At 37.8% G+C, this 144,179-nt stretch overlaps 7 protein-coding genes and 2 pseudogenes across 7 annotated transcripts in view; 3 read left to right on the plus strand and 6 right to left on the minus strand.

Moving 5' to 3' along the window:
* Window positions 1-6,178: 6,178 nt before the first annotated feature.
* Window positions 6,179-7,145, minus strand: LOC128564493 (olfactory receptor 51T1-like; annotated as a pseudogene).
* Window positions 7,146-13,904: 6,759 nt separating this feature from the next.
* On the minus strand, window positions 13,905-45,611 carry LOC128564494 (olfactory receptor 51H1-like). The gene is made up of 2 exons (XM_053559956.1): window positions 45,152-45,611; window positions 13,905-14,875 (listed from the first exon to the last, which is right to left on the minus strand). Exons 1-2 carry the CDS (start codon window positions 45,609-45,611, stop codon window positions 13,905-13,907), a joined length of 1,431 nt encoding a protein of 476 aa, XP_053415931.1.
* Window positions 45,612-63,798: 18,187 nt separating this feature from the next.
* Window positions 63,799-64,752, minus strand: LOC128564495 (olfactory receptor 52R1). Its single transcript, XM_053559957.1, has one exon. It carries the CDS (start codon window positions 64,744-64,746, stop codon window positions 63,799-63,801), a length of 948 nt encoding a protein of 315 aa, XP_053415932.1. The 5' UTR covers window positions 64,747-64,752.
* Window positions 64,753-77,636: 12,884 nt separating this feature from the next.
* On the minus strand, window positions 77,637-78,551 carry LOC128564497 (olfactory receptor 51H1-like). The gene has a single exon (XM_053559958.1). The coding sequence runs from the start codon at window positions 78,549-78,551 to the stop codon at window positions 77,637-77,639; it is 915 nt and encodes a 304-aa protein (XP_053415933.1).
* An 18,700-nt stretch (window positions 78,552-97,251) lies between these two features.
* Window positions 97,252-102,345, plus strand: LOC128565982 (mediator of RNA polymerase II transcription subunit 14-like). The gene has a single exon (XM_053562850.1). It carries the CDS (start codon window positions 97,252-97,254, stop codon window positions 101,494-101,496), a length of 4,245 nt encoding a protein of 1,414 aa, XP_053418825.1. The 3' UTR covers window positions 101,497-102,345.
* A 98-nt stretch (window positions 102,346-102,443) lies between these two features.
* Window positions 102,444-106,849, plus strand: LOC128564498 (olfactory receptor 51A7-like; annotated as a pseudogene).
* Window positions 106,850-118,295: 11,446 nt separating this feature from the next.
* On the minus strand, window positions 118,296-119,279 carry LOC128565977 (olfactory receptor 51T1). The gene has a single exon (XM_053562847.1). It carries the CDS (start codon window positions 119,277-119,279, stop codon window positions 118,296-118,298), a length of 984 nt encoding a protein of 327 aa, XP_053418822.1.
* A 7,002-nt stretch (window positions 119,280-126,281) lies between these two features.
* On the minus strand, window positions 126,282-127,235 carry LOC128564499 (olfactory receptor 51H1-like). The gene has a single exon (XM_053559959.1). The coding sequence runs from the start codon at window positions 127,233-127,235 to the stop codon at window positions 126,282-126,284; it is 954 nt and encodes a 317-aa protein (XP_053415934.1).
* Window positions 127,236-144,092: 16,857 nt separating this feature from the next.
* LOC128564657 (olfactory receptor 51H1-like) overlaps window positions 144,093-144,179 on the plus strand; it is a 951-nt gene continuing 864 nt past the window's right edge. The window contains exon 1 of the mRNA XM_053560206.1: window positions 144,093-144,179. This exon is cut by the window's right edge and continues 864 nt beyond it. Within this exon, the coding sequence (XP_053416181.1) occupies window positions 144,093-144,179 (87 nt within the window).

A 144,179-nucleotide genomic window follows, 5' to 3' on the forward strand; every position in this document is an offset into this window, starting at 1 on the left:
AAAAGCCCGGGCCCAGATGGTTTCATGTCAGAATTCTACCAAACCTTTAAAGAGGAATTAGTACCTATATTACTCAACCTGTTCCAAAAGGTAGAAAAAGAAGGAAGACTACCCAATACGTTCTATGAAATAAACATCACCCTGATCCCCAAACCAGGAAAAGACCCAACAAGAAAAGAAAATTATAGACCAATATCACTAATGAATATAGATGCAAAAATTTTCAACAAGATCCTAACAAACAGAATCCAGCAACACATCAAACAAATTATACATCATGACCAAGTTGGTTTTATCCCAGGGTGTCAAGGCTGGTTCAATATACGTAAATCTATAAATGTAATTCAGCACATAAACAAATTAAAAACCAAAGACCATATGATTCTCTCAATTGGTGCAGAAAAAGCTTTTGATAATATCCAGCATCCCTTCATGATCAGAACTCTCAAGAAAAATGGTCTAGAAGGGACTTTTCTTAAACTGATAGAGGCCATCTACAGCAAACCCATAGCCAATATCATATTGAATGGAGTTAAATTGGAATCATTTCCACTCAGATCACGAACCAGACAAGGCTGCCCATTGTCTCCATTGCTTTTTAACATTGTAATGGAAGTTTTAGCCACCGCAATTAGGGAAGAAAAGGCTATCAAGGGTATCCATATAGGGTCAGAAGAGGTCAAACTTTTGCTCTTCGCAGATGATATGATTGTGTATCTTGAAAGCACTAGGGACTCTACTACAAAACTCCTAGAAGTGATCAAGGAATAAAGCAGCATCTCAGGTTACAAAATCAACATCCATAAATCGGTAGCCTTCATATACACCAACAATAGTCAAGTTGAAAAAGCAGTTAAGGACTCTATCCCATTCACAGTAGTGCCAAAGAAGATGAAGTATTTGGGAATTTACCTAACAAAGGACGTGAAAGATCTCTATAAAGAGAAACTGAAACTCTAAGAAAAGAAATAGCTGAAAAATGTTAACAAATGGAAAAACATACCATGCTCATGGCTGGGAAGAATCAACATTGTTAAAATGCCCATACTACCCAAAGCAATATATAATTTCAATGCAATCCCTATTGAAGCTCCACTATCATACTTAAAAGATCTTGAAAAAACAATACTTCGTTTTATATGGAATCAGAAAAAACCTCGAATAGCCAAGACATTACTCAGAAATAAAAACAAAAAGGGAGGAATCATGCTACCAGACCTCAGACTTTACTACAAATCAATAGTGATCAAAACAGCATGGTATTGGCACAAAAACAGAGAAGTAGATGTCTGGAACAGAATAGAGAACTAAGAGATGAATCCAGCTACTTACTGTTATTTGATCTTTGACAAGCCAATTAAAAACATTCAGTGGGGAAAAGATTCCCTATTTAACAAATGGTTCTGGGTGAACTGGCTGGCAACCTGTAGAAGACTGAAACTGGACCCACACCTTTCACTATTAACTAAGATAGACTCTCACTGGATCAAAGATTTAAACTTAAGACATGAAACTATAAAAATACTAGAGGAGAGTGCAGGGAAAACCCTTGAAGAAATCGGTCTGGGTGAGTATTTTATGAGGAGGACCCCCCGGGCAATTGAAGCAGCTTCAAAAATACACTACTGGGACTTGATCAAACTAAAAAGCTTCTGCACAGCCAAGAACACAGTAAGTAAAGCAAGCAAACAGCCCTCAGAATGGGAGAAGATATTTGCAGGTTATATCTCTGACAAAGGTTTAATAACCAGAATCCACAGAGAACTCAAACGCATTAGCAAGAAAAAAACAACGGATCCCACCGCAGTCTAGGCAAGGGATTTGAAGAGAAACTTCTCTGAAGAAGACAGGCACACGGCCTTCAGGCATATGAAAAAATGCTCATCATCTTTAATCATCAGAGAAATGTAAATCAAAACTACTTTGAGATATCATCTAACTCCAGTGAGACTAGCCTATATCACAAAATCTCAAGACCAGAGATGTTGGCGTGGATGTGGAGAAAAGGGAACACTTCTGCACTGCTGGTGGGAATGCAAATTAATACATTCCTTTTGGAAAGATATATGGAGCACACTCAGAGATCTAAAAATAGACCTGCCATTCAATCCTGTAATTCCTCTTCTGGGCACATACCCAGAAGACCAAAAATCACAACATAACAAAGATATTTGTACCAGAATTTTTATTGCAGCCCTGTTCATAATTGCTAAGTCATGGAAAAAGCCCAAGTGCCCATCAATCCACGAATGGATGAATAAATTGTAGTACATGTACACCATGGAATATTATGCAGCCTTAAAGAAAGATGGAGACTTTACCTCTTTCATGTTTACATGGATGGAGCTGGAATAACTTCTTCTTAGTAAAGTATCTCAAGAATGAAAGAAAAAGGAACCCAATGTACTCAGCCCTACTATGAAACTAATTTGGGGCTTTCACATGAAAGCTATAATTCAGTTACAACCTAACAATAGGGGGAAGTGGGAAAGGGAGGGGAGGGAGGGGAGTGGTAGTTAAAGGGAGGGGGATTGGTGGGATTATACCTGTGGTGCATCTTACAGGGGTATTTGCGAAACTTGGTAAATGTAGAATGTAAATGTCTTGGCACAGTAACTGAGATAATGCCAGGAAGGCTATGTTAACCATTGTGATGAAAATGTGTCAAATGGTCTATGAAGTGAGTGTATGATGCCCCATGATCATATCAGTGTACACAGCTATTCTTTAATAAAAAAAAGAAAAACATAAACACCAGAAGCTTCAGTTACATCAGCCAGAAGACATGTGAAGTCACACCCTGTTTCCTTATTAATATGAAAAACAGCAACAATTGCTTGGCTTTAAGAAAGAAAAAGGAAACTAACAAAATCGAATTTCATTACATCTGCCTAAATTATCTCTTCTGCTTCTCGGCCTGACTTCACCTCTTATCCAACCAGTGATGAAACCCTACATATTGAGGGACCACATAAACTCATACCAAGATTTTATTTTGAGCAAGTCACTGCACTGTATCCAGGGTCCCTGTGCACTCTGTGCCTTTGCATACTTTAAATGGCTATTTTTAAATAAAACTCACATTTTTAAATTGAAAAAAAAAAAAGTCTCTCAATAGGGTAGTAAATAACTTTATTGTATTTTTAAATTTTTTTAAATTTTCTTTATTTCTCAATATATTAAGACAATTGCATATAATATATAATATATGACATAATACATATATGACATAATCAGAAGAAAACTCCAAATACATTAAATACACTGCTGGAAATAATACAAAACACAAATTCACATCCTATTAACAATTACTACAGGAATGAAAGTACACGATGACAATGTTTTTGGTGTTGAGTAAGAAGGTTACACGTTGAGTCAGGTATGAAAAGTACAATTGAAGAAGGAAAAGATTAACACACACACAGGATAGACTGCCTTAGATACTGTCATAAAACTGAAAGAAATTATTGCACATTTTCACAATTTTTCATCCAAAATCTTCGAAGTTCACAATTTTTAATACATTACATGTAGGCAGACCATGGAGCCTTTGAGGCATTATTCTGCATTCAAACCTAATAATATAATACTATTTCTGAATTGAAATGTATAGAATAAATAATAACCTATATATATGTTCATATTATCCCTCGTTAGTTTTTTAGCCAATAATTTTTTATTCTAATCTTAAGATAATTTAGAAAAGCTATTGTTTTTGAGATGCTTTAAAATTTCTGAATTGTAAATAGACAATTATAGATCTACCAAGACAAACTTTTAGAAAAGTCTTCAAAGAAGCAATTATAAAAGCAGAGACATCTGAAAGAACTGATTTAGAAGAGTAAGATGGTAAGATTAAGGTGTGATCTGGGTTTTCTACTCTGCCCCAGGTTAATTCCAGGGTCAGAGCCTCTGCTATAATGTGGCACTCTCTAAGGAAAATGGCCTTTAATTTCCCAGCTCATAGATCTCCATGCCTACTGTCCATTTCAGTTGCTGTGCAAGCCCTTTCCACCTCCAGGAACACTGAAGTCTGGGCTTAAAAACATGATAACATGCAATAGGCTGTTAATATTTTTAAAATATTAATCTTAACATTAATCTATACAATTTCTCAAAGTCCTCAGAGAATACCAAGTATCCTCACCTAGTACATGACCAACTCTGTGACTATTTCATTTGTTCCAACCCCAGTCCTGGAATTCATTTTTCTTTTTCTGAGGTAGAGTCTCTCTGTCACCCTGGGAAGAGTGCCCTGGCACTCTTAGCTCACAGCAACTGCAAACTCTTGGGCATAAGCAATCTTCTTGCCTCAGCATCCCAAGTAGTTGGGACTCAAGGCAACCACCACAATGCCTGGCTAGTTTTTTTCTATTTTTAGTAGAGATGAGGCTGTACTCTTGCTCAGGCTGGCCTTGAACTTCTGAGCTCAAGCAATCTACCTGCCTCAGGCTCTCAGAGTGTTAATATTATAGTGTCAGGCACCACACTTGAATAGAATCTTATTATAACTCACAAAGTTCTGGTCACTTCATAATGGCCAAGGGAACAATACAACAAGGAAACATTTTTCCTAAATATTTACGCACCCAACTTAAATGCTGTCAGATTTATGAAACAGACCTTAATTGGTGTGAGAAATATGATATCCTGTAACACCATAATTGCTGTGACTTTAACACTGCTCTGATAAAACTAGACAGATTCTTGTTTCTAAACAAAGAAACAAGGGACTTAAACGCACCCTAGAACAATTAGGCTTAATAAACATATACAGAACATGTCATCCCAAAGCTAAGGTATATATATGTTCTTCTCAGCCCATGGAATATAGTCCAAAATAGATCATACCCTAGGATATAAATCAAACCCAACAAAATTTAAAGAATTGAAATTATACCTTATATATTTCAGACCATGAGGCAATAAAGATGGAGCTCAACTCCAATAAAAATTCTCATCCCCACACAAAGGTATAAAAACTAAACAACCTTATGCTCAATGACAGTTGGGTCAATGAGGAGATAAAGAAGGAAATTATTAAATTCCTTGATCATAACAACAATGGAACCACAAGCTACCAAAACCTGTGGGATCCTGCAAAAGCAGTCCCAAGAGGGAAATTCATCACATTAGATGCCTATATCCAAAAAACAGAAAGAGAGCACATTACATGCCTATATCCAAAAAACAGAAAGAGAGCACATCAACAACTTAATGAATCATCTCAAGGAAATGAAAAAGGAAAAGGAACCTAATCTCAAACCTAGCAGAAGAAAAGAAATAACCAAAATTAAATCAGAAATAAATAAAATTGAAAACAAAAGAATCATTTGGAAAATTAATAAAATGAAAAGATGGTTTGTTGAAAAGATAAACAAGATCTATAATCTTAATCAGATTATCTAGAATCAGAAAAGTAAAATCACTCATAACTTCAATCAGAAATGAAAAAGGGGAAATAACAGATAACACAGAGATAGAAGAGATTATCTTTAAATAGTATAAGAAATTCTACACCCAAAAATTGGACAATGTGAAAGAAATGGACCAATACCTGGAATCACACCCTCTCCCTAGACTTAATCAAGAAAAAATAAATCTCTTGAACTGATCCGTATCAAGCACTGACATCAAAGAAAAAATAAAATTTCTTCACCCCCCCAAAGAAAAGCCCAGGACCAGAGAGCTTCACACCTGAATTCTGTCAAACCTTCCAAGAAGAGATTGTATGTATACTGAAGACCCTTTTCCCAAACATCAAAAAGAAACTACCTGCCCCAAAACATCTTATGAGGCAAACATCACTCTGATACAAAAATCAGGGAGGGACCTAACTAAAAAGGAGAACAGCAAGCCAATTTCACCGATGGATATTAATGAAAAAATACTCAACAATATCTTACCCAATAGATCACAAATACACATTTAAAATATATATACATCATGATCAAGTAGGCCTCATCCCAAAGATGCAAGAGTGGTTTAACATAGGCAAATCCATAAATGTGATTCACCATATCAATAGAAGCAAAAACAAAGACCATACGGATCCTCTCAATAAATGCAGAAACAGCATTTGATGACACTGCCCCAAATCCTTTTCCTACCTGCACATTATTTTTATATCTCAACAATTTTCTTCTCCCTTCAATCTCACCCTCCTCTGGGACCCCTCCTATGAAGCCTCTGCGCCCTTGGATCAGAGCAGCTGGAAGACGGCCTGACGGATTGTCTTGGTCTTCAAGCTGTAAATGATAGGGTTCAGAACAGGTGGTAGGAGCAGATACACTTGACCAAAGTGCTACTGAGCACCCTTGAGTGGAGCAGAAAAGACGGGGTGCAAAAAACAGGCTGATCATTGAAACATAGAGGACAATGACAGCACAAATGTGACAGATACAAGTGCTGAGAGCTTTCTGCTGTTTCTTTGGGGTCACAGTACTCAGGACAGTATGGAGGATCAGGACATGGGAGAAAAGAATAAAGAGCAAGTCAGTGCCATTAAGGTAGAGCTGAAGAAACATCCCACAAAAACTACTGATCCAGGGGTTGGAATGTGTGTATTTGATGACCTCTGGGTAGTAACAGAATGGGTGGGAAAGCTCTTGACCCCCATAAAAAGATATAGTCTGTAAGGCAACAATAATAGAACTTGAGAAAAGTAGTTGGCGTATGCAGATGCCCAGTACAATTACCAAGACCATCATATCTGTGAGGACTTTAGCATACTTCAGTGGGTCACAGATAGCCATGCAGCGATCAAACGCCATGGTTGCCAGCACTGAGGACTCCAGCCAGGAGAAGGCATGCACAAAGAACATTTGAAGGAGGCAGGTTTTCAAACTGATCTCCCAGGCATGAAACCAGAGAATGCCGAGCACAGTGGGAAGGGTTGTGATGGTCAGACAAAGGTCAGTAACTGAGAACATGAACAGGAAATAGTACATGGGTTTGTGCAAACTCCACTCAATAACAATGACATAAAGGATCATGCTATTTCCCAAGAGGGCAATGGTGTAGAGACAGCAGACAGGAATGGAGATCCAGACATGAACACGTTCCAGCCCAGGAAATGCAGTGAGGAGAAAATATGAGGAGGAGGAGGTGCTATTGAAAATTAGCATGGTAGGTAGAGGACACACCCTGAAAAGAAAAAGAAAAATGTGTGTTATAATGATCCTTTTAAGTCCTAACTATTCCATAAACCCCTCTCAAATTATATAATTGTTTCTTTTTATTAAAAGTCCCCAAACTTATTACTTTACCTATCACAAAATTCTACAGTTTCCTAGATTTTTCTTGTAAGAACCTAGCCCCATACTCTTGCCTCTATTCTCTCCAGAATATAACCATCAATTTTCCTGAACTTATCCTCATGCTATCACTTAGACTAGCCCTGGCTTTAAATAGGAAATACATATAGACTTAGGTCACACACATTTACACATACTAACAAAATAACAACAGTCACAATTACAACCTGGTAGGTCTTTGTATTAAGTCTCTAGGTTATATAAGTTACTCCATAATAAATTGAGAAGTGCATAAGAATCACTCTGGGCACCTGTGATGATATATTCCTGGTGTCCTTGCTGGAAGCTGGCCTGGAATATTATATCCAGAGGTATCCTTAAACCCAGGTTATGGGCCACCCTTTCCTCATAGTCTTTTATTTGAAATCTCCTTATAATATCAGCACTTCTCTATTCCATTTCCTATTTTGGAATAATTCCTGTAAATCTTCCAATCTCTACTCCACATGTTTATGAGACTTGGATTTATCTTGCCCTCCATGTCTGTTTCTCCGTCTAGTTTTCCAGGTCACCCAAAATAACTGGGTCCTATTCCTTTCTCCATGTTACATTTTGGGGGTTCTTATTACTATTCCTTCCTACTCACTGTGAGTAGGCTGTCTTAATGAATCCTGTCAAGATTTCAAACATTTTTTTCTATAATATATAACTTAATTCATCCTGATCTTGACTTAGTAGGTAAGTCTAGGCAAAATACCCTGCCATATCAACTTCTACCCCAGGTCTGAAATTTTGTTATTTCATGACAGTAATTCAACAGGTCACTGTGGAGACTGTATTACTTTATCGGTTATATTATCATCGAGCCACCTTTTTGTTATTGGGAGGATCCAACACTAAATTCTGCATTCCTCCTGCCCAGTTTTGCTTCTGTTGTGAGTAAAACAGTTCCAATAACATAGAGAATTATCCTTGGTAAGTTAGCAAAATTATCTTTCCAGACCTGGCTATGTTCAAGCTTAAATGGACTTGAGATCACTCACAGATCATGAACAGGATGAAAGTAGGGACCAAAGAAAGGGGACTAACTCGGGAACAGGCAGGCTGAGGTGCCACCACAAATTAGAGCATCCACTAGTTCAGTGGATGAGAAAGCTCATAGAATGACAGCTGCAAAGTAAACAGAAATGGTGTCATAAGGAAGGCAGGGGCTGTGATCTATTGTAAGGTGACCATTGTGATTCTATTCAGGACTTGTTTACTGGCTGTTAGTAAAAAAAATAATAATAATAATAAATAAATATTAACATGGCTAATTTTTAATTTTTTGCTTAGGCCAACTAGTCATCAACAAAGAGCCAGCAAGGAGTGAGTGATACACCTGGGCAGGTTGCTGTGTGGACACTGCCATCCCAAGTGTCCTCATCTTTCAGTAGTCTAGGTTTCCTGCACTGGTGACAGAACAGATAGAAGGAATTTGCTGTGGCTGGAGCTTGCCCTTTGTTACATAATGCTAAATATGAGGCAGTGTTGACTATTGTTCTCTAAGGTGGTAATAGAAATAGTTACTTGTGAGTTTGATGAGAATATTTCAGATTGTATATGAAACCCGCACATTGTACCCCTTGATTGCACTAATGTACACAGCTATGATTTAACAATAAAAAAAAAGAGAAGTGTCAAAAAAAAAAAGAAGAAGAAGAAGAAATAGTTACTTGTTATGACAATGGGGGAAAAATCTAATCACCTAATCACTTTTTATTGCTATAATTTTCAGTGTTATTATACATGCCCATAGTTTAGTCGGGGGAAAGAGCTAAAAATCAGGATAATTAGGGCCAAATGAGATATGAATCAAATCATATGATTGATTTCAGATTAATCAAAAACTCAAACTCCGAGTGACAATTGTAAGGACAGTGACTGTGCTGAGGGCCAGGGAGACAGAAATGAATAAAGAAACAATTTCTGCAGTCAGAAGTCTCTCAGCCTAGTAGAAGTGAATGGGGTGAGAAGCCAAGATAAAACATTCCCAGAGAGATCCTATTTCATGGGGAACGGAGAGAAGATCAAATAGGCAGGGCAGGAAAACAGGAGGATGTTGAGATTTCTATTTCATTCTTTTTTCTTCTCAGCCTGATAAAAGCAGATAGTAAGAATGAGTCTCTTCCTCTAACCATCCAGGAATCTCTCTACAACACAAAATCTATTTTCTCCACTAGTATTTCATTTTTGCTTTTATAACGTATTTTCTTGCATGATCACATTTTCTTTTCCCTGCTAGACTGCTGGCTCTTTCAGAAATCAAAACATATCCTGTTCCTCTTTATATTTTATCTAGAGACAGCGATGTAATTAGCACATGATAAAAACTTAAATAATCCAGTTAACATTAGATATATTGTTAAATGGATACACTGTAGATGATAGAGATCTGGATGCAGAATGGATGAGTGAGGTATAAATTGAGCCTGCAAATTTTTAGAGAAAAATAAATGCTGGGGAAATTACTTCCCTAGACACCATAAAGAGAACAATCATCCTGTCACCCTAATTGGGAGAAGAAGTAGGAAACTAAGAGAAAAGGAAAAGGAAACTAATTTAAGATTCTTTGTATGAGCAATACATTCGGCTAGCCACTTTATATGTAATTTTATATAATTCCGGGACATTTTTGAGGTAAATATTTTCCTCCCATTTTAAAGAAAGAAAATGAACCCAGGAAGATTAAATAATGTATCCAAGGCAAAATAGATAGATACAGATTCAAAATTCAAAGTCAAATTTCCATTATTTTTCACTAAACTTCACACCATCAGAAAGAACAGGCTAACAGGACTAACGAGACAATTTGGATAGCTGGACATTGAAATTTCCTTCTTTTAAAATACTAAAAAGTTTGAATTACCTATTATATATCCATATGATATAAACAAGGTTAGATATGAAAATAAATAAAGGAGAGAACTGTGCCTTCATGACTCGTCCAAAGAAGAATGTTTGTGGAGTCCAATGTGTTTAAAAATGTGAGTCAATGTCCAAATACATTCGTATTACATGTGTCTCCATGTGCTGATGTGTGTAGTGGGGAGCTTTGTGGTAAAAGAGTAAATAAGAGATAAGATGCCCACAAATAAGATATTATTTATCTTCTGTTCTTCAAATGATATTTCATACAGGCCACACAAGTGACCCTGGATACTGTGTAGCACCATAGGAGAATAAGAATCACTGGCTGGTTTTGCTGCTGGGGAAATTTTTCTTGTGGAATGGAGAAAGAAGGAGCAGAGGGCTTTCTCTCTGTGAGGTCACACACCCTGGAGCCAGTTGTAGGTCAAAGTTTAACATCACTAAGATTTTCTCTACAGTGCCCACTAACCAGAGGAATAGGCTTGTGCTTTCTATCTTTAAGTAGAAATCTCCATCTGACCATCCAGGCAGAGGGTATTATCTGCCCATTCATATATAAAAGACAACTAGGTGATAGGACTTAATTAACACCCAGATCAATAACTTAGTGATCCAAAGGTCAACATTCCCATTTGCTGACATCAGTAATAATATAAACCCATCCTTTTCACTTATCAACCCCTATCTTCTGTTTATTTTTCACACTGAATTCAATTTCCTTCGTAATTACCAATCTTCCGTGACAGATCCAGGATGTTAAACTGAAACTCTTCTCTGCTTCTAAATTTTGGCACCACTTAATTTTGGGACCCTTAATTTGATTCTTAATAATGAGGCACAATTGATGTTGTTAATTTATATGTGCAATATCATCTTTTTTTCTGCCAGGAGTGAGAGTTCCTTGGAAGTTTATGTGTGCATATTTTTCATCTGTCATTACTAGAGACTAAAGCAGCATCTAGAACAATAGAAAGCTTCATTTAATAATGTTGATTGATTGCTGAACAATTACAGCCACAGAAAAAGCTCTCTGTACTTTTGGTCTGTGCTCTGAGCACTCTCTCCTTTGGTCTTTCTCCCTTCTTTCCCCTCCTATCCTCTATCTCCTATCTCAGTTTCTGCTGGTATCAATTACACCTCACCAATTCTTTATCCCATCTTAATTGTAGCTTTCATTAATCTTTTGCTTTGTATTCCTCCCATCCTTCTATCATTCTTCATTCTTCAATCCTTCCCATATAGTGAGTCTCCTTACCTGCTTGCGCCGGCAGGAAACACCACCAACTTCCTTCAGCTCTATCACAGAGCAGGTACTAAACCAGCTCCCAAGAGTGGGGGCTTTATAGGTAGCCTGATAGAGCTCCCAGGCAATAAGGTGCTTTTTCTTGATTAGTAATTATGCTGATTGGAGTAAGAGTGATGGGACCCACCTGCATATGTTCCTCTGCAATGGCCTACCTACCAGTCACAACCTCAAACCATGCTCCCAGGCCCAAGCGAACCCCATCTGTCAGGGTTGGAAGCATAGTCCTGGCCCTTGGGGCTGACAGTAATGGGTATGAGTGCAAACTGTCTGCTTGGGTCAGATAACTATAATCATTCATTTTTGTCCAGCCTTAGGCTACAGATTTTCAGCTAATGAATGTCAGATCTGGATTAGAAGAGGGCAGAAAGATTTAGTCATCCTCTGCTTGAGATATGTCCTTCCAATAGGTCTCATTATCCCCTGGGCTATTCCCTCCTCTGACATGGGAGGCCCTCCTAAGAAGAATTCCTGTTTGAGTCATAGGCACAGCCCACTATATCCTAAGTATAAGTAACCTAACATTTGAAGAATACATAGTATATGATGGAAATTGCACTATACCCTTTGTCTTGTTTATTCATGATAAGCCAATGGGTTAAATATTATTATCCATTATTTCACAGCTGAGGACATTGAAACTCAGTTTTTTAATCACTTTACCCATCTAAAAGTTAGCAAGTTACAGAATTGGTGTTCAAGACCATATCTGTCTGATTTCAAAGCTATTGATCTTAACCAGTATGTTATATTACCTTCTATAGCCAATTATTTCCTTCCATATATTCAGGAAATATGTTTTAAAAATATGGTCTTCAATCTAACCGATCACTTAATTCCCAACTGCATGCCCATATGTGGCTTAAGCCACATTTTGGCCAGAATCCAACTTTCCACAGTAGGTAGTAAACCAATAATCCTGATCATGTCTAATTTTCCCTTGTTTTTTATACTCTTGAAATACTTTTCCATTTATTTCTCACTATATCTGTATGAGACACACTGACAAAAACGCAATGAATATCTAGAAATATCAAGAAACTCCATAAAATTACACATTACATAGTACTCAGATCACCCTTTCCTCCACTTCCCAGCAGCAAAAATGAGTGACTCTGAAAATTTTAAATGAGATTTATGAATATTAAATGAGAAAAGAAAGGATAGGAAGCATGAAATAAATATTCATAAAGAACGGTTTTCATAAATTCAAAAAATACATATTGAATGTCCGCTGTATGTTCTTAACTACATTATGCGCATGGGATACATCCAAGTGGAACGAAAGGCTATGGGCTCTTATGGAGCATGTAGAAGAGCGGGAGACATACAGTGTTAGATAAGCATATAAACAGTACAATGATGGGAACTGTAACGTATTAAAAGGCGGATCAGGAAAGTCCTCTGGACAGAAGTGAAGTGGAAATTGACATCAAAAGTACACAAGGAATTCTTTATTTTTCCACCTGTTGGACAGAACCATGCTCTCATACTTTGTCCACACTATTTTCTTTTTAATATTTCCTTTCTTGTTTCCAATCTCTTACACATTCTGACCTTACATTAATAAAATCTATAAATAATACATAAGCAAAGGCAAAAGAAAATCAATGTTCTATGTTAAGCACTAAATGCCAGAGTGATTATAGTGAAGCAAGAACAAGCTGGAATAGTTTTCAGAAAAGGTATTAAACAGTGGCATACGACAGAAAACTACTCTGTGATAAAAAGGAATAGACCAGAAATACATGCAACATGAGTAAATCTCAAATGCATTATATTAAGAAGCCAGGCACAAAGGACTATTTATTGGGAGCTTCCATTGTTATGACACTATGAAAAAAGAATTACAGTGAAGGAGAACCACTGAGTGCCTACCAGAAGCTGGGTGTGGATACAGGGGATGACTACAAATGCACAACATTAAGAAATTTCAGGGAATAATAGTATTGCTCTATATCTTGGTTTTAAACGATGATATAACTATGCGTTTGTCAAAATTTGTGGAACTATATAGCAAAATGAGTGAATTTTATTGATCATAAACTTTAAAAACACATTATATACTATTGTCAAGAATAAAGATTCATCATTTTTCAAGCTGCAATAAATTATTGCTTTCATAAAAACCATTTATGCAATGCCATTTCACAATCCATTACATTTGTACTGTCCCATACAGTATCTACTAGCCACATGTGACTATTTAAATTCACATTTAAATTAACTCAAATTCAATAAATTCACAGTTCAGTTCCTTACTTGAACTAGCAAAGTTGCAAGTGCTTAATAGCTGTGTGTGAACTCTGGATATTGGACTAAATAGCAGAGATACAGAATATTTCTTCTATTTCTGCAGGAATTTCTATAGGACAGTGCTATATTTGATATTCTTCGCTGGCTTGATTGCATTTGCACAAAAATAGTAGACACCATTAAGGGCCAACCTTGCCCCCACAGAACACCCGGATGATGCGCCATCGAATCTGCTTGGTCCTGACACTGTACACAATGGGATTGAGCACAGGAGGGAGCAGCAGGTAGACATTGGCCATGGATGTGTGTGTTACTGGTGATAGATGCTTCCCATAGCGATGAATCAAGGCCATGCCAATGAGAGGCACATAGAAAAGCAGCACTGCACAGATGTGAGAGAGACAGGTGTTGATAGCCTTGAACCTCTCTTCCCGGGAAGCAATGCCCAATACTGCCTGGAGGATTAGAATGTAGGAGACTAAAATGATCAAGGCATCAAATGCAATAATGAAGATCACCGCCAACAGGCCATAGATACTATTGACACTTGTGTCAGCACAGGCAAGCCTCATGGCATCCTGATGGAGGCAGTATGCATGGGAGAGGACAATAGAGTGGCAGAACGGTAGCCTTTTGATGAGGAAAGGCACGGGGAGCACAGCCCCCATGCTCCGCAGCAGGATGGCTGCTCCAATTTTGCCAATGACACGATGAGTAAGAATGGTAGCATAGTGCAAAGGGAAGCGGATGGCCACAAAACGATCAAAGGCCATGGCCACCAGAACACCTGATTCCACTCCCCCAAAGGTGTGGATGAAGAACATCTGGGTGATACAGGCATTAAAAGTTATTGACCGCCAGCTGAACCAGTGGACACTGACCATGGTGGGCATGGAAGATAGTGAAAGGCTCAGGTCAGTGGCAGCTAACATGGCCAGAAAATAATACATGGGCTCATGGAGACTTTGTTCAACTTTGATCACAATAAGGATGGTGACATTGCCCAGAAACGTGGTGCTGTACAGAAGACAGAGGGGTAAGGCCATCCACAAATCCTTTTCTGGCATTCCTGGAATCCCAGTCAGTGTGAAGAAGGTCTGGTGGTCATCAGTAGTTTGGTTGAACAGTGACATAGTGGAATAGAGGTTAACTAGGCAAAAAGAGAAGAGGTCATTAAGGCAGACATCCGGCAATGGAATCAGTGACAAAAAGTGTGAGATAATAGCCATAACAGAGAATTTCTGAAATATTATTCTAACACATCCACAGCTTGATACAAAAACTGATGGATATGCTTCATGAGACAAGAATTCTATTACTGATCATGAAACGCTAATATACTTAGTAAAAAGAAGGAAAAAAAAAACTCAAATCAACATTTGCCACCAATAGAGATAAAAATCATTCTGAAACATCAAGGAGTTAGTTGTCTTGCAGATTTCAGTACTAAAGAAAAATTTGGCAATCTGCGTTATATGGATAGTAAACACAAACATTAATGCCCATAAATAAAGTATTAGTAAGTACAAATACAACATGAGATCTGGATCTAAAAACAAATGTGATGATGTATACATGTGTATATACATCAATGGGGAAGAGAGATGAACAGAACCTTCTCTAAAGAAGAGAGACGAATAGCTATCAAACATACAAAAAAAATGCTCATCATCCCTAATTATTAGAGAACTGAAAATCAGAACCACTCTGAGTTATCACAGAACCCCAGCGAGAATGGCCCACATCACAAAATCTCAAAACTGCACCTACTGCATGGATGTGGAGAGCAGGGAATACTTTTACACTGATGGTGAGACTGTAAACTAATACAACCTTTTTGGAAGGAAGTATGGAGAATCCTCAAAGAACTCAAGCTAGACCTACTATTTGATCCTGCAATCTCATTACTAGGAATCTACCCAGAAAGAAAAAAAAAAATTATTTTATCACAAGGACACTTGCACGAGACTGTTTATCACAGCTCAATTTGCAATCGCCAAAATGTGGAAACTGCCTAAATGCCCACCAACCCAGGAATAGATTAACAAGCTGTGGTATATGTATACCATGGAATACTATTCAGCCATTTAAAAAAGATGGAGACTTTACCTCCTTTGTATTAACCTGGATGGAAGTGGAACACTTTATTCTTAGTAAAACATCACAAGAATGGAGAAGCAAAAATCCTATGTACTCAATTTTGATATGAGGACAATTAATGACTAGCACACAGTGGGGGGTTGGGAGAGAGAGAGCAGAAAGAGGGAAGGACAGAGGGGGTGGGGTCTCAGTGTGTGACACACCTTTTGGGGGATAAGACACACTTGTAAAAAGGACTTTACCTAACGAATACAATCAGTGTAACCTGGTTTCTTGTACCCTTAGTGAATCCCCAACAATAAAGAAAAAAAAGAATATATATTCAAAGGTCAGCCTAAGCATGGCTGACTGAGGGTTCGGGATTTTGCAAAAGAACAATGTTATGGTGCTTCTTAACCTTGTTTTAATCAGGTCCCTTTTGAGAATTTCATAAAAGGTCTCCCAAGAAAGAATGCACACACACACACGTACTCACACACATGCACACACACAAATGCAAGCAAATTTTTGCACAAAAACTAAGTGAATTTACATAATGTTGAAAACCATCATAGACCCATGTTACGAACTTCTGTTTTAAGGATTTATTTTTGAAAAACTAGAATATAAGCGTGGATCACAAAAAGGAACAAAGCCATTAAACAACATCCAGAGCTGACACAATAGAGAAAACCCTGAATGGTTGGGAATGAATGGAGACAGAAGAGTTACTTCAAGTCTTGGGAGCTAGTAGTTCAGTGATGTACTGTCCAATATAGTACACACGAGGCACATATACCTATTTAAATTTAAATTAATTAAATTAAAATTGCATCAGTTGTTCTAGGTATATTCTAAGTGTTCAATAACCATATATGGGGAGTGGCTACTATACTGGATAGTACAGATGAAGAATATTCTTATTGTTAAAGAAAATTTTAAACAATATATTAACAAGTTGAATTAAAAAGTATTGTTAAAATAACGTACTTTGGACAAAATTAAATCCAATTTATGTGAGAATTAGTCACTACTTTCTATTCGGTTTTTTTCTTTTCCTTTCTCCCAACCCCTCCCACCTTCTCTCTCTGTCTGCTCTCCCCTCATTTAAAAGTGAAATATGTTTGTAATTTCACTTTATAAAAATATATTTTTTCCAATTTTAAAATCAGGTATATCCAGATGCAGTAGAATGAATTTGAAGTATTTCTTCTTTTTCTATTGTCTGTAAGATTTGGCATGATACTTTTTTTGAAATTATCTTCTATTTTTATTTATAAATGTTAGTTGTCTATTTTTTGAGACTTTGGGGAAAAAATCCTCCAGTGACTTTGCACTTTACCTTTCATTTGCACAAAGTCCCCATTTGTCTAGAATGATGAGACATCTCTCATTACTTTTCATTCCGAGAGAATTCTTGAGAATTATTGCTTCTTTATTTTTCCACAGAAAGTTTAGAATCGCTTGTCCTGATTCCTAAAATAATATTATTGTTTGTATTTAGATCTTATGAAACCTCTAGGTTAACTTAAAGATTTGAAGTCATTATGATGTTGAATCTTCTCATGTTAAACTATGGTGCTGCCATTTGCTCTAGTCTTACCAATAGCATAGGAAAGATTTTTCAACATATAAAACTTTCTTTGATTATATGCCTAAATATTTTATTACATTTATTGCTGTAATAAAGGAACATTTTCAGTCTTTTTACTTTCTAATTGATTAGTGTACAGTTGTTAATTAATTTATTTATTTTTATTAAATCATAGCTGTGTACATTAATGCGATCATGGGGCACCCATACACTGGTTTTATAGACTGTTTGACAAATTTTCATCACACTGGTTAACATAGTCTTCCTGGCATTTTCTTAGTTGTTGTATTAAGACATTTATATTCTACATTTACTAAGTTTCACATGTACCCTTGTAAGATGTACCCTTGTAATCCCACGAATCACCCTCCCTCCGCCTATCCTCTCCCCTCCCTTCCCTCCCTCTCTCCCTTCCCCATATTCTTAGGTTATAACTGGGTTATAGCTTTCATATGAACGCCATAAATTAGTTTCATAGTACGGCCGAGTACATTGGATACTTTTTCTTCCCAGTTGTTAATTTTTTGATTAATTTCATGTACTGAATTATTTTACTAATTGTGGTAATATTTTAGTTGGACTTCTGGTTCTGGAGAAATAAAAGCAAAATAATCTGTTTACAATTATAATTTCACCTCCTTCTTTCCAATTTGTATACCTGTATTTTCTTTTTCTTGCTTAACTGCTTTGCATAAAGCTTTTGAACAATAAAAAAAAAAAGAAAGAAAGAAAATTCTATCGAAACTTGAAAAAAATCAGACTACTGACTGCAAACTAAGAGGATGCCAAAATCCTAGCTGACTTCTTGACAACTTTTTGGTCCAATTGGATTTTGGATTTTCACTTACATACTACATAACCTCTGTCTCCCTTTACCTGTAGTTCTCTGTCTTTGTCTGTCTTTTGGAGTTTGGAAAGGAAAATAACTTTAAAACTAAAGACTCTGGAGAGAGACCACTTGGGTTTGAATGCTAGCTGCATGACCTTCAACAAGTTACTTAGTAATCTCAGTGTTTATGCTTTATTTCTTTATAATAAAATTAAAATAATACTATTTATCCTGGGGTTGTTAAGAGTATTCATTGAGAATATTGATAGAGAATTTAGAAAAGCATCAGGCAAACAATAAACACCCAATAAAGTTTAGTTATAATCAATATGCACCTGTTATCCATAACCTTAGTAATGTTTATTTAACTATAAATATTATCTCTCCAAATATTTATGAAATCTATTCATAAGTTGCTAAATTTATCTACCTACCCATAAATTATTTGCTTATTTTGATCACATTTTGAATTGCCAGTCTCTCTCCATCCCTCAGCCAATTTATCCCTATAGTAATCAGTGGCTTGCAAGTGTTGATTGCTGCAAAGCTCAAGAGAGTGTGTTCTGTGGGTCTGCCTCAGTGACTTTGCACTTGGCCAATAATGCCTATGGAAAAAAAATTAGAGGAAGCAGCTCCTGTATAAATCACAGATGAAAGGATTACATAGGAATGATAGATAACCAAAAATCAATAAGAAGAAGATGATAAGAAGGAACACTGATGCTGTGGAACTTACAACCACAAAAGAAACACTGCAATGGCTATCCAAGGAGCTTCACCCCAAAGAGCAGCCCTGCTCTTCTGGATTTAGGCTGAGAATAGCCAGCTAGGCTCTTGATTTCTGAAGATCTCATGGACTGAAAAAAGTTTTCTATGTTTAATTAATTTATTGATTAATTATTTCATATTTATTGAATGCTACTAATTACCAGACTTGTCATGCTTAAATAGAAGATCAAAAAGAACAACTGTCATTTTTCTTCCAAGACCCCTTAACAATGAACACATTGAAAGCAAGATCAGCATCATTAATGTACTGTATGCCCAGGGCAGAACAAAGTATGGTTGGGTCGATATGTCCAGCTTGTCTTTTCAGCAGGACTTACTTTAACTCTATCTCCCTCAACAATATCAATAGACCATGGAGAAGGTCTGTGCTGAGCTTTCCTCACAGAAAAATGGTAGGAGCTTCTGTAGCTTCAGAAGGGTATAGAGGGGTGGAGACGCAGGTAGAGAAAGGGCAGGCTTTAAGAGTCATTCCCTTTCATCTACTAGGGAAACTACTGCTTAATACTTATCCTCATAGGCAGACAGGTGGAATAGATGCACTCTTGGGGACAAGCATGAACATCCTACATGCTGAGGATCTGAGCTGCAGAGTAAAGGTAAAGGTGTTCCAATCTTATACAAGAGCCTTGAATTGCCCTCTCAATTGGGGAGGGAATATACATGTATTTGCTATTGGCCTTGACCTCTGCTTCAAAAGGAAAAGGCAACGATCTATATGCTTCTTGTTTCACCAATTAACCTTTGGCAGAATAAGATACTCCCCTTTCTACCTGATTCCCACATCTATACTTAGAAGTATTGTTTCTGTTTTAAAGAAAAACGAGAAAGAAATGGAAAAACAATGCTTGGTGAGCACTGTGGTCATTTGGGGCTCTTTATAAATATGTAGAAAACACAAGCAATAGACTTATATGATAAACTATGGAAAAAATAATGGATAAGCATTTTAAAAGCATTTCAATCCTTTCATAATAAAAATATGCAATATTTATCCATTGTTCATTTTTGTCCAGGCTCAGTTCTTAGCCCTTTACATGTCTTATCTCATTTAATGATAGAAAAAGGTTAGGGGGAAAGGACTACTATTATTGTTGCTGTATTCATTAGAAAAACAAAGATAAAAAATTAATTTGACGCAAATCTCAAAACTAAAAGTTAAATCCAGGTACTCTGATCATCATGTTTTGAAGTTCTGTTTTTTTTCTAAAGAAGATGGTCAACTTTTAGCCACAGAGGCATTTTCTCTCATTAAATACAAATTCCAGACAAAACCGTGGACAGAGCTCAGCCCACATACCTTCCATGGGTAACTCCTCCCACTCACTGCCAACTATTACATTTTTCTAATAACTGCCCACACTGCAGTCCCCTCCATTCTATGACAGCATCCTCAAAGAAAGCACTTCTCAGGCCTCTGATTTTTCCCCAACTTACCCAAAGCCTAGTGTAAGGAACTTAAGTCTTTTCTGATGTTGACAACCACAACAGTGCAAATATTTAAAACTAGTTACACCAGGGCAGATACCAGTTTCCTCTGAAGCAGTGTTATGGAGATGTGAGCAGCTGACTTCCTAGAGATGCCATTGGGGCCAAAGTCTAGACAGTCTCAGGCTTCCAAGCAAATCTTTTTTGTCAGGGTCTCAGGGGACCTGGTTTTCCCCAACGCAAACCTGCAATGGCAACACAAGCAAACAGACCTAATCTCTGTATGAATGGTACAGCACTTACTATGTCAAGATACAATGATACTCTACTGCTCCATCTCTAAAATTCCTTCTTAAAAATAAAGTTTACCTTTGTTTCTCAAGCCTTTCAATTATTGGCCCATTCTTTTTCAGTCTCACAGCATCGCCTTTCAACATTGCATTGCAAATGTCACTAATGGCCTACTTATTGCTAGACCCAAGGAATATTCTTTATTTTTACTCTCCTTTTTCAGCAGGATTCCATCCAGTGGAAAAAATGCAATGTTTGATTACTTTCTTTTCTTGGTTTCTGTGAAACCAAGTTGCTTGATATTTTCTCCTACTTTAATTTGCACTCCTCAATATCTCTTGCTGATTTATCTTCTTCCTAGATCACTAAATGTTGGTGTGTCTTTTATTTTATCATCTCACCTATATTTTAGCTTTACTCTGAGTAATATTTTCAGATACTATTGCTTTTATATGATTTAAAAATTTTACTGACACCAACGGTGTACAACAGTTTCCCTTTCTACCCATCTTCGCCAGCATTTCTTATTGCCTTTTTGATAAAAGCCATTTTAACTAGGGAGGGATGGTAGCTCATTGTAGTTTTGATTTGCATTTCTCTGATGACTAACGATATGAAACATTTTTCTTTGTGTATCTGTTGACCACTTGCATGTCTTTTTTGAGAAATGTCTATTCAAACCCTTTGCCCATTTTTAATTGGATTATTTGATTTTTTTCCCCTATTGAATTGTTAGAGCTCCTCATATATACTAGTTATTGATTGCTTGTCAGATAGGTGGTTTGCAAATATTATCTCCCATTCTGTGGGCTGTCTCTTCACTTTGTTGATAGTTTCCTTTGACACGCAAAAGCTTCATGTGATCCCATTTGTCCAGTTTTGCTTTGGTTGTCTGTGTTTGGGGGGTGTTACTCAAGAAGTCCTTGCACAGAAAATATCCTGAAGTGTTTCCCCAATATTTCGTTGTAATAGTTTCATAGTATCAGGTCCTAGATTTAAATTTGTATTTGTGTTTGATGTGATTTTTATATGGTGAGGTATAAAGGTCAAATTTCATTCTTCTGTGTGTGAATATCTAGTTTTCTCAGTACTATTTATTGAAGAAACTGTCCTTTCCTCACTGTGTTTTTGGCACCTTTGTCAAAGAGAAATTCAACACAGATGTGTGGTCTTATTTGTGGGTTCTCAAGTCTGTTCCATTGGTCTATACATCTGTTTTTATGCCCATTCCATGCTATTTGGTTGCTACAGCTCTGTAGTACAATTTGAAGTCAAGGAATGTGATTATTCCAGTATTGTTCTTTTTTCTCAGGATGGTTTTGGCCATTCTGGATCTTTTGTGGTTCCATACAAATTATAGGATGATTTTTTTCTATTTTTGTGAAGAATGCCGTTAGTGTTTTGATGGGTCTTGCATTGAATCTTTATACTGCTTTGGATAGTAATGAATTTTTAACAATATTATTTCTTCTAATCCATGAATGTGAAATACCTTTCCTTTTTGTTTTCTATCCTCTTAAATTTCTTTCATCAATGTTTTATGATTTTCATTATAGAGATCTTTGACTCCTTTGGTTAAATTTATTCCTAGGTAGTTTGTTTTATTTGTAGCTGTTATAAATGGAATTACTTTCTTCTAGTCTAGTCTTTTTCAGGTCGAATATTGTTGGCATATAGAAAAGCTACTGATTTGTGTATGATGATCTTGTATCCTGCAATCTTACTGAATTATTTTGTCAGTTCCAGTAGTTTATTTACTTTTTTGTGGAGTTCTTAGGTTTCCTCTAGATATAAAATCATATTATCTGGAAATAAGGATAGTTTGACTTCTTCCTTTCTAATTTTGATACCCTTCCTTTATGTCATCCTCTTGTCTGATTGCTCTAGACTCAAGGTTGTAGAACTTTGAGTACTATAGAACTGTGTTGAATAACAGTGATTAAATGGGCATACAGATCTTAGAGGGAAGTCTTTCAGTTTGTCCCTTTCAGTTAATACTAGTATGGGTCAGTCATACGTGTAGATATGGCTTTTATCATATTGAGGTAAGTTCCTTCTACATCCTTTTATCATAAAGATTATTAGATTGATAAAATGCTTTTTCAGCATCAATTGACATGATCATATGGCTTTTGTTCCTTATCCTGATGATATGTTGTAGTGCATTGATTGATTTGCATATGTTGAAACCTCTGTGCATCCCTGGGATGAATCCAGCTTGATCATGGTGAATAATGTTTTTAATGTGTTGTTAAATTTGGTTTGTGTATGTATTGCTGAGGATTTTTACATCTATGTTCATCAGAAATATGGCCTATTATTTTCCTTTTTTGTTGTTTTGTTCGTGTCTGGTTTGGGGTATAAGAATGACATAAACCTTGTGGAATGATTTTGGAAGGACTGCTTTCTGCTCAATTTTTTAAGAATAGTTTAACTATGATTGGTGTTAATTATTCTTCAAATGCTTGTAAAAATTCAAGTGTGGCGGCGCCTGTGGCTCAGTGAGTAGGGCGCCGGCTCCATATGCCGAGGGTGGCGGGTTCAAACCCAGCCCCGGCCAAACTGCAACAAAAAAAATAGCCGGGCGTTGTGGCGGGCACCTGTAGTCCCAGCTGCTTGGGAGGCTGAGGCAAGAGAATCGCGTAAGCCCAAGAGTTAGAGGTTGCTGTGAGCCGTGTGACGCCACGGCACTCTACCGGAGGGTGGTACAGTGAGACTCTGCCTCTACAAAAAAAAAAAAAAAAAAAAATTCAAGTGTGAAGCCATTGAGTCCTGGGCTTTTCTTTGATGGGAGACTTTTTGTTATAGTTTGTATCTTATTACTTGCTTGTGATTTATTCAGGTTATGAGTTGCTTCCTGGTTAAATCTTAGTAGAGTGCATGTTTCTAGGAATTTATCCCATTTTTTCTAGATCTTACAATTTATTGACATGTAGTTATTGATAACTATCTCTAATGATCTTTTCAGTTTCCGCAGTATAGTTGTAATGTCCCCTTTTTCACCTCTGATTTTCTTTATTGGAGTCTCCTTTCTCTCTTAGTCTAGCTGAAGATGTGTCAATTTTGTTTATCAAAATACCAACTTTTCATTTTGTTGATTTTTTTATTTCCATTTATTTCTTCTCTAATTTTTATTATTATTTCTTTTCATCTCCTAATTTTGCATTCAGTTTTACTATGCTTTTTTAGTTCTTTGATATGTAACACTGGGTTGTTTATTTTCTGCTTTTTTGATGTTGGTATTTATTGTGATAAACATTCGTCTTACTTCTGCTTTTATTGTATCCCACACATTTCAATATATTGTGTTTTTCTTTTCATTTGTTTTGAGAAATTTTTAAATTTCCCTCTTAATCTCTTCATTTATCCACTGATCATTCAAGAGTTTATTGTTTAATTTTTCATGTTTTAAATGGTTTCCAATGTTCCTCTTCTTCTTGATTTATAGTTTTATTCCTTTGTGTTTAGAGAAAATACTTGGTATAATTTCAATTTTTTAAAAAATTTTAAGTCTTGTTTTGTTGTCTAACATGTGACTATTCCTTGAGAATGATTCACAAGCTGAGAAGAACATGTATTCTACAGCTGTTGGATAAAATATGCTGTAAATATCTCTCATGTCCATTTGGTCTACAGTGCAGATTAAGTCCAATGTTTCCCTGTTGATTTTATGTGGATAATCTGTCTGATGCTGAAAATGGAGAGATGAGTGAACTTTTCAATGTTATAGTATAAGGTATATCTATACCTTCTCTTTTTCTCCCTATCTCTCTCTTTCACCCTGGGAATATTATACACACACACACACACACACACACACACTCTTGGGTACTCCCATATTGGATGCAAATGTATTTAGAATTGTTATTTACTCTTGCTGAATTAACTTCTTTATCATTATATAAGTAAATTTCTCTGTCTCTTTTTAAAGCTTTATATTGAAATATTTTATCAAACAAAAGTATAGGAACTCCTACTCATTTGTTGGTTTCCATTTGCGTGAAAATTTTTTCCATCCATTTCTTTTTCAGGTGATGTGTGCCTTTTGTAAAGTTTGTTTCTTGCATACAACATATACTTAGCCCGTTTTTCTTTGTCCAATCATCCTCCCTAATGTCTACTTTAAATTTCTTCAACTTATTGACTCTGTAGATTAATATTCTTGATGTTAAATTTAGAATATTTTCAACATCATATCCTCAAACAGTGATTCTGCCACTTTCATCTTTCCTCTGCTAATCCCATTATATGGATGTTGATTCGCACACAAATGCTGATGTTGTCCCACTAATACCTGAGACTGTTTATCTGTCTTCAATATTTTTCTCTAAGTTATTTTGTTTTGTTCCTTTTGTATATCAATCTTTAAGTTTTTGGATTCTTATATCTGCCATCTCAAATCTACTGTTGACTGACTTAGTAATTATTTTTAATTTCAGTTCATTGTAATTTTCAACTCAAAATTTTTTTTTCTTTTTTTATATTATTTTTATCTGTGGAGATTACCTATTTGTTAAATTACTATTAATTTCCTTTGATTATTTATATATAAGTTTTAAAAATTTTCTGGGCATACTTATAGTCTTTGGATTATTTGTCCACTAATATGGACCATTTCAGAGTCAAATTATATTAATTGCTATTTTTATTCATTGTATTTCTTTAAAAGTCTCATAAATATTTGTTGAAAACTTAGATACAATAGCATAGAAACCTTAGATACAATAGCATAGAAACCTTAAATACTTTTAAGATAGGTGTATGTTTGTTATTATTTTCTTCTGTTGGTTTATGTTCAGAAATTTGTCTAAATTTAAACTGTGAAATCTGTCTTCTCACAATAAATCTTTTCCACTAAGTACTGATAAGTACTTTCAGACTATTTTTATTTTTATTTCATTTCTTAGCCTGGCTTTCTAGGTATTGCCTATGAGTCTACACATCTTAGTGGTGTGCCAATATTTTGAGCAGAAATTGCTACCAAGAACCTTGAGTCAGAAACACTTGTGCAGACAGATCTGTAAGTTTTGTGGAGAATATACTTAATGTATAACCAGTTCTCACATCCCCCTTTGATTTAACTTTCCAGCAGATTCTTGAGTTTCTCCCTCTACCCCATGTATAAATAGCTTCTCAGAAAGCAAGGGATGCATGAAGAACTTATTTAGCCTTTTTATAATTGCTGTTTCTAGACTCTTCCTGTTAAATTGGTCAGGAGTCCCCCACTTGCCATCTTAAGAGACTAATGCTTCAGGTTTTACCTATTTAACTTTCCCATTTAAGTTAACCTATGTTTTTTCTCCCCTCCACCACAAGTTGAGTGTGCACTCTCCGGGAATATACCCACTGGTTTATCACCCAGCCCACGCCTAGTAAAACTACTTTTGATTTTATTATTCTTATTATTGGTAGTAGTGAAAGAGTACTATTCTTGCTAAAAGCTGTGAAAGTTTTTTTTCAATAATAAATGTTTCTCAATATGTTGTATGTCTTAGGTCAATTTCCAGAGCGTTAGATTTAAAAAAAACAATATTTCCAGTTTCATATCTTTTTTTGAAGAGACAATTCACCAACCTATTACTCTCAAGTAGGCAGAAAATCTTCTTCTACTGATAAACATATATATATGTACACACATTGAATACATGTACACTTGCTTGCACATACACATGTGTTTTAGAATGTTTATATTAAAAAACAAAGAAATGAGACAAATACTGAGAGGACACAGTTTTTTTCTGATGAAAACCCCAACAGGATGTTTGATGCTGGTGGGAATAATCAAGTAGACTTGGTAGGGTAAAAATTATATGATAAGAAAGAGACATAAACAGAATTGCTGAGTGATGTTCCTGTGCAGACACTAGGGGAGATAATCTGAGGTAAAGACTAGAGAATCAGTTTTAGAAGGAGTTTGAATATTTCACGTCATTTGTATAAGGTAACAGGAAATTCAGCATATATTTGACACTGTTAGTAGGTGAATAAATGTAGTGGAGTGCTAGATGCTGTTTTCTGATTGTCTCAGTTTTCCTAATGAAGTGAAAACAGAGTCATCAATAAAAATATAAGGCTTTTTTATTTTTTAATTAAATCATAGCTGTGTACATTGATATGATGATGGGGCATCATTCACTAGCTTCACAGACCTGAAAACAGGACAGAGATGTGCAACCTTCCAAGACTCTGTCCTATGTCTTATGCCTAAAGTCTCGAAGCTGGAACTTTCCATGGGGACCAATGGCTTGGTGACCCTGGGTGCCCTCCTGTCACCTGCTGCTGCCCCAGTTCCATAGCTTCTCAGCTGAAGATGTGCAACGCATGGTAGACACTAATGGGAAGCAGTGGTTTGCCCTGCAGCCAGGAGATACCAGTGCAAGCCCTCTCATCCATGCCAATTAGGACCACTCTCTGCAAGTGCCTGAATTGGAGCTGATTACCCTGAAGATGCCACATCCCTGCCCCTTTGCTAGTCTAAAGCACATTCTGGAAACACTGCTAGTCCCGGGACTGCCTGTTACCTTGGTATCATCAGTGGCATGCAGCCAGACCATGAAGTAGCTGTGTTCATCAGTAGACTTGGTAGGAAAAGTCCCTTTCCTTGGCTGGTGATAAAGAAGCAGTGGGTCAGAGTAGCCCCAGGCACAGCCCCAGAGAAAGAGGATTATCTAACAATAAAATGTTAATTTATAAAAATAAATTTTAAAGGACAGCACCTGTGGCTTAAAAGAGTAGGTCACTGGCCCCATATACGGGAGATGGCAGGTTCAAATCCAGCCCCAGCCAAAAACAACTGCAAAAGAAATAATAATAATAATAATAACCACAATAAAATAAAATAAAATTAATTAATTTTAAAAATTATAATAAAGAATTAATTTTGAAAGCAGAGAAATGTGAGGGTCCAGTTTTAGTCTTTTACATGTGGATATCCAGTTCTCCCAGCTCCATTTATTGAATAGGGATTCTGTTCCCCAGTGTACATTCTTGTTTGGTTTATCAAAGATTACTTGGCTGTAAGATGTTAGTTTCATTTCCTAGTTTTCTATTAGATTCCAAACGTCTGTGTCTCTATTTTTCTGCCATTAGCATGCCGTTTTGACCACTATGGCCTTGTAGTACAGCCTAAGATCTGGTATGCTGATGCCCCCAGCTTCATTTTTACTACTAAGAACTGGCTTAGCCATATGAGTTTTTCTCTGGTTCCACACAAAATGAAGAATAATTTATTCCAAGTTTTGAAAGTACGATGTTGGCATTTTAAGAGGGTTGGCATTGAATCAGTAGATTGCTCTGGGAAATATAGACATTTTAACAATGTTGATTCTTCCCAGTCATAAGCATGGCATGTTCTTCCATTTGTTAAAGTCATCTGCTATTTCTTTTCTTAGGGTTTCATAATTTTCATTACAAAGGCCCTTCACCTATTTTGTTAGATATATTCCTAGGTATTTGATTTTCTTTGTAGCTATGGTGAAGGGGGTTGTGTTCTCAATTAACCTCTCATCTTGTCTGTTGTTGGCTTATACAAAGGCAACTGACTTGTGGACATTGATTTTATATCCTGAGACATCACTGTATTCTTTGATGACTTCCAGGAGTCTTGTGGTTGAGTCTTTGGGGTTCTCTAAGTATAAGATCATATCGTCAGCAAAGAGGGAGAGTTTGACCTCCTCTGCTCCCATTTGGATGCCCTTTATTTCCTTCTCTTCCTTGTATTGGCTAGAACTTCCAGCACTACATTGAATAGTAGTGGCAATAGAGGACAACCTGTCTGGTTCCAGTTCTAAGTGGGAAAGCTTTCAGTTTAACTCCATTCAGTAAAATATTAGCTGTGGGTTTTTCATACATAGTTTAAGCAGAAAAGACCTAACTTTAAGGCAAGAAATGATAAAAATCCTCAAATAAAGCATAGGAAAAACACTTGAAAATATCAGCCTGGGGGAAGACTTCATGAAGAAGACTGCCATGGCAATTGCAACAACAACAAAAATAAGCAAATAGGACTTAATGAAACTGAAAAGCTTCTGTATAGCTAAGAAGACAACAACCAAAGCAAATAGACAACCTACACAATGGGAAAGTATATTTACATATTTTGAATCAGATCAAAACTTGATAACCAGGGTACATAGAGAACTCAAATTAATCCACATGAAAAAAGCCAACAATCCCATACATCAATGGGCAACAAGGATAAATATAACCTTCTCTAAAGAAAACAGATGAATGGCTAATAAACATATGAAAAAATGTTCATCATTCTTAATTATTCAAAAACCACCCTAAGATATCATCTAACCTCAGTGAGAATGGCCAACATCACAAAATCTCAAAACTGCAGATGCTGGTGTGGATGTGGAGAGAAAGGAACACTTCTACACTGCTGGTGGGACTGCAAACTAATACAACCTTTTTGGAAGGAAGTATGTAGACCCTCAAAGAACTCTAGCTAGACTTCCCATTTGATCCTGCAATCCCATTACTGGGAATCTGTCTAGAAGGGAAAACAATTTTTTTACCATAAGGACCCTTGCAGGAGACTGTTTATTGAAGTTCAATTTGCAAATGCCAAAATGTGGAAACAGTCTAAATGCCCACCAACCCAGGAATGGATTAACAAGCTGTGGTATATGTATACATTGGAATACTATTCAGCCATTAAAAAAAAATGGAGACTTTACATCCTTTGCATTAACCTGGATGGAAGTGGAACACATAATTCTTAGTAAAGCATCACAAGAATGGAGAAGCAAAAACCCTATGTACTCAATTTTGATATAAGGACAATTAATGACATAGTACATGGTGAGGGGTGGGAGGAAGGGGAGAGCAGAGAAAAGGAGGGAGGTGGGGGAAGGAGAGAGCAGAGTTAGGAAAGGAGAGAGGTGAGGGGAAAAGGAAGAGCAGTAGGAGGGAAGGAGGGAGGGGGTAGGGGTGAGTGAAAGTGTGTGACACAACTTTGGGGGCAGGACGCAATTATAAGAGGAACTTTACCTAACAAATGCAATCAATGTAACCTGGTTCTTTTACCATAAATGAATCCCCAACAATAAAAAAAATTATAATAAAGAAACTCATCTGAAACCATGATTCATCATCCTGTAGCTACATCTGGTCTTCTTGTGTGCCCAGGGACACACAGGACACACATAGGTTAGGGGTGCTACTCAGACAAGGAAAGGCGGGTGCTGTTCAAGCTCAGGGCCTCCTGTCCCTAGTCTAAGTGATGATAAAACTGGGCCCAACTAGGTCCCTGACCTTCACAAAGCCTGTGAGAGCAGGTGAATATGCCCAGCTCAGTGCCTACCTGGAGTATGTGTGGAGCAGTGAGTCCCAGTGAGTGTGGGTTTGGGAGTGGCCATGGCAGGTGGTAAGCAGGGCAGGGGCAGTGGAATAGCCCTTAGAAGTTCCTATAGACCTCTGTGAGTTGCAGGAAGAGGTCCTCGTCTAGCTCCTCCCCACAGACCCATTTCAGAGTTGACTGTAAAATATAGCCCCCAATGTACTCATGCACAATGAAGCAGCTGGCAGGCACCCAGCTGAGGGACACACTGATATGCTCATCAAACTTGATGGCCGCCTGGTGGCCATCAGGTGGGAGAGATAAGGAAGCAGTCCCTGCCCTGGCTGTATCAGGCAAGGCCACCAATCTCCATCCCTACCCTCACTCTGAGCCCACTGTGAGCCCAGGTGTCCCAGTTCACATTCCACTGGTGAATGTTGCTGAAACACCAAGTCTTGACCTTATTACTCATAGCCAAGTCAGTTGTTGGCAATGCCCAGGATCTCATCCTTTGTGCCGCCCTTGAACCTGGTCCTCAGGAGGAGAGAAAGTGAGCAAGGACTTCACCCTGTATGGTCCAGACCCCACCTAGAACATAAGCAATGGTCCAGAGCCAGCATGACTGAATAAGAGCTGTGTCCCTTCCTCCAGTTCTTCAGCTCACCAGTTCTGTGACCCTGACCAAGGCCATTAAGTTCTCCAGGCCTCAAGTTCCTCATCTTGAAAATGGGGATTAATTGATATAACCATTATAATAGAATGTAACACCCCCCCAAATTGTGATAATCATCATATAACCATGTTTCTAGGGTAATTATTTATTCATTCAATAAATATACATTGAACATACATGAAATGCCAGGCAAAATGCTACACTGCAGGGTTACAAAAATAAACACAGAAATTTTCTGATCAATCTTTGAAATATTTCTTGGTACAAAAATCAAAAGAAATATGCCTGTGGCTCAAAGGAGTAGGGCGCATGCCCCATATGCCAGAGGTGGCGGGTTTGAACCCAGCCTCGGCCAAAAACTGAAAAAAAAAAAAAAGAAAGAAAGAAATATGCATGAAAACAATAACAAAGTAAGTAGGTATTACATGAGAATATCAAATTTCTTTTGTTAATGCTAACTAAAACTGCTAACAATTTATTCATAAAGTTTGTATCAGTGAATTCTCACAAGAACTTTTAATAACAGGTGCTATCTACATTTTACACATAAAGAAAATGAGATTTAGAGCAGCTAGTTAACTATCTTAATATCATACAGTTTCTAAGTGTCAGAAAGAGATTTTATGTTTGGGGGCAAAGCCTGTGGCTCAGTGAGTAGCGCATCAACCCCATATACCGAGGGTGACAGGTTCGAACCCGGCCATGGCCAAACTGCAACAAAAAAACAACTGGGTGTTGTGGAGGGTGCCTGTAGTCCCAGCTTCTGGGAGACTGAGGCAAGAGAATCACCTTAGCCCAAGAGTTGTGGAGGTTGTTGTGAGCTGTAACACCATGGTACTCTACCGAGGGTGATAAAGTGATACTATGTCTCTAAAAAAAAACAAAAAGGAAAGAAAACCAAATCTTGTTTGCTAATTGGAGTATGGAATTTCTTTTTTTCTTTTTTTGAGTCTATTGTACATGACTATAATGTAAGGGCTCAGTTCAATGCTGTGTTATGTCTTTCCAATGCCCACCATGGGAGCATTCTGGAAGTTTCAGGCCACTTATCAATATATTCTTGACTTATATTCTCCCTGACAATGGGGAATTCATAAATATACACACTTCTTTGTGTACATGTAAATACATTCTCTGTGTTGGGAAGTAGGCAGGTCTTATCAGTGATTGCTGATGGATTCCAAGAAGTGAGGACATGGAGACAAAATTGCTGGGGCAGGGAAGGGTGGGAACTTGTCCAATTACAAGCTGGGGAGACGCCTGAGCTGGCCCTACCTCCCAGGTCTCCCGACCCTACAGTGCCCCTTTTCCTCCAGTGTGACACCCAGGGATCTCTTAGGCCTACTATCTAGAAACCCTGGGCAAAAGGATGATGCCTCAGTGCTAGTGCCCGCAGTACGTGCTGCTGGAAGCATCGCCACTGCTACTGAGTCCAGGAACCCAGGCTGCAGTTCAGACTCATGTGCTTCCTTGCTGTGTGAGGGTGAATGTACAGTGGCTCACCCACTTTTAACTCCTATCTGGGACCTCGTTAGAGTACACTATTCATCATTCACATATTTGTTCAATTGAGTGAACTTGCCCTATTTAAGCACTTACTCTATTCCAGGTCCCTGTCCACCTGTTAGATTTGTGACAATAGGAATAGATGCTTTTAAAGAAAAAAATCTAAAATCAATTGTAAAACAATTTAAACAAACATAGCTATTGAGTCTTAGTGAGACAAAAGAACATACACTGGAGAGTTCATTGAAGTTATTGAATCAATGAAAGATTGAGAATGATTCCTATCTCATTTGGTAATTTCAGCCACCATCCCATTTGGTTCAGAGTGTGACATACCTCTCTACTTTTTTTCCAGAGCAACACTTACTCTGCTGTCCACAGACTTTCCCCTCCTGAAATCTCACCCACACACTGCAGTGACTGTGCTCTGTCATTGCTCTGTTTCTAATGGTAAGAGAACTGCTGTAGCACATCTGGTTTAGAATAATCCACCAAGCCCTTTCTACTCAGTCAGGAAGCCAATTAAAATGGGGCAATCTGGTAAGAAGTATCCTTTACCTATCTACTTGCTCTACCAGTGTTTTTCAACCTTTTAATCGCATGGCACACTTGAACCTATTGCTGAACTTCAGTAGCACACTTAAATTATGATGATCAAAAAAAAGAGAGAGAGAGAGAAAAAGAAAGAGAGAGTAAAAAAAAGACTATACTTACTGTGCTTTGAATTTTATTGAAAATAATTGAATTAATGATCTTTAAAAATTTCTGCAGCATACCTAAGATCCCTTCATTGCACACTAGTTGAAAATCACTGCCCTACACAGTATAAAATAGTTTCTGATCTCAGAAGGCTTCTACATGAACATCTGAGTTAATGAATGGCCCAAATCCTTTGGATTATAACATCTCACACAGTAAAGCCCTGCCAAACAGGGAAATTGTGGGAAGTACTAGATCTACAGATTGCTTGGATTTCTTCTTTACCTGGAATATAACAAGTTAAAAACCTCTCAGAAAAAAGCCATGTTAAGACTCACAGCATGGGCAAGACCTTGAATTTCCTTGCAGAAGTAATTCGCCTATGCCAGATGCCTTGCCTGTAAAATGAAACAGAATGTGCTTGCACAGTGACCTCAGGCTTGAAGAAGACACATAGAGAGTTCACATGCTGCAGAGCCTCTTGTAACCAAGAGCTCCTGTAGGAACTAAATTGTGTAAGAACTAAATCCTACATTTTTTTGATTCTCACCCTCAGCCCCAGAGACCTGAATATAAGAGGAATTTGTGAATTTGAGTTGAATTAAATTATAAGAGGTTCTAGTGTTAGCATTTGAGGTAGGACATAGGAATGGAAGAAAGGGGCCTTAAACTCTAGTCTATGTATACCATGAAGTACTATGCATCCATAAAGAAAGATGGAGACCTTACATCTTTTGTATTAGCCTGGAAGGAGTTGGAGAACATTCTCCTTAGTAAAGTATCACAAGAATGGAAAAGCAAGTATCTTGTGTACTCAATACTAATATGAAACTAGTAGATTAAGAACTACATACCCTCACAAGAGAAAAACACATTTAAATTCAAGTTAGGGAAGGGGAGGAGAAATAGAGATGAGAAGGGAGGATAGAGAGGACAGGAAAGAGGGGGATGGGGAAGCTTTCACCTAATGTGCACAATGTGCACAACACACCTCCTGAGTCAAGGGCTCAATTACATCTGGACATTCCCTAACAAAAACAAACAATGTAACCTAATCACTTATACCTCATATTAATCTGAAATAAAAAAAGATAAAAAATAAAAATAAAATCACACACTTAATGTTTATTAACAAATGTCTGGCTTATAACACCCAATATTTTATTTACCTTAAAATTAAATTTTACAATGTACATTTTTTTTTTTATTGTTGGGGATTCATTGAGGGTACAATAAGCCAGGTTACACTGATTTCAATAGTTAGGTAAACTCCCACTTGCAATCATGTCTTGACCACATAAAGTGTGACACACACCAAGGCCCCACCCACCTCCCTCCTTCCCTCTTTGTTCCCCGCCCCCCCGTAACCATAATTGTCATTAATTGTCCTCATATCAAAATTGAGTACATAGGATTCATGCTTCTCATTCTTGTGATGCTTTACTAAGAATAATGTCTTCCACTTCCATCCAGGATAATACGAAGGATGTAAAGTCTCCATTTTTTTTTTAATAGCTGAATAGTATTCCATGTACATATACCACAGCTTGTTAATCCGTTCCTAGGTTGGTGGGCATTTAGGCTGTTTCCACATTTTGGCGATTGTAAATTGAGCTGCAATAAACAGTCTAGTACAAGTGTCCTATGATAAAAGGATTTTTTTCCTTCTGAGTAGATGCCCAGTAATAGAATTGCAGGATCAAATGGGAGGTCTAGCATGAGTGCTTTGAGGTTTCTCCATACTTCCTTCCAGAAAGGTTGTACTAGTTTGCAGTCCCACCAGCAGTGTAAAAGTGTTCCCTTCTCTCCACATCCACGCCAGCATCTGCAGTTTTGAGATTTTGTGATGTGGGCCATTCTCACTGGGGTTAGATGATATCTCACGGTTGTTTTGATTTGCATTTCTCTAATATATAGAGATGATGAACATTTTTTCATGTGTTTGTTAGCCATTCGTCTGTCGTCTTTAGAGAAAGTTCTATTCATGTCTCTTGCCCATTGATATATGGGATTGTTGGCTTTTTTCATGTGGACTAATTTGAGTTCTCTATAGATCCTAGTTATCAAGCTTTTGTCTGATTGAAAATATGCAAATATCCTTTCCCATTGTGTAGGTCTCTTTCTTTGGTTATTGTCTCCTTAGCTGTACAGAAGCTTTTCAGTTTAATAAAGTCCCATTTGTTTATTTTTGTTGTTGTTGCAATTGCCATGGCAGTCTTCTCAATGAAGTCTTTCCCCAGGCCAATATCTTCCAGTGTTTTTCCTATGCTTTCTTGGAGGATTTTTATTGTTTCATGCCTTAAATTTAAGTCCTTTATCCATCTTGAATCAATTTTTGTGAGTGGGGAAAGGTGTGGGTCCAGTTTCAGTCTTTTACATGTAGACATCCAGTTCGCCCAACACCATTTATTGAAAAGGGAGTCTTTCCCCCAAGGTATGTTCTTGTTTGGTTTATCGAAGATTAGGTGGTTGTAAAATGTTAGTTTCATTTCTTAGTTTTCAATTCAATTCCAAGTGTCTATGTCTCTGTTTTTGTGCCGGTACCAAGCTATCTTGAGCATTATGGCTTTGACTAAAATCTGGTATGCTGATGCCCCCAGCTTTATTTTTGTTACAGAGAACTGCCTTAGCTATACGGGGTTTTTTCCGGTTCCATACAAAACGCAGAATCATTTTTTCCAAATCTTGAAAGTACGATGTAGGTATTTTGATAGGAATAGCATTGAATAGGTAGATTGCTTTGGGAAGTATAGACATTTTAACAATGTTGATTCTTCCCATCCATGAGCATGGTATGTTCTTCCATTTGTTAATATCCCCTGCTATTTTCTTTCTGAGGATTTCATAGTTTTCTTTATAGAGGTCCTTCGCTTCCTTTGTTAGGTATATTCCTAGGTATTTCATTTTCTTTGAAACTATGGTGAAGGGAATTGTGTCCTTAATTCGCTTCTCATCTTGAATGTTATTGGTGTACACAAAGGCTACCGACTTGTGGACATTGATTTTATATCCTGAAACATTACTGTATTTTTTGATGACTTCTAGGAGTCTTGTGGTTGAGTATTTGGGGTTCTCTAAGTATAAGATCATGTCATCAGCAAAGAGGGAGAGTTTGACCTCCTCTGCTCCCATTTGGATTCCCTTTATTTCCTTGTCTTGCCTAATTGTATTGGCTAGAACTTCCAGCACTAAGTTGAATAGTAAAGGTGACAGAGGACAACCTTGTCTGGTTCCAGTTCTAAGAGGAAAAGCTTTCAATTTTACTCCATTCAGTAAAATATTGGCTGTGGGTTTGTCATAGATAGCTTCAATCAGTTTTAGAAATGTGCCACCTATGCCTATACTCTTCAGTGTTCTAATTAGAAAAGGATGCTGGATTTTATCAAATGCTTTTTCTGCATCTATTGAGAGGATCATGTGATCTTTATTTTTGCCTCTGTTAATATGGTGGATAACGTTTATAGACTTGCGTATGTTAAACCAGCCTTGCATCCCTGGGATGAAGCCTACTTGATCATGATGAATGACTTTTTTGATGATAAGCTGTAATCTATTGGCTAGGATTTTGTTGAGAATTTTTGCGTCTATGTTCATGAGTGAGATTGGTCTGAAATTCTCCTTTTTGTTTGGGTCTTTTCCTGGTTTTGGTATCAGGTTGATGTTTGCTTCATAGAATGTGTTGGGGAAGATTCCTTCTTCCTCAATTTTTTGGAATAATTTCTGCAGTACAGGAATAAGCTCTTCCTTGAAGATTTGATAGAATTCTGGAGTGAAGCCATCTGGACCAGGGCATTTTTTGGTTGGAAGATTTTTTTATTGTTTCTTTGATCTCAGTGCTTGAAATTGGTCTGTTCAGGAGCTCTATTTCTTCCTGGCTGAGACTAGGGAGAGGGTGTGATTCCAAATATTGATCCATTTCTTTCACATTGTCAAATTTCTGGGCATAGAGTTTCTGGTTGTATTCAGAGATGATCTCTTGTATCTCTGTGGGATCAGTTGTTATTTCCCCTTTATCATTTCTGATTGAGGTTACTAGAGATTTTACTTTTCTATTCCTCATTAGTATGGCCAATGGTTTATCTATTTTATTTATTTTTTCAAAAAACCAACTCCTTGTTTCATTAATTTTCTGAATGATTCTTTTCTTTTCAATTTCATTGATCTCTGATTTGATTTTCGATATTTCTTTTCTTCTACTGAGTTTAGGCTTAGATTGTTCTTCTTTTTCCAATTCCATAAGATCTCTTGTGAGATTGTTGATGTGCTCTCTTTCTGTTTTTCCAATGTAGCCATCTAAAGCAATGAATTTTTCCTCTCAAAACTGCTTTTGCAGTATCCCACAGGTTTTGGTAGCTTGTGTCTTCATTGTTGTTATGCTCAAGGAAGTTAATGACTTTCTGTTTTATTTCTTCCTGCACCCATCTGTTATTCAACAGAAGATTGTTTAGTCTCCATGCCTTTGGGTGGGGTCAAGCATTTTTGTTAGAGTTGAGTTCCACCTTTAGTGCCTTATGGTCTGAGAAGATACAAGGTAAAATTTCAATTCTTTTGATTCTGTTGATATTTGTTTTGTGTCCCAGGACATGATCAATTTTGGAGAATGTTCCATGGGGTGATGAGAAGAATGTATATTCTTTATCTTTGGGATGGAGTGTTCCATATGCATCTATCAAGCACAGTTGTTCTAGGGTCTCATTTAAGTCTCTTATATCCTTGTTTAATTTCTGTTTAGAGGATCTGTCCAGCTCTGTAAGAGGAGTGTTAAGGTCCCCTGTTATTATGGTATTATCAGATATCATATTGCTCAGACTGAGTAAGGTCTGTTTCAAGAATCTGGGAGCATTTAAATTGGGTGCATAGATATTTAGAATTGAAATGTCTTCTTGTTGTATTTTTCCCTTGACCAATATAAAGTGACCATCTTTGTCTTTTTTGACTTTAGTTGCTTTAAATCCACATGTATCTGAAAATAAGATTGCAACTCCTCTTTTCTTCTGAATTCCATTTGCCTGAAAAATTGTCTTCCAACCCTTGACTCGGAGCTTGAATTTGTCTTTTGAAGCCATGTGTGTTTCTTGCAGACAGCAAATGGATGGCTTGTGTTTTTTAATCCAGTCAACCAATGTGTGTCTCTTCAGTGGGGAATTCAAGCCATTAACATTTATTGAGATAATTGATAAGTGTGGTAGTATTCTATTCCTCTTATTTTGTGAGAGTCCATTGCTTAGTTTTATCTTTTGCATCAGTGTGGAGGTTAGGTTCTGTCCTTTAATTTCTGAGTTCTTACTTTGATGCTGATCCATTGTGGTGGTCAGTGTGCAGAACAGGTTGAAGTATTTCCTGTAGAGCTGGTCTTGTTTTGGTGAATTTCCCCAATGTTTATATATCCGTAAATGATTTGATTTCTCCGTCAATTTTTAAAATTAGCTTAGCAGGGTACAGAATTCCGGGCTGAAAATTGTTCTGTTTAAGTAGATTAAAGGTAGATGACCCTTGTCTTCTTGCTTGGAAAGTTTCATTAGAGAAGTCTGCGGTCACTCTGATGGATTTGCCCCTGTAGGTCAACTGGAGCTTACTCCTGGCAGCTTGCAGAATCTTTTCTTTTGTCTTGACTTTGGACAGGTTCATCACAATGTGTCTTGGAGAAGCTCGGTTAGAGTTGAGGCGACCTGGGGTCCGATAGCCCTCTGAAAGCAGTGTGTCAGAATCTTTGGTGATATTTGGGAAATTTTCTTTTATAATATTCTCTAGTATGGCTTCCATTCCTCTGGGGCATTCTTCTACCCCTTCTGGAATTCTTATAACTCGTATGTTGGAACGCTTCATAAAGTCCCATAATTCTGACAGTGAACGTTCTGCTTTCTCTCTCTTCTTTTCTGCCTCTTTTACTATCTGAGTTATCTCAAGAACTTTGTCTTCTACCTCTGAAATTCTTTCTTCTGCATGGTCTAACCTGTTGCTGATACTTTCCATTGCATCTTTAAGTTCCCTAATTGACTGTTTCAGTTCCTTCAGCTCTGCTACATCCTTTTTATATTCTTCATATCATTCATCTCTTTTTTGATTCTGTTTTTGAATTACCTTTTGGTTATTTTCCACTTTATTAGCAGTTTCCTTCATTGTTTCCATCATTTCTTTCATTGTTTGCAACATGTGTATTCTAAATTCCCTTTCTGTCATTCCGAACATATCTTTATAGGTGGAATCCTCTGCAGTAGCTACCTCATGGTCCCTTGGAGGGGTTGTTCTGGACTGGTTCTTCATGTTGCCTGGAGTTTTCTGCTGATTCTTCCTCTTGAGTGATTTCTTTTATCTGTTTCCTTGCCCTAATTTTCCTTTCACTTCCTCTTGCTCTTTAAGTTCTCTTGCCTGTGGACTAAGGGTTACAGGACCAGAAGTGTGAGAAGGTTGAAGAGCAAAAAAGGGATGAAAGAAAGGAGGACCAAGTGATAAGAAAAAAAAAGAAAAGTAGAGAAAGGAGAGGGGGTGGGTATAAGGAATATTGACAAAAAGAAGAGAGGCACAGAAAGAGGGAGATGGAGCAATATAGGTGTACAGTAGGGTACTTTGATACAACCTTAAAAAAAAAACACCTTCTGGGGGTGCCCAGTTTGGTGGTTCCCTTGAGATCAGCAGCTATTTGCTAACCAGATCAGACACAGTACCCCACCTCCACCAAGTAGAGAGGAAAGACAAAAATGCTATAAATCAAACCAAAAGAAGCAAACAGAAAACTTTACGGGATAAAATTGGGTTGAAAACCAAATAATAGTTGTAGATACACTAACAAAAATGAAGTTCTAATTATTGAAATAGGCAGCAATGGGAAATTATAATTAAATAGAAAAATTGAGAAAGAAAAAGGATCTGTATGGAAAAGGTTGAACTTAAAAAACAAAACAACAATCAACAACATCAAAATAAACAAAAAAACCCAACCAAACCAAAAAAAAAAAAAAAAACTCAACCAAAAACAAAGCAGTTTGTATATGTCATTGAATATTGTCTGGGCAACACGTGATCTTCTGGGTATGAGATGTTAATCACAGTTCTGATACGACTGGAGGCTGCTAGTTTCTCAAACCCCAGCAGGTAGACACCCTAAATCTCTCTTCAGCCCACTTAAAAGGCACTTTGAACTTGTTCACTTTCTGAGCAGAAGCTTTCCCAGGGAAGTACTTGTCGCTGGAATCACTGCTGAAGTGGCTATCCACTTACCCTGTGTGCCAAAACTGGTCTCCCTCTGCCCCCGAGGGTTAGGGCTGCAAGGTGGCTCAAACCCCGCCCTTAGGCTACTTGGTCACTGGGTTAGCAGCTCCCACCCGTTTCTAGCTCTGCGACCCTGAGGGCGGAGCTTGCCGGGGCAGATCACTGGCAATGGTTCTGTGTGACCCACCGCCAAACACTATTAGCTCCGTCTGGCTCAGCGGCTCAGACTGGGGCCCTAGACAACGGCCAAAGTTCTCCGCACTCCCGCTCAGGCCTTCCCCAGGGCAGTTCAACTCAGTGCCAAGTCCAAGGACATCAAAACAGTTCACGGTAAGGCCTTTCTGGTTTGCAGTCTCGCTGCTACTGAACTTACAGTTGCGGGAGGGTTTAGACAGATTGAACACACGTGACCACTTGCCGGTTTTCCACTGTTTTAGTCCTCCTCTTGGGGTCCAGAAGTCTCTCGCTGACTCCCTGTATCCTCTCAGGGGTGATGATAGGCAGATCCCACCAGCCAGAGATGCCTGGAGTCCTATCTCCCCAGACTCACGGTGCCCAGATGCAAGGAAGCTGTTACTCGGCTGCCATCTTGCTCCACCTCCTTACAATGTACATATTTTTAAAAGGCAATTATATGTGGTTTTAAAAAAAGACCACAAATTTTTAGATTTGAAGCTAAAGATCTTACTTAATTTAATTAATTTCCAGACATGCCAAGAGGTTCTGAAATACAGATAGCAGACAGTTTCAGAACCCCAGCCTGACTCAATTCGAATAAGACATCATCACCCAGGCATATCATAATTAACTACACTAAAGTTAATATGAAGGAGAAAATTCTGAAAGCAGCCGATATATGAAACCCATTACCTACAAAGGGAAGAATATTAGAATGACTGCAGATCTCTCCACTGAAACTTTTCAAGCCAGAAGAGGGTGGTCATCAACTTTTAATCTCCTAAAGCAAAATAACTTTCAACCCCAGATCCTGTATCCAGCTAAACTGAGTTTCATTTATGATGGAGAAATTAAATAGTTTAATGACATTCATATGTTGAAGAAATTTGCCATAACCAAACCAGTTCTTCAGGATATTCTCAGACCTATCCTCCATAATGACCAGCCCAATCCTCTACCACCAAAGTAAACTCACTCAGAAACTTTTGATCAAACTCCAACTTCCACAGTGGCAAAAGGATTAAAAATGTCCACTGGACTTTCAAAAAACTCAATACCGCAAATTTTACCAGACTTATCAATATTCTCCATTAATGTGAATGGCTTAACTGTCCTCTAAAGAGGCACAGGTTAGCTGATTGGATACAAAACCTAAGGCCAGATATTTGCTGCATACAAGAGTCACATCTGACTTAAAAGATAAATCTGACCTTAAAAGATAAATATAGACTCAGGGTGAAATGATGGTCATCCATATTTCAGGCAAATGGTAATCAGAAAAACAGAGGTTGTACAATTCTATTTGCAGAACAATAGGCTTTAAAACAACAAAAGTAAAGAAGGATATGAATGGTCACTTCATATTTGTTAAGGGTAATACTCAATATAATGATTTTCCATAATTAATATCTATGCACCCAACCAGAACACACCTCAATTTATAAGAGAAACTCTAACAGACATGAGCAACTTCATTTCCTCCAGCTCCATAATAGTCAGAGATTTCAACACTCCTTTGGCAGTGTTGGATAAATCCTCCAATAAGAAGCTGAGCAAAGAAATTTTAGATTTAAACCTAACCATACAACACTTGGATTTAGCAGACATCTACAGAACATTTCATCCCAATAAAACTGAATACACATACTTCTCATCAGCCCACGGAACATACTCCAAAATCGATCACAACTTAGGTCACAAGTCTAACTTCAGTAAATTTTAAAGAAATAGAAATTATTCCTTGCATCCTCTCAGACCACCATGGACTAAAAGTTGAACTCAGTAACAACAGGAATCTGCACACTCATACAAAAACATGGATGTTAAATAACCCTATGCTGAATGACAGCTGGGTCAGAGATGAGATTAAGAAGGAAATCGCCAAATTTTTGGAACAAAATGACAATGAAGGCATGAATTATCAAAACCTCTGGGATACCACAGAGGCAGTCCTAAGATGGAAATTTATAGCACTGCAAGCCTTCCTCAAGAGAATGGAAAGAGAGGAAGTAAACTACTTGATGGGACATCTCAAGCAACTGGAAAAGAAAGAATATTCCAACCTCAAACCCAGTAGAAGAAAAAAAATAACCAAAATTAGAGTAGAAGTAAATGAAATTGAAAACAAAAGAATTATACAACAGATCAATAAATCAAAAAGTTGGTTTTTTGAAAAGGTCAATAAAATAGATAAACCTTTGACTGACCTAACCAGGAAAAAAAGAGTAAAATCTCTAATTTCATCAATCAGAAATGACAAAGACGAAATAACAACAGACTCCTCAGAAATTCAAAAAATCCTTAATGAATATTACAAGAAACTTTATTCTCAGAAATATGAAAATCTAAAGGAAATTGACCAATACTTGGAAGCATGTCACCTTCCAAGACTTAGCCAGAATCAAGTGGAAATGTTTAACAGACCAATATCAAGTTCTGAAATAGCATCAACCATACAAAATCTCCCTAAAATAAAAAAGCCCAGGACAAGATGACTTCACGTCAGAATTCTACCAAATCTTTAAAGAGAACTAGTACCTATATTACTCAACTTGTTCCAAAATGTAGAAAAAGAAGGAAGACTACCCAACAAGTTCTATTAAGCAAACATCACCCTCATCCCCAAACCAGGAAAAGACCCAACAAGAAAAGAAAATTATAGACCAATATCACTAATGAATATAGATGCAAAAATATTCAACAAGATCCTAACAAACAGAATCCAGCAACACATCAAACAAATTATACATCATGATCAAGTCGGTTTTATCCCAGGGTCTCAAGGCTGGTTCGATATACGTAAATCTATAAGTATAATTCAGCACATAAACAAATTAAAAAACAAAGGCCATATGATTCTCTCAATTGATGCAGAAAAAGCTTTTGATAATATCCAGCATCCGTTCATGATCAGAACACTTAAGAAAATTAGTATACAAGGGACATTTCTTAAACTGATAGAGGCCATTTACAGACTCCATAGCCAATATTGTATTGAATAGATTTAAATTGAAATCATTTTCACTCAGATCAGAAACCAGACAAGGCTGCCCATTTTCTCCACTGCTCTTTAACATTGTAATGGAAGTTTTAGCCATCGCAATTAGGGAAGAAAAGGCGATCAAGGGTATCCATATAGGGTCAGAAGAGAACAAACTTTCCCTCTTCTCAGATGATATGATTGTATATCTGGAAAACACCAGGGATTCTACTACAAAACTCTTAGAAGTGATCAAGGAATAAAGCAGCATCTCAGGTTACAAAATCAACATTCATAAATCGGTAGCCTTTATATATACCAACAGTAGTCAAGCTGAAAAAACAGTTAAGGACTCTATTCCATTCATAGTAATGCCAAAGAAGATGAAATATTTGGGAATTTATCTAACAAAGGACGTGAAAGATCTCTATAAAGAGAACTATGAAACTCCAAGAAAAGAAATAGCTGAAAATTTTAACAAATGGAAAAACATACCATGCTCATGGCTGGGAAAAATCAACATTGTTAAAATGTCCATACTACCCAAAGCAATATACAATTTTAATGCAATCCCTATTAAAGCTCCACTGTCATAATTTAAAGATCTTGAAAAATTATACTTCGTTTTATATGGAATCAGAAAAAAACTCGAATAGCCAAGACATTATTCAGAAATAAAAACAAAGCAGGAGGAATCATGCTACCAGACCTCAGACTGTACTATAAATCGATAGTGATCAAAACAGCATGGTACTGGCATAAAAACAGAGAAGTAGATGTCTGGAACAGAATAGAGAACCAAGAGATGAATCCAGCTACTTACTGTTATTTGATCTTTGACAAGCCAATTAAAAACACTCAGTGGGGAAAAGATTCCCTATTTAACAAATGGTGCTGGGTGAACTGGCTGGCAACCTGTAGAAGACTGAAACTGGATCCACACCTTTCACCACCAACTAAGATAGACTCTCACTGGATTAAAGATTTAAACTGAAGAAATGAAACTAAAAATACTAGAAGAGAGTGCAGGGAAAACCCTTGAAGAAATTGGTCTGGGTGAGTATTTTATAAGGAGGACCCCCCGGGCAATTGAAGCAGCTTCAAAAATATACTACTGGGACTTGATCAAACTAAAAAGCTTCTGCACAGCCAAGAACACAATAAGTAAAGCAAGCAAACAGCCCTCAGAATGGGAGAAGATATTTGCAGGTTATGTCTCCGACAAAAGTTTAATAACCAGAATCCACGGAGAACTCAAACGTGTAAGCAAGAAAAGAACAAGAGATCCTGTCACAAGCTGGGCAAGATTTGAAGAGACATTCCTTTTGGAAAGATTTTTAGAGAACACTTAGATATCTAAAACCAGATCTGCCATTCAATCCTATAATTTCTCTACTGGGTGTATACCCAGAAGACCAAAAATCACATTGTAACAAAGATATTTGTACCAGAATGTTTATTGCAGCCCAATTCATAATTGCTAAGTCATGGAAAAAGCCCAAGTGCCCATCAATCCATGAATGAATTAATAAATTGTGGTTTATGTACACCATGGAATATTATGCAGCCTTAAAGAAAGATGGAGACTTTACGTCTTTCATGTTTACATGTATGGAGCTGGAACATATTCTTCTCAGTAAAGTATCTCAAGAATGGAAGAAAAAGTATCCAATGTACTCAGCCCTACTATGAAACTAATTTATGGTTTTCATATGAAAGCTATAACCTAGTTATAACCTACCCTGTTTCTCCGAAAATAAGACATTGTCTTATATTAATTTTTCTCCCAAAGCTGTGCTAGGTCTTATTTTCAGGGGATGTCTTATTTTTCCATGAAGAAGATTGCAGTACACATTTATTGTTAAATGAAAATAAAGGAAATTTATTACCTGTATATGGTATGGTAGTAACTTGAGTATCTTCCAGCCTAAACAATGTTGTGGATCTTCTTAAAGACAGTTCACTTCGCTGAAGGAAATTATCCAGCCAGTGTTGTGATGCTTTGAAGTCTTCGGGGGCTATGTCAAACTGTGGTGCCATTGCAAGGGCAAATTGTTGAATCTGAGCCCTATTCACAACCAAAGCCTTTGCTCTCCTGTCAACAACCCATTCACAGATCAGGTCTTCCAGCTCAGAAAATAATGGTTGCCGACCTGATCCACACTTGCACTTTTCAGCATTTCCCTTGTCCACTTGTTCAATGAGGTTACCACACTCTGCTCGCCATTTTTGGACCAATCGGATACTCAACATCTTCTCTTTACAGAAAGCAGTAAGATTTTGGCCCCAAGAGTCTTCCACGATTCCTTTGTTGTACTCCACGGAGTAGCTCTTTCTTTTTGCACTCATTTCTAGGGGAAAAAAAAAGGAACTGGAGTATCAGGGCGGGGAAGGGGGATCACTTAAAATGACACAGGGGGATCAGAGGGGGGAATCAAAATGGCACAGGAGAATCAGAGGGGGGATTCCCATTTTAGTAACCCCTTTTGATCCTCCCGTGTCATTTTGATTGTCCCCTCTGATCCTCCTGTGTCATTTTGATTGCCCCCCTCTGATCCACCTGGGTCATTTTATGTGATCCCCCCACCCCTTTATCAGACATTTCCCCCTGGGGCCTGCCTGGGGATTGTCACTGGGCTGGCTGGGGCCTGGACCTGGGCTGGAGCAGGGTCTGCCACTGACTGAGAACCTTCAGTCATCATGAGGGCGGCCGCAAGCATCAGGCAGTGTCACCAGAGACAGACCAGCACTCACCACCTTCATCGCATCCCGTCCTCTCTGATCCTCCTGTTCTTCTACACGCATCTGCGAAAGTCTCCTCCTCTCTCCTGACCCGCACTCACCGCTCACTCCGACCTCCGCTTGCCTCCACACAGCAGTGAGGTCAAGACTCCGCATAATGTCACTGGTTGCTAGATGCCAGGGCGGCCCTAGCAACCAGTTTATGGTAAATTAATTTTCATTCCAAGACAGAGCCTGGGGGGGTGCTTATTTTGAGGGGGATGCCTTATATTTCACCCAGAAGGAAACCTGTAAGTAGGTCTTATTTTTGGAGGATGTTTTATTTTCAGGGAAACACGGTAAGAATAGGGTCAAAGGGGAGAGGGAGGGGAGGGAGGGGGAGGAGGGGCGTAGGGAAGGTGATTGGTGGGATTACACCTGCATTGAGTCTTACAAGGGTACATGTGAAACTTAGTAAATGTAGAATACAAATGTCTTAACACAATAACTAACAAAATGCCAGGAATTCTATGTTAACCAGTATGATGAAAATGTGCCAAATGGTCTATAAAACCAGTGTATGGTGCCCCATGATCACATTAATGTACACAGCTATGATTTACTAAATAAATAAATATACAATAAATAAATAAATAAATCATGTATATGTTTGTTTACTTTCTGTTTAGAGGATCTGTCCAGCTCTGAGAGAGAGGTGTTAAAGTCCCCTGTTATCGTGGTGTTATAGGATATCATATTGCTCACACTAAGTAAGGTCTGTTTAAAGAATCTGGGAGCATTTAAATTGGGTGCATAAATATTTAGAATTGAAATGTATTCTTGTTGTATTTTTCCCTTGACCAATATGAAGTGACCATCATTGTCTTTTTTGACTTTAGTTGCTTTAAATCCACATGTATCTGAAGTAAGGTTGCAACCCCTCTTTTCTTCTGATTGCATTTGCATGAAAAATTGACATCCAACCCTTACCTCTGAGTTTTAATTTGTCTTTTGACGTGAGGTGTGTTTCCTGCAGACAGCAAATAGATGGCTTGTGTTTTTTAATCCAATCTGCCAATCTATGTCTCTTCAGTGGGGGAATTCAAGCCATTGATATTTATTGAGATAATTCAGAAATGTGGTAGAGTTCTATTCATCTTATTTTGTGAAAGTCCATTGCTTAGTTTTGTCTTTTGCATCATTGTGGAAGCTAGGTTCTGTCCCTTAATTTCTGGGCGTTACTTTGCTGAAGGTCAGTGATGGTCAGTGTGTAGAACAGGTTAAAATATTTCCTGTAAAGCTAGTCCTATTGTGGCAAATTTCCTCAACATTTACATATCAGTAAAAGATTTGATTTCTCCATCAATTTTAAAGTTTAGCTTATTAGGATATAGAATTCTGGGCTGGAAATTTTTCTGTTTAAGTAGATTAAAGGTGGATGACCATTGTCTCTGGCTTGAAAAGTTTCATTAGAGAAGTCTGCAGTCACCCTGATAGCTTTACCCCTGTAGGTCAGTTGACACTTACTCCCAGCAGCTTGCAAAATCTTTTGTTTTGTCTTCACTTTAGATAGATTCATCACAATGTGTCTTGGAGGAGCTCTATTTGAGTTGAGGCAACCAGGGGACCAATATCCCTCTGAAAGGAGTATGTCAGAATCTTTGGTGATATTTGGGAAAATTTCATTTATAATATTCTCTAGACTGTCTTCCATTCCTCTGGGGCATTCTTCTTCCCCTTTTGGGATACCTATAACTCATGCTTGAACACTTCATAAAGTCCCATAATTCTGTCAGTGTATGTTCTGCTTTATCTCTCTTCTTTTCTTCTTCTTTAACTATCTGAGTTATCTCAAGAGCTTTATCCTCTACCTCTTTCTTCTGCATGTTCTAATCTGTTGCTGATACTTTCTATTGCATCTTTAAGTTCCCTAATTGACTGCTTCAGTTCCTTCAGCTCTGCTATATCCTTTCTATATTCTTCATATCATTCATCTCTTATTTTATCCTATTTTTTGATTTCCTTTAGGTTATTTCCACTTTCTCAGCAATTTCCTTCAATGTTTTTTGGTTGTTTTCCACTTTCTCAGCAATTTCCTTCAATTTTTTTTCATTATTTCCCACATTCTCAGCAATTTCCTTCACTGTTTTCCTCATCTGTATTTTAAATTCCCCTTCTGTCATTTCTAACATTTTTTTCATAGGTGAAATCCTCTGCTGTGGTTACCTCACTTTCCCTTGAAGGGGTTGCTCTAGATTAGTATTTCATGTTGCCAGGATTTTTCTTTTGATTCTTCTTCATGAGTGTTTTCTTGTATTTGTTTCCTTGCTCTAATTTTCCTTTCATTTCCTCTTGCTCTTTAAGTTACTGTGCTCTGGCCTAAAATTTTAATGATTCCTTTTGGTATAGGACCAGAAGGATGAGAAGACTCAAGAGCAAGAAGGGAAAAAAGATTTTAAAAAGAAAGAATATAGAGAAAGAAGCCAGGGTGATTAAAAGGAAATATTAACAAAAAGAAGTAGGCACCAACAGAAGGAGACAGGAGTAATATAGGTGTATAGTAGGATACTTTGAACCAACCTTAAAAACCCCCAACCTCTGGGATTTCAGGGTTGTGTGGTTCCCTTGAGGTCAGCAGCTCTTTGTCAACCTGATCAGACACAGTACCCCACCTCCACCAGGTAGAGAGGAAAGATGAAAGTACTATTAATCAAACCAAACCAAACAAACAAAAAGCCTTATGGGATAAAATTGGGGGGAGAAAAAAAGAATAAGGGCAGAAACACTAGCAAAACTGAAGTTCTAATTGTTAACAAAGGCAAAAAATGGAAGATTGTATTTAAATCAGAATAGTGAAGAAGAAAAAAGGAAAAAAGAAAAAGAAAACTGTAGAGGAAAAATGTTGAAATTCAGAAAAAAAATTTTTTTTCAAAAAACAAAAGCCCCAAAACCAAAAACCAAAACAGTATATATATCTTGCTGAATATTGTCCAGGCAACAGGTGATCTTCTGAGGTATGAGATGTTAATCACAATGTTGATACAGCTATACGAGATGGAGACTGGATGCCTCTGCTGATTTCCTAGATGCCACAGGCTTAGGAGCCCAAATATCTCCTCAGTCCTATGAAAGGACACTTCAAACTGTGAACCTTAGCTAAGCAGAAGCTTTCCAAGGAAAGCCCTTATTGCCGGGATCTCTCCTGGTGTGGCTACCCACTTATCCAGTGCGCCAAAACTGGTCTCACTCTATGCCACTGAGGGCCAAGGCTATAATCTGCCAAACACTTAGATCTCCGCTCTTTCCCAGTGTTTCAGCCCCCACCTTTGGGCAGCTCAGTTACTAGATTACTCACCCAATGTCTCCTGGTCAATCCCCATGCTGTGACCTATAGGGGCAAGTCCTCCACAGTGTCTGTATGGGGAGCCTACAGCCAAATAATATTAGCTCCTTTCCAGCTCAGTGGCTCATTCCAGAGCCCCAGACAAGGCCCAAACTCATCACACACCTGCCCACCCAAGATCTCCCAAGGTAGTTCAATCGAGTGCCCAAGTCCAAAAAAAAAAACAAAAGAAACAGCACACAGGTAAGGCTTTTCCTGCTTGCAGTCTTGCTGTTGCTATGGTTATAGCTGAGAGCAGACTCCAACTGAACAAATGAACCTACCACGTGCTAGTTTTCCACTGCTTTTGTCCTCATGGGGTCCAGAAGTCATTTGCTGACTCCATGTATCATCAGAGAGAAGTTTCTAGGCAGATTCCATCAGCCAGAGATGCCTAAAGTCTTTTGTACTCAATCTCACTGTGCGCAGTTGCACAGAAGTTGTTATTCAGGCGCCATCTTGCTCCAGAGGGCAGTATTTTAACTTTTACCTCCTCCAGGACTCTAACAAGTCAACCAGGTACACTCTTGCTTGTCACATAAAAATTCTCTTGATAAATAAAGGAAGATTCTATCGGCACTAATCTTAATTCTATTTACTATTTAACATTGTCATATAAAGGTCAAAGCCTGTTGAATTTTTTATCACTTTTGATTCTACAGCTTTCTTTTGAATTAGGAGATGGAGAATTTATTATACCAAAATTTTAATAATGGTAAGTTGGAAAGGGAAGAAAAGAATGTATTCACCATTTACTCTGTATCATGAATATTCAAGGTCCTGTTCACACATTATTTTTATCACATCCCTATTATAAAGGTACAATCCAGACATAAAACATGTGAAGTCTATGGCATTGTCTCCTATCAAATTCAAGATAAAATATATATTTTTTATTGAGCAGTAATAATAATAAGTAATGCACAAAAGTAACATTCACATTGTCAAATAAGAGTATATCTATTATAGGATGTTTTGACTCTGAGGTGCAGTATGAAATCATCAGTTAACTTCTTCTGACTTTTTTTCCAAAGTCTCAAAAAATAGACAACTAATATTTATAAATAAAAATAAAATATAATTTCAAAAAAAAGATCATGCCAAATCTTATAGACAATAGAAAAAGAAGAAATACTTAAAAATCATTCTATTTCATCTGGATACATCTGATATTAAAATTGGAAAAATATTACTATATAATAAAAATTAATGTTTAAGTAATGTACTTGATAAAATATATTTTAAATGACATTAAATGTAGCAAGTGTCATGTTTTCATTGTAATGCCCTGGATAAGTTCTGGATAAGCTCTTTGTACATAAAGTTTTCTCATTGTTTAATTTTGTTACTGTGCTTTTGATATTCCTCTTTTTCTAGTACCCTAAGCATATGTGAAGAAGTGTCTCTGAAAGCATAAGTAACCCAAGGTCAAACACATTATTAGTGTAGCTGGAATTGAAACCTAAGTCTGATGCAAAAGCTCATGCTCTTTCCTAAATATTACTTTCTCAAAGTCACATGGAAATATGATATTCAAAGTGATAAACAAGTCACTTTGTTCACAGTCTCTACAAAACAGGTCAAAAAACTGTGAAGCCCTCTGTTGGTTAACATACCACCTGATCAGTCAAATTCAGCATCATTTCCATTGTGAAGACAAAATACTGAGCACTCGTTCTCGAATCTGCTTGGTCTTAATCCCATAAATGATTGGATTCAGCATGGGAGAGCCAACATGCAAACATTGGCCAGCAGAATGTGTGTATGAAGAGGCGCATGGTGCCCAAACCTCTGGGTGATTATGGTAAAGATGCCAGGCAAGTAGAACATGGAAATGACCCCAAGGTGAGAACCACATGAACCCAGAGCCTTTTGCTGAGTTCCTCGGGAAGGGAGATGGAAGACTGCATAGAGGATGAGGCTGTAGGAAACTAAGATGAACAAGGCATCTAGCACCACAGTAGAGAAGAACAGACAAGCCATACCAAACATTGACACGAATATTGGCACAAGCAGACTTGGCCATGGCCATGTACTCACAGTAGGTGTGTGGCAGCAGATTGCTGTGGCAGAAAGGCAGTCACTTCACCAGAAACACATCTGGGAGTATCACACAGAAGCTTCTTAGGACCACAGCCAAGCCAACCCTTATGATTACTGCATGACTGAGCATTGTGGTATAGTGCAGTGGGTTACAGATGGCCACATAATGGTCAAATGCTATTGCCAACAGAATTCCTGATTCAGCAATAAAGGTCACGTGGCTGAATAAGATTTGGGAGACACAGTCATCAAGGGAGATTGGGTGGAGGTCACATAGATGAAAATTTGGGTGACACAGCCATCAAGGGAGGTTCCAGCATGGAACCAGAATATGGCTAAGGCCTTGGACATATGGTAGTGTACAGGATGCGGTCAGTCATAGCCAGCATGCAGAGGAAGAGGTACATGGGTTCATGGAGCCTGTGTTCAGTGATGATGATGAAGATGAGGCTATTCCCTAGGACAGCAACAAGGCAGGAAACAAAGAAGGGAAGAGAGATCCATGTGTGATGGTATTCCAAGCCAGGGATGCCCAGCAGAATGAAGAGTGAGTGGCTGGTACCAGTGAAGTTGGCAGTTGCCATGCCCAGGGCAGGTCACCTGTGCATTGGTATGCAGGATGTGGCAGTCACCTCTTCTCTCTTCCCAAAAGCTGAATGGGGTTGGAGTAAGGAAGGAGGCAGCAGAATCATTTTCCATTGGTTGGAATAGTGAAAAGGATACCAATCAGGAAGTCAGGAGATAGAGCTAAGATTCTTTGCTATTCAGTTTTCACTAGCTATGTAGTGATTCTTAGCTATTCAGTTTTCACTAGCTATGTAGTCTCAGTAAAATGACTTCCCTGCTCTGAGCCTCTCTTTTTCACCTTAAAACTAAAGTTGGGAATAGGATGGATTAGAGCATGTGTAAGACAGGCCCTCCAATCTAGAATCACAAAGATCTTATTCTCAGGTTGTTATAATCAGTTAATAACAAACTGTTATTAACTGTTAATAACTGTTTGTGAATAACAAACACTTTAGATTCCACTTTGAATACCCAAATGTGATGAATATCTCAAAAAAAAAAAAATGCTGAGTTGCCTATCAATTTAACAAATCCTTCTTGAGGACCTACATCGGGGAGATAGTCAACCAAAATATCTCTGTCTATTAATATAGACACTATAGAGGAAAAGCAAAATGCAGGGAGCTGGGGGACATTGAGAACTCTCTATGAGCTCAGAAGAGGCTTTCTAAAGGTGCCACCTTATTAAGAGTAAGTAGGAGCTTGCCAAGTAAAGGAATGTGATGAGGGAAGAACTTGAATGAAATTATGGAGATCTGACAGGACAAGGGGTTTGGAAGAAATTAGAATGATACAAGGTTAACAGGAAAGAGGAAATGGTGGAAAATAACACAGGTGAGGGAGGGGACAAATCACTGAGGGATCTGAGTATTCCTCTAAGGACTTTAGATTATGTTGAAGTGGGAGGAGTTTGTAGTGAGAGAATGGTGTGTGGAAGTTTGCACTGAGAGTAGGTAGTTCCCTCACTTGCAGTATTGTGTAAGATGAATGCGAGGGGAGGAGGCTGCAGAATGAGGCAGAGGTCAGTTAGGAAGCCACTGTGCTGGGTCACCACAGCCTAAGGTAACTGTAGTCAATCCAACCATTTTAGGGGAGCACACAAAACTTAAAGAATTTAAGTAGCACCCACCCACCTGGTCACCTGGCCAGCAAATGGTGGAACTGGACTCCAGCTTCCCAAGGTGGCTTTAGTCACTTTGTGTCTGCCCTGCTCCACTCTATTTCGATTCATCAGGGGACTGTGATTTCCCGACTGCTGATTCAAGGACATAAACAAAGTCATCTACTGTGAACTCCCTCAAATTCCCCCACCCTTGTTCAGCCACCTACAAATTTATTTATATTCACCTCATCTTTTCCCTCTTCCACCTGTTTAAGGCTAAGCCCTTCATCAGCACACCAGACCTCCCTTTCTTCTCTTTAATTATGTCTCCCCATTAATCCGTCAGTCTCCAGTAATGTCAACTTCTCCTTCTCTGTTGGGTCCTTCTCTTTACTATGCAAATATGTTCAGGTGCCTCATCTTCCATTCACCTGGGTTTCATAAAAGAAGGGATGTTCTCTCTCTTCATCTGTTCTCTCACCTCCTTTATCTTTACCCACTGCCAATTTCCTGGTAACCCCAGCATGCTGCTAAAGCTTCCTTCTCAAAAATGGTCTATCACATCACAACTACTAAATCTAATGTCACTTTTTTCTTCTTATTCATAATTTCCAACTTCCATTATTAATTCTTCTTATTCATAATCTCCAACTTCCATTATTAATAATAGCTATTATTTCTATTCCTCACACCAAACCTATGTAATTATCACTAGTTTATGGATGAAAAAACTGACACTCAGATAACTTATCCAAGGACAAACAAGTTGTTAGTAGCTAGCCTATTTGAATCAGACTGTCAAGGGCCAAAACTTCTATTGGTTTTAAAAACATCCATTTTGTTATGTTGACTCTCTAACTTCCATCCCACTCCCTTTCAATTCTCCTATTTATGCCACAACTTTTAAAACATATAAGATAGTTTAATCTAGGAAAAGGATATGGATTTTAGAGTCAGACCTATCTGGGTTTGATTCCAGGTCTGCCAGCTATAAATACACACACACACACACACACAATGTATATAGTGATTCAAGGACATAAACAAAGTCATCTATTGTGAACTCCCTTAAATTACACTATATATATACACATATATCTCCCTCTCTCTCCCTCTCTTCCATTCAGATGCATATTTACACACACAGACATCTCTACAGTCACTATCAAACATACTCACTTACATCAATACTGATGAAGATTTATACACCAACACACATTTTCACAGTTGACACAAATAGGTCTTCATTATGGTGCTTCACATACACCTACTTCTAAACTTTACCAAACACATACCCATACAAAGTCACAGATAATCATTAATTACTCAAATTCACTCTGATATGGATAATTTATGACACCTTCTTACCCCTGCCTCCAGCTTTATAGTCCCCTTGCCTACATCAGAAGAGGAGTCTTTCACAGAAACATGATTCATGGAGAAACATGCCTGCTTCAACAGTTTCAGTCTTGAACTGCCTAACCTAGAGTGAGAAATATAAAATGCAAATACTGGTTGGGACTCAATTCCAGTGATCATCACACTGTAGTCTATGGACCTAATCCTGACCACCAACTGCTTTTATAAATAAGGATTTATTGAGACACAGCCATTCCCATTTGTTTACACACCCTTGATGGCTGCTTTTATGGAGAAGAACTGAATAGACTATATTTGAAGCCTAAACTATTTGCTCTGGTCCTCTACCAAAAATGTTTCCCAACTCCTGCTTTAAGCCTCACCAAAATTAGAATAACCTTGCCATGTAGTAACTTACTATTCACAAGGGCCCCAGAAGGGAAGGCAGTTTTCCCAGTGTCACAGAGGAAATTAAGTAAGGAAGTCTAGAAACAAGTCCTCTTGCTTACCGTTTCACAAATACATCCACAATGCCACAAAGCTTCTGCAGAAACATTTTGGTCTGTGGTATCTGACTCTGCTCTCAGGAAATAGAGAATTCCAAATAAAACCCCTAAAGAGTGGGCAAATGATGAAGGCAATTCATCATCATTTCTCATCAGTGAACTCTGTGTCTCAGTCACCTCCTTGATCCCCACACTCAGTCAGATCCCACAGTTCATGCCCCGGCAGAAGGTCCCAGAGAAGCACCAGGTTCCGCTGGTCAGTACCAACCTACACCTCTCCTCACTCTAACGCACCCGTCACTCATCAGGAATGCCAGCTGCAGCCATGTCCCTGCCTTGATCTCAGGGTGTTTCCACACTGCAGGCTGTGTGCTGTGGTTGGAGGACCAAGCTGGAGGAGGAACCAAGGATAAATTATTCTTTCTGTCTTCAGGGACCATGGACTTAACCATGTGACTTTCTTCTCCCCTGGGATCTCCTCTGTTGCCTGTGACACAATTGTAAAGCTCTTAACTCTTTCCCTGCATGGACGCTGGGAATCCACTGTGAGAATCCTGCTTGCGAGGCTCCATGTGCTTGGGAAATAGGATTTAGTGGGAGAATGGATTCAGCAGGGACAGGCTAGGGTGGAGGAGGCAGAGGGTGGGAACAGGGTTAAGAATCTGCAGCAAGAACCCAAATCTTGCTCCATATCATCCTCTTCAATCCTCACTTCCAGGACACTGTAGGAGCTAGAATCCTAGAGATTCTATCCTGCATTCTTTTATTCATTTTCCATGCATTCAACCAACATGACTTACATGCTAACTGAATTGACAACACCCTAATATGATAATGAACAAAATCAAGTCCATTTTAAATGCATTTATATTGTCTATAAAACTAATGCTTTGATTCGATCATCCAGTGATTATCACAGAACATTTTCTTTGATAAACCACCAAGATTATTTTTCTCTACTTTTGGATACTTATAATTTGAGGTCATGCTGTACATTTGCCATGCTTTTTTTCTTTAATTTCATAATATAGGAATTTTTCATGGTAATAAATATTCTGTAAATCACATAGCTCTTTTATATTTTCCCTATTTCAAGAAATTGTGCTTTATTTAAAATAAATTAAAATTGTGTATGTTTAAAGTATACAACATGTTATGGGGTGTATAGAGACGATAAAATGGTTACTGTGCTGACATATCCACCATCTCACATAGTTACCCAATTTTTTGTTTCTTTATGTGGCAAGGGCAGCTAAAAATCTACTCATTTATCATGAATTAAATACAGTGCACTTGTATTACTACATAGCTCCCTTAAGGCAGCCCTAGTCTAGCACAATACCACATACACAGTTATTACTCTATAAATATTTCTTGGAAAACAAAAGGAGATGACTAAATATTTCATAGTGGTGATATAACACCATATGTACTGATCCCATACTGTCAAACATTTAAATAACTCTCATTTTTCTCTATTAAATATTTTTTTTGTCTCTTTTTGAAATGCTTACATTGAACTAACACCACCATCAGAGTTATACTAATTTCTTAATAGTTTTGAAATGTACCATTACCTCATGCACATTAAGGGAGGTCATCCCTAATATCCTCCCTCCTCCCACATCCCCCTTCCCTTCCCCTCTCTCTCCTTTTCTCTTCTACTTTTTGGACTATGGTTATGTTTTGCCATTCATATGAATGTGTAGGTGATTATATATTGATTTCATGGTAGTATTGAGTACCCTGGATAATTTTTTTTTTCCATTCTTAAGCTACTTTACTAAGAGGAATATGTTCCAGATCCATTCAGGCAGACACAAAAGACATGTAGTCTCCATCTTTTATGGCTGCATAGTATTCCGTGGTGTACATATACCACAATTTGTTAACTCATTCATGGGTCGATGGGCACTTGGGCTGTTTTCATGTCTTGGCTATTACAAATTGAGCTGCAATAAAAATTCTGGTGCAAATGCCTCTGTTGTAAAATAATTTTTGATCTTCTGGGTATATACCTAGTAGAGGAATTGCAGAATTGAACAGTAAAGGTCTACTCTTAGTTCCTTGAGTGTTCTCCAAACTTTTTTCCAAAAAGGTTGTATTAGCTTGCATTCCCACCAGCAGTGTAGAAGTGTTCCCTTCTTTTGGTTGAGAGTCAGTCACTTTCACTTTGGTTGATAGTGACTCAATCTGAGAGTCATTCAGCTTCTTGAATCTGTAAGTTGATACTTTTCATCTAATTGGGGAAATTTTTCACTGTTATTTCAATAATTTCAGCCCACATTTTTGCTTTCCTTCTGAGTTATAAAGCTGTGTGTGGTATTCTCCCTATGAAGAGGTCCTTGAGGCTCTCCTTATTTTCATTCTTCACTGTATTTCTCTGTTGTTCAGATTGGGTAATATCTGTTTTCTATCTTAAAGTTCACTAATTTCCTCTGCTATGGTAATTCCATCATGCCTATTCATTAAAGGGATTTTTTTTTTTCAGTTATTCTATTTTTTATTTCTGTAAAATTATTTCTCTGGTACATTTTTATATCTTCTGTTTCTGTGCTAAAATTTTCTACTTTTAATTTATTATAGAAAATGCTTTTTAATAAAAGCTTAAAAAGAAATCCAAATTTTAATCAATTTGATTGTAAGACAGTCATAAGCCTTTTTATAATCTGGTTTTTCTCCTTGTTTAATTTTAGATTAATGCACAGTATTTGTGATTAGATTACCTTGTTCCATTGTAAGGCGTAGTCCTAGTTGTGGTTTATAATGGCTACTTTAACATCTTGTCAGATAATTCCAGCACCTAACTTATCTCCAGGATTGTGTTTGTTGACTATCTTTTCTCATTCAAGTCATAATTATCTCGGTATGGTTAATGATTTTTATTGCATCCTGGGAAAACTGGGTATTCTGTTGTGAAACTCTAGATTCTATTTCACATTCTATGTAGCAGGCAGCCACTCTACTTAGATGTAGCACATAGGTAACTTCCTGCTGGGCTTACAGATACTCTTCAGCAAAGAGGAGTGCTGATTCACAGCATTTCATTGCACATAGGTGGAGGGGAAGGCCATCTTCATCAATCCCCTCTGGTACCTTCCCAGCAAAAGTGGAACATTGGCTCAAGTGCTGGTGTGGCTTACTCTTCACTGGTCCCTATCAGCAGCATAGAAAAGGGGCGTGCAGTGCTGAATCACACTATCCCATTGTTTCAGGGAGGTGGCAGAAAGAAAGTTCTTCACTTAGCCCTGTGGATGCTAGATTAGAGTGGTAGGAGTGGTGTCCAGAGCTCTGAGCAGACCTGCCTATCACTGCCTCTTACTGCCTCCCCACTGAGCCCCTGAGACAATGAGGAATAGGAATGGAGCACAGAATAATCCCACATCCCACCATCTCCTTGATGCTGGGTAGGGAGTGGAAGTTCAACTTCTTGCTCGGCACAGCTAAAACATGAAAGTGGTGAGAAAGTGGAGTGCCAAAGAACCTGAGCTTTTTGTTTAGTATCTTTTAAACAGGATGGAAGCAAAGCCTCAGCTCTTCATGCAGCCCAGGTAATGCCTGGGGGACCCTGTAGGGGAATCTGAATGTCACTACCCATCTGTTTATAGCACACTGCTGGATCAGAGTCACAAATGTGGGCTTTCCCCAGAGAATGAGAAGTTCTGTCTGGAGATGACAGAGGGAAGACATTGCCTCCTTGATACTAAGCAGATGGAGGTAAGTCCTGGTGGACCGTCAGAGTGCCCAAGTTGGGGAAGCTGGCTCAGCAACACAAATTACGGGGACAGGGAGAATTGTCCCGGGGGCTGAAGGTGCCTGGGTCAGGGCTGCAGAAACTTTCCTGAGACATTTGAGAACATCACTGAAGTGACCTCAAGTTACACTCTCTAGTTCTTGTGACTTCTTTCAGAGAATAGCCCCCAATAGGCAAGCTCCTCAGTCTGTATTCTCCTTCTACCCAGAGGAAAATCCTCTCTGCTGCTCCCAAAGTATCCCATGTCTGTCAGTATCTCTTTAGCTACTTGTCAGTATCTTCTTTAGCTTCTCTTTCAAGTTAGTTAAGCTTCGTTTGCTTTGTCTTGATCTCCTTTTCCTTCTATTCCTCTGTCAGCACAGTGGTGCACACATCTACCCTCACTCCCTTATGGCATTTTTACATTTACTTTTATATCTTCTACATCTTTCAGGAGGGTGACTTTCCTTGGGGAACCATATGCTCTCATACTGGTTGTGTAGTCACAGACTTACTTGGTGATAGTTCAAATGCTCACAGCAGGCACATCCTCACCAGCCTCTCCTAGCTCCATCCTCATGATTTTATCCTCAATACACTTTCTCTCATTTCTTAAAGGTAATATAAAAACAGGAGTGTATTTTCCTAGAAAATTACATTTTCTCAAAATGCAATTTAAAGATACAGAGAATACAACCTGACAGGCAAGGGAATAAATGATCGTTTGTACTTAGTACTACATGCTAGGCATTGAATAAATGCAAAGATGCCAACAATCGTTTATGTGTGTGTCTCTATCCCTTAGATCTCTGAACTCACTACCTGTGTTCTGCACCAAGCTCATCTCCAAATAGATTGTCAAGTTCAACAAAAAACAGAATAGTGTGTGAGAAAGGCTGGGACTCACAATTTATACCTAATAATAAAAAACTACTCCTTTTATGGAGTAATTATTCCTTTTTGAGGTAACAATGAGTTCTCGGGCAGAAAATTGTCTGCAATTCTTCTAGAATCTAAAGCAGTTAAACTTTGTATTCTGTCTTCACCACCAGCCCTTAGTGTCTGGGCCCACTTGCCTTCTTTTCATGTTACCAGCTCTTTGCTGGGTAGAGACCGGTCATCAACTGCAAGAGTCAGACAGCAGAGTCATTTCTTAACTTCTCAGCCTTCAGCTGGCTCAGATGCTGTGTGCACAGCACTATAAGTCATTCACAGAATTTTACCTTTCTGGCCTAAAGAGACATTAATAGAGCACCAAATGCCAAAAACGTTGGAAGTAAACTGCAAAGAATTATAAAACATTTGTAGTCTCAGTCACTCTCTCTCTTCTGTGGTAAAAGGGGTTAGCCACAGTCAGCTGCTCAAGGACTGCCTTTATTTAACTTGCCCCTCAACCCTCACCCTAACTCTAGTTAAAGAGCTCATCAATATCATTAGTTCAGAAAGTTCTCATTCCTTTGACCTATTTAACAGATTTTAAATTATGGGTAGTTAATTGAGAAAAGATTTGAATCTCGGCTGTCCTTTGAATAGCTGGGGAAAGATGATTAAGCCTCAAATTCCTGTTTTGGAGTATAATACCATTCTGAAATAACATCTCTGCCTTTTTTGTTCCATATGACATTTTTACATCAATGACATGCATTGAGAAGATAATTGAAATGGTTGTTTTCTTGATCCAATTGCACCGTGATAGCAATGCATCAATGTATCAATTTCTCTTACTTAAGTAGGTATTGCAAAAGAATATCAAATTTATTTTATTAAGTCATTCATGTTTGGCACTGAGTAACACCTAATAGTTGCAAGAAGCTTATTTGGCAGGCCTGCCTTTGCTAAGGTTCTGTCTGGCCTCCCTTAATCTATATGATCAGAAGTTTTGTATTGTTTGAGAGAAGAGAGGCATTGCGATGACACTGCCCATCAACAAATAGGAAATCAAGTCTCTCCCTCAGAGTTCTCACTTTATGGCTTCTGTAAATGGCTTCATGAAGATGTTTGATTTTCAGTCGTGATAGATCTACACAGTTTAAATCATTAGTTTCTATAATGGGGCCAGAATCATAGGTATTCAATTTTTGATTTTGGGGGAAAATCACTCAAATGAGATGCTCTGCTTGTCAGTTTCTATTGTTCCCTGTTCTATCCCTATCCTCCCACAGAATGCTGGGCAAAGAGTAACTGATTGATACAGTGTTTAAGCAGAAATTTAAAACATAACAAGTATTTTAATTTTTATTAAAAAGGAGTAAGAGAACACTTGTTATTTGTATAACAAATTGATTTTATTTCATGATGCCCTTCAAAATTTTAATTTGTGAGGATAATGAAAGGAGTCCTTAGGACTAAGAGGTCTGGTACTTTATTCAGTTTTGGAGGAATGAGGCAAAACTGGAACTGTAAATTCCATCTTTTAGACAGTATTGAAACTGTAGCAGCAATGGTATCAGACAGTGTAAACTTTTAAATTTATTCATTCATTATGTGGCTTTTGTTGTTGTTGCTGTTATGTGTTGGATTTTAAGACAGATGAGTGAATTACTATATTGGACTTTCATGAAAGTTTACTCAAGTCATAGGGACAGATGATAAATGAGTAATAAAAATAATTATATATTGTGATAAGTGATAGGAAAAGAAGCAAAATATTTGAATTGATGGAATGAATGTGTGGCTCAGGATCTAGTCAAGACAGGTAGATTAAAAAGCATCTCCCCGGGAAGATGGCACTTGCTGAGACTTGGAGGATGATGACAGGGACTCAAAATGCCCTATAGAAGAACCATTGGAGAAGTGAGATGAGTGAGAGCAAAGCCTGAAGACAGATGACAGGTCGGCATGTTCAAAATTAAAAGACTAAAAAGGGCGGGATAAAAGGAGAGAGGAATCAATATACCAGTGCAACTCTGTTGACAACACAGACTATACTTCTTGCAAAAAATAGGAAATATATTACTAATACACACAACAGCATGGGTGAAACATTACAGTAAGCAAAAGATAACAGATTCAAATTAATATGTCACTGATTCTTCTGTTATATATATTTCTTTTTCTTTTCTTTCTTTCTTTCTTTTTTTTTTTTTTTTTTGAGACAGAGTCTCACCATGTCACCCTCAGTAGAGTGCTATGGTGTCACAGCTCACAGCAACCTCAAACTCTTGGGCTTAAGCAATTCTCTTGCCTCAGCCTCCTAAGTAGCTGGGACTTCAGGCGCCCTCTACAACACCCAGCTGTTTTTTGTTGCAGTTGTCATTGTTGTTTAGCTGGCCTGGGCCAGGTTCAAACCCGCCACTCTCGGTGTGTGTGGCTGGCGCTGAACCACTGTGCTAGGGGCACTGAGCCTATTTATATATATTTCTAAGGCCATCAAAATCAGTCTACAGTGAAAAATATCAGATCAAGGTTTCCTCGTTGTGGTGGAGGGGAGCTAATTGACCATAAAGGGGCAAGATAAATTTTGTGAAATAATGGAAACAGTCTGCTTCTTGATTGAGACGCTGCTGGCTGCATTGATATTAGAACTCATCAAGCTATGTACCAAATTCAGACATTTTATTGTTACAAGTATTACAATAATAAAGCTAATTTTAAAAAGAGAAAGAAAGAATCTCACATTGTTTAACCTATTTGCTTGTAAAGGGATTATAGTCCCTTCAACTGTGAAATTTGGGAAGAATAAAAATTCTCCTTCAGAACATCTACTTTCTCTTGGGGCATTTCCAGACTCCAGTAATCTGTTTCTTCTGGAAGAAGCAAAAATTGTTTCTGGCTCCTCTCAAAGAGCTTTTATCTAATGTTGACTTTGGTACTGTAAGACTCTGAATTCTAGCACCTTCTTCACCATTGGCTTATGTAGAAAAGAGCAGTGAGGAAGTTATTAACTCAAGTACAATGATATGAAAGGAAACAAAACAGCTTAAAATGTCAATTCAAAAGAAAATTACTATTAAAATGTTATTAAAATTTCTAGCAACATTCCCACCATCTTAAACCAATATAGTATCTTCTGATGAACCTTCTTCTTCACTCTTTTCTAAAAACCTTTTTTTTTTCTAAAATTCAGAAATCAGCAAATTATGGAGAAGAGAGACCAAAACATTAGCCTTCATGGTCCTCTGTTAGCCGTTTCAAGAAGCTGCTAATGGAGGACCAGGTCTGCAGCCGTTTAACTTCTAAATGTTCTGGCCTTTATGGACCTTCATCTCCTCCCTTGTCCTCTCAGACTGCCCGCTCCACCACACTCCGTTTTGGCACTGAATTAACTTCTGCTCACATTCATTGTCACTTTAATTACTTTTTTCTCATACTAAAACTTCCTCAATCCAAAATAATTTTTTAAAATACACTAACGGTTCAAAAAGAAAATGAAACATCACAAGCCTCACTGCTCAAAATAGGTTGACAAGCATTTGTATGTATTTCTGGAAGCTCTTTCTATACATATGTGTTATGTTTTAAAATTGGCATCAAACATTATAGGCAATTGATTTTTTTTTATTTAATACTATATCTTGACCATTATACTCACCTTCAGAAACTCATTGCAAATAAAATAGATAAATAGCACCTGATAATTGATTTGCCCATTGCTTCTTATGTTGCTTATAGGACAATAGATAAATTGTTTTCTGTTGTGTTTTTATACATGGTAGAAGATTTTATGCATGATATCATGTATTTTTTGCTTCTAAGATTTAATTTCTATGTGGATTTTCAGATGGTAAAATATATGTACTTTTAAAGTATGAGATGCAAATTTCTGATTTTCTTTTTTGCAAAGTCTACCCATTTATACCACTACCAGTAATACAAAAATAATATTATTGCTTTATTATTACGACATTGTTTGTAGAAGGTGACATTCTTTTCATACATTCCCTGATTTAATAGGTAAAAGTCTTCTTATTATTTTCTTTGATGACAAACATAGGTCAATAATCCATCACAATTCTCACAGTCATTTTGTTCTGGGTATCGTAAAAATGCTTCCTCTTACCTCTGTACCAGAGGTTTATTGAGTTGGTTTTGTGATGAAATGTCATAGGTTGTCAAACTTGTTTTATTTACATCTCCAGACTAGTGGGAGAAAAGCACTGGTGGTGATGTTGTGATAACTTGGGTCACAGGTCTTTTCCACAACATCCTCGGACAACCCTGTCCCTGATCTGTTTGGTTCTAACCCCATAGATGATGGGGTTGAGCATTGGAGGCACCAGGAGATAGAGATTAGCAAACAAGATGTGTACCATGTGGGGCACATGATGGCCAAAACGGTGGGTGAGAAAAGAAAAAAGGGCTGGGATATACAAAGCCAAGATAACACAGATGTGGGAGGCACAAGTGCCAAAAGCCTTGAGGCGAGCTTCACCTGAGGGCAACCTCAGCACGGCTCTCAGAATCATCACATACGATATACTGATGACAATCATGTCAAAACCACCAACAGAGAAGGCCACAAAGAGCCCGTACCCACGATTTACTCTAGTATCAGCACATACCAACTTCAGCACAGCCATGTGCTCACAGTACGACTGGGGAATGACCCGGCTGTGGCAGAAGGGCATCCTGGAGACCATGAAGCAGAAGGGGCTCACCCAGAGCAGCCCTCTCATCAGCACGACGGCCCCCAGTTTGATCACTGCCGATGGGGTCAGGATGCTGGAGTGCCGGAGTGGGAAGCAGATAGCCACATAGCGGTCCAAGGCCATTGCCATGAGCACCCCAGACTCCACTGAAGAAAAGGTATGGATGAAGAACACCTGGATGAGGCAGGCATGATATTCAATCTCGTGGGCGTGGAGCCAGAATATGGCCAACATCTTGGGCTGGGTGGAGGAGGAGAGGACCAGGTCAGTGACAGCCAGCATGGCCAGAAAGAGGTACATGGGCTCATGCAGGGTGTGGTCAATTCGGATTATATGAAGGAGAGTGATGTTCCCAAGCACAGCCACAATATACATGGCACAGAATGGAAAGGCAATCCAAAATTGGATGCTCTCCAGTCCTGGGATTCCAAGCAGGATGAAGGACACAGGATGAGAGGAGCTGTTCCCTGAAGGTAACGCCATAGGGTGACTAATGTGTTCTCCATTGGGAAGGTAATCCACTCTCTGCAGGTGACAACAATCAAAGCAAGTATGATTATTATTTATAAATCTTTTAAATGAGACAATTAGCTAACAGGGACAATGCGTTTCAAGATAAACTGGAATAATTTCCACTGTATTTATAATAAAATTTTGCAGCATTAAATAATACTCTTCATTCTTTATTCATATTTATGTCATCGAAATGGAATACTCCATCCTGAGTGCAAGTGTAATTATTTTTCAAGAATAAATACTTTCCTTGAAAGTAGAATCTGTTGAGAGAAAACTGTCTTGGCAAATAATGTCATAGTAATCCCTGCGTTTCTACTCTTTATAATAACTAATTCATTGAACTTTTTCCACAAGTACTTTTTAATCCCCCCGTTCAGCTGTTTTGGTAAATTTTAGAATGGGAATCAAGTAGGGTAATTTATGTCTTGATGTTGAGTTATTTTTGACTTTAGGTTACTACCATGAGGTTTTCTGTTGGTAATAACTGAGTGACCAATTGTACACCTCCAATTAAATGTATTATCATTAGTATAGCCTCCTCCTAGATTAATGGTTTCTAAACTTTTTACTGTCAAAGGTAAGGTCATAAAACTTTGAGGAATTATAGGTCAAATGGTCTCTGTTCCAACTAGTCAATTTAGCCATTGTACTGTTAATTCATACTGTTCTACTTTTCCCTACTTTTCCAGGCAGAAAGGAATAGAGCAGAGCTCCTTGACCACAAATAAAGTGTAATTTTGAATTTTCACCATTCTCAAGGTAACAGTACCTGTTTTAAGCAAAACTATAGCTATTATGTAGGTAGAAAACAAAAAACAATTCTCAAAAAGTTAGAGAAAAGAAGAATAATATAATTTCCCTTCTTCCTCAATACTCTTTCCTCCCTTAAAATGCTACTAAATGTGTTCTTTTTTACTATTTGATTGGCTACAACTATTATGAGCATAAAACATACTAAAAGTTGAAGTTGTTATGTACTTTTCAAATACTATAGCTAGGATGATCAAACTTTTAACTTTAGATCCAGTTTTTCTGTTCCTCGGAATGAAATAAAAATTCTAAAACTGGTGCTTAACTTTTGGTTCACAAAAAATAGTTATAAGAACCATGTTCTCTATGGAGTATAACTCAGTTTTATCTGTGAGCCTGGGTTTAAATCTAGTGAAATTACTCACTGGCTTTGTTGGATATCAATTATTATACCCATTATTTGGAAATAGTAAGTCCATAAATCAGCTGTTTTACTCAAGCCAATAAAGGGATAAAAAATAAAATGGGTTGAAATCTTACTAAGGAATAGCTTCAGGGAAATTCAGACTCTCCTTTCTCATGATGGCTTTGAAAATAAATTGTGAAGCAATTCAGCTGGAGCAGGGTGGGGTGAGTGCCAAACTCCTTCACAAGAGGTTGTGTACAGAGGCCGATATCCTACCTTCCTACAGTCTCCTGGAGGACTCAGTAGGAGCACTGAGTCTTCTCCCCATCTCAGAATGAAGCTGCACAGTCACGGATTCCTGGTGTTCCCAGTAAGTATACATTGCCTGGCCTTCCTGCTTTTCACGGCCTCTGAGTCCTGCTACTCTGGGAAGGGATGAGTGACCGAGGCACAGGGAATCACTCACCCTGTGCTGTTCTCTGTCTTGGATCAAGCAGGGCATAACCATAACCAGTTCTAACAAGCTCCTGAAATTCAGCTTTTGGTAGAGACTTCAGATCAGGGACTATTTAAAGGACTGCATGTAGCCTTTCCCTTCCCCCAGCATTCCTTCTCCCTCCCCTTTCACCTCCCCCACTGTCTCATATGCATACTGGCTTCCTCTGAGACTGGGCACTACTTCCTGAGACAGGGGACTAGAGCTGAAGCACTAACCCCTGGCTTTCCTCTCTCCTATGTGTGAGACAAGGCAGAGGATTTGAATGTTTGTGTGAATGAAGTGAGCTCTTCTGTATTCATATATTCTTGTAGTCAGAGTATGAATATTTAAACTTGAAAGATACATGGATAACCTGGAATACTATTCAGCCATAAAACGATGGGGACTTGTGTTTACCTGCATGGACTTCAAAAAACATTCTTTTTTTTTATTCTCCAAAAATCAGTTTTTATTAATGATGAGAGGTGTGAGTCCAATTTCAGTTTCTACATGTGGCTAACTAGCTTTCCCAGAACGATTTATTAAATAGGAATTATTTTCCCCCAACTTATGCTTTGTTTGATTTATTAAACATCAGATAGCACTATGTGGCTGGTTTCATCTCTAGGGTTTCTTTTCTATTCCATAGATCTATACCTCCATTTTTCTGCCAGTACCATGCTGTCTTGATCCCTAAAGATGAGAAGTATAACCTGAAATCTAGCAATGTGATGCTCCCAGATTTGCTTTTATTTCTTACAATTGCATTGGCTATTCAGGATCTGTTCCAGATATCACTTAACCCCAGTGAGAATAGCCCACATCACAAAATCCCAAAGCTGCAGATGCTGGTATGGGTGTAGTGAGACCAGAACACTTTTACATGCCTGGTAGAATTGCAAACTAATACAGCCTCTATGGAAAGAAATATGGAGAATCATCAAAGAGTTAAAGGAAATCTTCCATTTGATCCTGCAATCCCATTACTAAATATCTACCCAGAAGAAAAACTTAATAATTTTACCATAAGGACATTTGCACTAGAATGTTCATCATAGTTCAATTCACAATCACCAGGATGTGGAATCAACCCAAGTACCTACCAACACATGAATGGATTAATAAACTGTGGTACTTGTACACCATGGAATACTATTTAGTCATAAAAAACAGGGAATTTACATCTTTTGTATTTGCCTGCACGGAGTTGAGACACATCCTACTTAGTAAAGCATCACAAAAATGGAAAAGCAAGTATTCAACGATACCAATAAATAAACAATTACATACCACACGAGGAAAAACACAATTAAATTCAAGTGGGGGAGGGAAAGGGAAAGGGGAGGAGGGAGAATGGTAAGTGTTCATCTAATGCACACAGTGTAAAGTTATACAACACATCTCCTGGGTTAAAGGCTCAACCACAACTTGAACTATACCTAAGAAATGCAAACAGTGTAACCTAAACATTCATACCCTCATATCAACCTGAAATTAAAAAAAAAAATTCTTCTCAGTAAAGTTTCACAAAAGTGGAAAAACAAGTACCCAACATACTCAAATAATATGAGACAAATAGATAGATAACTGCATGCCCACAAGAGTAAAAAACACAATTAAATTCAAATGGTGAGGAGAAGGGAGTGGAGGGGAGGGGAGGGGAGAGGAGAGAAAGGGGAGAGGGTAGACGGAGGTGATTGGTAAACTCTTACCTGATGGACACAGTGGAAGGGTATACAATACAACCCCAGATGAAGGGCTCAACTACAACTTGTACTTTGCCTAACAAGTGCAAACAATGTAACCTAATCATTTGAACCCTCATATTAATCTGAAATAATAAAATTGAAAGTCTAGTTTATGCACTGTAGAAGTATGTTGTCATATATAAGTTGAGGTATATATCTGAAAGGTTTGTTAAATACAACCATAAGGGATGGGATGGATTTGCATTTAGGAATCTATGTGTTTGTATAAGCATGTGTATATGTGAAAGTATAAATACTCACATTAAGTATGTGTAATTAGTGTGCTACCATCATGCTATTAGGGAAAATGTCATTTAATACACATGGTTTGTGAAGCCACATGACTACTAGATACCTGAAAGTATGAAGTTGCCTATTAGTGCGTTTGTATAGGAGCATGTAGATACACGTAGGGTGGGTTTAATGAGGATATTGACCATGTATAGTATTTTCTGAAGTAAGTATGGTTCCAAGGCCCCCCACTTTTGAGTGGGCGATCATACAAGGAGGCAAAAAAATTCCAATGGAGGTGGTTCCATAGTCATTTCTGAGACTTGGTAAGCCTCCTAACTCAACTTGAACGTTAAACTCTACATGGACCATCCTCTCTTACAATCTCTATGTAGGGTCCTATTGGTATTCTCTCAATTATTTTTCTTCCTACTTCTTGATTTTATTAATCTGATGTATGGTGAGATATCAAAAGAATAATTGAAAAATAAACATTTAAAAGTAAAACTAAAGATTTATTTGAACAGAGGGCAAAATATCAAATGCTACACAAAATGCAAAACATGACATACATTTGGTCAGTGCCTGTGGCTCAAAGCTGTAGGGCGCTAGCCCCATATACCCAAGGTGGTGGGTTCAAACCCTCCAGGGCAACAACTGTAAAAAAAAAAAGACACACATTAAAATGGAGAGAAATAGTGCAAAAATCACCAAGCTCATCAGGTTTACTTTGATCTGCTTATGGTAGATTTTGATCATCATAGTGTCAAGGTCACGATTTATTTTGTAATAATAGTATTGCAAAATCAGAAATATTATATAGTTGGTTTTGGTACATAGTCCATGGTTACAGGAAATAGACAAGGTTTTATTAGGAGATTAGACTAACATTACACATTGAAATTTTGGTTTCATCCCAGGCTGCAAACTTTTTTTTCTTGTTTCCTTTAACTTGGATTAGTTAAGTCATCAGCATAATGTAAGCAGATGAAGTTGCAGGTCCTGTAGCTTTCATTCTTATTATTTTTATTAAAAAAGAGGCACTTTTCTCCACATAAGGAATTTTTTTGTCTAGGGTAGGATCTTTATTTCCTCATCTGTGACTCTCTGGACCCAAATGACTTAGTGGCTGCAGCAGACATGAAACCAAGGCTCCTGAGGAAAGCATTCCTCAGGCCAACCACATGACTCTTCTAGTTTGATGAACGATGGATAGCAGGCTGAAAGGAGTATGTAGCAAGAAAAAGGTCAGCATTCTCCTGATCAACCTGCCTAGAGGTCTCTCATCATTTCAGTCTTTTCACAGCTGGTACCTCTGTAGCATACATTGAAACGTAAGAGTGTGGCTCATATCCCTCCTCTGAAGCCCAGCCTCTGTTAGAATGTACAAGAATTTCTGGGCTATATTGGGATCTCAGATAAGGTTTATTACAATCTGAAATTGTAATGTAACAAGGGTGGACATGAAGGAAGTTTTGATGAAAGACTTGGTTGCCAGGGGTCAGGGATATTGACATGAGATTCTGGGACACTTCAATCTATCCAGGTAGAAAGCCAGGCCACATCCATAACCTCACTATTTACCTTTATCTCCACAATGTCTTGGTCAATCACCCATGGACATGGCTGAATCTTATCACAGAAATACATCACTAAATTTTTGGGCATCCTGCCTTTTATAACATCCATCTTTCTAGTTCTTTTACTCATCCCATGTCCCATTTTCTTCAATGTCATTGATTCATTACATGTGTATGGAATTTAAATGTATATACTACATAAATCCAATATAAATATTTTTATGTAAAGATATATTATATCATTCCTTAGTTTGTACATCTCTTCTGGAAGCAGAACTTCCCCAAGATCGATGGTCAACATTAAAGGTCCTCATTGTTGACCTGTGTAAAGGAGATATAAGGTGGCTTTTCATGCCTTATTGTTTCTCTTACTCACCTAAGCTTCATGCTGTCACCATTGTCCTCTCCAACATCAAAGGCATTCTACCACATTCAAGTAGGGAATCAAATCTGGTAAGAGGGGAAATATCTAGGGCTATGCTCTGTCTTCCTCCAATTATATCAACATTGTGATGATAGTCCCTGTAACAACAAAAAGCAAAAGAAGAAAATGTATGTATTGGACAATTAATATGGATTACATTGTGGTCCCCTCAATGTTCATATGTTGAACCTCAAGCAGCAGTACCAAGAATGTGGTCTTATTTTAAAATAGGGTCACTGCAAATATAAGTGTTTAAATTAAGATGAGTTCAAACTAGAATATAACCTGATCATAGTCCAGGATGGCTGAAGTCCTTATCTATGGGGAAATGTGATCATGGAGATACACACACAGTAAGAATGTAATGTGGACATAAAGGCAGAGATCAAGGTGGAGCAGCTGTAGGCCAAGGTTTCTGGTAAAACTTGGAAGCTAGGAGAGGCACATGAACAGATTCTCTCACACCCAGCAAAAACAAAATACTTCAGCACATCAAATTTCTGTAGTCTAACCCAGTTTGTGGTAGTCTATCTGTCACCAATCTTGGTAAACTAATGAAACAAAAACATACATCTACCAATTATTCTAAAGATTTATCCATGAATAATTATACCTTGTGTGGGCTAGTAGACCTTTAAATAGTTTCAATGAAATTGTTTATCTAGACAAAGGCCGTACAAAATGTATTTTCCAAGTGTCCCTTGTACCCTAGGAGTGGCTTTGTATTTATATAAAGATAGACCAATGTATTACTGAAAAAACGATGAAGAAACCAGACATAGCTCCAAACACATAATTAATTGATTCTCAGTAGAGAAATCAATACAACTCAGTTATAGAAAAATGTCTTTATGGTGGTAGAACAACCAGATTATCTGTCTTAAAAACATAAAATTAACCTCACCTTCAACTTCAATGTGTAAAAGAATAAATCCCTATTTGAGATATAACATAAACCTAAATTTTCAATCTATAATTATAAAGCTTCTAAAAGAAAAAAAAAGGGCAATATTTTCATAAACTCGAGGAAAGCAAAGATTTTTTAAACAGTACACAAAAAGCATTAGCTATTAAAAAAAAGGTATTAACATTTGCACTTCAAAAAAACACACTATTTCAAAGGATAACAGTATAAAAGTGAAAAGCCAAGCCACAGACAGAGAAAATTTTTAAGAAATATATAACAAAGAAAGTCCCAAAAGCAATTAATAGAAAAACAGACAACTCTTTGAAACTACAAGCAAACGAATCAAACAGGCACTTCACATAGGGAGGTAGAAGAGCAGCCAGTGCTCATTAAGCTGACATGGATGTGTTACCACTTTTCTCCCTGTCAGAATCCCATTCCTCTGACAAGGACAGATTGCCAGCTGTACTATTAGAGCTCTTGAAAGGAGAGTTACCCAAGTTTAGTTTAGTACTCTTGAAAGGAGAGTTACCCAAGTTTTCAGTAATGTTGACACCATGAGTATGAACAGGGTCATACACCAGCGATAAGAGCCTGCATTGATCACAATCGTGAAGGTTAGACACAGAGCAGCCAAGAGCACTGGGCAGGGAATCCCAGAACAGGCTGAGAAGGGAAAGAGCTGCGACCATTCTGAGCAGGGCCAGTTGCAATTGCATGTAAGAGTTGTGATTGCTTTAAGCACATACAAATGATAGTCGTGGTGTGTCAAGAAAGCATTAACTACGTTTGAAAACTGTAGACAGTACCGTAAGCAGAAAGTGTTTTCTCCTCATTCATTCTTAATCGCTTCTCTTCTCCTTTGACATGTCCGTATTTATCACTAAACCTCCTTCATAGTTCCTAACTCAGATCACCTTGAGGCAAAAGTCCTTTCAAAATATTGCCAGTAGAAAGAAAAGCAAGCTACTCTTACCCTTATCCCACCTACTTTTCTACCTACACGGTCACTCCCTAATGTCTTCCATCTGGATGCAACCTTCTCTTCAGCTTGTCAAGAAAGCTCAGACACTTTCCATCAAAGGACAAAGGTTGTCCTGGCCATTTGTTTTAGCCACTTACAGTGCCCATCTTGCTGGCAGTTGGCCACCTAAGCAGTAGCAGCTGGAGTCAGAGGAGTCCTTCCCTTGCTCCCTGAGTCCCTGCACTCACTCACCCTGCCCTACCTTAGGCCACAGTCCAGCCTGACAAACAGTGTTTGGTACTGGATATCTCCCCGAGATTTGGGTGTATGGTTCTGAGAGTGATGACAGCTGAGATGAGGAGACAATTAAAAGAAAATGGAAAAGTAGAAAAAACAGCGCCTGTGTTTGCACAATTCTGATGGACAAATTTAAACATTTGTGTGGTTGCTTTATATATTTTAGTTTTTGTGTTTTTTATGAAAGGAGTAGAACAATGTTTCTGAATTTTAAGTTCTTGTTAATCCAGTCCCACCATACTCACCTCTACTACCATGATTGTGTGTGTATTTGTATGTATATATTTTTAATTGATTAATTTGTTTTTATTTCAGATTAATATGAGGGTACAAATGATTAGGCATGTCTAAGGTAAAGTTCAAGTTGTAGTTGAGCCCTTCGTCCAGGAGGAGTGCACATTAGGTGAGAGCTTACCAATGCACCTCCCTCATTCCTTTCCCTCCTCTCTTCCCTCTACCTGAATATAAATGTGGAAGTTTCAGCCACTGCAATTAGGGAAGAAAAGGCGATCAAGGGTATCCATATAGGGTCAGAAGAGATCAAACTTTCTCTCTTCGCAGATGATATGCTAGTATATCTGGAACACACTAGGGACACTACTACAAAACTCTTAGAAGTGATCAAGGAATAAAGCAGCATCTCAGGTTACAAAATCAACATTCATAAATCGGTAGCCTTTATATATACCAACAACAGTCAAGTTGAAAAAACAGTTAAGGACTCTATCCCATTCACAGAAGTGCCAAAGAAGATGAAATATTTGGAAGTTTATCTAACAAAGGACGTGAAAGATCTCTATAAAGAGAACTATGAAACTCCAAGAAAAGAAATAGCTGAAAATATTAACAAATGGAAAAACATACCATGCTCATGGCTGGGAAGAATCAACATTTTTAAAATGTCCATACTACCCAAAGCAATATATAATTTCAACGCACTCCCTATTAAAGCTCCACTGTCATAATTTAAAGATCTTGAAAAACAATACTTCATTTTATATGGAATCAGAAAAAACCTCGAATAGCCAAGATATTACTCAGAAATAAAAACAAAGCAGGAGGAATTACGCTACCAGACCTCAGACTATACTACAAATCAATAGTGATCAAAACAGCATGGTATTGTCACAAAAACAGAGAAGTAGATGTCTGAAACAGAATAGAGAACCAAGAGATGAACCCAGCTACTTACCGTTATTTAATCTTTGACAAGCCAATTAAAAACATTCAATGGGGAAAAGATTCCCTATTTAACAAATGGTGCTGGGTGAACTGGCTGGCAACCTGTAGAAGACTGAAACTGGACCCACACCTTTCACCATTAACTAAGATAGGCTCTCACTGGATCAAAGATTTAAACTTAAGACATGAAACTATAAAAATACTAGAGGAGAGTGCAGGGAAAACCCTTGAAGAAATCGGTCTGGGCGAGTATTTTTTGAGGAGGACCCCCCGGGCAATTGAAGCAGCTTCAAAAATACACTACTGGGACTTGATCAAACTAAAAAGCTTCTGCACAGCCAAGAACACAGTAAGGAAAGCAAGCAAACAGCCCTCAGAATGGGAGAAGATATTTGCAGCTTGTGTCTCCAACAAAGGTTTAATAACAAGAATCCACAGAGAACTCAGATGCATTAGAAAGAATAGGACAAGGGATCCCATCGCAGGCTGGGCAAGGGATTTGAAGAGAAACTTCTCTGAAGAAGACAGGCACGCGGCCTTCAGACATATGAAAAAATGCTCATCATCTTTAATCATCAGAGAAATGCAAATCAAAACTACTTTGAGATACCATCTAACTCCAGTGAGACTAGCCTATATCACAAAATCCCAAGACCAGAGATGTTGGCGCGGATGTAGAGAAAAGGGAACACGTTTGCACTGCTGGTAGGAATGTAAATTAATACATTCCTTTTGGAAAGAGATATGGAGAACACTTAGAGATCTAAAAATAGATCTGCCATTCAATCCTGTAATCCCTCTACTGCACATATACCCGGAAGACCAAAAATCACATCATAACAAAGATATTTGTACTAGAATGTTTATTGCAGCCCAATTCATAATTGCTAAGTCATAGAAGAAGCCCAAGTGCCCATCGATCCACGAATGGATTAATAAATTGTGGTACACGTACACCATGGAATATTATGCAGCCTTAAATAAAGATGGAGACTTTACCTCTTTCATGTTTACATGGATGGAGCTGGAACATATTCTTCTTAGTAAAGTATCTCAAGAATGGAAGAAAAAGTACCCAATGTACTCAGCCCTACTATGAAACTAATTTAGGGTTTTCACATGAAAGCTATAACCCAGTTACAACCTAAGAATAGGGGGAAGGGGGAAAGAGAGGGGAGGGAGGGAGGCAGGTGTGTAGAGGGAAGGGGATTGGTGGGATTACACCAGGGGTGCATCTTACAAGGGTATATGTGAAACTTGGTAAATGGTTTGTGAAGCTAGTGAATGATGCCCCATGATCATATCAATGTACACAGATACGATTTAATAAAAATAAATAAATAATGTTAAATTAAATAAATTTCATGAACTTTAATTTAAAAGATATTAAAAAACATGGTACATTTATCTTCAAAAGAGTAATTAGTCTCCTTAGCTGTACAGAAGTTTTTCAGTTTAATGAAGTCCCATTTGTTTATTTTTGTTGTTGTTGCAATTGCCATGGCAGTCTTCTTCATGAAGTCTTTCCCCAGGCCAATATCTTCCAGTGGTTTTCCTATGTTTTCTTTGAGGATTTTTTTTGTTTCATGTCTTAAATTTAAGTCTTTTATCCATTTTGAATCAATTTTTGTGAGTGGGGAAAGGTGTGGGTCCAGTTTCAGTCTTTTACATGTAGACATCCAGTTCTCCCAACACCATTTATTGAATAGGGAGTCTTTCCCCCAAGGTATGTTCTTGTTTGGTTTATCGAAGATTAGATGGTGAAAGGATATTTGCATATTTTCAATCAGACAAAAGCTTGATAACTAGGATCTATAGAGAACTCAAATTAATCCACATGAAAAAAAGCCAACAATCCCATATATCAATGGGCAAAAGACATGAACAGAAGCTTCTCCAAAGATGACAGACAAATGGCTAGCAAACACATGAAAAAATGTTCATCATCTCTATATATTAGAGAAATGCAAATCAAAACAACCTTGAGATATCATCTAACCCCAGTGAGAATGGCCTACATCACAAAATCTCAAAACTGCAGATGCTGGCGTGGATGTGGAGAGAAGGGAACACTTTTACACTGCTGGTGGGACTGCAAACTAGTACAACCTTTCTGGAAGGAAGTATGGGGAAACCTCAAAGCACTCAAGCTAGACCTCCCATTTGATCCTGCAATCCCATTACTGGGCTTCTACCCACAAGGAAAAAAATCCTTTTATCATAAGGACACTTGTACTAGACTGTTTATTGCAGCTCAATTTGCAATCGCCAAAATGTGGAAACAGCCTAAATGCCCACCAGCCCAGGAATGGATTAACAAGCTGTAGTATATGTACACCATGGAATACTATTCAGCTATTAAAAAAAATGGAGACTTCACATCCTTCGTACTAACCTGGATGGAAGTGGAAGACATTATTCTTAGTAAAGCGTCACAAGAATGGAGAAGCATGAATCCTATGTACTCAATTTTGATATGAGGACAATTAATGACAATTAAGTTTATGGGGGGGAGGAAAAGCAGAAAGAGGGACGGAGGGAGGGGGGTGGGGCCTTGGTGTGTGCCACACTTTATGGGGGCAAGACATGATTGCAAGAGGGACTTTACCTAACAATTGCAATTAGTGTAACCTGGCTTATTGTACCCTCAATGAATCCCTAACAATAAAAAAAAAATGTAATTAGTCTATTTCTTTCAGATTTTCATATTTCTGAGAATAGAGTTTTTGTAATATTCATTAAGGATTTTTTTAATTTCTGAGTGGTCTGTTGTGATTTTGCCTCTGTCATTTCTGATTGATGAAATTAGGGTTTTACTTTTCTATTTCTGGTTAGGTTAGCCAAAGGTTTATAAGTTTTATTAACCTTTTCAAAAAACCAACTTTTTGATTCATTTATCTGTTGAATAATTCTTTTGTTTTCAATTTCATTTAAATCTGCTCTAATTTTGGTTATTTCTTTTCTTGGGTTAGACTGTTCTTCCTTTTCTCATTGTTTGAGTGAGATGTCCATTAAGTTGTTGACTTCCTCTCTTTCCATTCTCTTGAGGAAGGCTTGCAATGCTATAAATTTCCCTCTTAGGACTGCCTTTGCAGTATCCCATGAGTTCTGATAATTCATATATTCCATTGACCCATGAATGGATTAATAAATTGTGGTATATGTATACCACGGAATACTATGCAGCCTTAAGAAAAGATGACTATTTAACTCTTTTATATTTACATGGATAGAGCTGGAACATTTTCTTCTTAGTAAAGTATCTCAAGAATGGAAGAAAAAGTATCCAATGTATTCAGTACTTTTATGAAACCAATTTATAATCACCCACACTTTCATATAAAAGATAAATCACAATTATAGCTCAGGATGAAGGAGGGAAGAGGAGGAATATGGGAGGGGAGGGGGAATGTTTGATGGAGGGAGGGTAAATGATGGGACCACGCCTATGGAGCATATTGCAAGGGTATATGTCAAATCTGTTAAGTATAAAATATAAATGTCTTAACACAGTAATTAAGTAAATAGAAAGCTATATTAGCTAGTTTGATCTAAGCATTCCAAATTGTATATAAAATCAGCATCGTACCCCATAAATGCATTAATGTATATATGATCTATGTGTATATGACATAATAAAATAAATTAATTAATTAAAATGTAATTAGTAATATTCCCTGTCTTCAGCTGTTATATGCCAGCTCTTAAATATATGGTTACAGGAGAGAACATTAAATAATTCTTATACACGCCACACTTTCTCTACTAGGTGACAATTTGGCACAAGGAAAGACAATATTTTCTGTGAGCAAGGACATCTTTATTTGCCAAAAAAAGTCACACAGAATAAATAATATATTTAATTTATTTAACACATGAATAAATAATTTTTATTTCTGATGGTCATAATTGGTCTTCACAGTATAGACTATGGGATTTAGCACTGGGGGTACAAGAAGGTAGGCATTTGCCATGATGGCATGAGTCAGTGGTGACAGGTGCTTACCAAAACAATGAATGACAGTCACCCCAATGAGTGGCACATAAAAGATGAGTACAGCGCAAATGTGAGAAATACAGGTGTTAAGCGCCTTCAGATGGCCCTCCCCTGAGGCAATAGCCATTACTGTTCGAAGAGTGAACACATAGGAGAGGAGGATGGAGAGGGAGTCAGAACCCTTGGTGAAGATGGCAGGGATGAGGCCATAGAGACTGTTGATACAGGTGCTGGCACAGGCAAGGCGCATGACATCTTGGTGGAGGCAGAAGGAGTGGGACAAGATGTTAGAGCGGTAGAAAGGGAGCCTTTTGATGAGGAAAGGCACAGGCAAAATGACACAAACTGCCCTTGACCAGATGACCACACCTGTTTTGCAGACCACACCACTGGTTAGAACAGTGCTGTATCTGAGGGGACTCCAGATTGCCACAACTCGATCAATGGCCATTGCCACCAGCACACCAGACTCGATGGCTGAGCAGGCATGGATGAAACACATCTGAACAAGACAGGCATCAAAAGCAATGAATTTGTAGTTAAACCAGAATATGCCTAACATAGAGGGCAAAGTACAAAGGGCAAGCCCCATGTCTGCCAAGGCCAGCATGCACAGAAAGTAGTACATAGGGATATGCAGAGATGATTCAGACTTGATGGTAGAGATGATGACACCATTGCCAAAGAGGGTAATGGCATAGATAGCACCCAGCAGGAATGCCATCCAGTAATACTTTTGCTCAAGCCCTGGAATTCCAGTTAAGACAAAGTAAAGATGTTGGAAGTGGGAGTGGTTATTATCTGCCATGATGCCAATGTGAAGTAAGCATGGGAAGAGAGCTGGTTGGATCCTCAAGAGTGGCTTCCTAAAAATACAGTGACAGAGATTAACAATGTTAGACTCTGACTTCCCTGCGAGTGGAGCTATTTTATTTACACCCCAGAAATAAAATAGTGGGTGTGTATGTAAAAGGGAGGGAAATGTGGGAGAAAGTGGAATCCCTGAAATTACTACTCTATGGTGTATTCTGTTGAGGGAGTTTCCACTGACAAAGGGGAAAATTACTCAAGTAAAAATGTCATATTTAGTTTAAAGCACACACTGCAGGCAAAACGTCTTCTGCCTCTCCTGTACTTTCTTCGCTCTTTTTTTATCAATATCATATAAGTTGCTGATTCAAAGCCTAAGGACATAACAACCCAAACAATATAAATATGAGTCAATATAAAATATGAATTATTTGATTACCCACAAAGGATTCCATTCCCACTCATTATACTCCTGATGCCAAGGAATCTCATGAGGTGACAGATCATATGTCTATGGCAGGGGTGAAAATACCCAGTGCACATGCCTATGCTTCTGTTTGACCATGGCCCTCTTTTCTTCTCCCTGAGGCTTGATAAAGGCTTAGAGTCATTCTCAACCGAAGAACTGCAGGCAGTCACTTCAATTATAAATGTGATAATAGTATAGTATCACAATAGTAAAACAAAATGTGTTTACTATTTCTGTATTAGTGAAATCTTAGCATGGGGGAAAGCAAATTATAACAATTTTGAAAAGCAACAATAGCAATTCTTTTTTTTTTTATTGTTGGGGATTCATTGAGGGTACAATAAGCCAGTTACACTGATTGCACCCATTCTGTCCAAAAGAAAGTAAGATACACAGGGCTCACCTGAATCCCTTTTCAGAATCAAAATTATCTGGCAATCTTTTATTGCTAAGGCACAGTGATCATGTTACACTGTAACTGAGTCAATATGGAGGGTTCATTGGAGCATTGGAAAGTTTGTACACACTGCCAGAACCAGGAATTATGTTTCCTCCCAAACACCCGTTGATGGAGTCAGTTGACTTTGGACACACTTGCCAGTCACAGGTAGAACATACTCTCTTTGAAAAGCCTGAAAAGCCCACAAACATAAGACACTTATCCGTTGCTTTTATAAATGATTGGAATTGGCTTATTGTACCCTCAATGAATCCCCAACAATAAAAAAAAAAGAAAAAGAAAAAAAAATAAAAAAATAAATGATTGGAATCAAGTTGACTAAGAGGCAATGTCATGTTAAGCGCATGGACCCAGCAGGAATGCCATCCAGTAATACTTTTGCTCAAGCCCTGGAATTCCAGTTAAGACAAAGTAACGATGTTGGAAGTGGGAGTGGTTATTATCTGCCATGATGCCAATGTGAAGTAAGCATGGGAAGAGAGCTGGTTGGATCCTCAAGAGTGGCTTCCTAAAAATACAGTGACAGAGATTAACAATGTTAGACTCTGACTTCCCTGAGAGTGGAGCTATTTTATTTCCACTCCAGAAATCCACATATCCTGTCTTCAGATCCCAAATCCCCCAGTCTCCATTGTAGCCCCTACAGATGTTATGTAAGGTTGGACAATGAAGTTAGCAAACTCATTATAGAAAAAGTGCTATATACCTCATGGCTGAATATCACTACCGTCACCAGATGGCTAAAGGAGTACTTCAAAGGCAACTATACAGATATTCAGCAATGAGGTATGTAGCACTTTTAACTTTTCAAAATCTCCTAAAAAAATCCTCTTTGAAAGATTTCTTATCATGCTTGCTTCAGCATTAGCCAGGCTATTTTATATCATTGCTATAAAATATTCACTTCCTTTCAGTGTTCTTATGGAAGATGTAAGATTTATCTTACATGGTCTCTTATTAAGACAGGTATCAGTTCAAATATGTTCTTTCTTATATTACCAACATACTTTCTTTCTTCTCAATAAACTGTTTAGTTTTTGTGTGTCTTAGTGAATTTTAAAGGGCGGGGTGTTCTCGTTAAGTTTCTCAAATAATTCTAATAAACAGTGGGAATGAGGAAAAATGTTTAAGTGAGCAAGTGAGAGAAGGCAGAAGAAACTAAGGTGGGAGGAAGGAAGAAGAGAAAAGGGGACAAAGGAAAACAAACAAATTTTGAAAATGGAAGAGGCTTTTGTCTGATTGAAAATATGAAAATATCCTTTCCCATTGTTTAGGTTGTCTCTTTGCTTTGGTTATTGTCTCCTTAGCTGTACAGAAGCTTTTCAGTTTAATCAAGTCCCATTTGTTTATTTTTGTTGTTGTTGCAATTGCCATGGCAGTCTTCTTCATGAAGTCTTGCCCCAGGCCAGTATCTTCCAGTGTTTTTCCTATGCTTTCTTGGAGGATTTTTATTGTTTCATGCCTTAAATTTAAGTCCTTTATCCATCTTGAATCAATTTTTGTGAGTGGGAAAAGGTGTGGGTCCAGTTTCAGTCTTTTACATGTAGACATCCAGTTCTCCCAACACCATTTATTGAATAGGGAGTCTTTTCCCCAAGGTATGATAACTAGGATCTATAGAGAACTCAAATTAGTCCACATGAAAAAAGCCAACAATCCCATATATCAATGGGCAAGAGACATGAATAGAACTTTCTCTAAAGACGACAGACGAATGGCTAACAAACACATGAAAAAATGTTCATCATCTCTATATATTAGAGAAATGCAAATCAAAACAACCTTGAGATATCATCTAACCCCAGTGAGAATGGCCCACATCACAAAATCTCAAAACTGCAGATGCTGGTGTGGATGTGGAGAGAAGGGAACACTTTTACACTGCTGGTGGGACTGCAAACTAGTACAACCTTTCTGGAAGGAAGTATGGAGAAGCCTCAAAGCACTCAAGCTAGACCTCCCATTTGATCCTGCAATCCCATTACTGGGCTTCTACCCAGAAGGAAAAAAATCCTTTTATCATAAGGACACTTGTACTAGACTGTTTATTGCAGCTCAATTTACAATCGCCAAAATGTGGAAACAGCCTAAATGCCCACCAACCCAGGAATGGATTAACAAGCTGTGGTATATGTATACCATGGAATACTATTGAGCCATTAAAAAAAATGGAGACTTTACATCCTCCGTATTAACCTGGATGGAAGTGGAAGACATTATTCTTAGTAAAGCATCACAAGAATGGAGAAGCATGAATCCTAGGTACTCAATTTTGATATGAGGACAATTAATGACAATTAAGGTTATGGGGGGAAGCAGAAAGAGGGACGGAGGGAGGGGGGTGAGGCCTTGGTGTGTGTCGCACTTTATGGGGGCAAGACATGATTGCAAGAGGGACTTTACCTAACAATTGCAATCAGTGTAACCTGGCTTATTGTACCCTCAATGAATCCCCAACAATAAAAAAAAAAAAGAAAAGAAAATGGCAGAGGCAAAAATTAGTCTATTTCATATTTTACTAATTAAAAAACTGAAACCTAGATAAAGACAATAAATTTCCCAAATATATTTTCATTCAGTCAAATATATTGTTAATTGCAAAGCAAATGAGAAAAAGGGAGTGGAGAAGGGAGGGCACATCTTCATGGAGAAAAATCACCATTAAGTGCAATGGGACCTTAGGGACTCACTTAGAGAAGATAGAGTCCAAACTGCCTCTCCTGACCAAGACTTACTCCATGACAAGGGTCCTCAGATTTTATTATTTATCTATGTTGCCCAGTGTCTAGAAAATTGGTAGAGTTCAAGTCCATCCCATGAGACTTTAGTTTTTTACCCCAAGTTCTGCCTTTGAACGTCTTCTTTTTTCTGCGTCGTCTGCTGTCTACACTCGTTCACTTAGGAGATAAAAGACTTTGTAAGTATGTCGTACCTGCACGTAAGCGCTCACAAGCTAAGTGGCCTCATTATAGATCCTAGTTTAAAGGTGGAAAATAAAATAAATTATAAAATACTCTACTATAAGAATAGCAAAAACAAAACAAAACAAAAAAACCCAACGCCCTTTGATTTCCAGGTTTTCAGACTTTCTAGGACATTTGGAGATACTACAATCAGATTGGGACTGGTCTTAAAATAGAATTTTACCCCTCATCATTCTGAGACATGACGGGCAGGAGGACCTGAGGAAACAGGGATAAAAGCCCTCTTGATGCAGAGATTAACTGTAAACACCCCCAACTTGATGAAAAAGGCACAGAGTTATTTTCTCAAGAGGACCATTCTCAGACTTCATTCTTTTCTAGATGAAAAAGATTTTAAGAAGAATATGTTCCAGATTGATCCTTGTAAACATGAAAGAGGTAAAGTCTCTATCTTTCTTTAAGGCTGCATAATATTCCATGGTGTACATGTAACACAATTTATTAATCCATTCGCGGATGGATGGGCACTTGGGCTTTTTCCATGATTTCTTAGTAAAGTATCTCAAGAATGAAAGAAAAAGTATCCAATGTACTCAGCCCTACTATGAAACTAATTTATGGCTTTCACATGAAAGCAATAACCCAATTATAACCCAAGAATAGGGGGAAAGGGGAAAGGGAGGAGAGGGAGAGGGGAGGTGAGCGGAGTGATGGTGATTGGTGGGATTACACCTGCAGTGCATCTTACAAGGATATATGTGAAACTTAGTAAATGTAGAATGTAAATGTCTTACCACAGTAACTAAGAAAATGCCAGGAAGGCTATGTTAACTAGTGTGAAGAAAATGTGTCAAACAGTCTATAAAACCAGTGTATGATGCCCCAAGATCGCATTAATGTACACAGCTATGATTTAATAAAAAAATTTTAAAAAAAAGAAAAAGATTTTAAAGAGTCAATGACTAACCAACAAAGTGCTATACAGGCAGTATTATAAAGATTACACTTACCTCCTGCCTACATTAGTTCCGGTGACTTGAATCCCCTACCTTCAAAGGCAATGCATCTACCACACTGGATCAGATACCTATCCACCTCTTAGAAACAGGTCATCTAAACACCATTATGTTAAAGAAGTTGGTTGACTTCCTATCTTTCCCTTGAAGCAGATGTGAGTGGAAAAGGTGATAAGACAGAGGACTGGTTCATGGGCTGGGAAATGAAGGACAAGGAAGACAAGGGGCACAGAAGGGAGTGGTTGGAAGCCAACTGGAGACTTTGATAATTAATCATATCTGAATATATTATGCCCCCAGACTAACCTTATCTTCTGGCTTTACTCTAAAATTTACCAGGTTGCTGAGAAGAACTGCATCTAGAAGAAGATTCTGAAGCAGCCTGAGGTTCACCTGGCAAAACCACTGTCACTACCCCTTGAGGACTTTTATGCCCTGGCCTCTCCCTCATTCCTCTGCTTATTGTGCTCTGGGGAGTTTCGGAGATCCACAAACAAAGATATTCCTGGGGAGTTCAAGACCCAGGAGGTTTTCTCAGGGCTGTCAAATCAATCCCTAGATGCCTAGATTCTCATTTCTGAGAAATGAGTTAGTATTGAGGAGGCTGTTAGAAAATATGTGTGTGTGTGTGTGTGTGTGTGTGTGTGTGTGTGTGTGTGTGTGTGTGTTTGAAGGTTTGGGAGGTTCCAGAAGCTGGCTACTGTTCAACCATAATACTACAATCTCTTAGCCCTTCACCATTTTACTGTTTTTCTTTCTTTTCTTTTTTCTTTCTTTTCTTTTCTCTTTCTTTCTTTCTTTCTCTCTCTCTCTTTCTCTCTCTCTCTCTTTCTTTCTTTCAACAGAGTCTCACTCTGTTGCTTTTGGTAGAGTGCTATGGCATCATAGCTCACACTCAAACTCTTGGACTCAAGAGATAATCTTGCCTCAACTCCCAAGTAGCTGGGACGACAGGTGCCCACAACAATATCTGGCTATTTTTATAGACGGAGTGTCACTCTTGCTCAGACTGGTTTCCAGCTCCTCATCTCAAGCAATCCACCTTCCTGGCCTCCCAGAGTGCTAGGATTATAATCATGACCCAGCATGCCTAGCCATCTCACTGTTTCTATGACGTGAATATATGATACACCTGTATTTTTCTCAAAACACAACAAAGACAACAACAACAACAAAAACTTCATGAAAATGTGGTTCCATGATTGTCCCATTCAAAAGGGATTCTAAAGTTGAAATGATTGGTAGCCTCAACTCCTTTCCCTTAATATCTGGGCAGATGTTCTTTGATGTGTTCAGGTCTCCAAACTTTTAGTTCCTCCTAGTCTAACTCTGCCATAGCCTTGTGGGAACCAGTGAAATAGAACTTGGTCTTGACCCAGTATCCCTTGTAGGAATTCCCAGGAAATGTTTTAAGGAAGTAATTTCTTTAGAAAGAATGGCAGAGCTGGAGGAACAGGTGCCCCATGAGAGCAAAACTCAGAAAACAGCACAAGGAATCAATCCATGGTGTGTACATAAAAGTCTTGATCAGCAGACGGGGGACACTAAGGCTGAAAAGACTCTAGCCTAAACTCACTTCTGTTTCCCTATCTGGCTAAATGGTAAGTTGGTAAGTGAAAGGGGATGATAACATAATGCTATCTTACAATATGGCTTTCTCTCCTGAAGTGTTTCTAAAGGATGAGCGCTCCCAAGACTGGAGAGGGTATAAGTAAGGCTGGGTATAGTGGAAGCTCCAAAATTTGGACATAGCACAGACTTAGTGGAAAGAAAGAAAGAAAGAAAGAAAGAAAGAAAGAAAGAAAGAAAGAAAGAAAGAAAGAAAGAAAGAAAGAAAGAAAGAAAGAAAGAAAGAAAGAAAGAAAGAAAGAAAGAAAGAAAGAATTTAAATCAGATACAATGGGAAGTGGAAGGAGCTGCAACTGCCTGATAAGAGGAAAGTTTCACTTAAATTTGGAAAAGAAGCTATAAAAATTTAAAAGGCAGTAAATAACTGCTTAGCCATCCTTTAAGACCTTTCACTTCACCTACATATTATTCATCTCAGAAATCATTCAATAGTTCATTCATAGTAAAACAAAATGCTAGACTCAGAACTGTGTGGGATATGGATTAGAAAACAGGGCAACTCCTCTGACAGAAGGTTCAATTATCTGCCTATGCAAAGAATAGGAAGGCAGACAGCTCAGATCTAGCAGTCAGCCCATGGCTAATAGGGTCCTTGCTGCTAGACTAGAATTAGAAGGGAAGAAAGGGCAAATGAGATGACGTTATGGTTTCAAGTTAATGGAAGAAGAACTTTGTAATAGGGACCAGACGACAACCTAGTTATGACAAACGAGCTACATGCAATTGGAAGGGAAGTAATTCATGGAGCAGTGTAAGGTAGTACTTGACGTTCAACTGGGGAGTGATTTGAGTTCCAGTTTTATCCCTTACTCATTATGTCTCTCTTTCCTAATTTGTAAAACAAGAGTTGAAAATAGTTCCTGCCTCAAAAGGATGCTCTGAGAATTAAATAGAATGATGAATATAAAAAATTTAAGACATCATCTAAGAAAACATGTCCCTGGATTTTTATTCTTCTAAGTAAAATTTCAGACTTTCTCTCAAGAAAATCAATTTTCTTTGAAAGATTCAACTAAATGTTCTACATGCGACACTATACTTAGGAAATAAATATATTGGGTACTTTCTGGTTATAACTATTGCTAATACACATAGGAAGTTTATTAAGTTTTAGACTGATCAGGGCTTTGCCAACTCTAACTCTTACCCTAAAATTAATTCTGCTGTTTTACTATTTCCTGTTCATCCATAAGGCCAAAGGGCTCATAGATAAATGCATATGTTACATTTTCAAGTTTATATAAAAAGTAAAACAAATTTACTTTGAAACAAAACTATTTGAATGTTAAAAAAATAGTCCAGCAAAATGTCTGCCATATTGAAATAGTTCCTAATGCTTTCTTTTTTTCCTTTCTCTTAAAAATGCCTACACTCTCTTCTTTCTCCTCTCTCAGATTATTAAGACTCAGGCCTTTGCCTATCTTCTTTACCCTTGATTTGGTTAGGCAGATATCGACTATCGACTATATACCTTTACCTTTATTGTTTCAGAATTGGCTCCATCTGCTGGATTTTGCCATCAGCAATTGCTATTGGTCTTTTTTATTTTATTTGCCTGAATAAAGAAATTTGATTGAAATGACTCGTATTGATTAAAATAGTTCTGAAGGTGACTCCCTAGAGCAATAAATGTGGCCTGTAATAAAGTTCAAGGTTTTGGCCTTCCTTGATATTTATAGGACATATTATAATTTAATTTGTACAATTTCCTTAAAATATATACATTTTAAAATCATATTCATTAACATGAGACAGGAAGCATGATATAGTTTTAAAATCTATGGACTCAAGTGTCATCTATCAAAATCTCATGTTGGGGGGGGCCATTTTGTGAAGAGACAAAGACAGAGCAGTTGAGGCCGTTTCGTCGACCTTGAGCAGTACTCTGCTTCTCCACATAGAATCTAGGAGTAGGAGACTCAGAATGGAATCTCTTTTCCCTCCCACTCCTGTTAAAAAAAAAAAAAACAAAAAAACCTCATGTTTGTTCATAATAATATGTTTCTTTGAGAAGTCAGTTAATTTCTCTATGCTTCAGTTTTCACTTTGGCAAGCAGGAATAATATCACCACGTGAGAAATGAAGAAAATAACAGATATAAAACATCTAGCATAGGCAATATAACTTAATTCCCACCTTTCTCATTTTCTCTTACTACCTACTCTACTTGTCTGCCTTTCTTACCCATATTTTAGCATCTGGATATAAAATAAAGCATTTAATTAATTAATTAATTAATGTTGCAAGGACATGCAAAAGCTAGTGACCAACCTCGTAATTGTATTTTTATATCTTATTTAGTTAATTTATTAAACTCAATTGCAATGATTTTAATATTTCATTAAAAACATTATTTTATGTCTATAATCCCAGTAACTGGGGAACCTGAGGTGAGAGAATCACTTGAGCCCAGGAGTTCTAGATGAGCCTGGGCAATATAGCATGAGCTTGTCTCTAAAAAATAAAAAATAAAAAAAAAACTTAGTTTGGTGTGATGGCTCCCACCTATAGTGGGAGCTACTCAGAATGATGAAATGAAAGTATCAATTGAGCCCAGAATTTTTAGGCTGCAGTGAGCTATGGATACCAGAATTTCACTCTTCAGTAGGTTCTTGGTCTTGGTGATTCGAAGAATGAATTCGTGGACCACAGATCAGTGGTAAGACAGGATTTATTTACAGAAAAGAATACAGAAGTGCCAGAGCTCCTGGTGGAGAGAAAACTCGAGTCAGGAGAGAAAAGTGCTCTTTCTCTCTCTCTCTCTCTCTGTCTGTCTGTAGGCTCTTTGTCTAGGGGTATATATAGTAGCATGGGGCCCTTGGTAGTTACATTTAGTGTGTCTGGGACATCATGTCTGGGACATTTCTGGAACAACATGTCTGGGCCTCAGTAGTTAGTTACATTTAGTGGGGGTTGGTAGTTACATTTAGTGTGGCTGGGACATCATGTCTGGGACATGTCTGGAACAACATGTCTGGGTCGCAAATGAATAGCTACAGTCCTTTTCATTCCCAGGCCTAGGAAATGGGGGCCGTCTGCTTACCCTCCAGCCCACTGGTTCTGCTGCTTGCTGCCACTGCACCAACATCACCAAGGAAGAGGCAGCAGGTCTGCACCCCCCAGCTCCACAAGCTGGCTGGGATGCCACTTGTCCTGTATCAACGCTCCCTCTCCAAGTAGAAACTCTAACTGCTGTTAGGGAAAAGGGATGAAGACTCCATTTAACTGCTTCCTGCTGAGTCGTGTGATGATAGGAGGGGGCAGTTAGGGTTTCTCTGGAGGGAAAGTGATCCAGGGATTCACAATAGAATCAGGTCTTGGACTGGAACCATCTTTACTGTGTGTGGCTTGATAACATTTCTGGAAGACACAAATCTAATTAGCACATTAAAAGGCAAGGGTAGAACAGTGAGAGGAGGGGGTTAATCACAGTGTCAGGTTAGAAAAACAAAGTCAGTGACGTTTAAAAGAAGACTATATTAGCACTTTTCTTGCTGTTTCCTACACAATAACTTTAAATTTTCTTTAGGCTCACAAGTGTAGGTGGACTGGAGTTGATTCTCTTCATGGTCTGCTTCTGTAGAAGGTGGTGGGTTCCAGGATTTTACTCATGAATGATGTGTCCAGGAATCTATCCCCATAACTTTAACAGCTGTAGAAGAAGACAAGATAACAGAAAAGGGACCTTCCCAAGTTGGGGTTAGGGAAGGTGAATTAGAGGGAAGAGTTTTGATCTTGACTAGATCTCCAGGAGAGAAAAGCTCCGTTAGTGTTGAATGTGAAAATGTAGTTGGAAGGTTTTTAAGGATTTGTTGAAATTTAGCTAAAGAAGTATTATGTTTTACTAATTCTCTAGTTTCTTGATCTAATAATAAATCGTTAGTTAAAAAGGGTCTTCCATATAATAATATGAAGGGGCTACAGCCGAGTTTCTGAGGTAAATTTTTTATTCTAAGGAGAACAATGGAAAGCAATTTAGTCCAAGGGAGATAAGTCTCTTGAGTTAGCTTTTGTAACTGTCCTTTGATTTTATCATTCATTTTTTATACTTTCCCAGAGGACTGGGGCCTCCAAGAGCAGTGTAGATGATATTTTATGCCTAGACCTTTAGATATTCCCTGTGTCACGAGTGCCTTGAAGGCTGACCCATTATCACTTTGCAAACTTTGAGGGAGTCCAAACCTGGAGATAATCACATGCACTAAAGCCTTTACAACTTCCTGGGCCTTTTCTGTTCTACAAGGGAATGCTTCAACCCAATTAGTAAAAGTATCCACAAATACAAACAAATATTGTATACCAGGTACTTTAGGGAGGTGAGAGAAATCCATTTTCCAATCTTCACTTGGTTATTTACCTTGTTTCTTTATACCTGGGGGAGCTAGATGGTGATTTCATGGATGGTTTCTTTGACATACCTCACAAGTCCTTGCTATCTCTTTTATGATTTTAAATAAGTTTTTTCCATTAAAGAGAGCTTTAGCCATTTGATAGGTACTTTCAGTGCCAAAATGAAACAACTCATGCAAAGTTTTAAGTATTTTCCATTGGCTTGTGGCAGGTAATAGCAAAAATCCCCTTCTATTTTGTAGCCAGCCTGATGGAAGGAGTGAATCATCTCTGGATAAAGCCCATTCTTTTTCTTTTTGGGTGTATGGAGGTGCATGATCCTCAAGTGTTCCCTCCCAAATAAAGGGTGCCACAAGGGGAATTATTCCTTTCTATGCTGCTATTTTAGCCTCTTTATCAGCAAGTTGGTTACCTTCAGAAATCTCATCTAAGGTCTTTTGGTGTCCCTTACAATGAATAACTGCTACTTCTTGTGGAGCATGAATGGCTTGTAACAACCTTCTATTTCATGATGATATTTTATGAGAGAGCCATTGGAAGTTAGACATTGTCTTTCTTTTCAAATAGCAGCATGCATATGTAAAATGAGAAAGGCAGGGTGGTACCTGTGGCTCAAGGAGAAGGGCACCAGCCCCATATACTGGAGGTGGTGGGTTCAAACCGGGCCCTGGTAAAAAAAAAAAAAAAAAAACTGCAAAAAATAAAAAATAAAAATAAATAAAATAAAATGAGAAAGGCATACTTTGAGTCAGTGTCTATATTGACTCATTCGTTTCTCCCTATTTCTAAAGCACGGGTTAAGGCTATTAACTCAGCTAATTGCGCACTGGTTCCTGGAGGGAGAGACCCACTCTCAATTACAGTGTACTGAGTAACCGTAGCATAGCCTGCTTTTCGAGTTCCATGTTCTATGAAAGAACTTCCATCTGTACATAAAACCATGTCAGGAGTAGAGAGGGGGGTTTCTTGTAAGTCTTCTCTAGCTGCGTAGGTCTGTGCTATAATTAGATGGCAATCATGCCCTATCTCCTCATTGGATTCAGGGAGGAAAGTGGCAGGATTCAGAGCAGCACAGGTGCATAATTGTAGCACTGGTCCTTCTAGTAATAAGGCTTGATATTTAAGAAGGTGGTTATCCAACAGCCAAAGATTGCTTTTTGAATTTAAAAGTCTAGTAAGGTCATGAGAAGTGTAAATAATTAGATCTCTTCCTAAAGTTTGCTTGGTTGCTTCTGGGGTTAAAAGGGCTACAGCTGCTACAACCCATAGACAGTGTGGACATTCCTTGGCCATGGTGTCAATTTCTTTACTAAGATATGCTACACGTTGTAAAACTGGACCCCGGTGTTGGGCCAAAACTCCCAGGGCAATTCCAGTCCGTTCCGTTACATACAGATTTAACTAATGTCCAGTGGGAAGACTTAGAGCAAGGGCCTGCAAAAGAGCAGTTTTCAGCTGTTGGAATGCCTTGTTTGCTTCCGGTTCTCATTCTAGAGTGACTAGGCCCTCTTTTTGAGCATCTTTTATTAAAGAATAGAGTGGTCTAGCTATTTCACTATATCCAGGAATCCAGAGTCGGCAAAAGCCTGTAATTCCTAAGAAGCCTCGAAGTTGTCTCAGAGTTCCAGATTTAGGGTGATCCAGTATTGGTTCTATTCTTTCTTTGCCCAAGGCTCTCTTCCCCTGTGAGAGCTGGAGACCCAAATAGTGAACTTCTGGGACATATAATTAGACTTCAGCCTTGGAAAGTTTATACCCACAATCAGCTAGAAAGTTTAATAGAGTTTGTGTAGCTTTGTGGCACTCCTCTGTATCTGGTGCTCCCAAAAGAATGTCATCTACATACTGAATAAGAGTCGCTGTAGGATATAAAAAACGACTCAAGTCTTTAGCTAAGGCTTGTCCAAACAAATGAGGGTTGTCCCTAAATCCCTGGGATAACACAGTCCATGTGAGCTACATGTTGGAGTCAGAGGGGTCTTTAAAAGGAAAAAGGTATGGGCGGCACCTGTGACTCAAAGGAGCAGGGTGCCGGACCCATGTGCCGGAGGTGGCAGGTTCAAACCCAGCCCTGGACAAAAACTGCAAAAAAAGCAATAAGGTACTGGGAATTATCATGAAGTGGAATACAAAAAATGGCATCTTTGAAGTCTAGGACTGTGAAATAGTCACCCTTTTCAGGGATATGAGACAATGAAGTATATGCATTGGGAACTACAGAGTGGAGAGGAATGACCACTTCATTTATAATGCGGAGGTCTTGGACTAGTCTCCAAGTTCCATTTGGCTTTGGCACTCCTAGAATAGGAATGTTACATGGACTATCGCAAGGTATTAATAATTTTGTCACTTCAGATTCTGTATTATGGTTATTAGTCCATTCTTAGCATCTGCTTTTAGAGGATATTGTTTTTGATTGGGATAGATGGTGGGATTCTTTGGATTCTTAATTTGGACTGGACGAGCATATCTTGCTCTTCCCACCTGTCCCTCAGTAGCCCACATTTCTGGGTTAATTTCAGTCTCTAAAAGGGAAGGCATAATATAGGTTCCTGTCCCATACTCATATAAATGGCTGTTCCTGCTTTAGTTAGTATGTCCCTCCCCAAGAGGGGAGCAGGACTTTCAAGCATGATTACAAAGGTATGAAAGAACAGCCAGTCATCCCAATTGCAGCTTAAAGGCTGAGAGAAAAATTTGATAACTGGATTTCCAGACACCCCCTGTATACTTACAGATTTGGGGGATAAAAGACCAGGGTTAGAGAGAAGTACAGAAAAGGTTGCTCCAATGTCCAGAAGAAATTCTATCTCCTGGCCCTCCACTATAAGGCAAACCCTGGGCTCCTGAGGGGGATGACACAAGCTGGAGCCATGAGCATCTGCCCTGGGTATCCTCAGTACAGTTTGGGTGCTGATGGGATTGCTGTCCCCAGAGGCCTTTGCCACTGAGGACCGGCCACCCTCCAGTGGTCACCCTTGCATTCTGGACAGGGGCCCAGTGGCTTGCCCCTCTGATGGTGCTGCTGGGGGCAGGGCTACTGAAGTGGCCAACCTGACCACATTGGAAGCACTTGTTCTTAGCTCCTCTGATTTCCCTCTACCCCTGAAAGGTGCTCATTTGTTGGAGTGCCATTGTGTCATTACTAGAACTGTCATTCTTTTCATATTCCTTTTCTCTCTTTCCTCCTCTTTCTCCTGATCTCGGTAATAAAAGACCACAGTGGCCATTTTAAGAAAATTCTCCAGGTTATGATCTGGGCCTAGAGCCAATTTCGGGAGTTCTCTTTGAATGTCTGGGGCTGCCTGAGTCACAAATTTATCTTTTAAAATAATTTGGCCCTTTAAGGAGTTGGGTGTCAATTGAGTATGTTTTCTCATTGCCTCCCTAAGCTGCTCAAGAAAGGCTGAGAGACTCTCATTTTGCTCCTGCTTAAGAGTAGATCACTTAGAATAATTCATAGGCTTTTTCTTGCATTGACGTAATCCTTCCGGGATACATGTTAGAAAATGTTTACACCACCAGTCACCTTGTTTCTCAGGGTCCCATTTGGGATCCTTAAAGGGAACTGCCTGTCTTCCTTGGATATCTGTTCCTTTCCTCAGGAGACGTACTGCCATCAGTATTGGACATGAACCACAAATCACCCCATTTCCTAGCTTTATTTAAACTTTGATCTAGTAGTAACATTACATCTCTCCAAGAGAGGTCAAAGCTTTGTCCTAACCCTTGGGAGAACATCTATATACTTATCAGGGTCATCAGAAAATTTTCCTAAATCAATCTTAATTTGCTTCAAATCTGCCAGAGAAAATGGAGTGTATACTTGTACACTTCCCCTTTCACCACCTGCAGTCTCAACCAAGGGACACAAAGAAAGATATGGTTGCCTTCTGGGGGTCCCATTAGGACCAGAAAAAACTCTTGACACAGCCTCCCTCCTGGGGTTTTCTGAAGGCACAGAGGAAGGTGCAGGAGACATAGATGTTGGGTTTGAACTAGCTTGTGACAGCATCTCCCTCGCAAATCCCTGACTATTTGGGAAGTTACTACAACCAAGAGAGCTGAATCTTTCTAACAGGTCTTAGACAGTTGAGGATTGTCCCTGAGGAAAAAGAAAACTTGCACATAGGGCACTTCAGATCACTTTTCTTCCTCTTTAAAAAAGTATCTAACTGAACAAAGTTCTCATAATTAAGAGTACCCTCTGGAGGCCATTGTTCACCAGTGGAGAGTTGATACTGAGGCCAGGCCTGGGTGCAGAAGAAAACCATACATTCTTTTTTTAGCATCTGGGGATCAAACATGTCCCAGTGCTTCAGAATATAGCCCAGCAGAGTGTTCTGGCAGCACAGGCCGAAAAATCAGGCATCTGGGAGCCTGGTCCAACCTGATGACAGTTGTCTTGGCAAGAGAACATTACCCATATGTGGGAAAGAACAAACCTCCAGCATCTTAATCAATCCCACCCTCTATTCCTGGGTTGTCAAAGCATCCTCTGACCAACCCAAGAAGCCTTCAGGCCAAACAAAAGGAAAGGTCCTTCCAATGCTTGGGGAAAAAGCCCTGAGGAGCGTGGCCTCCTCAGCCCTGGCCCTTGTCTAGAATTAGTAACAAGGGTAGCTTACCAGTGTAGCTTAGTACCCGCTGGCTCCCCTGTGCTTATAATGTGCCAGTAGCACAGCCCAAGAAATCAGGTATCAGGGAGCCTGGTCCGACCTGGTGCGTATTCTGCCCCTTTCTGCCGCTTCCCCCACTAGCTCCACGAGTATCAATCAAAGTGGGGATGAGCCCCGTTCTGGAGAAAATGGCTGTGCGCTTCTTGCACATTTAACTCTTTTCAAACTTCTTTGAAGTCCCAGTAACAAAGGAAAATAGCAGGTCTTACATGTTTGTTTTCCAACCTGTTTTCTTTCCCAAAAGTTAGCTAGGCAACGATAATTACTTAGTGACAAACCAGAGTTGAGAGACACTTGGATACTTTTGGATTACAATTAGTTACAATTAGTTGAAGTCTTAAAGAAACCTGGAAGTATTTTTAACTTTCCCATTTACACCAATAAACCAGAAGAAATCAAATACCCAGGGTCATTTTCATTGCCTTTCTTCATTTTTAAGAGACTGAAATGGAGCTGAGGCTTTAGGGCCATTCTTGCCATGGGGAGTTGCCCAGAGCTTCCCTTCACAGGTCTCTAGCTGCCCAGAGAAGCCATGTAGGGGAGTCCTTTTGTCCTTTGTTTGGAGCTGACTTGTAGTTAACATGGTTTAGCCTTTTTTCTCAGACACATGAAAACACCAATTAAATTTAATTTTGCAATGAAAGGCAATAAAAAAGGACCTTACAACACACCTACAACTTCTGAGGTACACTTAGAACATCTGAAGAATACCAGAATGAGGCCGTACAAACTTAACTAGACAAAGCAATCCTTTACCTACATTCAGACAAAGCATATAAACTACAAGGTGAGACAGAGAAGCAGAAGAGGGCTATGGATTCTTAGAGATAAATCGGAAAAGTTTGGGACCATGGAAGAGAAGAGAGGATTGTAAAAGCTGGGAGAGCACGATTTTCAGAAGGCCCTCCCATGTCCTGAGGTCAGAACCATTGCTGGGACCCCAGGGCCTCTGGGTGCTACCTCTTTGCTCGGCTCTCAACCAGAGAAAAGGAGTAAATACAGAACAGTTTCAAAAGTCTTCTAACATTCCTTTCAACCCTTTCTGGAGCCAAGGGGAATTAGAAAGTCTTGTGACCTGGAGGTCAGCAGCCACACTGTTTACCAGCTGATGGGCATCAAAATTATTAGTCTCCATTATAATAACTGTAGAGAAAAGCAGAATAGAGGAAAGTGGTCCCATTGTTTACCACAGATCTTCAATTCTGGACGCGAGCCCCCAAAAACAATACCAGAATTTCTCTCTTCAGTAGGTTCTTGGTCTCGGTGATTCGAAGAATGAATCCTCGGACCACAGATCAGTGGTAAGACAAGATTTATTTACAGAAAAGAATACAGAAGTACCAGAGCTCCTGGCAGACAGAAAACTTGAGTCAGGAGAGAAAAGTGCTCTCTCTCCCCCTGTCTGTCTGTAGGCTCTTTGTCTAGGGGTCTATAGTCCCATGGGGGGGGCTCAGTAGTTACATTTGGGCTTGGTAGTTACATTTAGCATATCTGGAACATGTCTGAGTCACACATGAATGGCTAAAGTTCCTTTCATTCCCAGGCCTGGGAAATGGGGACCCCCTACCCACCCTCTAGCCCTCTGGTTCTTCTGCTTGCTGCCACTGCACCAACATCACCAAGGCGGAGGCAGCAGGTCCACGCACCCCAGCTCCATGAGCTGGCTGGGATGCCACTTGTCCTATATCACTATGATTGACCACTGCCCTTCAGCCTGGGCTACACAGTTAGATAACCCCATTCCTAAATAAATAAGTAAATATTCTTTTAAACTAATGTTTACCCTAACCTAAGATTCTCTCATAAGAAATATTTTTAAAATATAGAATTGATCTTGTTATAACAAAAAATGCACTAGTGTTGTCTTAATAGAGATTATTTATACTCTCATTTGTTTATCTAACAAATATTTATTGACAATAAGAGGTACACATAGCAATATTGGTACTATAAGTGAAATTACCTGCTATAGTAAATTCTATATACACACCATTGGAAACAAGGAAGTCAGGTAAAGGGGGTAGAATATGACTGAAGTAGCTAGAATGTTTAAGGAAGGCCTTTCTTACTTGTGATTTTGAGTGATGAATGACCCAAAGAGTTGTGGAAAGAGCATTTTGAGCTGAGATCTAGCAATCCTGAAATGGAAGAATGTTGGAATGTTTGAAGGGCTACAAAAAAGAGTGTGGTCATAGTACACTGGAGAAGTTTCAAAATGTCTTATCCTATTGGATTTTAGCTATGCTAAAGCATATTTATTTTATTATAAACATGAAGGGAAATACTGGAGGTATGAGACTTAGATGGACATAAATTATTTTTCATTTATGATTTTACTTACTTTGATATAGCTATTTAAATCTTTAAATAGAAGTTTATATAATACAGGCTGTATTTCAGATAATACATAATTATAAGTAATATGTAAATATAGTAGAACCTCCATAGTTGACCACCTCCTTAAATTGACCTAATTGCCAAAGACCAGGCATGTACCACATGCATGTACCTGTACAGTAGGCCTACTTCCTTATGTTCATCACCTAGATGTGTTGACCAGTTTGTTATAGTCCCTTGGATAGTCAACTTACAGAGGTCTGCAGTACATTATTTTATATTAACCAATTTTTGCAAACAGGCTGAAGAAAAAGAGGGGCATTAAATATGTCTTTGACAATGGCAAATAGAACGGAGTAGAGAAAAAAGCCCAGGGTTATCAGGAAGAAAGACACAACAAACCAAGAAAAACTGAATCATCCAACTCAGAGGATTAAATTCAGGCTGAAAAAAGACTGAAGTCAGAAGAAGAATATTTAGAAACACGAAATATTTAGAAACCTTGAAATCAGAAATTAATAAACACACGAGGTGGCTTCTGCGCAGCTGCGGAGGCGCAGCTTCTCCTTGGCCGCCGCCCGCGTCCCCTCCTTCCGCCTCCCCGCTTCCGCCCACTCCGCCCCTCGCCGCTCCTCGCTCCAGTCCCTGGGGCCGGCGGGCTCGTCGTTACACTGAGACGGACTTCTGCGGTAGGCGCACGGCTTCCTGTTCAGAGGCTGCCGGCGGTAAGCTGTGGGGACTCTGCCCGCGCCCAGTTTGGCGCGGTGACCGAGAACCCGGGAGGGTGGAAGGTCGCATCTTGTGCGGTTGCGGCAAGGCCGGCCCTACACCGCCATGGCCCCAGTGCAGCTGGAGAACCACGAGCTGGTCCAGCCCGGAGCCGGCGGCGCGGATAGCGGCGGCCCCGCGTTAGCCCCGGTTCCTCCTCCTCCTCAGGGAGCCGCCTTGGCAGCGGCAGCTACAGCTGCAGCTGCAGCTAGGCCTGGCTACCGGCTGAGCACCCTCATTGAATTTCTGTTGCACCGGGCCTACTCAGAGCTCATGGTATTGACTGACCTACTTCCAAGGAAATCAGATGTGGAAAGGAAAATAGAAATAGTGCAGTTTGCCAGCCGGACACGCCAACTCTTCGTTCGATTGTTAGCTTTAGTAAAATGGGCTAATGATGTTGGCAAAGTGGAAAAATGTGCGATGATCTCAAGCTTTTTAGATCAACAAGCCATCCTGTTTGTGGACACTGCTGATCACCTGGCCTCATTAGCTAGAGATGCTCTGGTCCATGCACGCCTGCCTAGTTTTGCCATCCCATATGCTATTGATGTAGTGACTACTGGGTCTTACACACGGCTGCCAACCTGTGTAAGGGATAAAATTATTCCCCCAGACCCAATTACGAAAATCGAAAAACAAGCCACACTTCATCAGCTGAATCAGATTCTTAGACATCGGCTTGTAACCACAGATCTTCCTCCTCAGTTAGCAAATCTTACAGTTGCAAATGGCCAGGTGAAGTTTCGAGTTGAAGGAGAATTTGAAGCCACCTTGACTGTAATGGGAGATGACCCTGCTGTTCCATGGCGCCTCCTCAAGCTAGAAATTCTAGTTGAGGATAAGGAAACAGGAGATGGGCAAGCTTTGGTTCATAGTATGCAAATCAACTTTATCCATCAGCTGGTGCAGTCCAGGCTTTTTGCTGATGAGAAACCACTTCAGGACATGTACAACTGCCTACATTCTTTCTGCTTATCACTTCAGTTAGAAGTATTACATTCCCAAACTCTAATGTTAATCCGAGAGCGGTGGGGAGACCTTGTGCAGGTGGAAAGGTATCATGCTGGAAAGTGCCTCTCCCTCTCAGTTTGGAATCAACAGGTTCTTGGGAGAAAAACAGGGACAGCTTCTGTTCATAAAGTTACAATTAAAATTGATGAGAATGATGTCTCTACACCTTTACAGATTTTTCATGATCCTCCTTTGCCAGCTTCTGATTCCAAATTAGTAGAAAGAGCCATGAAGATTGACCACTTATCAATAGAAAAACTCTTGATTGATAGTGTCCATGCAAGAGCTCATCAGAAGCTCCAGGAACTGAAGGCCATCCTTAGAGGCTTCAATGCCAATGAAAACTCTTCCATAGAGACTGCACTTCCAGCCCTTATTGTTCCCATCTTGGAGCCCTGTGGTAATTCAGAGTGTCTGCACATTTTTATAGATTTGCATTCTGGAATGTTCCAATTGATGCTTTATGGACTTGACCAAAACACTCTGGATGACATGGGGAAGTCTGTGAATGATGATATGAAACGGATCATTCCCTGGATTCAGCAACTTAAGTTTTGGCTTGGGCAGCAACGTTGCAAACAATCTATCAAACATCTGCCTACAATAAGCAGTGAAACATTGCAGCTTTCTAATTACTCAACACATCCCATTGGAAACCTTTCTAAGAATAAGCTTTTTATTAAACTTACCCGCCTTCCTCAATATTACATTGTTGTGGAGATGTTCGAGGTTCCTAATAAACCCACGCAGCTGTCATACAACTACTACTTCCTGTCTGTGAATGCAGCAGATAGAGAAGACAGTCCTGTCATGGTGGTGCTGCTGCAGCGGTTCAAGGAAGATGTCCAAGACTTGATTTGTCATACAAAATCTGGGAAACCGACCAGAACCGGTACCAAACACAAGTTGTCTGATGATCCATGTCCGGTAGAATCCAAGAAAATCAAACGACCGGGAGAAATGTGTGCCTTCAATAAAGTTCTAGCTCACTTTGTTGCTATGTGTGACACAAATATGCCATTTGTAGGACTTCAGTTGGGGTTGTCCAATCTGGAGATTCCACATCAAGGAGTGCAAGTGGAAGGTGATGGCTTCAGCCACGCAATACCCTTATTAAAAATTCCTCCCTGTAAGGGTGTAAGTGAAGAAACACTAAAGGCTCTGGACCGCTCTCTTGTTGATTGCACTTTCCGATTACAAGGTAGAAATAACCGCACATGGGTAGCAGAGTTAGTATTTGCAAACTGTCCACTTAATGGCACTTCTACTAAGGAGCAAGGACTGTCCCAGCATGTATACCTGACATATGAAAATCTGTTGTCTGAACCTGTTGGTAGTAGAAAAGTAGTTGAAATGTTTCTTAATGACTGGAGTAGTATTGCACGATTATATGAGTGTGTGTTGGAATTTGCACATTCTCTACCAGACATACCTGCTCATCTAAATGTTTTCTCAGAAGTTTGTGTTTATAATTACCAAAAACTTATTTTATGTTATGGAACCACCAAGGGAAGTTCAATTAGTATCCAATGGAATTCCATCCATCAGAAATTTCACATTTCCTTGGGAACTGTTGGCCCAAACTCAGGTTGCAGTAATTGTCACAATACCATTCTTCATCAACTTCAAGAAATGTTCAACAAAACACCAAATGTGGTTCAGTTATTACAGGTACTGTTTGATACTCAGGCTCCGTTAAATGCCTTCAACAAACTCCCCACTGTGCCGATGCTGGGCTTGACCCAGAGAACCAACACTGCCTACCAGTGCTTCTCCATTCTGCCACAGTCGTCCACCCACATCAGACTGGCCTTTAGGAACATGTATTGCATTGATATAGACTGCCGGAGTCATGGTGTTGTGGCAATACGGGATGGTGCCTATAGTCTTTTTGATAACACCAAATTAGTTGAAGGTTTTTATCCAGCACCAGGACTAAAGACATTTCTGAATATGTTTGTTGACAGCAATCAGGATGCTCAAAGAAGGTCTGTAAATGAGGATAATAATGCCCCTTCTTCTATAGGAGGAGATATGATGGATTCTTTAATATCACAACTGCAGCCACCAACCCAACAACAGCCATTTTCAAAGCAGCCAGGAACATCAGGCGCTTATCCTCTTACTTCACCACCTACATCTTACCACGACACAGTTAATCAGTCTCCCTCTATGATGCATACACAGTCTCCAGGAACTCTTGACCCTAGTTCCCCATATACTATGGTGTTACCAAGTGGACGAGCAGGGAACTGGCCAGGGTCACCTCAAGTATCTGGCCCCTCACCAGCAACATACATGCCTGGAGTGTCACCAGCCAATCCATCATTACCACTGCATTCTCCTGTTCCAAATGCTTCTCATTCCCAAACTGGAACAAGTTTCCAAACGATGCCAACAAACATGTCTCCACCTTGTAAGCTACCTCAGCGCTCTTGGGCGACATCCATACCTACCATCCTCACTCACAGTGCCTTGAACATTTTACTGCTGCCCTCTCCAACACCAGGCCTCGCGCCCGGCTTGGCAGGCAGTTACCTTTGTTCTCCACTTGAGAGATTTCTTGGATCAGTCATCATGAGAAGACACCTTCAAAGAATTATTCAACAAGAAATGCTGCAGCTGATAAATTCCAATGAACCTGGAGTGATAATGTTTAAAACTGATGCACTGAAATGCAGAGTAGCCCTGAGTCCCCAAACCAACCAGACACTTCAGCTAAAAGTGACACCTGAAAATGCAGGACAGTGGAAACCTGATGAACTTCAAGTTTTGGAGAAATTCTTTGAAACAAGAGTTGTAGGACCACCATTTAAAGCTAACACGTTAATAGCCTTCACCAAGCTATTGGGAGCTCCTACGCACATCCTCAGGGACTGTGTGCACATTATGAAGCTGGAGTTGTTCCCTCACCAGGCAACACAGCTAAGATGGAATGTTCAGTTCTGCCTGACGATCCCTCCAAGCGCACCACCGTTTGCACCTGCTGGGATGCCTGCTGTAGTGCTGAAATCCAAAATGCTATTTTTTCTTCAGCTAACTCAGAAAACATCGGTTCCTTCCCAAGAACCTGTTAGTATTATAGTTCCAATGGTTTATGACATGGCTTCAGGTACAACCCAGCAGGCAGAAATTCCCAGACAGCAGAACTCTTCTATTGCTGCTCCCATGATGGTCAGCAACATTCTGAAGAGGTTTGCAGAGATGAATCCACCACGACAAGGTGAATGCACAATATTTGCAGCTGTTTGTGATTTAATGGTTAATCTTATACTGCCTCCTGTTGGGCATCCATAGACACTATTGTTTTTAAACCAGGAAGGCTGACAGATGAGACAAAACAACAACAACAAAAATCTGAAATCAGCCTTCGGTTTAAAAAAGAGAAAGGAGTTTTTTTGACTTTAGGAGCTAAGTGTTCTAAACTGGCAAAAATTTTCAGGGTGCACTTCTTTCATCAAAAAGACCGTCGATCTTTTGTATAGTTAACTTGTATAGTGTGTTTAAGTGGGCCACATTTCAAACTCGGTAATATATCTGTGTCCGCTTGCTAGTGATAGATTTAATATTGTTTCATGCTATGAAGTTATGAAATGCCAATCTCATTTATTAAGGCAGGTCTGTCATTTTTGAATACTGTAAAACTGTGATAAACTTTGAATTGAAGCTATATTTTAATATGACCACTTTGAATCCTTACATGAAAATGTTCTGGGAGTTGTTACACACACATCCCAAAGAAGCAATATTTAATAAAGCTAGGTTAAACACACACACACCAAAAAAAAAAAAGCAGTGACACTCACACGTGTGTATATAAGCTCTATAGACTTCTTAGGGCTTCCCTTCATCTTTAACCTGGTTGGACCAGTAATTAATTTGTAGTAATACATATCTGAAATTTGATCAAAAGCATCTGCTTCTTTGTTTTAGGTTAATTTCTTTTCTTGAAGCATTCTTAACTTGACTAGTGGTTAATGTTTAGCACTTCAATTGTCTTTCAGTGTAGGATTTGGGTTAAAAAGAAAGAACCTAGTCTTTCTGATTTTTATCATGAACACCAGCGTTTTGTTAGAACCAATGTACAAAAAATGTTTACATTTGAGGGTGAATCTTTTTGTGTTTTGTTCATATTCAAAATATGCAATAAAAATTGTTACCCATAAAAAAAAAGAAGAAAAGACAATAAATGGTTCATGTTGATCAAGGATCCCAAATAATGCTATTATTCTCATTTGTTGGGGATGCGGGAACTTTTCTTTTTGGTAAACTCAGTTTACAGGATAATTCTGCATACAACATTAATTTAAAAAAAAAGAACGTTAGTGTTCTACCCTTGCACAAAGTTTCTGTGACATTTCTTTATCTTCCTCAACTTCTCCTTGCTTTCCCCACCAAAATTGGGGTTGTTCTAAACAATCTCAATTTAATTCATTGTCAGTAAAATGATAGAATATTTTGCTTGGAGGAAACCTGGTCCAGTCCCTTCATTTTGAAGAATCCGAGATCCAGGGTCTATTTAGGATCAAAAGGAATGTGGGGTACTGACACATCTCAGCAGAGTTTCTTTTTTTTTTTCTTTTTTTTTTTTATTAAATCATAACTGTATACATTGATATGATCATGAGCAGAGTTTCTTTTCTTTCCTTCTTTTTTTTTTTTTTTGTAGAGACAGAGTCTCACTTTACTGCCTTCAGTAGGGTGCCATGATGTCACAGGACTCACAGCAACCTCTAGCTCTTGGGCTTCAGCAATTCTCCTGCCTCAGTCTCCCGAGTAGCTGGGACTACAGGCGCCCGCCACAACGCCCAGCTATTTTTTTGGTTGCAGTTCAGCCGGGGCTGGGTTTGAACCCACCACCCTCGGTATATGGTGCTGGCGCCCTACTCACTGAGCCACAGGTGCCACCCAGCAGAGTTTCTTTTTGAAGAACCATACTGTCTCTCCCAATTAGGGACTTTTTAAACTTCAAAGAATAGGATCTATGCAGAGGTTTTCTAGTGACTTGTGATTTGGTAACGTTTTTAAAATTATAACACCATGATGAGTTATCTGGTCACTGTAATACTTACTGGTTCTCTATTAAATTGTAGATGCTTTGTCTAATTCCACTTTAAGATGATTTACTTGAGCTTCTATAACTGTCAACTACCAAATTCTAGTTTCAAGTATCTCACTGCAACTATATCATATCTGTTGTCAACTTTGCTTGATTCTCATTTCCAATGAGAGTTGAGGCCTTTTTTGCCTTTCTCCTTGGTCTTATGTCTCCCTTCATCTCCTGCTTCTCACCCAATTCTGCCACTATTCAGAAGCAAGTGACTAAACTTTATCCTTCAACTTTTTTGTCTTTCTGTTTTCAGTTCACCTTACAATGGTAATCACATCAGTTTGACAATCTAAAATGTCTTTATCATGTGCCAGCCCTTTTCTGTTTGGAGCTGAATCCTATTTTTTCATGTAGAAATCCACATGCATATACAAGAAATGTATTTTTATCTGCAGGATGATATTGTTTCTTATTTATTTAATGGAATTAACTTTAAAGATATTTTCTCTTTTACATATGGTTTTGAAATGTTAATTGCATTTTTACACATAGTGCATTCAGTGGACACTCTTTTCCTAATTATAACTTATCTCTGAATGCATTGTGCAAATCAAAAGATAGGAATCCGTTAACAGAATTTGCTTTTGGTGCTTACTAAGAGTAAACCCATGAATTTGAACTTTGAACTATTATGCTTGACACTTGGAATTGGTATATATTTTATTAAAGCTTGAAAACATTTAGCATTTGAATCAAGTTTCATCGAAGAAAATAATAAGCACATGATTATTAACAGTATTATTGATTATAACTTATTAAGAATTAAGCATAAGATTCATATTGTCTCAAAACCACAGAGAAATAAGGTATGGTATAGTTTTGATATCAATGAGGCTGCAAATATATAAATGCACTCTGCTTGTTGGGTTGAGGGAAATAATAAAGACCAAGTCAAAGCAAGAACCTTAACCTTCCCACATTGTCTCATATCAGAGAACATCCTCACATAGAACTTATGGATGGTAATTGCTCTGAAAGAAAGAAACTTTAAATTCAAGTGGAGGGAGAAAATAATTCCCAAGATCAGTTCATTTAAATGCAAATCAATATAGATTAATAAGATTCAATTAATGATGATTCTATATGTGCTCTTTGGCAGAAAATGTGCTTGGTGATGACAGTATAAAGATTGTTATGATACAAATTGTGCTCTAAATTATCTCATTAGCTACTCTGGTGGGCATACACATAAACAGCAAACCACAGGACAACTGTAACAATTATAATGCAAGAAATAGTAAAGTAAATGGACTCTGCTTGGAATAATCCGGAGAAAGAATTTAAGGAGAAACCACTTCTGAGTTGAACTACGTAAAGTAGATTATACCGCCCTGATGGACCTCTGCACACATTCTCCCTGGGGACTTTAGAGGAGCTGGAGTGGCTGAGATACAGATCTTGACATAACCACTACTTTGTCATTTTTGGAAGGCAGGCAGCTCTCCTAGAAAAGGCTTTATCCTTAACACGTCATTAGAGTCTCTTTCTGCAAGATAAAAAAGATGAAAAGCAAGAGGTTTACTTTTTAATTGTCAAGAATCCTCATATAAACCCTGAGTGTCTCAAAGAAACTCACTTTTTAGGACAAATAGTAGAAATTGATATGCTTTATACATACATATTAGAGCTTTATTGTCCCTGATAAACTTAATTTCATCAGCAAACGAAAGCTCTTAAAGGTACATACTTGACTCAGTTGCCTGAGCAGTTGTAGAATAACTATTTATTTTATTACACCACAAACAATATGGGTCTAGACAGTATCAATATACTTTATCCACAATATACTATCCCTTTAACCTTGCCACCAACTATGGCTGGCCTATATAGCATGGCTGAATGAGCCACTCAATAATTGTGAGCTTACGTGACAAACTATAGAGAAAGTAAAGAATTCTTCCTCTCCTTCTGTGCTCCAAGGTGGAGGCACTGCTACAGATTGGTCATGTTCAATGACATTCTGTCTACTTTCTCACAATAAGGTAGGATTTTCACTGTGCTGTAAAAGAGAAATATATGGCCTAATTTATGTACTTTGTTTGGGGTGCTTACTATGGAAAGCTTGTAGGTAAAAACAGTTTTTAGAAGCTCAATCCCTGGCCTTAAAAATGTTTGCAGCAAATGACTATAAATTGGAGAAATTCTAATTTTCTACTCTTCTAACATCCACTTAGTTTCTTTGCTTTGTACGTTTTTTAAATTCTGTACTCACTCTGAGCAAAACAAAAGAGTCGAGGCTGACTATATAATTTTTCATTGGATTGGGCTGATGAAGAGCAAAGCGTTATAATAGTACACGGGGAATTTATTTGCAGGTTACTACTCTTTACGTGCATGTCTTTTTCAAGGATTTAACAGAGATGTATGACTGGTCAAGAGAGTATATTTCTGGTTCTCTTTGTCAGTTGACATTGTTTGACACAATTATACTCAATTTATAAGATATGTTTTATTCTTTTATTTCTTAAAATGGGAGGTCTTTCAAAATTGCATATTTTTGTTTGTTTCTCAAACAAACATGCTGAAAGGAAAGAGATGAGCACAACAGATCCACATTGAAAGTGTTGTTTCAGATCTGAGAATAAATACTTTCCACCAGACTCAACATCACATTCTCAATTCTTCTGAATTGAAATTGCCACCTTCTTCCTGATTGGAATCCCAGGGCTGGAGCATGTTCAGGTGTGGCTCTTCATCCCCATATGCCTCGTGTACCTAGTAGTTATCCTGGGCAATTGCTCCATCCTCTTTGTGATCAGGACTGAGCCTTCACTCCATGCACCCGTGTATTATTTCCTTTCCATGCTGGCTGTCTCTGACCTGGGCCTGTCCCTCTCCTCTCTGCCCACTATGCTGAGGATCTTTGTATTCGATGCCACAGGAATCTCCCCAAATGCCTACTTTTCTCAAGAGTTCTTTATCCATGGATTTACAGATATGGAGTCCTCAGTGCTCCTGATCATGTCATTTGACCGCTTTTTGGCGATCTGCAAACCTCTGAGATAAGGCTCTATTCTGACCAGTGCCAGAGTTGCCAAAATGGGGCTGGTGTTTCTCCTTAAAAGCATGCTCTTAGTACTTCCATTTCCTTTCACTCTTAAGAGAGTGACATATTGTAAGAAAAGCCTACTTTCTCACTCTTACTGTCTCCATCAGGATGACATGAAGCTGGCCTGCTCTGACAACACAGTCAATTTTTTCTATGGTTTCTTCGTTGCCCTCTGTATGATGTCAGACAGTGTGTTCATTGCTGTGTCCTATGTGTTCATCCTGAAAACTGTGATGGGAATTGGGTCCCATAAGGAGAGGCTCAAGGCCCTCAACTCCTGTGTCTCCCACATCTGTGCTGTGCTCATCTTCTACGTGCCCATCTTTGTCTTGGCATCCGTGCACCGTTTTGGCAAGCATACGTCCCCAATGGCCATGATCCTCATTGCTGACATTTTCTTGCTAGTGCCACCTCTAATGAACCCCATTGTATATTGTGTGAAGACACAACAAATTTGTGAAAAGGTTTTGGGAAAACTGGGTCTTAAATGAACATATGGGAGAAAGTGGAGCAGAGTCAGCCAAGATCAAGAAAGAAAATAATATATTTCTAAGAAAAGCATTATCAAACATTATCATTATCTTTCTTAATCATATTTATACTGCATACAGTTGGCCCTCCATATCATAGGCTTTACATGCGATGATTCAAAATATTCATGAAAAATGATGATTGCATCTGTACTGAGCATGTACAGGCTTTTCTTGTTATTATTCCCTAAATAATACAGCATATAAACCATTTATATAGCATTTACATTGCTAGGTATTGTAAGTAATCTAGAGACAAAGGATATGGGAAAATATGAATAGGTTAAATGCAAATACTGTGCCATTTTATATAAGGGTCTTGAGCATCCTCAGATTTCGGTATCCCCAGGAGTCCTGGAAGCAATCCTCAATGGATTCTGAGGGATTATGGTAATCAGTATCGTACCTAGGGTGCAGACATTCGTGAGCATAGGACTGACATGGACATTAACAAGAGTGTATGGAAAAACTATAGGACATTATTATTAAAATCATGAATTAACATACTGATAATAGAATTTTAGTTACATTGTTTAGTACATGTGAAAGCATCTTAATAAATATGAGAGAAGCTAAAGTTTAAAGGATGGTACTCCACTCCAATTACTGCGTTTGCTTTAGGTGACTTTCAGACTAATTGTATTTGGGGGGGTGGGAGGCTTCAGTCAATTTTGTGAAAATTCTTGATTTCTCATTTAAGTGAAAGAAGTCTATTGTCAAGTATAAGTTGGTTAATAATATTTCTCCTGCCTACTTTCCTTAATGATCAAATAGGGACAACCAGTAATTCTTTTACTTTATAGCTTTCATAGTCATAGTTTTGAATTATGACAATAAATTATCTCATACCATTGTTTTTAAAAAACTATCTTGTTTTCTGCTATATTACTCCAAGGTTCTATTAAGTCATAGCTACTAAAATGAGAACAAAGGAATAATTGAGCTATTAGCAGGAAGTTGGAGGTGAAAAATAGAGTAATTATTTTGAAAAATGTCTATTCTTGCCTTTAGTCCAGTTTTTAAAATGTTTTTTTTCTTTGTTATTATTAAGCTGTTTGAGTTCCTTGTAAATTCTGGGTATTAGTCCCTTGTCAGATGTATAGTTTGCAAATGTTTTCTCCCATTCTTCAGGTTGATTCTCCAGCTCCATTGTTTATTTCTTCTGAATTAGCTCCCATTTGTTTATTTCTATCTCTATTGCCTATGTTTTTTATGTATTTGTCATGATTTCTTTGCCTAGACCAATGTGCAGAAAGGCTTGCTCTAGTTTCTTTGTCTAGTGCTTTTATGGTTTTATGTCTTATATTCAAGTCTTTTATTCATCTTGAGTGGATTTTTGTACGTGGTGAAAGATAAGGGTCCAGTTTCATTCTTCTGCATATGGCAATCCAATTTTACCAGCATCATTTTTTGAAAATGGTGTTCTTTTTCCTGTGTATGTTCTTGTTGACTTTTTCAAAGACTGATTTGTTGTAAGTATGTGGCTTTAAAGCACTGATATTCTTTTTTTTTTCTTTTTTTTTTTTATTAAATCATAGCTGTGTACATTAATGCAATCATGGGGCACCATACACTGGTTGTATAGACCGTTTGACACATTTTCATCACACTGGTTAACATAGCCTTCCTGGCATTTTCTTTTTTTTTTTTTTTTTTTGTAGAGACAGAGTCTCACTGTACCGCCCTCGGGTAGAGTGCCATGACGTCACACGGCTCACAGCAACCTCTAACTCTTGGGCTTACGCGATTCTCCTGCCTCAGCCTCCCAAGCAGCTGGGACTATAGGTGCCTGGCACAACACCAGGCTACTTTTTTGTTGCGGTTTGGCTGGGGCTTGGTTTGACCCCACCACCCTTTGCATATAGGGCCGGCACCCGAAAATGAACCACAGGCGGCATTTTCTTAGTTATTGTGTTAAGGCATTTACATTCTGCATTTACTGGCCCATATCAAGTTTTGAAATAGCATCAGCCATACAATACCTCCCTAAAAAGAAAAGCCCGGGACCAGATGGCTTCACGTCAGAATTCTACCAAACCTTTAAAGCACTGATATTCTTAATTAATCACTTTAAAATATATGTTCTAAAATAATGATTATTTTCTTGTTTAGTCATTTGATATTTTATATTCGGATATATTAAACAAATAAAAATAATTTTAAACTAGCATAAAATAACTATATTATGCAACATAAAATTATATGAAATCATATGGATGCATAAAATAAATAGTTCCATATTTTAAAAAGATAAATAACCAACTGAAGATGATTATGTTCCTAAATTTATTTTCTATAAAATTCACTTATTTCCTGTCCCTCTTTTATTGTAAGTATTCTGTAGTTGACAGTGTTATAAACCATAACATTTAGAATAAGTCAATTCTTAACAATTTTATACCATGAACTGGGAGAAAACTATTTCAATTAATGGATTTTAATGTTTTGCTGTCTATTCTCAACTCACAAATAAATTAATTTCTTTTTCAAAGAATCATTTTATGAATGGAGTTGAAACCTGTTCTTCCTGTAAAGTATCTTAAGAATGAAGAAACAATGACCAATGAAATCAGTACTAACATGAAACCAATATATAAACAATTTCACACTCATATAAAGCGCAAAACACAAATATAATCTAGCAAGGGGGCAGGATAAGGAGGGAAAGGAGAGTGGTGAGGGTGATTAGCGGGAGGAGGAAGGACATTTGGTGGGATCTCATCTAATGTGTACAATGTCAGGGTGTTCAGCATGCCCACTGGGTGAGAGGCTCTTCTACAACCTAAACTTTACCTTGTAAGTGGGAACAATGTAGTCTAAATATTTTTGCCCTCATATTAGTTTGAAATAAAAAAAGAAAACTTCCAGAGGTTCAACTGTATATGGTGGTAAATGCATAAATAAATGCAACTGCCAGCATTACACACTCTGAAAAAATAAAGAACCATTTAAAGAAGATTCAAATATTCTTATTTTTTTAATGAGCTAAATATTCTCACATATTCCATGTCTCCAGGTGGGTTTAGGTAAGTTCTTATTGCTCGATTGCTGATCCTGAGACGATACCTGCAACTTAATCAAGCAAGGGAAGGACAACATTGCTTGTCTCCTTCCAGGATACAGTTTTAAATTCCTTTCCTTTGGTTCCAACCATTCTCCAATTATGTTGCAATTGTTAATTCACACATCTTTTTCTCATATTTGTATTTTGTTTCCCTAAAGGAATTACATTAATCAAATCCATTGGCCTTGGCATTTCTCCATTACTTATAGAATGTATATAAAGTGGCATCTAACTAGTAGTCTGGAATACTTCCCAACTTATTTTGAAAAAAAAAATCAAAACAACAAAAATCCTATGAATACGATGACAAATCGCAATTGCACTGTCTTGGTGTGACTCTACACAAAATAAATAACACTTACACAGTCAATTTGCATTGAACTGAAGGACTCTGGGAAGCCAACACCAGCAAGGGGAAACAAGAGTGTGGCCCCCTCCAATATTCCTCACTAGCTTTTATTGAAATCTTAGGCATCAGAAAATACAGTACAGCAGAAAACTTCAAAGAGAGAGTAAAAGTTAAAATACAAGTAACTCCTAACACATCCTGTTTATTGCACTTCTGTCCTTCTCTAATCTTATCACTGCTAATATATGATGTAGGGCTGGAACAGTATGCTGTGTCTATGGAATACTTGTTTTAGTGCTCATGGCCAGTAGTGATTCTCAGCTTGTGCCCAGATCCCTCTATCCCTAAGCACCTACCACTTTTATTTTATTTTATTTTTTTATTAAATCATAGCTGTGTACATTAGTATGATACACTTGGTTCATAGACCATTTGACACATTTTCATCACACTAGTTAACATAGCCTTCCTGGCATTTTCTTAGTTATTTTGCTAAGACCTTTACATTCCACACTTACTAAGATTCACATATACCCTTGTAAGATGCACCGCAGGTGTAATCCCATTAATCCCCCTCCCTCCCCTTCCTTTCCCCCTTCTCCCTATTCTTAGGTTGTAACTGGGTTATAGCTTTCATGTGAAGGTCCTAGATTAGTCTCATAATAAGGGCAAGTACATTGGGTACTTTTTCTTCCATTCTTGAGGCACTTTACTAAGAAGAAGAAGTTCCAGCTCCATCCATGTAAACATGAAAGAGGTAAGGTCTCCATCTTTCTTTAAGGATGCATAGTATTCCATGGTGTACATATACCACAATTTATTAATCCATTCGTGGATCGATGGGCATTTGGGCTTATTCCATGACTTAGCAATTATGAATAGGGCTGCAATAAACATTCTGGTACAAATATCTTTATTATGATTTGATTTTTGGTCTTCTGGGTATATACCCAGTAGAGGAATTACAGGATTGAATGGCAGGTCTATTTTTAGATCTCTAAATGTTCTCAATATATCTTTCCAAAAGGAATGTATTAATTTGCAATCCCACCAGCAGTGCAAAAGTGTTCCCTTTTCTCCACATCCACGCCAACATCTCTGGTCTTGGGATTTTGTGGTATAGGCTAGTCTCACTGGAGTTAGATGATATCTCAAAATAGTTTTGATTTTCATTTTTCTGATGATTAAAGATGATGAGCATTTTTTCATATGTCTGAAGGCCACGCGCCTATCTTCTTCAGAGAAGTTTCTCTTCAAATCCCTTGCCCAGCCTGCGATGGGATCCCTTGTTCTTTTCTTGCTAATGCGTTTGAGTTCTCTGTGGATTCTGGTTATTAAACCTTTGTTGGAGACATAACCTGCAAATATCTTCTCCCATTCTGAGGGCTGTTTGCTTGCTTTACTTGGGACTTGATCAAACTAAAAAGCTTCTGCACAGCCAAGAACACAGTAAGTAAAGCACCTACCACTTTTAAACCTATGCTCTGTCATATAGCACTGAACAACTGAATTGATAGGAAACTAATTGTAAAAATGATAAGAGATAACTATAAATTTCAAGTCAATAAAGCTGAAAAACATTTCCTGTATGTTAAGCCATAAGAAAAAACAAAGGCATTGTCAGGAAAGACACAGAGATGACACCCTTTTTGTCTATTAGTGTTTACTCCCAATTCAGAAATTCATGTCTGCACTAGACAGAAATGACTCAAGTCATAAAATATCAATGAATATTTCTAGAACAGAATTAATAGGCAATTATTCTTTCTCTCAATTATCAGACAAGCATAATGGATTTCTAATTAAGCTTCCAGTAATATTTCTTTGGTAATTAACGATGTAATTCTAAAAATAGTGTTGTAAGAGTAAGCTGGAGACTATATGATAAAATAAATACAATACAAACTATAAATAAATTTATAAATAATAAAATTAAATAAGACAATGACATTTATTAGATAGCTGTGAAATTATATTATTTACACAAAAATCAATAAGCAATGCAAAAAAATACAATAAACACATTGTAATATACTATATAAGAACTGAACAATTAATATACAATCAAGGAATAGCAGAACATTGCACAAAATAAATTGATTAGTCAAATAATACAGGTGGGGAAAATGAGGACCTATTTTAAATGTTACATTTGCGTGTGTGAGATTTTATCACACACAAAATAAATTAACAGTTAAGTTCAAAGGTAACTTTAAAAGTCTACTTAAATGAAAGGAAATAAACCATTTATGATTCGGAACAATTCTAATTACATAATACAATGGAAACATGAAAAGAAAAATTCTTAAATGTTTTTATTGAAAAACAATGAATTATATGAGTAAAATTTAAATAGTCAGAATTCAGCAGATAGCAACAAGGTATATCCAGTGCCAGGCATTGGGTATGCGTTTGCCAGAATTAACATCATTAACTTTTGCAAGACTACGAAAAAGCATATTTTGATGCTTTCCCCATTTTTTTCTGAATTACGAGTTAAACATTTAAATTAAGCCATTCTCTTCCAAGGTTATAGAAGTCTAAAGTATAAAATGATGGAATCTAAACTCATACAATGTGATCCTAGAGTCTACAACTTCAGCCACTCCACCAGACCAACAGAGATTTTTGCCTCCTACTAAAGTCAATCATTTACATTTCTAGGAATCTAAGAACATAATGAATGTATGAAGTGTTACTGAAATGTTAAATTACAGTAAATAACAACATAATCCATGATATATAAATATGATGCAATGTTATTCAACAATGCAGCACAGCATCAACAACTAAGTGTCATTTTCTAAACTCTATATTAGGAATTAAGGATTAAATGAAACATAGGAACTAATATCAAGGGGATTAGAGTCTGGTGGTGGGGATAAGGAAATAAATAATTAGATATGCTGAATAAAGCACCATAAATATAACCACACAGCCAAGAAAGCATACATAAAAGAATGGTATTACGCCTTTCAAAGGAAAGCTTTCTATAGAAAGTAATATCTAATATAAAATATTATTATGTAATAGAGAATAATTAATAAAATCAAGGAAACAAGATATATGTTTGGATATAAACTATTATCTGAAATTATAAACATATAAATGGGTGCACATATGTTAGCTCATTTTAAAAAAATTAGGTCCTATATAGTTACAAGTTGCTTAATAAAGGTATTTGTTCTGAAATATGCAGCATCATGGGATCATCACAGAGTGCGCTTATACACACACCTAGATGGTACAGCCTATTGCTCCTAGGCTACAAAACTGTGCAACATGTTACTGTATTAAATACTGTAGGCAGTTGGAACACAATGGTAGGGTATTTGCATGCACAACATATCTGCACATAGAAAAGTTACACGAAAATATGGATATGATAATCTTACAGGACAGTAGTCACACTTGCAGTCTGTCATTGACAGAAATCTCGAATAGAGTGCATGACTATATTATATAATCTCTCAATAAGGTAGTGAATAACTTCATTGTATTTTTAACATTTTTAATAATTTTCTTTATTTCTCAATGTATTAAGACAATTGTATATCATATATAATATATGACTTAATACATAATACATACATGACATAATCAGAAGAAAACTCCAAATACATTAAATACACTGCTGGAAATAATACAAAATTCAAGTTCATATCCTATTAGCAATTACTATAAGAATGAAAGTACACTGATGAAAATGTCTTTGGCATTACTCAGAAATAAAAACAAAGCAGGAGGAATTACGCTACCAGACCTCAGACTACACTACAAATCGATAGTGATCAAAACAGCATGGTATTGGCACCAAAACAGAGAAGTAGATGTCTGGAACAGAATAGAGAACCAAGAGATGAATCCAGCTACTTACCATTATTCAATCTTTGACAAGCCAATTAAAAACATTCAGTGGGGAAAAGATTCCCTATTTAACAAATGGTTCTGGGTGAACTGGCTGGCAACCTGTAGAAGACTGAAACTGGACCCACACCTTTCACCATTAACTAAGATAGACTCTCACTGGATCAAAGATTTAAACTTAAGACATGAAACTATAAAAATACTAGAGGAGAGTGCAGGGAAAACCCTTGAAGAAATCGGTCTGGGTGAGTATTTTATGAGGAGGACCCCCCGGGCAATTGAAGCAGCTTCAAAAATACACTACTGGGACTTGATCAAACTAAAAAGCTTCTGCACAGCCAAGAACACAGTAAGTAAAGCAAGCAAACAGCCCTCAGAATGGGAGAAGATATTTGCAGCTTGTGTCTCCAACAAAGGTTTAATAACAAGAATCCACAGAGAACTCAGATGCATTAGAAAGAATAGGACAAGGGATCCCATCACAGGCTGGGCAAGGGATTTGAAGAGAAACTTCTCTGAAGAAGACAGGCGCACGGCCTTCAGACATATGAAAAAATGCTCATCATCTTTAATCATCAGAAAAATGCAAATCAAAACTACTTTGAGATACCATCTAACTCCAGTGAGACTAGCCTATATCATAAAATCCCAAGACCAGAGATGTTGGCGCGGATGTGGAGAAAAGGGAACACTTTTGCACTGCTGGTGGGAATGCAAATTAATACATTCCTTTTGGAAAGAGATATGGAGAACACTTAGAGATCTAAAAATAGATCTGCCATTCAATCCTGTAATCCCTCTACTGGGCATATACCCAGAAGACCAAAAATCACATCATAACAAAGACATTTGTACTCGAATGTTTATTGCGGCCCAATTCATAATTGCTAAGTCATGGAAGAAGCCCAAGTGCCCATCGATCCACAAATGGATTAATAAATTGTGGTATATGTACACCATGGAATATTATGCAGCCTTAAAGAAAGATGGAGACTTTACCTCTTTCATGTTTACATGGATGGAGCTGGAACATATTCTTCTTAATAAAATATCTCAAGAATGGAAGAAAAAGTACCCAATGTACTCAGCCCTACTATGAAACTAATTTAGGATTTTCACATGAAAGCTATAACCCAGTTACAACCTAAGAATAGGGAGAAGGGGGAAAGGGAGAGGAGGGAGGGGGGAGGTAGGTAGAGGGAAGGGGATTGGTGGGATGACACCAGCGGTGCATCTTACAAGGGTATATGTTAAACTTGGTAAACAGTCTGTGAAGCTAGTGAATGATGCCCCATGAATATATCAATGTACACAGGTATGATTTAATAAAAAAAAAAAGAAAAGAAAATGTCTTTGGTGTTGAGTAATAAGGTTACACATCGAGTCAGGTATGAAAAGTACAATTGAAGTAGGAAAAGATTAACACACACAGCTTGGACTGCCTTAGATATTGTCATGAAAATGAAAAAAATTATTGCACATTTTCACAATTTTTCATCCAAAATCTTTGAAGTTCACAATTTTTCATACATTACATGTAGACAGGTCATGAAGCCTTTGAGGCATTATCCTGCATTCAAACATAACAATAAAACAATATTTCTGAATTGAAATGTATAGAATAAGTAATAACCGATATATATGTTCATATTATTTCTTGTTTGTTTTTAAGCCAATAATTTTTTATTCTAATCTTAAGATAATTTAGAAAAGCTATTGTTTTTGAGATGCTTTGAAATTTCTGAATTGTAAATAGACAATTATAGATCTACCAAGACAAACTTTTAGAAAAGTCTTCAAACGAAGCAAATATAAAAGCAGAGACATCTGAAAGACCTGATTTAGAAGAATAAGATGGTAATATTAAGGTGTGATCTTGGTTGTCTACTCTGCCCCAGGTTAATTCCAGGGTCAGAGCCTCTGCTGTAATGTGGCACTCTCTAAGGAAAATGGCCTTTAATTTCCCAGCTCATAGATCTTCATGCCTACTATCCATTCAGAATGTGCAAGCATTCTCCACCTGTAGGAACACTGAAGTCTGGGCTTAAAAACATGATAACATGCAATAGGCTGTTAATATTTTTAAAATATTAATATTAACATTAATCTATACAATTTCCTGCAGTACTCAGAAAATACCATGTACCCCTACCTAGTACATGATCAATTCTGTGAATATTTCTCCTGCTCCAACCCCGGTCCTGGAATTCACTTTTTTTTTTTTTTTCTGAGATACAGCCTCTCTGTCATCCTGGGTAGAGTGGCCTGGCATCATAGCTCACAGCAATTGCAAACTCTTGGGCATAAGCAATCTTCTTGCCTCAACTTCCCAAGGAGCTGGGACTCATGGCACCTACCACAATGCCTGGCTAGTTTTTTTCTATTTTTAGTAAAGATGGGGTTGTACTCTTGCTCAGACTGGCCTTTTACTTCTGAGCTCAAGCAATCTACTTGCCTCACCCTCTCAGAGTGTTAAGATTATAGTGTGAGTCACTACACCTGGATAGACTCTTGTTTAAACTCACAAAGTTCTGGTCACTTCATAATGGCCAAGAGAACAATACAACAAGAAAACTTTTTTCCCTAAATATTTACACACCCAACTTAAATGCTGTCAGATTTATGAAACAGACCTTAATTGGTGTGAGAAATATGATATCCTATAACACCATAATTACTGAGGACTTTAACACTGCTCTGATAGAACTAGGCTGATCCTTATTTCTAAACAAAGAAACAAGGAACTTAAACACACCCTAGAACAATTGGGCTTAATAAACACATACAAAACACCTCATCTCAAAGCTAAGGAATATATGTTCTTCTACTGAGCCCATGGAATATATTCCAAAATAGATCATACCCAAGGATATAAATCAAACCCAACAAAATCAAAAGAATTGAAATTATACCTTATATCTTTTCAGACCATGAGGCAATAAGGATGTAGCTCAACTCCAGTAAAAATTCTAATCCCCATACAAAGGTATGGAAACTAAATAACCTTATGCTGAATGACAGTTGGGTGAAGGAGGAGATAAAGGAAGAAATTATTAAACTCCTTGATCATAACAACAATGGAACCACAAGCTACCAAAACCTGTGGGATTCTGCAAAAGCAGTCCCAAAAGGGAAATTCATCACATTAGATGTTTATATCCAAAAAACAGAAAGAGAGCACATCAACAACTTAATGAATCATCTCAAGGAAATGAAAAATGAAAAGGAACCCAATCTCAAATCTAGCAGAAGAAAAGAAATAACCAAAATTAAATCAGAAATAAATAAAATTGAAAACAAAAGAATCATTCAGAAAATTAATAAAATGAAAAGATGGTTTGTCAAAAAGATAAACAAGATCTATAAATATTAACCAGATTAACTAGAATCAGAAAAGTAAAATTGCTCATAACTTCAATCAGAAATGAAAAAAGGGAAGTAACAACAGATAACACAGAGATACAAGAGATTATCTTTAACTACTACAAGAAATTCTATGCCCAGAAATTGGACAATCTGAAAGAAATGGACCAATACCTGGAATCACACCCTCTCCCTAGACTTAATCATGAAAAGGTAAATCTCTTGAACTGATCCATATCAAGCACTGACATCAAAGAAACAATAAAAAAACCTTCCCCCGAAAAAAGCCCAGGACCAGAGAGCTTCACACCTGAATTCTATCAAACTTTCAAAGAAGAGATTTATATGTATACTGCAGACCCTTTTCCCAAACATCAGGAAGAAACAACCTGCCCCAAAACATCTTATGAAGCAAACATCACTCTCATATGAAAATCAGGAAAGGACCTAACTAAAAAGGAGAATTGCAAACCAGTTTCACTAATGGACATTGATTGAAAAATACTCAACAATATCTTACCCAATAGATTACAACTACACATTAAAATAAATATACATCACGATCAAGTAGGTTTCATCCCAGAGATGCAAGGTTGGTTTTATATACACAAATCCATAAATGTGATTTCACTGTATCAATAGAAGCAAAAACAAAGACCATACGGATCCTCTCAATAAATGCAGAAACAGCATTTGATGACACTGTCCCAAATCCTTTTCCTACCTGCACGTAATTTTTATATCTCAACCATTTTCTTCTGCCTTCAATCCCACCTTCCTCTGGGACCCCTCACACGAAGCCTCTGCGAGCCCTTGGATCGGAGCAGCTGGAACACCGCCTGGCGGATTGTCTTGGTCTTCAAGCTGTAAATGATAGGGTTCAGGACAGGTGGTAGGAGCAAATACACATTGGCCAAAGTGCTACAGAGCACCCTTGGGGTGGAGCGGAAGAGACGGTGTGCAAAAGACAGGCTGATCATTGGAACATAGAAGACAATGACAGCACAAATGTGACAGACACAAGTGCTGAGAGCTTTCTGCTGTTTCTTTGGGGTCACAGTACTCAGGACAGTACGGAGGATCAGGACATAGGAGAAAAGAATAAAGAACAAGTCAGTGCCATTAATGTAGAGCTGAAGAAACATCCCACAAAAACTACTGATCCAGGGGTTGGAATATGTGTATTTGATGACATCTGGGTGGTAACAGAATGGGTGGGAAAGCTCTTGACCCCCATAAAAAGATATAGTCTGTAAGGCAACAATAATAGAGCTTGAGAAAAGTAGTTGGCGTATGCAGATGACCAGTACAATTACCATGACCATAGTATCTGTGAGGACAGTAGCATACTTCAGTGGGTCACAGATAGCCATACAGCGATCAAACGCCATGGTTGCCAGCACTGAGGACTCCAGCCAGGAGAAGGCATGCACAAAGAACATTTGAAGGAGGCAGGCTTTCAAACTGATCTCCTGGGCATGAAACCAGAGAACGCTGAGCACAGTGGGAAGGGTTGTGATGGTCAGACAAAGGTCAGTAACTGAGAGCATGGACAGGAAATAGTACATGGGTTTGTGCAGACTCCGCTCAATAACAATGACATAAAGGATCATGCTATTTCCCAAGAGGGCAATGGTGTAGAGACAGCAGACAGGAATGGAGATCCAGACATGAACACGTTCCAGCCCAGGAAATGCAGTGAGGAGAAAGTATGAGGAGGAGGAGGTGGTATTATTGAAAATTAGCATGGTAGGTAGAGGACACACCCTGAAAAGAAAAAGAAAAATATGTGTTATAATGATCCTTTTAAGTCTTAGCATAAACCCCTCTCAATTTATATAATTGTTTCTTTTTATTAAAAATCCCCAATCTTGGGTAGTGCCTGTGGCTCAAAGGAGTAGGGAGCTGGCCCCATATGCCATAGGTGGTGGGTTCTAGTCCAGCCCTGGCCAAAAACTACAAAAAAAAAAAAAAAATCCCCAATCTTGTTACTGTACCTATCACAAAATTCTACAGTCCTGGGTTTTTCTTGTTAGAACCTAGCCCCATACTCCTGCCTCTACTCTCTCCTGAATATCACCATCGATTTTCCTGAACTTATCCTCATGCTATCACTCAGACTAGCCCGGGCTTTAAAGAGGAAATACATATAGACTTAGGTCACACACATGCACACATATGAATGACATAACAAGTCACAATTACAACCTGATAGGTCTTTGTATTAAGTCTCCAAGTTATATAAGTTACTCCATAATAAATTGAGAAGTGCATAAGAATCACTCTGGGCACCTGTGATGATATATTCCTGGTGTCCTTGCTGGAAGCTGGCCTGGAATATTATATCCAGAGGTATCCTTGTACCTGGGTTATGGGCCACCCTTTCTTCAGAGTCTTTTATTTGAAGTCTCCTTATAATATCAGGACTTCTCTGTTCCATTTCCTATTTTGGAATGATTCCTGTAATTCTTCCAATCTCTACTCCACATGTTTATGAGACTTGGATTTATCTTGTCCTCCATGTCTGTTTCTCTGTCTAGTTTTTCCGGTCACCCAAAATAACTGGGTCTTATTACTTTCTCCATGTTACATTTTGGGGGTTCTTGTTTCTATTCCTTCCCATTCCTTCCTACTCACTGTGAGTAGGCTGTCCTAATGAATCCTGTCAAGATTTTCAAACATTTTTTCTATAATATATAACTTTAGTCATCCTGATCTTGGCTTAGTAGGTAATCCTAGGCAAAATACCCTGCCATGTCAACTTCTACCCGAGGTCTGAAATTTTGTCAATTCATGACAGTAATTCAGCAGGTCACTGTGGAGACCATGTCTTACTTCATTGGTTAGATTATGATCGAGCCATGACATGTGCACTTTTTGTTATTGGGAGGATCCAAGACTAAATTCTGCATTCCTCCTGCCCAGTTTTGCTTCTGCTGTGAGTAAAGCAGTTTCAATAACATACAGGATTATCCTAGGTAAGTTAGCAAAATTATCTTTCCGGGCCTGACTATGTTGAAGACTTAAGACTATGGACTTGAGATCACTTACAGATGGACATAGCGAAAGGCATGGGAGACAGTCAGCAACATGTAATGAATGACTTTGGAAAAATCATGAACAAGATGAAAATAGGGACCAAAGAAAAGGGACTAACTCAGGATAGGCAGGCTGAGGTGCCACCACAAATTAGAGCATCCACTAGTTCAGTGGATGAGAAAGCCCATAGAATGACAGCTGCAAAGTAAACAGAAATGGTGTCATAAGGAAGGCAGGGGCTGTGATCTATTGTAAGGTGACCATTGCGATTCTATTCAGGAGTAGTTTACTGGCTGTTAGTAAAACATAAATAAATAAATAAATAAATATTAGCATTGCCAATTTTTAAATTTTTGCTTAGGTCAACTAGTCATCAACAAAGAGCCAGCCAGGAGTGAGTAATACACCTGGACAGGTTGCTGTGTGGACACTGCCATCCCAAGTGTCCTCATCTTTCAGTAGTCTAGGTTTCCTGCACTGGTGACAGAATAAATAGAAGGAATTTGCTGGGGTCAGAGCTTGCCCTTTGTTACATTATGGTAAATATGAGGCAATGTTGACTATTGTTCTCTAAGGTGGTAATAGAAATAGTTACTTGTTATGACAATGGGGGGAAATCTAATCACTTTTATTGCTATAACTTTCAATGTTATTATATTACACATGTCAGTTTTGTGGGGAAAAAGTGCTAAAAATCAGGATAATTAGGGCCAAATGAGATATGAATCAAATCATATGATTAATCAAACACTCAAACTCCGAATGACAATTGTAAGGACAGTGACTGTGCTGAGGGCCAGGGAGACAGAAATGAATAAAGAAACAATTTCTGCATTCAGAAGTCTCTCAACCTAGTAGAAGTGAATGAGTTGAGAAGCCAAGATAAAACATTCCCAGAGAGATCCTATTTCATGGGGAAAGGAGAGAAGATCAAATAGGCAGGGCAGGAAAACAGGAGGGTGTTGAGATTTCTATTTCATTCTTTTTCTTCTCAGCCTGATAAAAGCAGATAGTAAGAATGAGTCTCTTTTTCTGTGATAACCATCCAGGAATCTCTCTGCAACACAAAATCTATTTTCTCCACTAGTATTTCATTTTTACTTTTATAACGTATTTTGTTGCATGATCACATTTCTTTTCCCTGCTAGACTGCTGGCTCTTTCAGAAAACAAAACATACCCTGTTCCTCTTTATATTTTATCTAGAGACAGCGATGTAATTAGCCCATGATAAAAGCTCAAATAATCCAGTTAACATTAGATGTATTGTTAAATAGATACATTGTAGATTATAGAGATCTGGATGAAGAATGGATGAATGAGGTATAAATTGAGCCTGCAAATTTTTAGAGAAAAATAAATGCTGGGGAAATTACTTCCCTAGACACCATAAAGAGAACAATCATCCTGTCACCCTAATTGGGAGAAGAAATAGGAAACTAAGAGAAAAGGAAAAGGAAACTAATTTAAGATTCTTTGTATGAGCAATACATTCGGCTAGCCACTTTATATGTAATTTTATATAATTCCAGGACATTTTTGAGGTAAATATTTTCCTCCTATTTTAAGGAAAGAAAAGGAACCCAGGAAGATTAAATAATGTATCCAAGGCAAAATAGATAGATAAAGATTCAAAATTCAAAGTCAGATTTCCATTATTTTTCACTAAACTTCACACCATCAGAAAGAACAGGCTAACAAGACAAACAAGACAATTTGGATAGTGAGACATTGTAATTTCCTTCTTCTTAAATACAAAAAATAAAAAAGTTTGAATTACCTATTATATATCTATATGATATAGACAAGGTTAGAGATGAAAATAAACAAAAGAGAGAACTGGGAAGCACCTGTGGCTCAAAGGAGTAGGGCTCCAGCCCCATATGCCAGAGGTGGCAGGTTCAAACCCAGCCCCGGCCAAAAACTGAAAAAAAAAAAAAAAGAGAGAGATAGAGAACTGTGTCTTCATGACTCGTCCAAAGAAGAATGTTTGTGGAATCTAATGTGTTTAAAAATGTGAGTCAACGTCCTAGTACATTCGTATTACATGTGTCTCCATGTGTGTAGTTGGGACCTTTGGGGTGAAACAGTAATGAGAAATAAGATGCCCACAAAGAAGATATTGTTTATCTTCTGTTCTTTGAATGATATTTCATACAGGCCACACAAGTGACACTGGATACTGTGTAGCAGCATAGGAGAATAAGAATCACTGGCTGGTTTTGCTGCTGGGGAAATTTTTCTTGTGGAATGGAGAAAGAAGGAGCAGAGAGCTTTCTCTCTGTGAGATCACGCAACCTGGAGCCAGTTGTAGGTCAAAGTTTAACATCACTAAGGTTTTCTCTACAGTGCCCACTAACCAGAGGAATAGGCTAGTGCTTTCTATCTTCAAGTAGAAATCTCCATCCAGGCAGAGGGTATTATCTTCCCATTCATATATAAAAGACTAACTAAGTGATAGGACTTAGTTAACACCCAGATCAATAACTTAGTGATCCAAAGGTCAACATTCCTGTTTGCTGACATCGGTAATAATATATACCCATCCTTTTCATTTATCAACCCCTATCTTCTGTTTATTTCTCAACACCGAATTCCATCTATTTCCTTCATAATTACCAATCTTCTGTGACAGATCCAGGATATGTTAAACTGAAACTCTTCTCTGCTTCTAAATTTTGGCACCACTTAATTTTGGGACCTTTAATTTGATTCTTAATAATGAGGCACAGCTGTTAATTTATATGTGCAATGCCATATTTTTTTCTGCCAGGAGTGAGAGTTCCTTGGAAGTTTATGTGTGCATATTTTTCATCTGTCATTACTAGAGACTAAAGCAGCATCTAGAACGATCGAAAGCTTCATTTAATAATGTTGATTGATTATTGAACAATTACGGCCACAGAAAAAGCTCTCTGTACTTTTGATCTGTGCTCTGAGCACTCTCTCCTTTGGTCTTTCTCCTTTCTTTCCCCTCCTATCCTCTATCTCCTATCTCAGTTTCTGCTAGTATCAATTACACCTCACCAATTCTTTATACCATCTTAATTGTAGCTTTCATTAATCTTTTGCTTTGTATTCCTCCCATCCTTCTATCATTCTTCATTCTTCAATCCTTCCCATATAGTGAGTCTCCTTACCTGCTTGCACCGGCAGGAAACACCACCAACTTCCTTCAGCTCTATCACAGAGCAGGTACTAAACCAGCTCCCAAGAGTGGGGGCTTTATAGGTAGCCTAATAGAGCTCCCAGGCAATAAGGTGCTTTTTCTTGATTAGTAAGTATGCTAATTGGAGTAAGAGCATATGTTCCTCTGCAGCAGCCTATCTCCCAGTCACAACCTCAAACCATGCTTCCAGGCCCAAGCGAACCTCATCTGTCAGGGTTGGAAGCATAGTCCTGGCCCTGGGGGCTGACAGTAATGGGTATCAGTGCAAATTGCCTGCTTGGGTCAGATAACTACAATCATTCGTTTTTGTCCAGCCTTAGGCTACAGATTTTCAGCTAGAATGGCTCCCTGAATGTCAGATCTGGATTAGAAGAGGGCAGAAAGAGTTAGTCATCCTCTGCTTGAGATATGTCCTTCCAACAGGTCTCATTATCCCCTGGGCTATTCCCTCCTCTGACATGGGAGGCCCTCCTAAGAAGAATTCCTGTTTGAGTCATATGCACAGCCCACTATATCCTAAGTATAAGTAACCTAACATTTGAAGAATACATAATATATGATGGAAATTGCACTATACCCTTTGTCTTATTTATTCATGATAAACCAATGGGTTAAATATTATTATCCATTATTTCACAGGTGAGGAAATTGAAACTCAGTTTTTGAATCACTTTGCCTATCTAAAAGTTAGCAAGTTACAGAATTGGTGTTCAAGACCATGTCTATCTGATTTCAAAGCTATTGATCTTAACCAGTATGTTATATCACCTTCTATAGCCAATTATTTCCTTCCATATATTCAGGAAATATGTTTCAAAAATATGGTCTTCAATCTATCCATCTTATAGATCACTTAATTCCCAACTGCATGCCCACATCTGGCTTAAGCCACATTTTGGCCAGAATCCAAATTTCCACAGTAGGTAGTAAATCAATAATCCTGACCATGTCTAATTTTCCCTTGTTTTTTATACTCTTGAAATACTTTCCCATTTATTTCTCACTGTATCTGTATGAGACACACTGATAAAAACTGTCTAATGCAATGAATATCTAGAAATATCAAGAAACTCCATAAAATTACACATTACATAGTACTCAAATCACCGTTTACTCCACTTCCCAGCAGCAAAAATGAGTGACTTTGAAAATTTTAAATGAGATTTATGAATATTAAATGAGAAAAGAAAGGATAGGAAGCATGAAATGAATATTCATAAATAACAGTTTAAATTAATTCAAAAAATACATATTGAGTGTCCACTTATGTTCTTAACACATTATGCTCATGGGATACATCCAAGTGGAACAAAAGGATATGGGCTCTTATGGAGCATGTAGAAAAGTGGGAGACATACAGTGTTAGATAAGCATATAAACAGTACAACGATGGGAACTGTAACATATTAAAAGGTGGATCAGGAAAGTCCTCTGGACAGAAGTGAAGTTGAAATTGACATCAAAAGCATACAAGGAATTCTTTGTTTTTTCACATGTTGGACAGAACCATGCTCTCATACTTTGTCCACACTATTTTCTTTTTTTTTTTTTTTATTGTTGGGGATTCAATGAGGGTACAATAAGCCAGGTTACACTGATTGCAATTGTTAGGTACAGTCCCTCTTGCAATCATGTCTTGCCCCCATAAAGTGTGACACACACCAAGGCCCCACTCCCCTCCCTCCATCCATCTTTCTGCTTCCCCCCCATAACCTTAATTGTCATTAATTGTCCTCATATCAAAATTGAGTACATAGGATTCATGCTTCTCCATTCTTGTCCACACTATTTTCTTTTTTTTTTTTTTTTTTTTATTGTTGGGGATTCATTGAGGGTACAATAAGCCAGTTACACTGATTGCAATTGTTAGGTAAAGTCCCTCTTGCAATCATGTCTTGCCCCCATAAAGTGTGACACACACTAAGGCCCCACCCCCCTCCCTCCATCCCTCTTTCTGCACCCCCCCATAACCTTCATTGTCATTAATTGTCCTCATATCAAGATTGAGTACATAGGATTCATGCTTCTCCATTCTTGTCCACACTATTTTCTTTTTAATATTTCCTTTCTTGTTTCCAATCTCTTATACATTCTGACCTTACATTAATAAAATATATAAATAATACACAAGCAAAGGCAAAAGAAAATCAATGTTCTATGTTAAGCAGTAAATGCCAGAGTGATTATAGTGAAGCAAGAACAAGCTGGAATAGTTTTCAAAAAAGTTATTAAACAGTGGCATACGACAGAAAACTACTCTGTGATAAAAAGGAATAGACCAGCAATACATGCAACATGAGTAAATCTCAAATGCATTATATTAAGAAGCCAGGCACAAAGGACTATTTATTGGGAGCTTCCATTTTCATGACACTATGAAAAAAGAAGAATTACAGTGAAGGAGAACCACCTCAGGTGTACATTTGTGTCAACCCCTCTATCCACACCCACCCTCTGGCAGGCACAGGAATTTCTATAGGACAGTGCTACATTTGATACTCTTCTCTGACTTGATTGCATTTGCACAAAAATAGTAGATACCATTAAGGGCCAACCTTGTCCCCACAGAACACCTGGATGATGCGCCGTCGAATCTGCTTGGTCCTGACACTGTACACAATGGGATTGAGCACAGGAGGGAGCAGCAGGTAGACATTGGCCATGAATGTGTGTGTTACTGGTGACAGATGCTTCCCATAGCGATGAATCAAGGTCATGCCAATGAGAGGCACATAGAAAAGCAGCACTACACAGATATGAGAGAGACAGGTGTTGATAGCCTTGAACCTCTCTTCCCGGGAAGCAATGCCCAATACTGCCTGGAGGATTAGAATGTAGGAGACTAAAATGATCAAGGCATCAAATGCAATAGTGAAGATCACTGCCAGCAGGCCATAGATACTATTGACACTTGTGTCAGCACAGGCAAGCCTCATGGCATCCTGATGGAGGCAGTATGCATGGGAGAGGACAATAGAGTGGCAGAACGGTAGCCTTTTGATGAGGAAAGGCACGGGGAGCACACCCCCCATGCTCCGCAGCAGGATGGCTGCTCCAATTTTGCCAATGACACGATGAGTAAGAATGGTAGCATAGTGCAAAGGGAAGCGGATGGCCACAAAACGATCAAAGGCCATGGCCACCAGAACACCTGATTCCACTCCCCCAAAGGTGTGGATGAAGAACATCTGGGTGATACAGGCATTAAAATTTATTGACCTCCAGCTGAACCAGTGGACACTGACCATGGTGGGCATGGAAGATAGTGAAAGGCTCAGGTCAGTGGCAGCTAACATGGCCAGAAAATAATACATGGGCTCATGGAGACTTTGTTCAGCTTTGATCACAATAAAGATGGTGACATTGCCCAGAAATGTGGTGCTGTACAGAAGACAGAGGGGTAAGGCCATCCACAAATCCTTTTCTGGCATTCCTGGAATCCCAGTCAGCATGAAGAAGGTCTGGTGGTCATCAGTAGTTTGGTTGAACAGTGACATAGTGGAATAGAGGTTAACTAGGCAAAAAGAGAAGAGGTCATTAAGGCAGACATCTGGCAATGGAATCAGTGACAAAAAGTGTGAGATAATAGCCATAACAGAGAATTTCTGAAATATTATTCTAACACATCCACAGCTTAACACAAAAACTGATGGATATGCTTCATGAGGCAAGATTTCTATTACTGATCATGAAATGCTAATATACTTAGTAAAAATAAGGGAAAAAAAATTCCAATCAACATTTGCCACCAATAGGGATATAAATCATTCTGAAACATCAAGGAGTTAGTTGTCTTGCATATTTCAGTACTAAAGAAAAATTTGACATTCTGCATTATATGGATAGTAAACACTAACATTAATGCCCATAAAGAAAATATTAGTAAGTACAAATACAAAATGATATCTGGTTCTAAAAACAAATGTGATGATGTATACATGTGTATATACATCAATGGGGAAGAAAGATGAACAGAACCTTCTCTAAAGAAGAGAGACGAATGGCTAGCAAACATATGAAAAAACGCTCATCATCCCTAATTATTAGAAAACTGCAAATCAAAACCACTCTGAGTTATCATAGAACCCCAGCGAGAATGTCCCACATCACAAAATCTCAAAACTGCACCTACTGCATGGATGTGGAGAGAAGGGAATGCTTTTATACTGGTGGTGGTACTATAAACTAATACAACCTTTTTTTTTTTTTTACAGGGACAACAAAGTTTATTTGGCTCAACATGCATTTCCAGAAACCACATTGTGTTAACACACAAAGACTTAACCTACACTGAAATTATTATGTCAAATGTAAATACCTGTTAATAATAATGATGATTGTTTCTGAAAACTACGGAGCAGTTGGCTTTATCTAAAATTCAACACCTTTCCTCTTGCCCTGAGCAAGAGGAAGACCCTCCCTCTACAAAATCTTTTTAGAAAACGCCGGAAAGGCTATGTTAACCACTGTGATAAAAATCTGTCAAATGGTTTATGAAGCGAGTGTATGATGCCCCATGATCATATCAATGTATACAGTTATGATTTAATAAAAAAAAAAAGAAAACTTAGCCAGGTGTTGTGGCAGATGCCTGTAGGCCCAGCTACTCAGGAGGCTGAGGCAGCAGTATCAGCGGAGCACACTGGTCTTAGGTTGCTGTGAGTTAGGCTGGTGCCACAGCACTCTAGCCTGGGGATCAGAGTGAGACTCTGTCAAAAAAAAAAAAAAAAATACAACCTTTTTGGAAGGAAGTATGGAGAATCCTCAAAGAACTCAAGCTAGACCTACTATTTGATCCTGCAATCTCATTACTAGGAATCTACCCAGAAAGAAAAAAAAATCATTTTATCACAAGGACACTTGCACGAGACTGTTTATCGCAGCTCAATTTACAATCGCCAAAATGTGGAAACAGCCTAAATGCCCACCAACGCAGGAATAAATTAACAAGCTGTGGTATATTTATACCATGGATTACTATTCAGCCATTAAAAGAGATGGATACTTTACCTCCTTTGTATTAACCTGAATGGAAGTGGAACACATTATTCTTAGTAACGCATCACAAGAATGGAGAAGCAAAAATCCTATGTACTCAATTTTGATATGAGGACAATTAATGACCTAGCACACAGTGGGGGATGGGAAGAGGAAGAGCAGAAAGAGGGAAGGACAGAGGGGGTGGAGTCTCAGTGTGTGACACACTTTTGGGGGGATAAGACACAATTGTAAAAGGGACTTTACCTAACAAATTTAATCAGTGTAACCTGGTTTCTTGTACCCTCAACGAATCCCCAACAATAAAGAAAAAAAAAAGAATATATATTCAAAGGTCAGCCTAGGCATGGCTGACAGAGGGTTCAGGATTTTGCAAAAGAACAATGTTATGGTGCTTCTTAACCTTGTTTTAATCAGGTCCCTTTTGAGAATTTCATAAAAGGTCTCTCAAGAAAGAATGCACACACACACGTACTCACACACACGTACACACACAAATGCAAGCAAATTTTTGCACAAAAACTAAGTGAATTTACATAATGTTAAAAACCATCATAGACCCATGTTATGAACTTCTTTTTCAAAAACTAGAATATAAGCTTGGATCACAAAAAGGAACAAAGCCATTAAACAACACCCAGAGCTGATAACAAAAGACAGAAAACTCTGACTGCTTGGGAATGAATGGAGACAGAAGAGTTACTTCAAGTCTTGGGAGCTAGTAGTTCAGTGATGTACTGTCCAATATAGTACACACCAGGCACATATACCTATTTAAATTTAAATTAATTAAATTAAAATTGCATCAGTTGTTCTAGGTATATTCTAAGTGTTCAATAACCATATATGGGGAGTGGCTACTATACTGGATAGTACAGATGAAGAATATTCTTATCGTTAAAGAAAATTCTAAACAATATATTAACAAGTTGAATTAAAAAGTATTGTTAAAATAACGTACTTTGGTCAAAATTAAATCCAATTTATGTGAGAATTAGTCACTACTTTCTATTCGTTTTTTTTCCTTTCCTTTCTCCCAACTCCTCCCTCCTTCTCTCTCTGTCTGCTCTCCCCTCATTTATAAGTGAAATATGTTTGTAATTTCACTTTATAAAAATATATTTTTTCCAATTTTAAAATCATGTATATCCAGATGCAGTAGAATGAATTTGAAGTATTTCTTCTTTTTCATGATTTGGCATGATACTTTTTTTGAAATTATCTTCTATTTTTATTTATAAATGTTAGTTGTCTATTTTTTGAGACTTTGGGGAAAAAAATCCTCCAGTGACTTTGCACTTTACCTTTCATTTGCACAAAGTCCCCATTTGTCTAGAATGATGAGATATATCTCATTACTTTTCATTCCGAGAGAATTCTTGGGAATTATTGCTTCCTTATTTTTCCACAGAAAATTTAGAATCACTTGTCCTGATTCCTAAAATAATATTATTGTTTGTATTTAGATCTTATGAAAGCTCTAGGTTAACTTAAAGATTTGAAGTCATTATGATGTTGAATCTTCTCATGTTAAACTATGGTGCTGCCATTTGCTCTTGTCTTACCAGTACCATAGGAAAGATTTTTCTAAATATAAGACTTTCTTTGATTATATACCTAAATATTTTATAACATTTTTTGCTGTCATAAAGGAAAATTTTCAGTCTTTGTACTTTCTAATTGATTGGTGTACAGCTGTTAATAAATTAATTTATTTATTTTTATTAAATCATAGCTGTGTACATTAATGCAATCATGGGGCACCATACACTGGTTTTATAGACTGTTTGACAAATTTTCATCACACTGGTTAACATAGCCTTCCTGACATTTTCTTAGTTATTGTGTTAAGACATTTATATTCTACATTTACTAAGTTTCACATGTACCCTTGTAAGATGTACCCTTGTAATCCCACCAATCACCCTCCCTCTACCCATCTTCTCCCCTCCCTCCCCTGCCTTTCTCCCTTCCCCATATTCTTAGGTTATAACTGGGTATAGCTTTCATATGAAAGCCATAACTTAGTTTCATAGTACGGCTGAGTACATTGGATAGTTTTTCTTCCCAGTTGTTAATTTTTTGATTAATTTTATGTACTGAATTATTTTATTAATTGTGGTTATATTTTAGTTGGACTTGTGGTTCTGGAGAGATAAAAGCAAAATAATCTGTTTACAATTATAATTTCACCTCCTTCTTTCCAATTTGTATACCTGTATTTTCTTTTTCTTGCTTAACTGCTTTGCATAAAGCTTTTGACCAATAAAAAAAAAGAAAGAAAGAAACTTCTATTGAAACTTGAAAAAATCAGACTGCTGACTTCAAACTAAGAGGATGCCAACATCCTAGCTGACTTCTTGACAACTTTTTGGTCCAATTGGATTTTGGATTTTCACTTACATACTACATAACCTCTGTCTCTCTTTACCTGTAGTTCTCTGTCTTTGTCTGTCTTTTGGAGTTTGGAAAGGAAAATAACTTTAAAACTAAAGACTCTGGAGAGAGACCACTTGGGTTTGAATGCTAGCTGCATGACCTTCAACAAGTTACTTAGTAATCTCAGTGTTTATGCTTTATTTCTTTATAATAAAATTAAAATAATACTATTTATCCTGGGGTTGTTAAGAGTATTCATTGAGAATATTGATAGAGAATTTAGAAAAGCATCAGGCAAACAATAAACACCCAATAAAGTTTAGTTATAATCAATATGCACCTATTATCCATAACCTTAGTAATGTTTATTTAACTATAAATATTATCTCTCCAAATATTTATGAAATCTATTCATATGTTGCTAACTTTATCTACCTACCCATAAATTATTTGCTTATTTTGATCACATTTTGAATTGCCAGTCTCTCTCCATCCCTCAGCCAATTTATCCCTACACTAATCAGTAGCTTGCAAGTGTTGGTTGCTGCAAGGCTCAAGAGAGTGTGTTCTGTGGGTCTGCCTCAGTGACTTTGCACTTGGCCAATAATGCCTATGGAAAAAAATTAGAGGAAGCAGCTCCTGTATAAATCACAGATGAAAGGATTACATAGGAATGATAGATAATCAAAAATCAATAAGAAGAAGATGATAAGAAGGAACACTGATGCTGTGGAACTTACAGCCATAAAAGAAACACTGCACTGCCTATCCAAGGAGCTTCACCCCAAAGAGCAGCACTGCTCTTCTGGATTTAGGCTGAGAATAGCCAACTAGGCTCTTGATTTCTGAAGATCTCATGGACTCAGAAAAAGTTTTCTATGTTTAATTAATTTATTGATTAATTATTTCATATTTATTGAATGCTACTAAGTACCAGACTTGTCATGCTTAAATAGAAGATCAAAAAAGAACAACTGTCATTTTTCTTCCAAGACCCCTTAACAATGAACACATTGAAAGCAAGATCAGCATCATTAATGTACTGTATGCCCAGGGCAGAACAAAGTATGGTTGGGTCGATATGTCCAGCTTGTCTCCTCAGCAGGACTTACTTTAACTCTATCTCCTTCAACAATATCAATAGACCATGGAGAAGGTCTGTGCTGAGCTTTCCTCATAGAAAAATGGTAGGAGCTTCTGTAGCTTCAGAAGGGTATAGGGGGGTGGAGACGCAGGTAGAGAAAGGGCAGGCTTTAAGAGTCATTCCCTTTCATCTACTAGGGAAACTACTGCTTAATACTTATCCTCATAGGCAGACAGGTGGAATAGATGCACTCTTGGGGACAAGCATGAACATCCTACATGCTGAGGATCTGAGCTGCAGAGTAAAGGTAAAGGTGTTCCAATCTTATACAAGAGCCTTGAATTGCCCTCTCATTTGGGGAGGGAATATACATGTATTTGCTATTGGCCTTGACCTCTGCTTCAAAAGGAAAAGGCAACGATCTATATGCTTCTTGTTTCACCAATTAACCTTTGGCAGAATAAGATACTCCCCTTTCTACCTGATTCCCACATCTATACTTAGAAGTATTGTTTCTGTTTTAAAGAAAAAAGAGGAAGAAATGGAAAAAGAATGCTTGGTGAGCACTGTGGTCATTTGGGACTCTTATAAACATGTAGAAAACACAAGCAATAGACTTATATGGTTAACTATAGAAAAAATAATGGATAAGCATTTTAAAATCATTTCAATCCTTTCATAATAAAAATATGTAATATTTATCGATTGCTTATTTTTGTCCAGGCTCAGTTCTTAGCTCTTTACATGTCTTATCTCATTTAATGATAGAAAAAGGTTAGGGGGAAAGGACTACTATTATTGTTGCTGTATTCATTAGAAAAACAAAGATAAAAAATTAATTTGACGCAAATCTCAAAACTAAAAGTTAAATCCAGGTACTCTGATCATCGTGTTTTGAAGTTCTGGTTTTTTCTAAAGAAGATGGTCAACTTTTAGCCACAGAATCATTTTTTCCCATTAAATACAAATTCCAGACAAAACCGTGGACAGAGCTCAGCCCACATACCTTCCATGGGTAACTCCTCCCACTCACTGCCAACTATTACATTTTTCTAATAACTGTCCACACTGCAGTCCCCTCCATTCTATGACAGCATCCTCAAAGAAAGCACTTCTCAGGCCTCTGATTTTTCCCCAACTTACCCAAAGCCTACTGTAAGGAACTTAAGTCTTTTCTGATGTTGACAACCACAGCAGTGCAAATATTTAAAACTAGTTACACCAGGGCATATACCAGTTTCCTCTGAAGCGGTGTTATGGAGATGTGAGCAGCTGACTTCCTAGAGATGCCATTGGGGCCAAAGTCTAGACAGTCTCAGGCTTCCAAGCAAATCTTTTTTATCAGGGTCTCAGGGGACCTGGTTTTCCCCAACGCAAACCTGCAATGGCAACACAAGCAAACAGACCTAATCTCTGTATGAATGGTACAGCACTTACTATGTCAAGATACAATGATACTCTACTGCTCCATCTGTAAAATTCCTTCTTAAAAATAAAGTTTACCCTTGTTTCTCAAGCCTTTCAATTATTGGCCCATTCTTTTTCAGTCTCACAGCATCGCCTTTCAACATTGCATTGCAAATGTCACTAATGGCCTACTTATTGCTAGACCCAAGGAATATTCTTTATTTTACCCTCCTTTTTCAGCAGGATTCCATCCAGTGGAAAAAATGCAATGTTTGATTACTTTCTTTTCTTGGATTCTGTGAAACCAAGTTGCTTGATATTTTCTCCTACTTTAATTTGCACTCCTCAATATCTGTTGCTGATTTATCTTCTTCCTAGATCACTAAATGTTGGTGTGTCTTTTATTTTATCATCTCACCTATATTTTAGCTTTACTCTGAGTAATATTTTCAGATAATATTGCTTTTATATGATTTAAAAAATTTATACTGCCACCAACGGTGTACAGCAGTTTCCCTTTCTACACATCTTCGCCAGCATTTCTTATTGCCTTTTTGATAAAAGCCATTTTAACTAGGGAGGGATGGTAGCTCATTGTAGTTTTGATTTGCATTTCTCTGATGACTAACGATATGAAACATTTTTCTTTGTGTATCTGTTGACCACTTGCATGTCTTTTTTGAGAAATGTCTATTCAAACCCTTTGCCCATTTTTAATTGGATTATTTGATTTTTTTTCCCTATTGAATTATTAGAGCTCCTCATATATACTAGTTGTTGATTGCTTGTCAGATAGGTGGTTTGCAAATATTATCTCCCATTCTGTGGGCTGTCTCTTCACTTTGTTGATAGTTTCCTTTGACACGCAAAAGCTTCATGTGATCCCATTTGTCCAGTTTTGCTTTGGTTGTCTGTGTTTGGGGGGTGTTACTCAAGAAGTCCTTGCACAGAAAATATCCTGAAGTGTTTCCCCAATATTTCATTTTAATAGTTTCATAGTATCAGGTCCTAGATTTAAATTTGTATTTGTTTTTGATGTGATTTTTATATGGTGAGGTATAAAGGTCAAATTTCATTCTTCTGTGTGTGAATATCTAGTTTTCTCAGTACTATTTATTGAAGAGACTGTCCTTTCCTCACTGTGTTTTTGGCACCTTTGTCAAAGATAAATTCAACACAGATGTGTGGTCTTATTTGTGGGTTCTCAAGTCTGTTCCATTGGTCTGTACATCTGTTTTTATGCCCATTCCATGCTATTTGGTTGCTACAGCTCTGTAGTACAATTTGAAGTCAAGGAATGTGATTATTCCAGTATTGTTCTTTTTTCTCAGGATGGTTTTGGCCATTCTGGATCTTTTGTGGTTCCATACAAATTATAGGATGATTTTTTTCTATTTTTGTGAAGAATGCCGTTAGTGTTTTGATGGGTCTTGCATTGAATCTTTATACTGCTTTGGATAGTAATGAATTTTTAACAATATTGTTTCTTCTAATCCATGAATGTGAAATACCTTTCCTTTTTGTTTTCTATCCTCTTAAATTTCTTTCATCAATGTTTTATGATTTTCATTATAGAGATCTTTGACTCCTTTGGTTAAATTTATTCCTAGGTAGTTTGTTTTATTTGTAGCTGTTATAAATGGAATTACTTTCTTCTAGTCTAGTCTTTTTCAGGTTGAATATTGTTGGCATATGGAAAAGCTACTGATTTGTGTATGATGATCTTGTATCCTGCAATCTTACTGAATTATTTTGTCAGTTCCAGTAGTTTATTTACTTTTTTGTGGAGTTCTAAGGTTTCCTCTAGATATAAAATCATATTATCTGGAAATAAGGATAATTTGACTTCTTCCTTTCTGATTTTGATACCCTTCCTTTATGTCATCCTCTTGTCTGATTGCTCTAGACTCAAGGTTGTAGAACTTTGAATACTATAGAACTGTGTTGAATAACAGTGATTAAATGGGCATACAGATCTTAGAGGGAAGTCTTTCAGTTTGTCCCTTTCAGTTAATACTAGTATGGGTCAGTCATACGTGTAGATATGGCTTTTATCATATTGAGGTAAGTTCCTTCTACATCCTTTTATCATAAAGATTATTAGATTGATAAAATGCTTTTTCAGCATCAATTGACATGATCATATGGCTTTTGTTCCTTATCCTGATGATATGTTGTAGTGCATTGATTGATTTGCATATGTTGAAACCTCTGTGCATCCCTGGGATGAATCCAACTTGATCATGGTCAATAATGTTTTTAATGTGTTGTTAAATTTGGTTTGTGTGTGTATTGATGAGGATTTTTACATCTATGTTCATCAGAAATATGGCCTATTATTTTCCTTTTTTGTTGTTTTGTTCGTGTCTGGTTTGGGGTATGAGAATGACATAAACCTTGTGGAATGATTTTGGAAGGACTGCTTTCTGCTCAATTTTTTAAGAATAGTTTAACTATGATTGGTGTTTATTATTCTTCAAATGCTTGTAAAAATTCAAGTGTGAGGCCATTGAGTCCTGGGCTTTGCTTTGATGGGAGACTTTTTGTTATAGTTTGTATCTTATTACTTGTTTGTGATTTATTCAGGTTATGAGTTGCTTCCTGGTTAAATCTTAGTAGATTGCATGTTTCTAGGAATTTATCCCATTTTTTCTAGGTCTTACAATTTATTCACATGTAGTTATTGGTAACTATCTCTAAGGATCTTTTCAGTTTCTGCAGTATAGTTGTAATGTCCCCTTTTTCACCTCTGATTTTCTTTATTGGAGTCTCCTTTCTCTCTTAGTCTAGCTGAAGATGTGTCAATTTTTTTTTTTTTTTGTAGAGACAGAGTCTCACTGTACCGCCCTTGGGTAGAGTGCCGTGGCGTCACATGGCTCACAGCAACCTCTAACTCCTGGGCTTCCGCGATTCTCTTGCCTCAGCCTCCCTAGTAGCTGGGACTACAGGCGCCCGCCATAACGCCCGGCTATTTTTTTGTTGTTGTTGCAGTTTGACCGGGGCTGGGTTTGAACCCGCCACCCTCGGCACATGGGGCCGGGGCCCCACTCGCTGAGCCACAGGCGCCACCCAGATGTGTCAATTTTGTTTATCAAAATACCAACTTTTCATTTTGTTGATTTTTTTATTTCTATTTATTTCTTCTCTAATTTTTATTATTATTTCTTTTCATCTCCTAATTTTGCATTCAGTTTACTATGCTTTTTTAGTTCCTTGATATGTAACACTGGGTTGTTTATTTTCTGCTTTTTTGATGTTGGTATTTATTGTGATAAACATTCGTCTTACTTCTGCTTTTACTGTATCCCACACATTTCAATATATTGTGTTTTTCTTTTCGTTTTGAGAAATTTTTAAATTTCCCTCTTAATCTCTTCATTTATCCACTGATCATTCAAGAGTTTATTGTTTAATTTTTCATGTTTTAAATGGTTTCCAATGTTCCTCTTCTTCTTGATTTATAGTTTTATTCCTTCGTGTTTAGAGAAAATACTTGGTATGATTTCAATTTTTTAAAAAATTTTAAGTCTTGTTTTGTTGTCTAACATGTGACTATTCCTTGAGAATGATTCACAAGCTGAGAAGAACATGTATTCTACAGCTGTTGGATAAAATATGCTGTAAATATCTCTTATGTCCATTTGGTCTACAGTGCAGATTAAGTCCAATGTTTCCCTGTTGATTTTATGTGGATAATCTGTCTGATGCTGAAAATGGAGAGATGAGTGAACTTTTCAATGTTATAGTATAGGGCATATCTATACCTTCTCTTTTTCTCTCTATCTCTCTCTTTCACCCTGGGAATATTATACACACACACACACACACACACATACACACACACACACACTTGGGTACTCCCATATTGGATGCAAATGTATTTAGAATTGTTATTTACTCTTGCTGAATTAACTTCTTTATCATTATATAAGTAAATTTCTTTGTCTCTTTTTAAAGCTTTATATTGAAATATTTTATCAAACAAAAGTATAGCAACTCCTACTCATTTGTTGGTTTCCATTTGCGTGAAAATTTTTTCCATCCATTTCTTTTTCAGGTGATGTGTGCCTTTGTAGGTAAAGTTTGTTTCTTGCATACAACATATACTTAGCCCCTTTTTCTTTGTCCAATCATCCTCCCTAATGTCTACTTTAAATTTCTTCAACTTAGTGACTCTGTAGATTAATATTCTTGATGTTAAATTTAGAATATTTTCAACATCATATCCTCAAACAGTGATTCTGCCACTTTCATCTTTCCTCTGCTAATCCCATTGTATGGATGTTGATTAGCACACAGATGGTGATGTTGTCCCACTAGTATCTGAGCCTGTTTATCTGTCTTTAATATTTTTCTCTAAGTTATTTTGTTTTGTTCCTTTTGTATATCAATCTTTAAGTTTTTGGATTCTTATATCTGCCATCTCAAATCTACTGTTGACTGAATTAGTAATTATTTTTAATTTCAGTTCATTGTAATTTTCAACTCAAAATTTCTTTTTTTTTCTTTTTTATATTATTTTTATCTGTGGAGATTACCTATTTGTTAAATTACTATTAGTTTCCTTTAATTATTTATATGTAAGTTTTAAAATTTTTCTGGGCATACTTATAATATAGTCTTTGGATTATTTGTCCACTAATATGGACCATTTCAGAGTCAAATTATATTAATTGCTATTTTTATTCATTGTATTCCTTTAAAAGTCTCATAAATATTTGTTGAAAACTTAGATACAATAGCATAGAAACCTTAAATACTTTTAAGATAGGTGTATTTTTGTTATTATTTTCTTCTGTTGGTTTATGTTCAGAAATTTGTCTAAATTTACACTGTGAAATCTGTCTTCTCACAATAAATCTCTTCCACTAAGTACTTATAGGTACTTTCAGATTATTTTTATTTTTATTTCATTTCTTAGCCTAGCTTTCTAGGTATTGCCTATGAGTCTACACATCTTAGTGGTGTGCCAATATTTTGAGCAGAAATTGCTACCAAGAACCTTGAATCAGAAACACTTGGGCTGATGGATCTGTAAGTTTTGTGTAGAATATACTTAATGTATAACCAGTTCTCACATTCCCCTTTGCTTTCACTTTCCAGCAGATTCTTGAGTTTCTCCCTCTACCCCATGTATAAATAGCTTCTCAGGAAGCAAGGGATGCATGAAGAACTTATTTAGCCTTTTTATAATTGCTATTTTTAGACTCTTCCTATTAAATTGGTCAGGAGTCCCCCACTTGCAATCTTAAGAGGCTAATACTTCAGGTTTTACCTATTTCCTACTAACTTTCCCGTTTAAGTTAACCTATGTTTTTTCTCCCCTCCACCACAAGTTGAGTGTGCACTGTCTGGGAATATACCCACTGGTTTGTCACCCAGCCCAAGCCTAGTAAAACTACTTTTGATTTTATTATTCTTATTATTGGTAGTAGTGAAAGAGTACTATTCTTGCTAAAAGCTGTGAAAGTTTTTTTCAATAATAAATGTTTCTCAATATGTTGCATGTCTTAGGTCAATTTCCAGAGCGTTAGATTTTAAAAAAATAATTTTTCCAGTTTCATACCTTTTTTTGAAGAGACAATTCACCAACCTATTACTCTCAAGTAGGCAGAAAATCTTCTTCTACTGATAAACATATATATATATGTACACACATTGAATACATGTACACTTGCTTGCACATACACATGTGTTTTAGAATGTTTATATTAAAAAACAAAGAAATGAGACAAATACTGAGAGGACACCATTTTTTTCTGATGAAAATCCCAACATGATGTTTGATGCTGGTGGGAATAATCAAGTACAGGGTAAAAACTATATGATAAGAAAGAGACATAAACAGAATTGCTGAGCGATGTTCCTGTGCAGACACTAGGGGAGATAATCTGAGGTAAAGACTAGAGAATCAGTTTTAGAAGGAGTTTGAATATTTCATGTCATTTGTATAAGGTAACAGGAAATTCAGCATATATTTGACACTGTTAGTAGGTGAATAAATGTAGTGGAGTGCTAGATGCTGTTTTCTGATTGTCTCAATTTTCCTAATGAAGTGAAAACAGAGTCATCAATAAAAAAATAAGGTTTTTTTATTTTTTTAAATTAAATCATAGCTGTGTACATTGATATGATCATGGGGCATCATTCACTATCTTCACAGACCGTTTGACACACTTTCATCACACTGGTTTTTTTTTTGTCAATTTTTTTTAATTAAATCATAGCTGTGTACATCAATATGATCATGGGGCACCATACACTTGTTTCATGGAATATTTGACACATTTTCATCTCATTAGTTGACATAGCCCTCCTGGCATTTTCCTAGTTACTTTGCCAAGACATTTACATTCCACATTTGCCAAGACTCACATGTACCCTTGTAAGATGCACCACAGGTGTGATCACACTGGTTACCATAGCCTTCCTGGCATTCTCTCAGTTACTGTGCCAAGACACTTACATTCCACATTTACCAAGTTTCACATATACCCTTGTAAGATGCACTGCTGGTGTTGAATAAGATGGTGGGTTTTTGAGGAGAAAGATAGGTAAGCAACAGTTATCTAGAGGAGGAGAAAAGTTGTAAAGTGTCATTATCTGAAAGCATTGAGGAGTATGTGAGGATACTGGTAATGAAGTTATAAATTTACTAATAAGAAATATATTTAAAGTAATAGTAGTCACCATGTTTGTGTTATTTCCTGTAGCATATAGAGCTCTATGAATGCCAGCAGGGAGAAGGAATAGCTGTACTTATCCAGGAGAAGTTATTTAATAGTGGATAATGAGAAAATGCTGAATGAATGGCAGCTCAAATAATTTTCCCTAAGATCACAGAGCTAAAAATTAAAATTATGATTTTTAAACAACATGTTATCAGACTTTACAGACTCCACTTTCTATTGACTTTGCCCTTTTAGATATGGAGAGGCAGATCTTTGATAGAGTTCCAGATAATAGGAAATTCTGACTATTAGCATAATCCAAAGTCTTTCTGGAGGAGGTTACACTAAAGGAGGCCTCAAGTTCTGTACATACGGATGAGGCAAGTCCTGATGATCAGGGGAGGCCAAGCCAACAATTAAGCACGCAGACAGTTCACATGAAGCATTTTGTGTGTGTTTAGTTCTCTCCCCTCTGAACGCTCCACAAACTCAAAACTCCTTGACATTACTTGTCATTTAACTCCTTGCCCTTAATTATTCATGTTGCTTAAAGATAGTTTAAAAAATTAGAAACTAATCTACAGAAATATATATAGTATGTATATTATAAATATGTATATTATTATATCCAGTATTCATTATACATAATATGTAGCATGTAATACTTATTAAATGTATTATAACATGTAACACATATAGAATTATGTAAAACTATGAATACATAGAAAAATCATAAGTTTCTAGATATATTCATAATATCTTATTCAAAAATATATAGATGCACTCATTTTAAAGTACTATTCCTTGATATTTATAGAAAGAAATGGGTTTAGAAATTAAAAAAAAAATGAACTTCTGCCATACATTCTCAATCATTAAGGAACTGAAGTCATCAAAATAATGGTTTATATCTGACTTCTGTTTTCTGCTGTGATAATGTGAATATGCTTATGAAGGAAAATAAATGATATCAAAGCGGGCACAAAGAATGTAATAGAAAGGGTCTGTGGACAGTTTATGGATTGACCACGAAAAAAGGCACAGGCAGAAGGAATCAGTTGGTCCTATAATTTTCAGAATTGCTTTATTGATGAAAAAAAGTCATTATAGAAAAGTGCATTAAAACAAATGAAAGAAATTATAAGTGATATATTGGAATAAGGGCCCAAGAAGTCCAATAAATCCAAATAACTTTGCCTCTGTTTTCCTGATAGACAGTGTTCAAGCAATCATTACCCAAAACAACAGTAGTCTAGCTCTATTGCAGGGAAAATTACAACATTATTTTGTTATGCAGACTGAGACTGGCTTTGGAATCAGAAGCCCTGGACCAAATTCAGCTAAAATCTTAAAATTTAGTAGTTTAACACAGAGAAAATCAATATGTGTACATGTGTGTTTGTGTGTGCAAATGTGCTTGTGTGTGTATACACAACTGGCTGAGAGCATGAAAATACAATCAAAATGAAGGAAATTTTGACATCAGTGTTGGGTGAAGAAAGGGCCGTCTGACAGATAAAGAAAAGCTTTGGCATTTGCAGGGAAATTAGGATGGAAAAGGGACTGGCCCAGATGGCAATGCCTGATACCCCCACAAGGGATTTTTTTTTTTCCAGAGAAGTTGTGAAATCCTTATGGAATCATGATGGCTCCAGATGCCACGAGAGGTTTGAGTCGTCTTCATAAGTACACGTCATGGTAGTCTCAGGGAAGGGAAGAAGCCCAGCTAAGGCTTAACCGGAGCACAGAAGTTGATACAGGTAAAAAAAAATAATAATAACCTTAAATTGTTTTTTGTTTATTCTCTGAACATAAAAGCAAGCACTGTGTAGGATTATTTTTTTATTATTATTAAATTCTCACATACCATGACTATGCTTTTTTAAAGAGGCTGGGATTTTGTTAGAAAGACGCAACACAACATTCACAAGTGGACTATACTACTTATCAAGGATTCCTCTGTGTCTAAGAAATCAGAATCAATCTGCAAAATAACTTCTTTGTATTCATGTTTCTAAAAGAGAAAATTCTCATCCTACATCAAAGAAACAGAAACATCATAAGCAGGAAAACGTGCCTGGTCTTGTGTGCTTAATCCTAGCCCAAGCTCAGAGTTCCCAGACTAGCTCTTGAGATATCCTTCTCTTTTCTCACAAATACCTCAGTGAGAACAAAGAAACCCAGAATAACTCTCACACACTCCCTGTTTAAGCTTTTGTTTGAGGCCCCATAGAAAAATAGATTTTTTTTTCTAGATTAAAGATTTTTAATCCACATGCCAAAGATCCAAAAGGAGTTGCAGGGTATGCAAAACTTCTTGAAAGAAGATTGATGTTCAAACTTCCATGTTTACTCATTCATTGCTTTATTTCTTTATTCAATTCACATGGAAAAGTTAAGCTATGTCCTGCATGTGCTCAGGGAACTAATGAACAAAAAAAAATATTCCTTTTAGTCAGGGAGTTTGAGCTCTAGGAGGAAAGACAGACATTTAAAAAAATACTTATGTAATGCATAATTAACTGTACTGACTTAAAGGAAGGAAAAGACCAGAAATGTAAGGACAGAATACCAGAGAGTTTTAATCAACCATAGGTATCTGGAAAAGCCTTGCTTGGGAAGTATAAATAGGCTTGGTGAGGCAAAGAGAAACTTCACAGACAGTGAAGAACTTGGAAGAATGAATGAAGAAACCTTATATAAGGAAATATTGCAGTAAGATCCAGAAAATTAAAGACTGCATGCAGACTTAGTTGGATTGAAAAGCCCACAGTAAGAATAAACAGCAAGAGTTATGCTGGGGAGGTAGTGAAGGAATGAATCATGCAGCACCTTGAAGGCTAAGAGAAGAACTTTTAACTTTGTTTTAAGTACAATCGGATCCCTTAAAGTCGCTTTGCTTGTGATGAATAAATTGGTTTTCTATTTTTTAAAAAGACGTCTATTCTAACTGCAGAATAAAGAATTAATGGAATGGGCACTAGTGGTTGCAGGAAAATTAGGGAGCCTGAAAGAAATAGGCTACATAATATAATGGCTCAAGGAGGAGGAAGGAAGGAGATAGTTTCTACTGTGTGTGTGTATTTCAGCAATAAGTTTGAAAATTGGTCTAGAGTTGATTTGAAAAAGGAAGAGTTTTTCAACATGGTTTCCAAATTTTTAGTGTATTAGAAGACTAGCATAGAGGCTTATCAATGGCTATTCTATTATATCTTGTTTTTATATGAACCAATGACCTTTATTCTCTGCTCCTTGCTACTTTAATGTAAAGTTTAATGTAAAGTATATACATACTTGTACATATATGTGTATATATGTATATATATGTATATACACACATGCACCCACTCACACACTCATGGATGTGTTTGCATATGGGTTTATAATAGCCATAGAATTGTGCATTGGGGATGTGTTGATGGTAGGGTGACTTTGATGTGTTGTTTTTTGTTTTTTTTATAGCAAAATGCTCTAAGCTATTAAGTCCTTGTTTGTAGTTGCTTCTTTTTTGCCAAACTTTGAAAGTTGTCAAAAGAAAGTCTAATTCTCTACTATCTAAACATTTAATATTTCGTCATGTCTCCAATTTTCATATAAACATATTTAATCAAAGAGAAGGCAGGCCATCACATATGACTTTCTAGGGAGCACAAAAAAAAACCCACTTAGATAATAGCTTTTAACATTACTCTTCCCTCTGTCATTCTCCTTATACATTCATAAAGCCATTTACCTGCTTATGTGAGAATATATTTTCAACCTAGGAGCTGTGAGCTAAGTGGAAGAGTCCAGCCTCACCCAGTGGTAAGAACACCATGATGAACTTGAATGCATCACATGCCAACCACCAAAGTTTCATTCTGACAGGTCTCCCTGGCATGCCAAACAAGAACCTATGTCTG

Source organism: Nycticebus coucang, chromosome 14 (assembly GCF_027406575.1).
Source record: "Nycticebus coucang isolate mNycCou1 chromosome 14, mNycCou1.pri, whole genome shotgun sequence".
Classification (NCBI taxonomy): Eukaryota; Metazoa; Chordata; class Mammalia; order Primates; family Lorisidae; genus Nycticebus; species Nycticebus coucang.

Excerpts from the sequence above, each read along its gene's own strand:
- LOC128565977 (XM_053562847.1), bottom strand. The coding sequence starts at position 119,279 with ATGCTAATTTTCAATAATACCACCTCCTCCTCCTCATACTTTCTCCTC.
- LOC128565982 (XM_053562850.1), top strand. The coding sequence starts at position 97,252 with ATGGCCCCAGTGCAGCTGGAGAACCACGAGCTGGTCCAGCCCGGAGCC.
- LOC128564497 (XM_053559958.1), bottom strand. The coding sequence starts at position 78,551 with ATGGCAGATAATAACCACTCCCACTTCCAACATCTTTACTTTGTCTTA.
- LOC128564494 (XM_053559956.1), bottom strand. The coding sequence starts at position 45,611 with ATGAGTGCAAAAAGAAAGAGCTACTCCGTGGAGTACAACAAAGGAATC. Across the intron at positions 14,876-45,151 it reads TACTACCATACCATATACAG|TTAACCTCTATTCCACTATG; the intron begins GTAATAAATTTC and ends CTTTTTGCCTAG.
- LOC128564495 (XM_053559957.1), bottom strand. The coding sequence starts at position 64,746 with ATGGCGTTACCTTCAGGGAACAGCTCCTCTCATCCTGTGTCCTTCATC.
- LOC128564499 (XM_053559959.1), bottom strand. The coding sequence starts at position 127,235 with ATGTCACTGTTCAACCAAACTACTGATGACCACCAGACCTTCTTCATG.